Source organism: Phytophthora infestans, genomic scaffold (assembly GCF_000142945.1).
Source record: "Phytophthora infestans T30-4 supercont1.27 genomic scaffold, whole genome shotgun sequence".
Taxonomy (NCBI): Eukaryota; Oomycota; class Peronosporomycetes; order Peronosporales; family Peronosporaceae; genus Phytophthora; species Phytophthora infestans.
Window position 1 is genome coordinate 474,177 of NW_003303732.1, and position 112,453 is coordinate 586,629.

The following is a 112,453-nucleotide window of genomic DNA, read 5'->3' on the forward strand; positions in this document are numbered from 1 at the left end:
TCCAGCCGCACAAGCGCTCTCCCAACCACCCTCGCAAGCCCCTACGATTGAAGACACCTCAATGGGCCGCAAGGAGGAGCCCATTTGGGCTGAATTTGCTGTCAGTCGATCCAAGAGCGAGACGAAGCAGCATCCTGACGTATACTGCAAGCACTGTAATGAGGTGATCATGAATGCTCAGCCTGGGCGACACCTGTACCCACACATCAAGTACTGCGGCGAGGCATCAGCCCAAACCAAGACTAAATATGGCGAAGTGGTTGCTGAAAAGAAGCGCAAAGCGCACTTAAGAAGTACAGCCGACTTCGTTTCTCCAACGAAGGCTCGACGCACAAGCTACAGTGGCTCGGCACGTCAAACGCCCACCAAGTACGACGTAAACAAGACCGAAGAGAAGGAGATGCATCTGGATATCGCTCGAGCTTTCTACACGTCTGGGATACCTTTTCGCGTCATTGAAAACGCTGATATGCGTCGTGCTCTCACTCGATTTCGCCCCAGTATGAAGCTGCCAACACGCCAGAGTCTTGCGACTACCCTTCTGGATCAAGTCTACACGACTGAGAAAACTCGATTGGCTGCACTTCTCCAACGCCAAAAACGATTGACGCTGGTCACAGATGGGTGGTCGAATGTAAACCGCGAAAGTATTATAAACTACGTACTTTCGTCCCCGACGATGCGGCCTATGATGTGGTCGTCAGAAGCGACCGGTACGGAGGCTCATACTGGCGAGTACATGGCTTCGGAGATATCCCGAGTCATTACTGAAGCTGAAGCTGTCGCTGGGGTTGGGAAGGTGACTGCAGTTGTGTCGGACAACGCCGCCAACATGAAGAAAGCTGGGAAGCTGGTTGAACTGAAGCACCCAGGTGTGGTGGTAGCGGATGCGCTGCACACGCTGTCAATTTGCTCCTAAAAGATATTTTCAAAATCGACTTCTTCGCTAGTACTCTCAAGAAGGCTGTGAAAATAGTGAAGTTTGTGAGAGCGAGGCATCTACTGCTGGGTCGAATTCGAGCGGAGCGTGGCCAAGTTAAAAAGTGTGTCAAGGCTGGTGAGTTGTCTACTCCAGTTTCGACGAGGTGGTATGCTCAGGAAAAGTGTATCAAGAGCGTCGTTCGCAACAAGGTGTCTCTTACGGCAGCGTTCAATGACCCGGAGTTAATGAAGCACTACACCGACAAAGTTACTACGAACAAGTTGAACGTTGTCCGAGAAATTCTAGAAGACGACCAATTTTGGACGAACGCAAAGCTCATACTCCGGCTGACCAAGCCCATCACACGTGTGCTTGCTGCATTTGAGACGGATTCGTGCTCCAACTCTATGATCCTTCACGAGTTTGATCGTCTTAAAAATGCTCAAGAGTTCAACACGAGCGCAGCCGGTCTGACGAGTTTATCTGTTCGAGAACGTATAGTGAAGTTGGTCGACGAGCGTTGGAAATTCATTTCTCCTCCTTCCAACGTTACGGCAATTGCGCACTTGATGGACCTCTCGCAGCAAACATCGGTATTCAAAGGTAACAGCTTACGCGACACGGTCGCAGATGCCGTGGCGCTCGCGGAGCGCTTTGGCCTTCCACCGGAGCAGAGCTCAGCCGACTTCCGCTCACTACTGCTGAACTTCGTGGCTTTGAAAAAGTCGTGGTCTGCCGGGCAAAGAGAGGAAGCTAGCGCAGATCCACCTCTTCATTGGTGGTTGTTGGATGAGGACTTTTGCAACCTTCATGCTTTTGCTGAACGGGTATTGAGTATCCCGACATCGTCAGCGGCAAGTGAGCGTTTGTGGAGTACCCAAGGTTTCACGCACACCAAGCTTCGCAATCGGCTTCGTGTCGCTACCGTTGAAAAACTGTCGTTTATCTAACTAACAACGGTGACACCAACCCCACGCGTGGACCCTTGTACAAGACGCCATTGTACAAGACACCTACAAGCTGTTGCGACTGCACCTGCAATAGTGACGCCAATGCCACCGAGGGTCACGAGGTTGATAGTCTGTTCGATCTCGACGACATGGAGTTTAAGTACATATTGGATGCGATCGTCAGTCTAGAGGCAGGCCACTAAATAATCAGTGTGCTGTATTCAATGCAATTGTGTTAGCTAGCAGTGCCGGATCCTCTCTGTAAGTGCGTGATCATCATCATATTGGTCACGTACTGGAGCAAGCTGATCCACGGCGGCCTCATTTTCTAGTCCTTCCGCAAAAGGGTTGTCATCGAGTCCTGCCGCTGGGGTCCATGAGATCCAGCCACGTTGTCACGTTGGGCTCTCCAAATTCTGTCGCAGCTTCCTGGCAAACTCCAGGTGTGAATGACGTCGCTTTGGTAGACGGCTCTCTTGAGCTCAAACAGCAGTCTTGCAGCGGGGCTGCCGTAGCTTTAGCGTCAGAGGAAGACGTTCGACTCAAAGAGTCACTAATACTAAGTTCCTTATCCAAAGGACACTTACAGCCCAAGACCAGGGCTCAAAGTTAACACCTTAACTTTTATGCTTCAAAACCAGAAGCGTTTTATTTACTATTACTGCGGCCAAGCCGCCTAGGGGTAAATGTATCCGTTTAACTATCTAGCATACTTAAACCTAATCAAATGCATAACGTGTGGCTTTCGGCCAACGTACTGAGAGACCTTGTTAACTCTCCAGCTTATGTACTGAGCGTTTGTTAACTCTCCGGGTACTTCGTACCCCTGTGTGTTCCACACCATGTAACCCCGTTACACTCTCCCCCTGTAATGGGCCCAACTACAATTACATAAGTAGGTAGATATTTCTTTAGTTATTACATAAGTAGGTAAAGTGGCACACGGGTAGCGTGTGCCAAGGTGTCATCATCTGATTGGTTGATAGTGAGGAGCCAGACTCACTTATTGACCAATCAGATATAGACATGTGTTTGAGTGGTTCACACGAGGCCAGGGGTAGCCGCCCTGGTCCTAAATAAATCAGAGTTGAATTTGACACAAACCTAAGACTTGGTTTTATTATTGCGAGCTTCCTCCGCATTACAGTGTAAGCTAGTAACGGTATCTCTTACCCTGTTACACCTGGTAGCACTTTGTAGTCCTTCCAACGACCAAGTCTACGATGAGCCAAGTCCAGATCTCCGGGGCGACCCTGGAGCATGCTGCATTCCCCCATCTCACTCGCGTGGAGTGGGAAGCGCTTCACCGCCTCGTGGCGGTGTCCGGAGACGCTGTCGTCGCATCGCTGCTGAGCTCAGCGACGCCCGACCAGCAACGTCTTGTAGCACAAGAGTTCATGGAACGCGAGCTCGCCGATGCGAATCGGCGGGTGTCAACTCCCTCGCGTCCATCCCAGAATGACGTCGTCAAGATGGAGACGTCTACGTATTCTGGCGCCGGTGAAAACCGGCTTCCGCTAAATCGGTGGTTCCGCGAGATCGACATCGCTATCGCCTCGCGACGCATCGAGGCGTCATCGGCCAAGATGAACTTCCTCCTCTCCCGGTTAACCGGGAAGGCCAAAGAATGGGCCCTCGGGAAGCTGGTTGTCGACCCTGAGGCTTTCCCGACTCTGGAAACTCTCCAGAGCGACTTGCGCCTCGCGTTCGAGCCCCCGCAAGATGAGTCTCGCGTTCGCGCAGAGTTCTTCGCTCTGCGGCAAGGTCAGATGCCCATGCGTGATTACGTCCAGAAGACGCGACATCTGGCGTCATGCATCGTGACCAAGCCAATCGACATGGCCTCGCAAGTCCACGTATTTGTGTTCGGCATGCGCGAGGGTATGACCCGCTACTGCCTCACCAGAGCTGAGCCCTCCTCTCTCGAGGAGGCGTTTGCACTCGCGATTCGCGAGGATTACATGGTCGCTGTATCGTACGCCGCAGCCATACCTGCGGAAGCCCGAGAGTCTACCCCCGAGCCCATGGAGATCGACGCCATCAACGCGTCGAGCAATCGACGTCGCGAGTCCTACCGCGGCAGCGCTGGGCGAAGCAATCGCCCCCTCATTTGCTTCCGCTGTGGGAAGAAGGGTCATCGCGCGGCGGAGTGCCGCGCGCCAGCTCCCGTCGTCTCTCACGTCGACGCGGAACACTCCTCGGTCGCTCATTCAAAAAACGACCAGGACCAGTAGGTGCGGGGCGCCCTACTGGCTTTAACGAAGGACCGGGCCCTCCGGTGGCAGCCCAACCTTCGAGCCCTCCCGTGCTCCAAGCACACACCAATGCCACCACTACGCCGGGCGACTCGAGACTGATCATTGTCAGCCTCCACGTCACCGGTGCCCGGCGACCACTGCGCGCGCTCCTTGACTCAGGAGCGACCAACAACTTCTTTCGCGCATCGTGTTTGTCGGTACTACCCAAGAACGTCCGCGTCCGGAATGGTCCGGGCGAGATCCAAGTCAAACTCGCAGATGGTAAGGCTCGCCGCGTTGCGCGGCGTGACGTGGCTTTGTCGTACACGTTCGACGGCTTCCGTAGCAAGGACGACTTATTGGTGATCGAGATGAACTACGCGTTTGACTGCATCCTGGGCATCCCTTGGCTTGCGCGATATCAGCCAGAGATTGACTGGCTGGCCCAATCAGTCAAGCGTCGACGTGGATTCGACGTGAGCGAGGTCTTCACACACCTCTTGGTGGCGCCAAGAGACTGGCCCCACGTCACAGTCGTAGACAAAACAGCAACGACACAAGCAGTGCACAGAGCGAGCGATGGCCCTCTCTGCATGGCTTGTGCTACGTTGTTGGACGAAGAGCCCTCGCGGTTTCGCGAGGTAGATGATGAGGTGGTTGAGCAGCGGCTCCCACAGTACAAGACGGTGGTCGAGCAGGGGCTCCCACAACACGAGATGATGGTCGAGCAGGGGCTCCCACAACACGAGACAGTGGTCGAGCAGGGGCTCCCACACAACGAGACGGCGGTAGAGCAGAGGTTCCCGCCGAACGATTCGGCGGTCGAGCACATTGGGCTCCCGTCAAACGATGCCGCGGTAGAGCAGGGGCTCCCGCGTGTTCCCGGCCCGGTCGAGTACGGTCTCCCGCGCCTAGAGGAGGGTGATGCATCGTCGAGTAGCAGTGCGTCAGACTCGAGCGTAAGCTCGAGGAAGTCGAAGAAGAAGTCGAAGCGACGACGCCTTAAACCTCGTCGAGACTACACGACCAGCGATAGCCCGCCGATGGAATCGGTCAGCGCGCCGGAGTACGTGGAAGGAGGCCCGAATCGGTCGCGCAGCATCGCAATCGCGAGCCCGCCGCGCGAAGCGGCGGCGATCACACGCCTTCCAGGCTTGTCCTGGAAGAACTTTCTTCGGGACCTCAAGGCTGGAGACGTCGAGCAAGTATGCTTGGTCACCGAGGCAGTCTCGGTGGATGAGGCAGCAAATGCAATCGCAACGGACAGTGTACGCTCACGTCCGCTAGGTGCTGAACCTAAGTCTGCTCGAGAGGAACGATTCCAAACGCAGTCTTGGGAGGCCTTGCGGGAGTCAGCGAATCCCGTATACGACACCGCCTGCGAGTACGCCGACGTCTTCCCGGATGAGATCCCCGCCGAGCTACCGGCGGATCGTGGAGTTCAGCATAAGATCGACCTCGCGCCAGGTACGAAGTACTGCGCTACCAGACAATGGCCACTTCCGCGTGATCAAGTGAAAGCGATCGATGACTTCTTCGAGGGCCGCCGAAAGGCGGGTCACGTGCGTGAGAGTACCTCTCCCCATTCCAGTCCAACGCTCTGTGTGAAGAAAGCCACAGGGGGATGGCGTATCGTTCACGCATTCAACAAGTTGAATGATGCCACCATCCCCGCGCAGACTCCGATCCCTCGGAAGGACATGGTACTGGACTCCATGGCTGGCAGCGTCATCTACAGCGCCATCGACCTGACCGATGGATTCTATCAGATCCTGATGAGAACATCTGATGTACCTCTCACCGCCGTAAGTACACCGAGCGGGATGCTCTGGGAGTGGCTCGTGATGTCACAGGGCCTCAAGAACGCGCCTGCCACCTTCAATCGCATGGTCTCCCATGTGCTTCGCCCGCTTCGAGACTTCGCGCCGAGTTACTTCGACGACATCTTCGTGCACAGCCGCGCTGAGGGCAACCTCAGTGCCGTGGACGTACATCTGAAACACCTGAGACAAGTCTTCCTGGTGATGCGAGAGAACAAGCTCTACGCAAATCTGAAGAAATGTGTCTTCTGCGCACCGGAGATTCCGGTGTTGGGATGCTACGTGAGCAAGAACGGTGTACGCGCGGATCCTGAGAAGGTATCGTCTATCTGTGCTTGGCCAACGCCGACAAGCCCCACTGAGTTGCGTCAGTGGCTTGGTATGGCCAATTACTTGCACAAGTACACGAAGAATTACGCTGGGTTGATCCAGCCGCTGTCCTCGCTGCTGAAGAAGGACGTGATCTGGGAGTGGAAATCGGACCACCAAGCTGCATTCGACTCGGTGAAGAAGAGCTTGGCGTCTGCGCCGATACTGAAGCTTGCTGATGACTCAAAGCCATTCCACGTCGTCTGCGACGCGAGCGATTTTGCCATCGGCTGTGCGCTGACGCAGTTCGACGATGACGAACACGAACGCGTTATCAGCTATCAGTCGCGCCAACTGAAGCCAGCCGAGAAGAATTACCCAGTCCACGACAAGGAGCTCCTGGCAATGCGGTACGCTCTGATCAAATTCAGAGTGTACTTGCTCGGTGAACAGTCATTTGCGGTTTACACTGATCACGCATCGCTGCGGACAGCGATGAAGAGCCCTCACTTGTCGCAACGGATGGCCCGTTGGCTGTCATTCTTCTCCGAGTACAACTTCGTTGTTCACTACAAGCCGGGCAAGAATAACATTCTCGCCGACGCGCTGTCTCGGCGTCCGGACTACGATCCCCGTGAGGCGCTAGGACATCAGCTCGCTGATGAGGACGACGACGAATGTGCGGTCTGCGTGTCGTCAGGCATCAACTTGACGTTGACCACGCCCACGCTCCCGCTGGGCGACGAGATTGCTACAGCGTACGCTGATGACCCTATATACGGCGCCATCATGAAGCACCTGCGTGCTCCTAGTAGTGACACGCTAAGTGCCATGTCCAAGACCACGCGGAATCAGATCGATCGATATCGACTGGACGGTAATCTGCTCAAGTACAGCATCGACAGGCTCGATGGACCTCGAGTCGTCGTCCCAAACGACGCTGATCTACGTGCGCGCATAATCCACGAGTATCATGACGCCCCGACTGGAGGACATCTCGGTCGCGAGAAGACGTACGCGGCTCTGTCGAGAGACTTCTATTGGCCGCACATGTACAAGTGGGTACGCAAGTGGGTCCGCACATGTGAAACTTGCCAGCGAGTCAAACCGTCTTCGACGTCTCAGGCCCCATTGCGCCCTCTTCCGGTCGCCACGGAAGCCTGGCGCTCCATTTCGATGGACTTCATCTTCGGTCTTCCGCCCGATACAGCCGGGCGCACGGGTGTACTTGTGTTCGTCGATCGTTTCAGCAAAATGGTCCATCTCGTTCCGGTGGCGGCCTCAATCACCGCGGAAGAGTCCGCGGCCCACTTCGTCGACGTGAATTTTCGTCATCACAGCCTGCCGGAGTCTATCGTGTCCGACCGCGACCCGCGGTTTACATCCGCGTTCTGGTCACACCTCTTCGAGCTCTTGGGAGCCAAATTGCTGATGTCAACTGCGGCACATCCGGAGACGGATGGACAAACAGAACGCGTCAACCGCGTCCTTGAAGACGTTCTCCGCAGCTATGCAACTTCGTACACGAGCTGGAGCTCGTTCCTACCGCTAGCCGAGTTCGCACTCAACAACGCCGAGCACTCCTCGACGGGTATGACGCCGTTCTTCGTGAACAACGCACGCCACCCACGTGTTCCGGCACTTCTCGCCGTGGGTCACCCCACGGATGCTGGCGGCTCCACCCTTGGTGGGGGAGAATCTCCTTCGGTCGACATGGATGCTGAAGCTGCGCTCAGCTCTAGGGACAACGTGTCCGTGTCGTGGTCATCACCGGTACGTGAACCGGTGTCTCAGCACGCACCGGTAGCCTCACCGGTGTCAACAAGCCTGCCGGCGCACTCGACTTCAGGGTTATCTTCGGGTGTAGCCAGTGCGAACGCCCTGACTCGTTCTCCGTCCAAGCAGTCCATCGAGCCTCCTCGGCATACTGCATCTCTGATAACGAGATGGACGTCGCAGCACTTGATCGATCCAGGCCGCAAGATTCGTGAGCAAGAAGTTACCACGGCAAACTATACACCGAAACCCTCGGTGCTTCCTGCCGATCGCTCGGCAGTTGCGGAATTCGTCATGCAAAGGCAATCCATCTCAAGGTTTGTCCGCGACGCACTGCAGAACGCAGTGGACAAGCAAAAGGAACAAGCTGATAAGCACGGTCGAAAGAACGTGAATGTATTCAAGATAGGAGATCGCGTTCTCCTATCGACCGAGGGAATCCGCGCTTCCGCCGTGACCAACCTCGGCGCCAACAAACTTGCCCCACGCTTCATCGGTCCTTTTCGTGTAACCAAGGCTGTGGGCGACGCCTACACCTTGGACATCCCGTCGTCACTTAGACTCCACCCGACGTTTTACGTCGGGCGACTCAAGCGGTACTTCCCTGCGACGATTCCTGATTCGATCCAGCAGACGGAGCATGCGTCGGGCGACCAGCCCGACGAGCCTGACGCGCCAGAAAGCCGTCAGCCCCTGGCGCCCGCTCTCGCGGACGATCTCCCTGCTGGGCAGAGCCAAGCACATGCGTCTCCAATCCCCGTAGGCGAGATAACAGCTCCCGATTCGACTGACGAAGCTCCGACGCGATCTGCTCAGCCCGCCAGGCACGATCTTCCGCCCGCTCAGCCCCATCCTGAGCGTCCAACGCGCGGTTCGAAGCTGCCTCCACCTCGCCCTGAACGTACAGGGCGTACGCCGTATCATCGTGAAGGCCTACCACCGATAATTGACTCGGTGGGTGACGCGCGCTGGATTGTGGAGCGTATCGTTGACCATGAAGATCCCCACAGCTCGACCGCTCAACGAAACGTCCGTAGTCGTGCTCCTCGCGCGGTTCCGACCGCGCGCCGCTACTTGGTACGTTGGCTCGGTTATTCCCCAGAACATGATACGTGGGAGTCCCGCGCCAACCTTCTCCGCGACGTTCCGGACGTGGTCCACGAGTATGAGACCATGCTACTTGAGAAGAAGAATTCCGCGAGTCACCCCGCGGAGACCGTGAACGAGATCGAGAACGGCCACGAGAACGACCCGCACGAGGAGGCGACAACGACGCCGCGCTCCGACGCGTGCAACGTCAGCGTGAGCCGCCGCGATTAGCCGCCTGATCCATACTGGACAGGGTGTGCTCGTACTTCCCGATCCATCCTGACTCCTCTCCGCTGAGTGGCCGCTCAGCGAGATGTTCCCTCCATTCGCGTTGAGTCGGACGGGTTGAAGTACCACAGGACTCACATCCCTCTCTCACGTGCACGAAGCAGAGTCGATCCATATCCCACGCGTTGTTGCAGACCTTCACGCGTAGCTCTCCAATCGAATGATCCGCGAGGATCTCCTCGCGATACGTCAACCAGTCGACAAAGCTTTCTCCAGCACGCGACATCCGGTTCCATCGCCGGATGAAGGCACACCAGGAGCGACGAAGTCCCTCACGATCAGCGCCTTCAATGTATTTCTTCCGCGTCGCGCGGAAGCGACGAAAGTGGTTCTTCATAGTGTCGAGCGTATCCGGATTCTCCGCTCCTGACAAGTCGTACAGGTCCCAGGGAACCAGGGCGTCGTCCATCACGCGCGACCGCGTGCTTCCGGCGCTGATCCTCGTGACTGTCGGCTCCGCCGGTGTCTCGGCTGTCTGGGTTACCGCCGCCGTTAGTGTGTCGATGCTTGCTGCTGTCACCAGCGTCGCGCTGGTGCTAACGTCCGTTGACTGCGTCGTGTTGTCCTCGGCCATCTTCGCTCCGTTGGGTTTTCGAGTTTTCTTCAAATGTGTTCCGTGCGCTTATGTTGCGTAAGCGCAACTTAGAGAGGAGGGAGATGTAATGGGCCCAACTCCAATTACATAAGTAGGTAGATATTTCTTTAGTTACTACATAAGTAGGTAAAGTGGCACACGGGTAGCGTGTGCCAAGGTGTCATCATCTGATTGGTTGATAGTGAGGAGCCAGACTCACTTATTGACCAATCAGATATAGACATGTGTTTGAGTGGTTCACACGAGGCCAAGGGTAGCCGCCCTGGTCCTAAATAAATCAGAGTTGAATTTGACACAAACCTAAGACTTGGTTTTATTATTGCGAGCTTCCTCCGCATTACAGTGTAAGCTAGTAACGGTATCTCTTACCTCGTTACACCTGGTAGCACTTTGCAGTCCTTCCAACGACCAAGTCTACGATGAGCCAAGTCCAGATCTCCGGGGCGACCCTGGAGCATGCTGCATTCCCCCATCTCACTCGCGTGGAGTGGGAAGCGCTTCACCGCCTCGTGGCGGTGTCCGGAGACGCTGTCGTCGCATCGCTGCTGAGCTCAGCGACGCCCGACCAGCAACGTCTTGCAGCACAAGAGTTCATGGAACGCGAGCTCACCGATGCGAATCGGCGGGTGTCAACTCCCTCGCGTCCATCCCAGAATGACGTCGTCAAGATGGAGACGTCTACGTATTCTGGCGCCGGTGAAAACCGGCTTCCGCTAAATCGGTGGTTCCGCGAGATCGACATCGCTATCGCCTCGCGACGCATCGAGGCGTCATCGGCCAAGATGAACTTCCTCCTCTCCCGGTTAACCGGGAAGGACAAAGAATGGGCCCTCGGGAAGCTGGTTGTCGACCCCGAGGCTTTCCCGACTCTGGAAACTCTCCAGAGCGACTTGCTCCTCGCGTTCGAGCCCCCGCAAGATGAGTCTCGCGTTCGCGCAGAGTTCTTCGCTCTGCGGCAAGGGCAGATGTCCATGCGTGATTACGTCCAGAAGACGCGACATCTGGCGTCATGCATCGTGACCAAGCCAATCGACACGGCCTCGCAAGTCCACGTATTTGTGTTCGGCATGTGCGAGGGTATGACCCGCTACTGCCTCACCAGAGCTGAGCCCTCCTCTCTCGAGGAGGCGTTTGCACTCGCGATTCGCGAGGATTACATGGTCGCTGCATCGTACGCCGCAGCCATACCTGCGGAAGCCCGAGAGTCTACCCCCGAGCCCATGGAGATCGACGCCATCAACGCGTCGAGCAATCGACGTCGCGGGTCCTACCGCGGCAGCGCTGGGCGAAGCAATCGCCCCCTCATTTGCTTCCGCTGTGGGAAGAAGGGTCATCGCGCGGCGGAGTGCCGCGCGCCAGCTCCCGTCGTCTCTCACGTCGACGCGGAACACTCCTCGGTCGCTCATTCAAAAAACGACCAGGACCAGTAGGTGCGGGGCGCCCTACTGGCTTTAACGAAGGACCGGGCCCTCCGGTGGCAGCCCAACCTTCGAGCCCTCCCGTGCTCCAAGCACACACCAATGCCACCACTACGCCGGGCGACTCGAGACTGATCATTGTCAGCCTCCACGTCACCGGTGCCCGGCGACCACTGCGCGCGCTCCTTGACTCAGGAGCGACCAACAACTTCTTTCGCGCATCGTGTTTGTCGGTACTACCCAAGAACGTCCGCGTCCGGAATGGTCCGGGCGAGATCCAAGTCAAACTCGCAGATGGTAAGGCTCGCCGCGTTGCGCGGCGTGACGTGTCTTTGTCGTATACGTTCGACGGCTTCCGTAGCAAGGACGACTTCTTGGTGATCGAGATGAACTACGCGTTTGACTGCATCCTGGGCATCCCTTGGCTTGCGCGATATCAGCCAGAGATTGACTGGCTGGCCCAATCAGTCAAGCGTCGACGTGGATTCGACGTGAGCGAGGTCTTCACACACCTCTTGGTGGCGCCAAGAGACTGGCCCCACGTCACAGTCGTAGACAAAACAGCAACGACACAAGCAGTGCACAGAGCGAGCGATGGTCCTCTCTGCATGGCTTGTGCTACGTTGTTGGACGAAGAGCCCTCGCGTTCGCGAGGTAGATGATGAGGTGATGAGCAGCGGCTCCCACAGCACAAGACGGTGGTCGAGCAGGGGCTCCCACAACACGAGATGATGGTCGAGCAGGGGCTCCCACAACACGAGACAGTGGTCGAGCAGGGGCTCCTACACAACGAGACGGCGGTAGAGCAGAGGTTCCCGCCGAACGATTCGGCGGTCGAGCACATTGGGCTCCCGTCAAACGATGCCGCGGTAGAGCAGGGCCTCCCGCGTGTTCCCGGCCCGGTCGAGTACGGTCTCCCGCGCCTAGAGGAGGGTGATGCATCGTCGAGTAGCAGTGCGTCAGACTCGAGCGTAAGCTCGAGGAAGTCGAAGAAGAAGTCGAAGCGACGACGTCTTAAACCTCGTCGAGACTACACGACCAGCGATAGCCCGCCGATGGAATCGGTCAGCGCGCTGGAGTACGTGGAAGGAGGCCCGAATCGGTCGCGCAGCGCAATCGCGAGCCCGCCGCGCGAAGCGGCGGCGATCACACGCCTTCCAGGCTTGTCCTGGAAGAACTTTCTTCGGGACCTCAAGGCTGGAGACGTCGAGCAAGTATGTTTGGTCACCGAGGCAGTCTCGGTGGATGAGGCAGCAAATGCGGTCGCAACGGACAGTGTACGCTCACGTCCGCTAGGTGCTGAACCTAAGTCTGCTCGAGAGGAACGATTCCAAACGCAGTCTTGGGAGGCCTTGCGGGAGTCAGCGAATCCCGTATACGACACCGCCTGCGAGTACGCCGACGTCTTCCCGGATGAGATCCCCGCCGAGCTACCGGCGGATCGTGGAGTTCAGCACGAGATCGACCTCGCGCCAGGTACGAAGTACTGCGTTACCAGACAATGGCCACTTCCGCGTGATCAAGTGAAAGCGATCGATGACTTCTTCGAGGGCCGCCGAAAGGCGGGTCACGTGCGTGAGAGTACCTCTTTCCATTCCAGTCCAACGTTCTGTGTGAAGAAAGCCACAGGGGGATGGCGTATCGTTCACGCATTCAACAAGTTGAATGATGCCACCATCCCCGCGCAGACTCCGATCCCTCGGAAGGACATGGTACTGGACTCCATGGCTGGCAGCGTCATCTACAGCGCCATCGACCTGACCGATGGATTCTATCAGATCCTGATGAGAACATCTGATGTACCTCTCACCGCCGTAAGTACACCGAGCGGGATGCTCTGGGAGTAACTCGTGATGCCACAGGGCCTCAAGAACGCGCCTGCCACCTTCAATCGCATGGTCTCCCATGTGCTTCGCCCGCTTCGAGACTTCGCGCCGAGTTACTTCGACGACATCTTCGTGCACAGCCGCGCTGAGGGCAACCTCAGTGCCGTGGACGTACATCTGAAACACCTGAGACAAGTCTTCCTGGTGATGCGAGAGAACAAGCTCTACGCAAACCTGAAGAAATGTGTCTTCTGCGCACCGGAGATTCCGGTGTTGGGATGCTACGTGAGCAAGAACGGTGTACGCGCGGATCCTGAGAAGGTATCGTCTATCTGTGCTTGGCCAACGCCGACAAGCCCCACTGAGTTGCGTCAGTGGCTTGGTATGGCCAATTACTTGCACAAGTACACGAAGAATTACGCTGGGTTGATCCAGCCGCTGTCCTCGCTGCTGAAGAAGGACGTGATCTGGGAGTGGAAATCGGACCACCAAGCTGCATTCGACTCGGTGAAGAAGAGCTTGGCGTCTGCGCCGATACTGAAGCTTGCTGATGACTCAAAGCCATTCCACGTCGTCTGCGACGCGAGCGATTTTGCCATCGGCTGTGCGCTGATGCAGTTCGACAATGACGAACACGAAAGCGTTATCAGCTATCAGTCGCGCCAACTGAAGCCAGCCAAGAAGAATTACCCAGTCCACGACAAGGAGCTCCTGGCAATGCGGTACGCTCTGATCAAATTCAGAGTGTACTTGCTCGGTGAACAGTCATTTGCGGTTTACACTGATCACGCATCGCTGCGGACAGCGATGAAGAGCCCTCACTTGTCGCAACGGATGGCCCGTTGGCTGTCATTCTTCTCCGAGTACAACTTCGTTGTTCACTACAAGCCGGGCAAGAATAACATTCTCGCCGACGCGCTGTCTCGGCGTCCGGACTATGATCCCCGTGAGGCGCTAGGACATCAGCTCGCTGATGAGGACGACGACGAATGTGCGGTCTGCGTGTCGTCAGGCATCAACTTGACGTTGACCACGCCCACGCTCCCGCTGGGCGACGAGATTGCTACAGCGTACGCTTATGACCCTATATACGGCGCCATCATGAAGCACCTGCGTGCTCCTAGTAGTGACACGCTAAGTGCCCTGTCCAAGACCACGCGGAATCAGATCGATCGATATCGACTGGACGGTAATCTGCTCAAGTACAGCATCGACAGGTTCGATGGACCTCGAGTCGTCGTCCCAAACGACGCTGATCTACGTGCGCGCATAATCCACGAGTATCATGACGCCCCGACTGGAGGACATCTCGGTCGCGAGAAGACGTACGCGGCTCTGTCGAGAGACTTCTATTGGCCGCACATGTACAAGTGGGTACGCAAGTGGGTCCGCACATGTGAAACTTGCCAGCGAGTCAAACCGTCTTCGACGTCTCAGGCCCCATTGCGCCCTCTTCCGGTCGCCACGGAAGCCTGGCGCTCCATTTCGATGGACTTCATCTTCGGTCTTCCGCCCGATACAGCCGGGCGCACGGGTGTACTTGTGTTCGTCGATCGTTTCAGCAAAATGGTCCATCTCGTTCCGGTGGCGGCCTCAATCACCGCGGAAGAGTCCGCGGCCCACTTCGTCGACGTGAATTTTCGTCATCACAGCCTGCCGGAGTCTATCGTGTCCGACCGCGACCCGCGGTTTACATCCGCGTTCTGGTCACACCTCTTCGAGCTCTTGGGAACCAAATTGCTGATGTCAACTGCGGCACATCCGGAGACGGATGGACAAACAGAACGCGTCAACCGCGTCCTTGAAGACGTTCTCCGCAGCTATGCAACTTCGTACACGAGCTGGAGCTCGTTCCTACCGCTAGCCGAGTTCGCACTCAACAACGCCGAGCACTCCTCGACGGGTATGACGCCGTTCTTCGTGAACAACGCACGCCACCCACGTGTTCCGGCACTTCTCGCCGTGGGTCACCCCACGGATGCTGGCGGCTCCACCCTTGGTGGGGGAGAACCTCCTTCGGTCGACATGGATGCTGAAGCTGCGCTCAGCTCTAGGGACAACGTGTCCGTGTCGTGGTCATCACCGGTACGTGAACCGGTCTCAGCACGCACCGGTAGCCTCACCGGTGTCAACAAGCCTGCCGGCGCACTCGACTTCAGGGTTATCTTCGGGTGTAGCCAGTGCGAACGCCCTGACTCGTTCTCCGTCCAAGCAGTCCATCGAGCCTCCTCGGCATACTGCATCTCTGATAACGAGATGGACGTCGCAGCACTTGATCGATCCAGGCCGCAAGATTCGTGAGCAAGAAGTTACCACGGCAAACTATACACCGAAACCCTCGGTGCTTCCTGCCGATCGCTCGGCAGTTGCGGAATTCGTCATGCAAAGGCAATCCATCGCAAGGTTCGTCCGCGACGCACTGCAGAACGCAGTGGACAAGCAAAAGGAACAAGCTGATAAGCACGGTCGAAAGAACGTGAATGTATTCAAGATAGGAGATCGCGTTCTCCTATCGACCGAGGGAATCCGCGCTTCCGCCGTGACCAACCTCGGCGCCAACAAACTTGCCCCACGCTTCATCGGTCCTTTTCGTGTAACCAAGGCTGTGGGCGACGCCTACACCTTGGACATCCCGTCGTCACTTAGACACCCGACGTTTTACGTCGGGCGACTCAAGTGGTACTTCCCTGCGACGATTCCTGATTCGATCCAGCAGACGGAGCATGCGTCGGGCGACCAGCCCGACGAGCCTGACGCGCCAGAAAGCCGTCAGCCCCTGGCGCCCGCTCTCGCGGACGATCTCCCTGCTGGGCAGAGCCAAGCACATGCGTCTCCAATCCCCGTAGGCGAGATAACAGCTCCCGATTCGACTGACGAAGCTCCGACGCGATCTGCTCAGCCCGCCAGGCACGATCTTCCGCCCGCTCAGCCCCAACCTGAGCGTCCAACGCGCGGTTCGAAGCTGCCTCCATGAACGTACAGGGCGTACGCCGTATCATCGTGAAGGCCCACCACCGATAGTTGACTCGGTGGGTGACGCGCGCTGGATTGTGGAGCGTATCGTTGACCATGAAGATCCCCACAGCTCGACCGCTCAACGAAACGTCCGTAGTCGTGCTCCTCGCGCGGTTCCGACCGCGCGCCGCTACTTGGTACGTTGGCTCGGTTATCCCCCAGAAAATGATACGTGGGAGTCCCGCGCCAACCTTCTCCGCGACGTTCCGGACGTGGTCCACGAGTATGAGACCATGCTACTTGAGAAGAAGAATTCCGCGAGTCACCCCGCGGAGACCGTGAACGAGATCGAGAACGGCCACGAGAACGACCCGCACGAGGAGGCGACAACGACGCCGCGCTCCGACGCGTGCAACGTCGGCGTGAGCCGCCGCGATTAGCCGCCTGATCCATACTGGACAGGGTGTGCTCGTACTTTCCGATCCATCCCGACTCCTCTCCGCTGAGTGGCCGCTCAGCGAGATGTTCCCTCCATTCGCGTTGAGTCGGACGGGTTGAAGTACCACAGGACTCACATCCCTCTCTCACGTGCACGAAGCAGAGTCGATCCATATCCCACGCGTTGTTGCAGACCTTCACGCGTAGCTCTCCAATCGAATGATCCGCGAGGATCTCCTCGCGATACGTCAACCAGTTGACAAAGCTTTCTCCAGCACGCGACATCCGGTTCCATCGCCGGATGAAGGCACACCAGGAGCGACGAAGTCCCTCACGATCAGCGCCTTCAATGTATTTCTTCCGCGTCGCGCGGAAGCGACGAAAGTGGTTCTTCATAGTGTCGAGCGTATCCGGATTCTCCGCTCCTGACAAGTCGTACAGGTCCCAGGGAACCAGGGCGTCGTCCATCACGCGCGACCGCGTGCTTCCGGCGCTGATCCTCGTGACTGTCGGCTCCGCCGGTGTCTCGGCTGTCTGGGTTACCGCCGCCGTTAGTGTGTCGATGCTTGCTGCTGTCACCAGCGTCGCGCTGGTGCTAACGTCCGTTGACTGCGTCGTGTTGTCCTCGGCCATCTTCGCTCCGTTGGGTTTTCGAGTTTTCTTCAAATGTGTTCCGTGCGCTTATGTTGCGTAAACGCAACTTAGAGAGGAGGGTGATGTAATGGGCCCAACTCCAATTACACAAGTAGGTAGATATTTCTTTAGTTATTACATAAGTAGGTAAAGTGGCACACGCTACCCGTGTGCCAAGGTGTCATCATCTGATTGGTTGATAGTGAGGAGCCAGACTCACTTATTGACCAATCAGATATAGACATGTGTTTGAGTGGTTCACACGAGGCCAGGGGTAGCCGCCCTGGTCCTAAATAAATCAGAGTTGAATTTGACACAAACCTAAGACTTGGTTTTATTATTGCGAGCTTCCTCCGCATTACAGTGTAAGCTAGTAACGGTATCTCTTACCCCGTTACACCCCCACTAAGATGAGAACATTCCATTCTCGAAACTCTCCTCAGCGAGGTCACGTCTTGTTAAGACGGCGGAGGTTACTACACCTCACACCAGCGTTGTACAGCTCCGTGAGCTCACAAACGCCTACGCATCGTTGATGCCCAACTTCTCGTCGTCGGCCCACGGCCCAATGCTCCAAGCGCAGCGCGCGTCTTCGGTCTCAGACCTAAGCTCGCGCTCCGCGCCTACTCCAAGAGCTGCAAACCGCTTAGAGCAATGCTCTTGACTCATTCGAGTCGTCGACAACAGCTCAGCGGTTGAACACTCGCTTCACAAGCGATAGGTCGGTGGTTTGAACCCACCAGGGCACAGCCCTCTCGTTCCATGAACTGTAGTCATTGAATGGACAAGCTTAAGAGCAACGCCCTTTCAGCTCAGTGGTCGAGCGCTGGCTTTGGAAGCCACAGGTCGGTGGTTCAAATCCACCCGGGCGCAGCCCTCTCATACCATGAGTAGTCCGCTCTCGGACTGACGTACGGGCATCGCCCTTATAGCTCAATGGTAGAGCTCCGGTCTGTCAAGCCAAAGGCCAGTGGCTCGATCCCCGTCCGGGACACCACTTTCGCTGTTACAGCGTATCCACATTTGGATCATGCTCATCGAGCAAGTTGTTTAAAACAACTATGCGGCTATCGAGACGCTTGTGCCTGAACCTTGTTCAGCACAACACGAAGCACCTGCTTCCTTCGGGACCATGTCCCTAACACTACGAGGTCTCTCTACCTCCTGCGCCCGCTGCGAGCACCGCTCATACGTACGAGCTGGCTGCTACAGCCACTGGTCAGAGCCTGAGCTCAACTACTGACCTGATCGCTCCCCACTCTAGTGGGAGGCGCCCAGCGCCTGGCGACGCTGTCGCACGCCATGGTGGCGCTTCGGCACATGATGTGCCCGGTCGTAAGCGTCAACGACGTCAGGGCAATCTTGCCGGAGGATAGCCTCAAACTCCCATGAGTTCTGTGAGTGAGGGTAACCCCTCCACTTCACCAAGTACTGGGTACGACCCTGGCGTCTACTCCACGCCACAAGGCGTTTTACGTGAAAGTGGAGCTCACCATGCTCATCGAGCAGAGCTGGAGGAGGCCTTGCCTCAGCTGGGCTCTCGCGGGGAGAGTCAGCACTTGCCGGAACGGCGTCTGCGTCCATACGACGCCGGCGTCCACGACGTGAACGTTCCCGTTCACCGTCCATCGGTCGATCTCGAAGAGATGATCCACCTTGTGGATAGGTAAGAGCCACCACTGTAGACTCACATCCAGGTCTCGAACCTTGAGCGTCCAGTCGCTCGGCTGAGCGCTCAGCTTGGCTTGCTCCTGCATCTCGAGCACTTCGCTCCGCGACCTGTGGCTCTGCCACATGCTGTTGATCAGCCATCTGTGGATCCACCACTTGCTGTCGTTCAGCCTCCCGTGGCTCTACCACTTGCTGACCTGCAGCTGTCCGTGGTCCAGCCACCGTTGGTGCCAACGCCTCCGCGCTCACCTGAGCAGGGTCTTGATATGGCTTAAGCAAGCCAACATAGAAGACCGGATGCGTGCGCATCTTCTTTGTAAGGCTGAGCGTATACGCTAGGCCCTTCCTGGCCACGACCTTAAACGGTCCTATGAACCGAGGTCTTAACTTCGCTTTGAAGACTACAAACACTGCATGAGTAGGCAGGTTTTTAGCGTTTAATAAGACTTGGTCTCCGACCTCAAACCTCTCAACATTGCTTCTGCCCTTGGCATCCGCATGTTCCTTCTGCGTGTCTTGGCTTTCAGCCATAGCGTCGCGTACTTGACGCATTACGCTCAGTCTCAAAGAGACAAAGTCATCGACTTGCTTGCGAGCCGCAACAGGGCTGACATCAGCTAGCCGCTCGGCTATTCCTCCCCCATCAAGCCCTGAGCCACTGCGTGGCGGCGTCAGTGGGACGCGAGGGTTAACCAAGCCGTTCACATAGAACGGAGTGTAGCCTGTCGAGGCATGCACTGCATTATTTAATGCGAACTAAACGAGTGGGAGCATCTGGCTCCAGCGTTTTGGCGCCTCAGCGCATACGCTTCGGAGGGTATCCTCCACAACGCGATTCACGCGTTCGGTTTGACCATCGGTCTGCGGATGGTCCGCTGTGGACATGTCCAAACGAGTGCCGAGCACTCTGAAGAGGGACGTCCAGAACTTCGCGGTGAAGCGCGGGTCTCGATCCGAGACAATTGCCTCAGGCAAGCCATGTTGGCGAAAGACTCGGTCTAAAAACAGCAAAGCTGTACCTTCACCATCAATGGTGTCCGGCACTGCCGCTAAATGAGCCATCTTGCTCAATCGGTCTACAAAGACCACTATAACCGTGTTTCCCGCCTTATCCTTGGGAAAGCCAAACACAAAGTCCATACTCATGGACTGCCAGCATCCCTTGGGGACAGGCAAACTCGCCAATGGCGCTGCCGTGCTCGGCGCGGACTTTGTCCGTTGACACGTCTCACACGTGCGTACATAGGTGCCGACCCACTTATACATCTTGGTCCACCAGTACATCGAGCTCACCGAGCCATAGGTCTTCTCCCGACCTAAGTGCCCGCCCACGGGCGTATCATGAACCTCGTAGAGGATTTGATACTTTAGATCCTCATCGTGAGGAACGACTACACGAGGGTTATCCTCAGCGTCGGTGCTGTAGTACAGCAGGCCGCCATCGTGTGAGTATCGATGCAGCCTCGCGCGTAAGCGCCCAGACAATTCCTTGTCAGAGTCTTTAAACTCTTCGCATCCAAGAGCCCGTAGCAGCGCTACGCACATGTCGTCTTGTGCATACGCCCCGCGTATCAAGTCAGGCACTGACGACGTCACTGTCGTGACATGAGCTAACTCGTAGTCCGGCCTGCGCGAGAGCGCATCGGCCACTACATTAAGCCGCCCCGGCTTGTACTTCACCTCGAAGTTATACTCGGCAAAATTTTCAGACGTGTCTTTGCTGTATGTGACATAGTCACGTTCTCGTCACGCTGTCGTTTCAACGTCTTACTCATTTGCGCTAATTCCACTGTTGTTTTTCCGGTGCGTGCGGAAGCTTTGAGATCTACCACATGCCAATTGTATTATCAATTAGTAAAAACAAGAAATCCACCAAAACATTAAATCATCATGTGCTTAATTACCCTGTCCAGTACTCGATTTAGGCTTCGCAGTCGGTTCGCTAAGAGAGGCGTCAGAGCCCGCGCTAGCTCCATATTCTTGCTCGTCGAATGTTTCCTCAACATTCCCACCAATCTCACCTGCATCGATGCCGAAGTAGGGGTTCATACTGCCTCCTCCGGAATTGGCTATCTGTTAGGCACGAATCGGATGCGAGATTCTGAGTCTCGGCTCCGATGAAATGGTTTCTTGTTCGTCATTATCTAGCTGCAACACACTGCACTTGCCCTCGATTTCTCTAAAGACATGCTTCGCTCGTCGAATCTCTGGGGGACACCACGGATCCCCTAAATAGCATAGTATACGTATAAAGATGAATGATGGTATTACAGCACACACAGGCCTCACTCACCTGTTGGCTTTTTAGCATTCTTCAACGCGTAGAACTTGCGACGTAACGACTCTGAGTCGCGCTGCGGCCACTCAGCAGGCAGGTTCCGATTGTATGCGTAGTGGACATCATCCCATTGAGCCGATCCGAGAGGGAGAATCTGCTCGACGAGAGATAAGAGGCCTGCAATAGTGAAAGCAGCGTTAAAATCAATCATGAGATCCAATTTGTGACGCACTACGTACGTTCAACCTGAGGCGTAGTGAAGCCCCGTCCTCTTCCAGCAGTACGGCGGCTCATTGTGTGAGCTGTTGTGTCCCAAAGCAAAACTAGAAGTGGGCTTGACTGGATACCGATAGCTGTACCAGAAATGAGGTACGAACGATTTTGCGTCGACACATTTTGTGGAGACGAGAAAAACGCCTCAACATTTTACTACCGATTTGTGACAACAAATACGTCACGGCTTTGTCAGACGCAAAAATCGAGTTTGTGTAGGTTTTGGTAGCTCCAATGCCTGACCTTTTGAACTATCACTTTACGGAGGATGGAGCTTTTTTCGCTTTGACGTCAAGAATAATCAGAATTATACTAGAAAAAGCGCAAACTGAGCTTAATCTATGGTATATCAATAAAGCAATCGAATCCATTTTCGCGTCAATGACTGTGTGCATACAAATCCTCATACGAACTCATTTCAACCGATCGTGCCCATCTCAGAATGGACATTGACCAATCACACATGCGAGGTTTTACATAGAAAAACCTATCTGTTACATGTAATTATTTTCTGGACCAAGGACTGTACTCGCGTAGCACTACCAGTTTTAATACCGCGGTATTTTAAAATAGAACTTGTTTCTTAAATTTCACAGCTTCTTACTTATTTCGCGTTTTGTGGGCTTCAAGCACAGCTTCTTACATATTTCGCGTTTTGTAGCAGAAGGGTGGGGGGCTTCGCCAAGAGCGGGATACTACCTACTGGGCCTCGAGATATAGGAGACCGCTTCAGAGCACCAACTTATGCAGAAGAAGAAGCACGGATTCTAGAAGTAGATCAAGAAGAATAAAATGGATATACTAAGTAGGAGGGGTGAAACCTTTAAAGATTCGCCTTTTTGTTTTTGCACATCATGTGATCTGCATTTTTACTCTTTTGTTGCACTCGATCCGTGTGTAGCATTGGATCCGTGTTTTACGGTAAGTTTGCCACCAGCGCGAGTTTATCTTCGTACGACATCACTGCTACACGTTCGGCATCAAGAAGAAGGCGCGTCTAATAATACAAGAGATTGGCCTGCGCTTTACAACGAAGTTGCGACGGCTGCAGCAGGAACCGTTTGACACCAAGTTCGGCGAGTACGAGTGGATTCACAAGCAGCACCAACTCACGCAGGAAATTTCACCTAAAAGCAGTTTGCCTTCTTTCACAAATTCTCTTTACTTACTGGTGGATTGCATGTATTTCATTGCACTAGCCATTTCAATTGCCGCTATTACGGTGGGGCTGCTCTCCGCATTATTGACAGGTTTGAAACACATGGCGGGATTATTTGCGCGACCGTCCGTAATACGGACCGTATCGGACGCGGCAACTCGACGAAGCTGCTTTCCACATCGGAATGATCCCGTGAAAAAACACTTGGTACAATTGTTGATTGACAAAGAGTTTTTCGGAGCCAATTCTGGGACAACGTGGCAGTGTACACGTCGCATATTCTCCAGCTTCCTCGACTGCCTGTAGAGCGAAACATCGGAACTTGGAGCTAAATTGCGAAGAAGATCTCTTTTCAATGTTTAAAATATAATCTAGAGTGACACAAGAGTCGCAAGCAGGTCGCAGCCGCACAATGCTATAGGTTTCAGCTTCCCTTCAGCATTTTTCAACTAGCCACTGCGTGGCTCAGCGAACATAATCATCCTGGCATCTGCGAGGACTCTGCAACCGACGAAGCGCACCTCTTGTCTTCCCATTTGTAAGCTTACTCGTTGGTAGCCTCCATCAGGTAAGCGATCAGGTCGCGACGCTCCTGCGGCTTCTTCAGGCCGGCGAACACCATCTTGGTACCCTTGATGTACTTCTTGGGAGCAAGGAGGTACTCGAACAGGGTCTCGTCAGTCCAAACGACACCCGAGTTCTTGTTGGCAGCCGAGTACGAGTAGTTCTCAGCCTGGCCGGACTGGCGGTTGATCATACCAGCAAGGTTGGGGCCCTGCTTGTGAGCGCCACCAGCGTTAGTGGTGTGGCACTGAGCGCACTTGGTCTTGAAGATCTTGGCGCCCTTAGCAGCGTCTCCCTTTCCGCCGGCAACGTTAACCATTGTTCTAGATGTGTGTGTGGGGTGGAGCTGTTCTGGTGGTGCTTCTGACGGTCTTTTTCAAAGTGCGTCGCCAGAGCTGCGGTCATGAGGGCCAGGTATGTTTAGGCTGTTTAAATCATCTGGAAAAACCTTGGCTTCGAGGTTCTATCGCTGTTTTAAACATAACGTGGGGACATGAAACGACCGAAACTGCCGTCCTATTGCAGCCAATCAACGACTATTATTCCAAGTATCTTCTGGAACGGTGACTGTCATTCTGAGTCGCATGCAATGTAGCAGCCACCATTCCAGAAAAGTCTCCGGGCTAGACATTGGAAACTATGATGCAGTCTTCTATCGGCGCTGCTGTGGTCCTTAACATTTCGGGAAGTATTGTGCTTCGCTTTCCCCCGTGATCGTGGTCGATACGATGACGCTTTTGCGTCGCTATTGATGGCTCAGTCGCACGGCTCTGCACTTCAGGAGGTGTTTTATTCCGTTTTGGTGGTGAGGGCAGATCGGCGCGCATCCATTGGCGGCGCCGGTTGCACTAGCTGAGAGGAAGTTAAACACACCATTGGACAGCTTATCCGGTGATTAAGTTCGGGTGACTTTGGGCGAGGAATGGGAACCAGCTACGCCCTCGGCCGCTATAATAAGGGTGCTAAGTGAGATTTTGGTCGAGGTTGCGTTTCCGAGACCAGCGCTGCCGCCGGCACTTTTGCCACCGCTTTCATGGGAGCTATCCGTGCCTCTGCTGAATGCACAGTCGCTATAAACGTTAAAGGCAGGATCGCATGGAGGCAATGTATGGTTAGCTGAGCTCGCGTATTTCTGCGAGGAAATGGATTGCGGCAGACTTTCGTGCGGGGTGAGATTGAGCAGTGCATACCTGTATCTGAGTGGCACGAGAGGAATGAAAACCTGCTAGAGATGCGCAAGTGACATTTGAGTTGAAGTGCGCTCGGCCCGGAAAGCAGAGCGTTGTTTCATTGAGAGTGCTTGACACTGTACTCTTAATGTGTCAAGTTGACAGACAATTATTGTACATGTAGCCTGAACTGCGTACTGTGTTAGGGAGTTTCACACTTGCCGTGGACCCGAAAACATGAATACTGCAGCACAATGCATCAAAGTTTTTTTTAAGCCGGACACAGTGTTGGAGCAGCTCTGCGCGACACCTGCGGAAAGGAATCTGTTATTACGTAGGAAATGTATGGCTGCTTGCCATCATGAAAGTGTCGAGGAAATGCAGCCTCATTAATTTATTTCGAACACTTCAACAAGAACCTCTTGCGAACTACCAGCGTAGTACTACGCACACGTATTAATAGCAATTGCGATGCAGAATGCGCTCAAAGTGACGCTGCTGCTTTAACGGCATTGTGAGTTGCAAATTGACACTGTCAATTCAACACGAACAGCATCAACGCACACCACATAACGTGGCCCACACATTTGTATACTTAAGTGAGGAAGTCTGAAGCCCCGACAAAACCGATTCCTCCACTTCAGTGGAGTACATCGATCGAGCGCGTAACCTCCTATCCAAAATGGCGTCCGCAAGGTACGCAAGGCTCTCTGGCAGCCTTTTCCTACCCCTGTATATGCACACCTCGTAACACACATTGAGTGCTCACCATTCTGTCTGTGGCTCCTCGTCTTAGCCGTCCCCTGGCCGCACAAGATGACGAGTACTTCCCGTCGTTCCTGACGGCGTTCCAATCCACTCCCAAGGCAGACAAGTCCAAGGAAAGCGCCCCTCGTACTCGCTCTGAGGCTGATATATTGTATTCCAAGGGAAAACCTCGACTCACCTTCGCCGAGAGCTTATCCATGACCCGCAAAAAACAACAGGGCGTAGAGATCCCGGACGACTCGCCCTTCAGCTACGATGGCAACTACCAGGATGGTCTGGGCACCCGTAGACGCAAAAACGTGTCTTCTTCGGCTGCTGAGGGTCAAGACGAAGACGTGCCGCCCCCGCCTACAATGTCGCTACTAGACCCCGTGGGCTTTGCAGCAGGATCGCACAGCGTGGATGATGACGAAGCGGCGGCTGCTGCGGCTGCACGACGTACTGCCATGGCCGCTAGAGTCTCGAACTACCCGAACATTCACAGCGACGAGTGGGGACAGGACAAACAGTACTGGGTCACAGTGTTTGGCTTCCCGTCGAGCGCTAAATCTTTTATCCTTCACCAATTCCAGTCCGTGGGCGAAGTTGTCAACTACTCGAGTAGCAGTGGAGGAAACTGGTTGCAACTGCGCTATCACACGAGACTGCAGGCCGAGAAGGCGCTCAGCTACGACGGACGCACGCTGGCGAACAACATCATGATCGGAGTCAAGAAATGTTATCCGTCCGACCGGGATGCTAACGCACTCGACGAGACGCCCGTGTCCAGCTACTTTGGCGCCCAGGCCCGTCAGAGTCTGGGATCTAGAAACCTGGAGGTTGACCCCATCGACACCGACATCATGCTGCCTCCACGACGTCGACAGGACATTTGCTCGCGGCTTCTGAGCTATCTATTTAACTGGTGACCTGAATATCATTGACACGAACCAGAGCTGAGTCGTTGTGGAGTAGTACTAGTGGAATGATTGCTGAGTTGACGTGGACTGAAGCCGCTTTAAAGCTCACGGTTGCAATTCAAATGGAACAAAGAATAAGTACGGCGCGTGTACACGTACGCGTGACCGCTGCGCTGAGTGCGAGGCATACAGCTGGAATAGATAATACTACATAGTTGAAGAGGTACTGTGCACTGTCCGAAAAACTCTTCGCGTTTTTAAGTCGTCATTCGAGTGGCGTCTGTATACAAACATCGTATTAATAACCGACTCCCGTTGTCGAATCCGAAGCTAACTTCAGCTTGCGGCTATCTGTAAATATTTTAAAAGCATAAACCAATTCAATTCAAATACCGTTTTTCATTGGTCTAAGCTAAAATAATGTCTACTTTTCGTAAAATATACATATACCTTGCGGCTAGAAAATGAGTAACTCCAAGCAGTTCACACACAATTTAGCCCCTCATCAGACCCGCAAGACCTCATCTTCGTCGTCCAAGATGCTGCCGTCCATCGTCCCCCGCATCCAACAGAAGGTCCTTGAGCAGCAGATCGTGGCCAACAGCCCTAAGCTCACGGCCATGGTGAGCCACCCGGCGGGTCCCTTCACTGTTCACTTCTGGGCGCCTACCATCAAGTGGGCCATCTCGCTGGCCAACGTCGCCGACATGCGTCGCTCGCCTGAGACCATTTCGGTGGCTCAACAGACGGCAGTCACTGGCACGGGCGTGATCTGGTCTCGCTATAGTATGGTAATTACCCCCAAGAACTGGAACCTCTTCGCCGTGAACGTCTTCATGGCCGGCACGGGCCTCGTACAGTTCTACCGCAAGTTCACGTACGACCCCGAGAAGGTCGAGGAGGCTGCTAAGTCCAGTTAATTCTAGTAGACTTTTACTACTTAAAACCATCTCTCAATGCTCACTCTCATGCAGGTACGAACTGCTGGGAAGAGCGCGTCTAATGACCTAATTAAATGGAGTCTGTTCGACGGATTTTTGCCTCATTTCTATATTTTGTGGCTAATGATACAGAGTGTCCTAGTTGCCAGCTTCATCCTCGCACATTAAAGCATTGCTTTCGAGTAGTTGGAAACCTACAGCGCCCCCGCTACATTTTATTTTAATAGTGAAAAGGAGTTTTGCTAAAAGTAGCTATGGTGAGTCCTTTCAGACAGCAGCGTCAGTTTTATTTCTTAGCGACGGAAGCGAAGATGACAACGATGTCTGCGCGTCGCTGGATACTCATAGTGATGACGCTTCTTGCTTTATGGGGATTCGACGTCGTAATAAGTATAATGACTTCCAACTTCCAGCAGGAATACCGAGACGCGAAGGCGAGGCAGGCTGCAGATCGACACGCTACCGAGGTGATGCGACAGCGGATACTCGCGGAATCTGCAGCCAAGTTCGAACAGCAGCAGCGCGAATTCGGCAACTACGATGTGAATTACTCGTGGAATCAACGATATCGCAACTCGGCAAGTCGATACAACAATCGAAACTACCAAAACTCTGCAAACAGAGGCAACAATTGGAACAACCAGTACTCTGCTAGTAGAAACAACAACCGAAACTACCAGAACTCCGCCAACAGAAACAACGAGTACAGAAACAACGAGTACAGAAGCAACGAGAACAGAAACAACGAGAATAGAAACAACAAGTACAGAAACAATGAGTACTCAACTCATCGTCACAACAACCAAAACTACCAGTAGACCAACAGTTAAGACAACAAAACACACTTCCATACTAAATTTGGTACCATCTAATTGCAATTATCACTTCAGTTGTTTTGTTCAGTGAGATCCTCGTCTACTCGACATGTCGACCAATATCCACGGCAATCGACTCAGTCTCTAATTTCCGGAATCACCACTTCTGTATCGTTGCATACTGGAGTTCCACCGAGCTCCATCCACGCTGGTAATGTCTTCAGTTCGGTATGATCAACCGCCAAATACTTAACGGGAAATCCGTCTTTGATCGAGAATGTGAGTTCTTTGATCGGGTTGTATGAAAACGCAATCTCCAGGTATTCGTCAGGCAGAGAGACAGTCGCGAAGAGATCATCCGGAATGGAGTGCAGACAATCTTCGATCAAAGATAGAGAGAGTGACGGGATCTTAAAGAGCTTAGTCGGGAATTCCTTCAGTGGAGCGTGTTCCAGATACACCAGTCTGACGTTTGACCCTGCGTCTGTCTGCTCCGTGGCGCGACAGGTTGACCTATGTTGGCCACTTTAAACGCTCGACTCGACTATCCTGACTAAGCGAGTAGCCATAGCAGCACGAGGAAAGTAGTCGGACACCTAATTTAACTATAAACCGAGTGCCTCTTATCGAAGGCATTAATCTTAGTAAGAACAGATAAGAGGGTAATGTGTTTCGTATTTTTGCGAATTGCACAAACGCATCGTCGAAAGATACAACTATCGGTAGATTTTTTTCTCGGATCGTATTCAGGTTTAGGTCGGATAATTTATTTAAGTCTAAATTCAGATGGCCCAGCGGATATTACATGTATATATGTAATAGAGGTGCATGATATGCACCTCTTTTTGTAAACTAGTTAGTACCCTGTGAGCACGTTATCGGCACTTACAGCGGTAATTATAACTAATACGCAAACCGCCAGTTTGGTCATTGAAGTACTTGTCTCGCTCAAAGGAGAAATTCGAGGGATGCTGCACATCAACAGAAAGATCGACAACGCTAAAAGAACAAATCGAGGTCATGTGCGAATACTACCCATGAAAAAGTTAACCCAACTAACACCCGTAAGAAATACTCAGAACGGCAAATTGCATTTTGTAAATTACTTGTAGCAAGGAGGTAAAAATACAGCGTACCAGAACGACCAGTAGGTACCCCTACTGCGTTGGTGAAGGACATTCACAATGGTGTTTGTTGTTTTCTATTAATATTCTTGTTTGTTGTTCCGGTTTGGCTGTCCAACTACGTCTCATTTTCCAGTACCTCTTCATTAAATCCGGCTTGTCCAGTATGGTGGTCGCTGCTAAGGGTGACGGCTTCTTCAGCATAGTTCCGCCCAATTCGACTGATTCTCAGCATTCACCAACATCCAAATCTACCTACTCAACCGACCCGTTGTCGACTGTTGAGTTTGTGATGGTGTGGTTTCTGGTGTTAGCGCTACACGGTCTATGTGCATCCTACCTCTTTGCAATGGCACTACTCTACTTTTTCATGGAAAACCCTCTTATGGCCTACTACACCAACCTTCTAACGTTACCGGAACATCGCTACTTTCGCTTGTTCGGTATGCTTGTGGGCATCTTGGGAGCTTTGCATGGACTACAATTGGTTCTTCATTTGCTATGGTCGATCAAATCTCGAGCCCCCGCTGTATTTCCTCGTACTGCTATTGTCAATAGCGTGGTACGGAGGGTTCAAAGGCTTAAGAAGACTAAGAGAGATCAATCTATCGCGCCACGGACTTCTTGGTCAAGGAATTCCATCGTTGCGATTAGTTCTGCCACGGCTTCGGTGCAGAACGTGTTGAGTGTCGAGGGAAATCATTTTGCGTTAGTCTTCGTGACGCGTAAAGCTGTGGAGGTTGGTGCTCAAATTATACAATGCTATCACTACAGTACACTGATCGGTCGAGTGTGGATCAATCACGCATATGCAGGTATGGTGGTGACGAACTGTTGGGTTACACCATTACTTGACCATCTCATGCTTGCTTCGGAGTCACAACCCAAGAGTCGAACGTCAACGCGTACTGCCGGCTATGCAGATATCGCAATTCGAGAGCGTGTTGTATGTGTGTCTATAGACGCGTTGCTAACGGCATTTGCGTGTCTAGTTCTACCGCTCACTGTCTTCGTGCCCTATGCTCAAGTGTTCAATGCTTCCTGGTATGGATTTCCATACGACATTCTCTACGGCGACGTGTCCTTTCCGAATCTCATTCGAGAGAACCAAGCACTATTTGCGCTCAGCTTTATCGATGGTGTCACGAAACTTGTACCACATCTTAGCATTCTGCTTGGAATGACGAGCATCAGTCTCCTTCTCGAACTGTATCCTCCGCAGAAGGTCAAGAGGGTGAAGTCGTCGCCTGCTGATAGACCGCAAGAGTTTAAAGCGATCAATGTCAACAAGCAGAGTACCCAACGTCACGTAGCTGGTCTTCGTCTGATGAGGCATATCGTAGTTCCTCTTGGCTTCCTGACTGCAGGGGCTGTTGTTCTTGGGCTACATCTTCGTGCTGCCCACTTGGCCAAAACCGCGGATACGAGTACCATGAAAATGTGTCTACAAGGACTCCGGCCGTGGTTTGCTGTCAACGTGAGTTGCTCCGTTCTAAAGTTCAACTGCTACAAGCAAGGGGTCCTCACGCCTGCTAGTGACCAACTCGATCATCTGCAAAGTGACGCAGTGATGGCTGTCATCTTTGAACATTGTCCCGAATTCGAGATGCCTCCATCTATCCGCAGGTTCCGGAATCTTCTGGGACTGGAACTATGGAATGTGTCAATTGTAAATTGGGGCGAGGAAGCTGCGTTGAACGCTGATCTGCACCCAGAAATGATTTTTCTGATCATGGTTTACACGAATATGACAGAGTTGCCTCGAGGTGTGCTGACGGCTCCGTTGCCACCTCTGCTAGGAGATATCGAAATTTCTATCACCAATCTAACGTTTGTTCCAGACGAGCTGGCAGACGCATGGTCCAACGTTAGACTGGTGTATCTGGAACACGCTCCACTGAAGGAATTCCCGACTGCGCTCTTTAAGATCCCGTCACTCTCTGTATCTTTGATCGATGATGGTTTGCACTCCATCCCGGATGATCTCTTCACGACTGTCTCTCTGCTTGACGAATACCTGGAGATCGCGTTTTCATACAACCCGATCAAAGAGCTCCCATCCTCGATCAAAGACGGACTTCTCATTAACTATTTAGCGGTCGATCATACCGAACTGAAGACGTTACCAGCGTGGGTCGATGGGGTCGGACAGTGGATGAATCTTGGTGGATCTCCAGTATGCAACGATACAGAAGCGGTGATTCCAGATATTGGAGACTGTGCCGATCGGGGGTGGAACCCGATAAGTGACGGTAGATACCCGCTAGCATTGGTAGCCCCGCTTCGAGAGATCGAGTAGAAAATGATTGACATTTGGTGTCAAGGAGCTACTTCGTTGCCGTCTACATGTAGTTCGTGAAAAATAAGATTCTTATGTTTCTACAGCCACCTTATCAGTTGATTTTAGCTCAAAACCTGCAGCCTTCTTCGCTCCTCATTTCTACGATCTTCTGGATCCCAGCTGGAGCAAATATTAAGCGTGCCAGGGCTCTTAGAATTATTATGAAGCGATAAAACCGCGAGAACCAGGCGCGTCATTATCAGAAGCCGGAACTCCAGACCGAACCTGAGAAATCGGAACTTACAGGCTTTCAAGGAAACTGTGGGTATTAAAGTTTAGACATGCGGGTATTACAATACACGTTACAACTATAAAGACGAAAACTGTTTATCGCTTTGCCGAACGCTTCTCAAATATTTAAGAATAATTTTTCGCCCTATTTTTCGAGTCGGTACAATCTGCAATTTCCGGTAGAGTTGCTTCCGTGTCATTGCAGATTGGACAGCCACCCAAATTAACCCACTGACCAGCTCCATGGGCCCACGAAGGCAATTCCGCCAACTCCGTATGATACAATCAGATAGTTGACAAATAAGTTGTCTCTTGTCCAAGATGAGAGCTTCTTGATCGCAGATCTCCATATATTCGTCCAGTAAAGACACTGACAGCGACGGAATCTTAAATAACGCAGTTGGGAGCTCTTTGAGCGGCGCATGATCCAGATGAACGAGTCGAACGTTCGACCACGCATCTACCACCTCGTCCGGAACACTTTCAAGGTTGAAAATTGAAATTTCGATATCTCCAAGTCGTGGAGTAGTGGCTTAGAAGACCTCGAGGCATCTCAATCATATTCGTGTACGCCATGATAAGATAGAACGTTTTTGGATGAAGGTTGGCGTTCACGCAACGTCTGCATCTCATTTTATGATCGAGACATTCCAGAGATTTATTCCCAGTAAATTTGGGAATCGACGGATAGCTGAAGGCATCTCAAATGCTGGACGATGCTCGAAGACGATGGTAGTGACAGCATCACCTTGAAGACGATCTAGAGCGTCTATGGGCGGAGACAACACTCCATGTCTGTAGCAGATGTAATTAAGTACCGAGAAGCTCACATTGACTGCAAACCGTGGCCGAAGACCTTGCAGACACATTTTCATAACTTCCAAGTCACTGTGCTCGCCAAGTGTGCGGCGTGAAAATGTAGTTCGAGTACAGTGGCTCCAGCAGTAATAAACCTAATAGGAGACACCCATCTTCTTGAAAAGGTCAACCAGACAGCGCGTATTTTGTCTTCCTATTCACAATTTTATGCTCTCTAAATGCGAAGTACTACAGTAGTATTCATTAGAGACCTTTCGCAACCTGTTTTTTGTTGAGTTTCAGTCTTCTTTTGAGTTTCTAGGGTGAGCCTCTCAAACACGATACTCAAACAGAATTGCGTTTGAGCTAACTGGCCGGTTTGCTCAACTCGGATTTGAGCTCACTTTCGTCTTCACAGCTAGCACCATCCAACCTCGTCAATGGTCTTCATAGCACCGAAGCTCACAGCGGAGCAAGCACGTGTCATCATTAGCTGTTTGTTGCTTGCTGCACGGGGTAATCGGAAGCGCTTCCTGCGCACAATGCACTTCCTCATCGCCAGTCATTGCTTCCGTCTTCGAGACCCACCTCCTCGGATCAACACAAGCAACCACTTCGACCCCTCCATGGACGACGTGACGGCACGGACACGCTTTAATTTTACGATGCCTCAGCTACAATTGCTAGCGACCAAAATGCATTTACCGAAACCAGTCATTATTACCCCAGAGCGTGACGCTGTTCCGACCGTTGAAGCGCTTGCTATGCTGTGCAGAAGGCTGAAGGAGCCATCGATGCTGTATACAGTAGCTAATGAGTTCGGCAGATCACCTGGGGCGTACACGCGCGTCTGTCGCCACTTAGCGGATACGTTGTACAACAAATACAAGGCTCTCCTGTATTTCAACCATGGTATTGTTGCAGCCCGTATTGAGAGGTATTGCGACGCAATTAGAGCCAAGTGCTCCCCGTTAGCACGTTGCTGGGGTTTTGTGGATGGAACTAAGGAGTATGTATCCAGACCAAGCGCTCGTAGGAATCCGACGTCACCATACGAGAACCTACAAAGATCCCTGTATAATGGTCATCCGAGACGCCACTGCTTCAACTGGCAAGCAGTTACAGCTCCAGATGGAATAATTGTCAGCATATTCGGTCCCGTGGAAGGCAGGCGGCATGATTCGACGATGTTAAGCATGAGTGGTATTTTGTAATGTCTTTAAAAATAATGAATCCATGCTTTTCAATGGAAAAGTAATTTACGGAGATCCGGCGTATGGCTGCAGTCAGTACGTTTGCTGTCCATTCGAAAATCCTGGATCAAATGGAGCTATAAAACTTTCCAATTCGCGTATGAGCAGTGTTCGCGAGGCCGTAGAGTGGGGATTCGGGCGTGTCAAGATGCTATGGTCATTCCTGAATTGGGATAAAAAGCTGCGAACCCGACAGACCGCGGTTGGAAAGCTTTTCGTTGTTGGAGTGCTACTATCTAACCTTCATGCATGTCTTCAACCAACAGGAAACCAGATATCTATATACTTTAATTTACTTCCACCATCAGTAGACAGCTATCTTAACGCAAATTAAGAATGACAAAACGTGTCGTTTGTTTATAATCCGTTACTGTTTGTCTTTTGCACGTCCGAGAGCTATTTCCAGTAGCTGCAACATAAACTTCTCGCGGTCACGTTCAGCAGCTTGCATACGCTCATCACGTGCGCGCTCAGCTTCTTGACGCTGCTGTTCCAGTTTTAACTCGTGCTCTCTCATTCTTTTGGCCTCGTCCTTCTCGAATTGTAAGCGACTATTAAGATACACATACTTCTCAGGGTTCCCCTTATTCATCTCGGTGATTGCAATCGCGATAGCATCAGTCACGGCTGCTACTAGCTCTATCTTTCCCACTTTGGTAGCGCGACCGCTGCTAGCCCTGTTCCCACGCTTCTGACTACCTCATAAGGAAGTGCCTGCATTTGCACCTTCGTCTTGTCCCTCGTTGCCTTCATCACTGTTGGAATTTGTGTCGGATTGCAGCTCTTCCACCAGCTCTCCCATTGCCAATCGACGCATTAAGACACCCGACGCCTCAATGCCATTATCTTTGGCACGCTGGAGCTGCTTTTCGCTATCTTGACGCTCCTTCCAGTCGTCCATACGGGTGACAATGTCTTGCAAGAGCACGTCTCTCTCGTTGTACTCTTCCGTCGTTCCAGACGACCTCCTTGAAACTACTTGTGCGTCGCGATGCTGACGAATAAGCTTATCAAAGCGCGTACGCAGCGCTGGGCCTTGCTTGTCTCGCACGAAACCAGCCGTTTCATTGCAGATGTCTGCAATCTTGTCAAAGCTTTTCATTATACCGTTCGCTGTACCTTTCGCGGATTCCCACGGCTTGATCGTGTTGACAGCGCGCAGTAAAATCAGATCATCGGCTGTCGTAAAGTTCTTTCGAGCTGGACCAGCGGGCTGTACGAAAGACCCACCCACTGTTAGGTTCTCCTGATCATTTTGTTGTGCAGGGGGCAAGCTCAACGGCGCGTTCTCTTCCATGTCGTAAGGTGCAGAGCTGGCAGTGAGTTAGCAGTTGTAATATTGAGACTGAAACTAAATAGAAAGCGTGGCTGCGAAAGTTCTCGAATGCAAATCAATTTAGGCAATCCTGTGGCAGCCGGGATTCGCTGAAAATAAACTCAAAAGGGGTCTCTATTTAGCACAGCTTTTTATAAATCATTATTTTCTTATTTTGTGGACACCTGATGTGAGCGATACTGACTGATAAATGCTACCAAGAGTCGCGTACGAAAAAAACCTAGCTTTTTTACTTTAAAAATAAGGTTCTCTTATACCAAAAGAGCTCATATATTTTATTGCCTTCTCCACTCGACTCGCACCTTCATCACATCTAGCCACGAAAATTATTAAGTAGCTGTTCCTGGAGTGACTTCGAGTTAAGTTGGTAGCCCGACGGTGTAGGCACATTCATTCCGTGCTGCCCAGTCATCGGCATTTGCATTGGTCGTTGTTGCATCCCCATTTGCATCGGTTGCATCCCCATCAAAGGCTGCATGTTCATCATTCCTTGTTGCATCCCCATCGGTTGTTGCATTCCATAGCCCATCTGCTGCATCATCTGTTGCTGGCCTCCCATACTCATCGGTTGCTGTGCTCCGAAGCTCATCGGCTGAGACTGCATCCCCATAGACATCGACTGAGGCGACATGGCCATCGACATCGGTTGCATCATCCCCATCGTGCTTGTATTCCTTGACATGGGGACGGGCATTGGCATTCCAACAGGCTGAGGAGATCGCACCTGTTGTTGCATCACTGCAGAGGTTCCAATATCACTTTTAACAGGTTGAGGCGCCGGTAGATCGACGTCAAAGTTGATCATATCGAGCGCATCAAAGTCGCGATGAATCTTGGCTCGACGTTCTTCTCGTTCTTCTCGACGTTCCAGTTTTTCCTTGTTATTGTCGATGGCCCACTGCAATTCTTGCAGCCAATTCCCACGCTCTTGTTCACTCGTAGCGACTAGTTCATGGCCACCGACAACTCCAGGGACCTCGATTCGGAACCCGCAGCTCTTGGGTTTATCCGGAAATGGCGCGGCCACCACACGCACCTCGTAGTTTACCGGAATGATAATAAGTGGCCGTACACCGGTAACATTCTCGTACAACAGCACGGCTTCGGGCCGTAACAATGCGAAGTGTTTGCCCCACACGCCGTCCATCTTCTTCCTCATTAAAGGGCCCCGCAGAACGCTATTAGGCATCTCAGCGGCATTCACAGCACTCACATTGGCGTACTGCATGCCGTTCAGACTCTCGTTGGGGTCCACTTCACGCTCTTCCAGGCCGTATCCTTTGTCTTCTTCCTCGGCCTCATCATGGACACTGTAGGCCGCATCGAGATCGACGTCTTCCAGCTCGGCCTGCTTCTTCATCCACATATTGGGATGTATCATTTGGTAACTTCCTCCGTAACATTGAGGAATGGCCGGAGGAGGCAGCATCATGTTAAGTTCTCGTGGATCTCCCATGACTCGGATTCTCTGCTGGGTACGCGCTCCTAGTAACTTGGCCAGTAACATTGTCAACACTTTGGTAAAGGCCGAGCTGTTGACTACTAAAATCCGCTTGACCACTTCTGGGTACCAGTTCTTACAGACTTGTAATATATCTGTGACCATCTTGGCCTCCAGGTTGGCCAGTGTGCAGTTGGCCACGTCTACAATAAACACGATGCCCGGGGCGGTTCGTTCTTCCATGAGCTCGACGGCCAAGTCCATGAGGTACACGCATAGTCTGCGTGCATCTTCTAGAGAGCTGACGGCCGACCCGTCGGCCGCTCCGCGGCCTTGACGCTGCAGCTTATGACCATCTCCGAATCCTGGTTTGAAGTGCTGGAGCTGCAGTAATAACACGGGACAGCGCTCTGAGTCCGCAGCCCCGTCCAGTAAATGCGCGTAGCCTTTGCGTAGTTCTTCTTGTAGAGTGGGGAGTCCCACGTTGAGTTCCTGGTAGTGCATTTCCGTCCGGAACGCGTGCTTTTGTTTGAGTTGTAGGGCCGCACGCATCACGTCCCCATTGTTGCGTCGTAATGTGCGGGCCATCTCGGCTTCGGTGAAGACGTCGGGGAGGGCCACAGCCTGGAGGGGCGTAGGGTGGTGGCCGAAGTGCTGGCCATGCTGCACTTGGGCTGCGTAGGCCCCTACATCACCAGAAAAGTTGGAAGGACCCTGGCCATAGCCCCCGCCGCCGTAGCCCCCGCCACCATACGAGTAACTCATGAATCGTTAGAATTCTCAGAACTGAAGGGACGAACGAGCGTTATCTTTTAGAACGTTCTAAATTAGATGCACAAGAAGGACATGGCTACAGACTCAGTCGAGCAGCTATATTTAGGTACAGCATGTCTAAGGCAAAAATATTCCTGGGATTGGCACTTAGATGGCTCATATAAACACAGCGTTACTGTGGCCGGCGCAACCACGAGAACTACACAAGGGGAACGACGATGACCCGTGAAGATAGCTACATGGTCGACACAAAGGGCTACACTCAAAAGCGGAAGCCTATAAGGCTACCACGCCAGGAATTTGTGATCGTTTGGCTGGTGTTGATGGCTCTTCACGCTCTATGCGCGGCGTACTTGCTTGCCATGGCGCGGTTGTATTTCTTTATGGAGCAATCGAACATGGCTTACATCTCGAGCCTCTTGGCTTATCCCGACCAGCGCAGATTTCGACTTTTTGGCACATTTGTGGGAATTCTCGGTGCTTTACATGCGGTTCAACTATTACTACATATCGCCTCATCCATTCGCGCTCGGTCTCTTGTAGTTTGGCCTCGAAATGCTGTCGCTACTCGCTTTATGAAATTTATCACGAGCTATAAACCAGGTAACCCCTCCAGCTTCGCCGAATCAAAAGCTCGAAGACACAATACGGGAATGCGAGTACTGACAGTATTAGAGAAGGCTCTGAGCGTCCAAGGGAGCCACTTCGAGTTGGTATTCGTGCTGCGTAAAGCTGTTGAAGTTTCCGCGCAGATTTACCAATGTCACAATTACAGTACGCTCATCTCTCGTGTGTGGATAAATGAGGCATTTGTAGCCATGACTGTGATCAATTGTTTGATAACTCCACTATTGAACCACCTGATGCTCGCGTCTGCGTCCCGTGTCATAATCAAAGTGCACGTATCCTCAAAACGAAGTCACAGTGCGAGAATCCCAGCCATTCGTGAACGAACCTTTTGTGTGACGGTGGATACATTACTTACCTCAATTTCAAGTCTAGCGTTACCACTGGCAATTTTTGTACCGTGGGCACGTAAATTTGACTCGACTTTCCCAATTGAAATATTCTATGACGATGCAACGTATACCAGGCTCATTTACGAGAACCAGTCCATCTTTGCGCTCTCTATCACGGACAGTCTACTAAAGATTATCCCACATGGATCTCTGTTTCTAGGACTGGCAAGCATCAGTTTTATTCTCGAGAAAAACCCTTTGAACGTCTCGTCCGTCAGGACCACTGCAAACAAAGTATCTTCGGCATATCCACAACATCCCCCGGAGTTGTCGAGCCCAGGAAAACTTCAGGATATCGTAGTTTTTATTTTTTTCATGTTGGTTTCTACAGTTGTGTTGACTTTCCATGTTCGAGCTGATACGCTCGTAGCTAGCGCGAACTCTGGTACAGCTCAAATGTGTCAGCAAAGTGTGCGACCGTGGTTCGCGCAGAACGTTAGCTGTTCGGTGGTGAAGTTCAATTGCTATCGTCAAGGAGTGACAAGTCCAGGAGAGAGCGCTCTCGATAGTTTGGAGCGCAATGCTTTGGCGTCGATTATCTTCGAGCATTGCTCAGAGTTCCGGATGCCGTCCTCAATCAGGGAATTCCCAAATCTGTTGGGTCTTGAGCTCTGGAACGTGACAATTGTGAAGTGGGGAAGTGAAGCAGCACTAAACGCAGATGTACACCCGAAAATGGCCTTTCTCGTCATGGTACGGGTCAATATGACGACTTTGCCGGAAGGAGTGCTGACGTCTCCACTGCCTTATCATCTGTCTGACTTCGAGATTGTATTATCAAATCTCTCCAGAATATCTGATGCAGTGGCCGAAGCGTGGATTAACGCAGAAACACTTTACTTTGAGCATTCAACATTGGAGGAGTTTCCTACAGCTTTTTTTCGTCTTCCGATTGTGGAAGTTTCGCTAGTGAATAACAACATCAAGGCCCTACCTGACGATCTCTTTTCGTCAGATTTATACCCGAGTTTTTATACCACACTGGCACTTTCCTACAACCCACTACAAATTTTCCCCGAAACGGCAAAAGAGTGGCTGAACATTGGCGTGTTGTGGCTTCCGCACACCGGTATTACGTCTCTGCCATCATGGACAGAAGCTGCCGTAAGTGACCTGATAGAAGCGGGCAACTCGCCGATTTGTGAAGATGATACAGCTCAATTGCTTACCATTGTAGCCTGTTCAGGCACAAAATGGACTCCGCTTAGGAGCGGATTCTACCCGTTAGACTTCGTGGAGCCTACTCGGCAACTATAGAAAGTAAGTGACGGATGAGCTGCTTGCTTTTCAAATAAGTACTTGTATTTCAACAATTCGGGGAAATGCTTGCTACATAACATGATTACTATCATACAAATCAGACATTTATGTACTGTAGTACAAGTACCTGTTTCTGATTATTTTGCTTTCTGAATGACTCAACCTATATATAAACACCTCGATGATGTCTTCATCTTAAGAGAATAGTGAGGAAACGTGAAGGACACACATACCGATCTGAATATCACACAAACTCATGCCCGATTTGAAAACACACTGGCAGCAGTACTGGACATTAAAATGAAAGGATCACGCCTTTCCGCTCAAATATGAACGGAAATTCTCCTCGTCCTCCAAAATCGGCTGGGATGGTGAAGCTCATTTGTGCCATCGTTGGTGTGGCTTCTCTGGGGAAGTAGACGAAGGCAAAACCGTGGATGACTTGAAGAAAGCGATCAAGGCGAAGAAGGCCAACGACTTCAAAAAGGTTAATGCAGCCAAGCTGCAGCTCGTCCTGGCGAAGAAGGATGAGAGTCGCGGTCCGTGGCTTACTGAAGAATAAGTGACAAAGGGTGTGATTGATACGACTGGTCTGAAGCTGCTGGAAGCGGCGCGAGCGAGGCTACGGCGTGTGGGGTTGTCGGATAAGGATGTCGGTGGAGTGGATGAAGACGAAGAAGTAGAGGGTAGAGGCCCTGTGAATGTGTTAGTGAAGGGTCCGGATGGTTCGATTGAATTAGCATTATCGCCGCCAGCAAATAGCGTTGCACTTCAGCATATCGCCTGGTATGGCACGCGTGGATCGATTGTGAGCGGAGAAGGAATTGATCGCGATGATCCACGAACGCGTTCTCGGGCCACTTTCACGACGGAAATCATTCACCGCCTCGAACAGAGGTATGTTCTGCTGGTGACAAGCCCGCTAATGACTGGGGAAAACATCACTAGCGACACTTGTGAGCCGATCGTTAATGAATAGGTATACCATGGACAATAAGCAGATGGTTGTGTTCAACTTCTCGGCGTTGTCGACACACAAGAACGAGACCTTTGAGGATAATTTCAAGAAACAGTGCGAAATTGACTGGAAGGAACTGCGTGGTGTATTTGGTGGTGGACTTCGAGTGGCAAATCCTCTGCTTTTTGGGAGCTGGTCAAGTATAATACGTTCTCAGCAATAAAAACGACAGCGTCAGAATATTGATGTTTGCAGCGTATGGCTTTGCTGTGGAGCATTGTACACGCAACTCCCTACTTCAATACCGTTCGACAGTACGATCGTGGTGGGCATCGAGCAGCTAAATTTTAGTCAAGCCGAAGTCTTTGAGTACGTCCAACTGTGGTTTTAGGGTATCACGTGCTTTGAAGGGTTGCCATCCGAGGTGCAGGAATTCTGTGCCAATTTGAAAAAGGTGGCACCTTTGTCTACCATCTTTGAGCTGAATAGAATCTACGGTTCGCGTCGTAGGAGTGCGAGTCGTCAACCATTGCCTGCCGAGTGGATCCGCATGCTGCAAAGATGGATCACTGTATGAAGCCAACGAAAGAGCGCTGTTTGACGCGCTGACATCAACATGCGCGGTGGAGGTGCTGAAGACCCTTAAGGATGACGAGTTGGATCGGCTTGAACGCATTGCTTATGGCGCCAGCTCTGATTTTGATACTGAAATAGTTGAACAATGTCTTCGAAAGGGCATTTTGGTTCAAACTGATTGAGTTCTCGTCACCAGTGATGTGGCGATACTTTGTCAAGATGCGCGTTGGTCACATCGTCCGAGCATTAAATGTCCCCAAAACGCTTCCAGAGATGGTCGCGCGAGTGATACGATCGATCGATTACGATAGCATCCGCCAAACGCTCCGCAGAAGTTTGATGAGCAATATATCTCCGGAAAGAACATGGCAAATGGGATTTTACGAGGCTGCGTATCGCTGCACACCAAGCACTTTCGTGACGTCTGCGGATATGGGTGCGTTGTTTGCATCCGGCTTACAATTCAGGTAGGTGACATCTTTTGGGACATCGAGTTGTTGCGAGAAGGCAGCAACTTGGATGATAATATAACACGATTCTCCCCTGGTAGTCGCTATTCCTCGCTCCCGTTGACCGATTTCTGTCTGGTTGACTTTAGACGTGTTGCTTCGATTGACGATGTGCCGATGGAACGTATAGCGGAAAATATGCGCGACTGCGACAAGCTCTTCGTCGTGTGGTTAGACGCACAAATGTCAGGTGTTCTGGTGCTTAATTCCGCAATGGATGCCGTCTACAGGACTCAATATTAAAAAAGTTTGACTTCAATTATAAATCTTCTCAAAGTCTATTTTGTCCAATCAGAATTCAGGGCTTTCTCGTTGTGGTACCTCTGCAGTTTATCATTGAGCTCGCGAAAGGGTTTATTAGATTTGTAAGCTGCCGATAGATAGCACTAGCACATTCAGAAGCAAGTCGATGTAAGTCGAAACTGTCACTGGCCACCTTTAGGCACTTTTTGTGTCCTATTCTCAACCAAGTATATGCTGAGCCTTCTCGCCCTTCTTCCTGTATTTTAGTCTTACACCACTCATAGAGACTTGTCTATTAAGATTGTTACTTATTATCACGATGGTATTAAAAAGGCTAACGTCATCTCACGTAATAATGGTAAAGCGGTTAAGGTACTACCATTGCAGCGAACCAACCTTTTGTCGCGATCAAATCTTTCATTCCATCAAGCATTACTGCTTCGAGCTAAATACATATTCTTGCTCCTCCATCACCTACAGTAGGAGTTGCGATAGCATGAGGAAGTCGTATTCGCTCGGTTCCGCATACATCCGCCGTACGTTCACGTCCACCAGCTCGCACAGCTCCGCCAGGTCCTCGGGAAACAACGCCGCCGGTGAGCGGAACGGCTCGAGTTCGCTCGCCACCTCGCGTGGCGACTGGAACTGAGTTGCTGGGATCGATCCGTCCAGGAAACTCTGAAAACTCGGTGAAAATGCTGTCGCCAACGTCGTCGACGGCTCCTGCTTGATGTTCACACTCTCAGCGACGCTGTCCGTGCTATTAAGGCGCAGACGCTTGCGCTTCTCCAGCCTTCGCTGGTTGCGGTTCGCTTTGGCGCGGTGGAACGTGCACATACTGTGAAGCGCACCAGTCTTCTTGATCGTACGCGCGCGCAGACAGTGTTTACTTGGGTATCGACAGCGTAGCGAAGGATCCGTCGCGATCTCATGTGGCAGTGGCTCCGCGTCTACCAAGATCTCCTCGCCGTCGTCATCGTGCCCTGCAGCCATCATGCTTGAAGCCGATGTGGTAGCAATCGAAACGGGCGGCGATGCGGGCAATGCTCGCTTCTTGCCGATGGTAGTAGCCGTCGTGTTCATGCTCATCAAATGCATGCTGGAGATCGCGCAAGGTACTCGTCTACAGTGTGTTGAATTCAAAAGTGAGTCCACCGGCTGAGGTCGTAGTGCAGAAACGGATGAGTTCCTACGCAAGCGACACGAGCGGTCGGCGTGATCGGAGGAACAATTCGATCTATGACCCACACATCGGCTCTCACTGTCCACGCTGAAGTCCAGCCGGCCGTGCCACGGTGTACATGTATGTACCTTTCGAATACCCCGGCTGGTTAAACCACTGCCGACTCTACTGCATTCAACAACTCTTGCTCTAAGCGTGACTACGCCCAGGTGGCACCCGAAAGCGTTTGCTTTCCGTGCGGCAGATGGCGACAGCGTCGTCTGTATATATCCTTGTTTCGGTTGCCTACAGCCCGTAGACTGTGTAGTGTACAAGGCATGCCTGCTGTTGCCATTGTCAACTCTCGCTGCAATTAGCTCGCGTGGTGGTAGCCGCAATCGTTCCGGCTCCGCGCAGCCAAGCAGCGCGCTTCAAGTCACGCAGGAGGTGCTTGTCTTCCGAGACTACCGGTATGATGGGCCATCGAACCGAAGTGGCTGCAGGCTGCATATCTAGCCCCCAGAAAACGATTCAATCGCCTGGTCATTTGTTCTGCCGACCGGTCGCTGTGCATCACCAATATGAATACACACCACAGCTCTTCACCGATGCCCGGGGCTGTAAGCGCCGCACAGCAGGTTAAGGTGCGTGCGCTGCGAACGCGGCAGCATGCGATGTGCGGCGCCCAAACGGCATATGGACGATTCGGTTGCGGACACTTGCGTCCACGCGTACGTGTTCTCCATGTTACAAATACTGCCAGCGAGATCGACTCCTGTTTCGGTGGCGCATTGGGACACTACGCCTGACCTGAGGTGAGTTAATAGTCGTATGTCTTTAGCTGAAGACATTGGAGCGCTGTACTCAGCAGTGCTGCCCACAGTAAAATGCATCGATGTAGCACTGGAGGGATGTACATGTAGATGCAACTTGCATCTACATGTACATTGCAAGGCCCTTGACTCAAGGGCGACGCCGCGACAAGGCCGCGTTGCGCAAGTCCTGGCTACTTATCAGAACATTGACGCCGAACATCCCACTCTCGTGAACGGCTTCCACTTTTGCAGCTACAACTCCGACATGCTCAGATGACGAAGCTGCACCAAGAAACGAGTCGAGAAACCACTATAATAGTGCACTGCGTGGCCAAGTCAGCCGCAGCTCTGTATTAAATCATACTGACTGTATGCCCGCCACGCGGCGTCCAACACGCAGCTTCGAGGTGAGGACGCATGAGCAAGTCTCCGTGGCATGGCAGCAGCCGGTCTCCGCTGTGCCGTTCCACAACACATGGCTACATCGTCTCCTCTCTTCAACGCGAATGCGCATTGCAATGCAAGTCCCGACCGGCTCGACTAGCCCATGACAGCCACATTCGCCTTGCATGCGTGCGACCACCGACATGCACCTGTCACCGAAATACGGACGCCACTTCGAACTCGAGTTTACCAAGTGGGACTCCGGCTCGGAACAGATTGAAGGGTTAATTACTACAGTCTGGGTATGCTCCACAGCTACGTGCTTGCAAGTTGCCAGTACGTCGCATGAATTCTTTAGTCTAAGTAGCCGTGATGTAGCGGGCATACCAGCACCAAATTGCAGACACGAGTTCAAAAAAACGTAATCCTTTTGATGAGTACAATACATGGCTGGGGACGGTTCTCCTTGAAAATAGGCGACTGGTCCGCTTGCGGCTTATTCTGCAGCGACCCACCTGACATTCTCAGCGACTGGGCGGTTCTGCTATCTCGCAGCCGTTCCTATGGCTGATCACTGTCTACCGCGATTACGCGTGTTCTTAGAGGCGTCATTACTGGCGTTGCTCGTCGTCACAGCCTGCGCGCTGCGTCGCCAGGTTACTATGAAGGAGGATACCCCACCGAAATGCGACACTAATGCTCTTTACGATCACGTGAGACCTACGTTCCGACGCAGCGTGGCTGCGACAGTACTGGGGCTCGAGACGTGGGGCGTGCTGGGATTCGTGCTGAGCGTACACTTCGACTGCTCCGCATCCCAGTGGCTGGTAGTGCTGTGTATGGCACTGTCGGGAGGGTGCCTACTAGTAGGAACATGGCTCGGCGTGCGGGAGACGCTGCTCACAATCGATTTCGACGTACGTCATTATTGATGACTCACTTCAACTTTAATGTCTTCTCACTTCTGTTCCCACAGATCCCGATGCTACTCTGGTGTCTGCGTTGTTCATGTTGCTCACGTCTGACCAAGCGAGCGCTGCTACTGCCTCCACTCGCCTTGCTGGTGACAATCAACGTCGCGTCGTGGGTAGAAAGCAGTACAGTTGGAGCATGCAGCACGTTGGAGTTGGTCTCGCCCGAGCTCTTCTTCATTGGAGTCACTTGCTTGTTCCTGCTCATGTTCATTGCTACACTGCTAGCTGTTTGTTGTCCACTCGCGTCGCGTAGGTGTCGTTCAGGGTCTTCACGAACTGGTAAAGCGCTGGTGGCACTTGGACTCACCGTGTTCGCCCTCACATGCATCGGTTGGGCCATTGTCGGCTTGTTCAGCCTTGTAAATCACCCAAATGACGTCAATTCTACCACGTTAAACACTGATACTTGCTGGGGATACGTCGCAGTGTTTCATGCGGCTCAGTGGAGCATCGCACAGCTGCTGGTAGTGGGTTGTCTGCTTCTCCTAACTACATTCTGCTGTCGCCTGGAGAACTTTTTCCTTGCTGCGAGTGCACTCGAGATCGACGCGACCGTGCTGTCTCCCAGACTCGCCGCAATACAAAGTTCATTTGAAGAAGGCGATAGGAAGCCATCAGAAGTACGGACAACGCAAGACGCGGCGGTGTAGTTTTGCAAATATACAGCCGAGAAGTTTCATGAGTCTTTGACACGCTAATAGTTACTTACGTATCTAGGTCGTGATTTTGGGAAGAACTCCTACTTTTCCGTCGCGACATACATCTCCATGCTAAGCAGCACCTCGCCTTTTGTGGACCGCAGCGAGTTTAACTGGAAACTGGTCACTGTGCCATCCATGTCCTCGCCATAATGACCGAACCGCTACATAGCACACAGGTAATTGCTGCCAGGGTTCCTAAAAGTAATATCTGCATCAAAACGTGATCGTGTTACTAGATTAGTGGTTTCGGGGAGATAATGCTCCTCGAGCGTTGGGAAGACGTCAGAGAGGCGTCAGGCATGACTAAGGTTGCGAGACTTTGTACTTAGCGATGTTTGCTTATTTCAAAGTGAGTTTACGTCGGTCGCACCGGTTTGCAGACAGCTGCCCAACAAGGACAATAAATTTCGTACACAAAATCCATAAATAAATGTTCAAATTGTGGCTTGCCCATAAAGTAAGTTTTTTCCTGGGTTAAATAAATGTTCAAATTGTGGCTTGCCCATAAAGTAAGTTTTTTCCTGGGTTGTTCAGTAAATATATTTTTGAGGATCCCTGATTGCTGCTTCATAAAATTTATGCCATCGATGATAAATCGTTCCACGAGCTTCGAAAGAATCTCTTCGTACCTGCAGGAAGCAGAGCAGCTCCTCAGTGTTCCTGGGTAAGACACCATCTGAAACCACTCCTTATAATTTTCAAGTACACAGTGTCTCCTTGCGAACGAAAAGCGTGGAGCCTGTAAAGCCAATGATGTTTCCGACCACGGTGATGTCCTTCAGCTGACCACAATCCAATTAAACAGTTTTAAAAGGCCCCCTTCTTGCGGCAAGACACGGCGCATTGCACAGCTTCTCATTAACATTTGGAGGTTTGTCAGCTTGGATTGTGCCAGCTCAACATTGTTCACCCTCAGTCTTTTCAAATTGGTCGGGGTAAAGGTCGCTCACGATTTTCTTGGACGGGCAAAGCTTTCTTGATCTGACAGTAAGGCTTCATACTCGTCATGCCGAGTGGCTGTCCAAGAACAACGAAAGACAGCTGTAACATGTCATCACTTATCCACTCTCCGCTAGTTTATTTTGCAAGGAAGAGTCGAATATCTTTAGTGACATGGTTCATAGTACACGAGCCTTGATCGCGTTCTTCGAGGATAGAGAGCGGACGTGACTGCTGATCCACACAAGAGATTAGAATCTTCCAAAAAAACCTTCCACCTCTTCCCCACGTCGGTTCTTGTCCACAACACGCGCTGGAACGGGTCCACTACGATTTTGTTGGTGTGTGCGATGATCGTCTCTGCCGAGGATATTGGGGTGTTCTCTCTCGCTTAGCTCAAACCTTGAGACCTTGAAGTCGACAGACGCGTAATCGCTGCAGACAAAGCCGAGCTTGTGATAATGTCGAGATGAGTCATGGGCGACTCTACTTTGGCTCGTGTCGCTGTGGCGTAGCGCGGAATAGTGCGAAAAGAGTCTCTCACTCGCATTGTTGCGACTTTGAGTAATGTAAGAGCTGCAAATAATAAACATGGGAGTTGATGGAAGGGGAACGATGCTATCAATTGACCAGTGGAAAACTCTACTAGTACTACGTTTTTTATCAGCCAGGTCAGCCCAATGAAAGCAAAAATGCAACATGTATTGGATGAAAAAACTGCCTATGGCACTGTCGTTGTGTGAAGAAATGAACGCGACAGGTCTTCACTTTAAGCCGCTTGCTTGATGGCGGTGGCCAGCTGCACGAACACGCTCTGGTGGTGTTCCCATTGCTGCTTGACGCTTTTCGCGTGCTCAGCGTCGACTCCTTCAGTCTGCGTGAGTTGCTGGACGGCGGATCCACCACGTTGCAGCAGTGCCTGTAGAGCCTCGGCGCGCGCACGGTTGTGCAGTACGGCAGACAGAGACTGCACGTTGTGGCCGTTCAGCGCACGCTGCAGACACTCAGTTAGCAGCTCTGCGGGTGGGGCAGGCGGCACGTACAGCAACATGAGCACCAGCGTCTGGCACAGACGATCGTCGCCGGCGTCGTTGACGTTCGTTTGGCGTCCGGCGTCCGTGCGTCCAGACAACAGGTGGTCCACCAGGTGCGGCAGAAGTACGAACCGGGCCGACGGGTGCAGGAGCGGCAGCGCTCGACTCACCAGTACTTTACCCTTAGTCGGCGTCAGCATTTTCTGTAGCTGTTGCACGTCACAGCTCATCACACCACGAGAGGCATCCGCTTCGCCACCCTGCGTCACGTTGACACCCAGAAGTGCTGCCAGCTCCAACAGCAGCGACGTCGTCCGCGAGCGCAGTTCAACCAGGGCCGGATCCATCTCGTCTTCATTCATCGAGTGGAACTGCTGCACGTTGATGCCACGAGCGTCCAGTAGATGACGCGCGTCCTGGAGGGACAGCAGGCACTGCATTCCACGATCCAATTGGAGACGCAGCTGCCAAGTATCGTTCGCGAACACCGAGTTACGGCTGGCATCATTGCTCATACGCAGGACCTTGGCGGATTGAGCTTCTGCAGCGACGGCCTGGGCGCCAGGACTCGAACCGCGCACGTGCTTGGCACTGGCCGCTTCGCTACTGGATTCGGCCGCCGCAGAAGCGGCGTCCTCTTCGCCACTAAACGGTGTACGCTCCGGGTCGTCAGCATTTGTCGGCGACGAAGACGGAGGCGAGGCGGCCTCATCTGTGCCGGCCAGGTTCAGCAACTGCTTAGGACGGTACAGACTACTCTTGGCGTTGCGGCCCAGCACGTTGTACTCCGATTCCCAGTTACGCGACTTGACTTCGCGCTGTACGTCGCGCGGGTCGACGGACTTGACGTGCTGCAGCTTCCACGATGGTAGCGGCACGGACGAGCGGCCAGGCACGCCAGTACGTGTGCGCTTCTGCACATAGTTATGGAAATAGTAGTCGTCACTAAACGGGTCACTCGAGCGTAGCCACTTCATCTGCTGTTGTATCACAAAGTTCACATCACGCGGAGTCATCATCTTGAAGGCAGGTGGGTGCATCTGCGGCGGCGGGTGAGGCGGGCCGTTGCGGCCAAACGCGCCAGGATGACCAGGGAACGGCGGCCGCATCGGAGGAGGCGGGCCACGTCCGAAAAACTGCGGCGGAGGCGGTGGCCCACCCGGATACATGCCCTGTGGGGATGGCATTGGATGGCCTTGCGGCGGGCCTTGCATGTACATCGGGTGGGGCGGTTGGCCCTGCATATGCGGAGGTGGGGGTGGCATGAATTGCTGATGTTGCTGCTGTTGCTGCGCGTTGGGAGTGGCCATTGGAGGCGCAGCCCATGCGTTGGGCGGCTGGGCGTTCTGGGGCGGCATACGCGGGGCGGGGGCGGGTGGGGCCTGTGGAAGCGGAGGTGGGCTCTGCTGGGCCGGCTGTGTGGCCACAATGTCATCGTCATCTAGACCTAGTCCCCTGAGTCCTGGCACTTGGCTCTCGTCCAGCTCGGAATCCTGTTCCAAGCTCAGACCTGGAGGCGGAGCGCGGGCCGAGCTCGATTTCTCAGCTGCCGAGCCATGGAATTTCTCCTCGAGTCTCGAAAATTCCTGCTGACCTCTGGCCCACTTGATATCCTCTGAAGGAGGGGCCAATCCGGGCGGCGCACGGCCTGATAATCCAGCGCTGGTTTGGGCAGCTCCTGACTGAAAATTGCCCATAAAGACAGCAGAGAATGCGTCGTTAAAGAAGAGAGATGAGCCACCGGCGTCACTGGCCTGGGCGCCGCTCTCTACTGGTCCTAGAAGGTCGTGCGCGCGCAGATCGGCAAGCAGAGACTCGTACTTGGTATCATCCACGTTGCCATTGGTAAAGAAGGCCGGTAGACCGTCTAGAGACGTGCCGAATGGCGAGCCTTCTGAAGCCATGGCGGACGTTTAGAAGCTGGGAAATGCGTCTAAAAGCAGGAAGTGGCTGTGACTCAGTTTAGTGGCGACGGATTCAAGCAGATAGCTGACGCTGTAGGTAAGGTTAAATTATGTAAGTGGCACAGATGGAAGGAGAACACGGAAACGGAGATGGTGGTGAGATTTCCACGTCGAAAAATTTGCTATGGGCCACAAGACACACGCACATACCTGGACTACTTGGAGAACGTGGATGTTGTGGCCCTCCACTTGGCGAATGGAACTCCCCCTCAGAATAGCAACTTAAAGATCAAATTATGTTGCGTGTAGAAGTTTTCATCATAAATTAGAAAACGAAGCCATTCGCTAAAATCGGGAAAACTAAATTTGGAATTAGAAAATAGTATATGTGACCCACTTAAGGTCTTAATGATGAGGGCGACGTCATCTCCAGCACCCACTTCTGTTACATTCATTTAGCCACGGCTTATGAATTTGTACGCTTTCTTCTTACTACTACATGTAATGTAGTACACTACTATGAAAACTACTGAAGTAGCGTTATTCTAACAGCGTCCTAATACATGTACTGTGAAACTACTCAGGTATCTGCATTTCGGGCCATCACTTGTAATTATCTCAGCCACCTCGCTTTACACTTTCCCCGTGGCTGCACGCTTCACCTTGAAGCGTTTGAGCTCACGTACCAAGCCCAAAACAAAAGGAAGGATTAGTGGAGCCAGAAGTGGAGCGTATACACCCAGCATTTGCTCTTGAGGGAAGTAGAGTTGACGGATCATAGTGTGGTCGTAGTAGGCAGCGTCTGTGAGTTCCGAAGCCTGACGAGCCATCGCCAGCAGACTACGAAGATCTGACACTTCTACACACTCCTGCTCCCGAGCGCTACCACACAAGATGGCTTCAAGTCTCGTGACGGCAGACTCCACTCGAGTTTGCACTCGTTCCAGTACACTCAACTCCGGCAGAGCCTCGACAAGTTCCACAGTCGACTGCAGCGTCTCAATTGCCGTCTGCATGAGCTTAGAGAAGCGGTCGCGCGCGATCACGTCCAACTCCCAATCCGCTATACCGTCAACGGGTGAAGGCAAGAACAGTAGTCGCTGTTCCGCAGTACCGTGACTTGTTCTGTCCTCCTCTCGTTGTCGCTTAGTGAAGGACGGAACACCGAGTAGTGCGCGGAATTCCGTGACAAAAAGTCCCATAACCCGCTGCAATTCACGTGTTTTCGTTGTTGCTGTTTCCTCCGCAGACACATCAGCAGAAGGCTTGCCATTAAATGCAAAAGGGTTCAAAATAGCGGCAATGCCCCAACCAGGTAGCTCAAATGACGTTGCCAGACTAGCATCGTTCTCCGCAGCACGGATGTACAACGGGGCATGCTTGATATCCGGAAGTGCAGCCATAAAGTGCAGCACTTGTTCTCCATCATCCAGCACTGAGGCATCGAGAAAGTCGTTCGCGCTCTTGAACTGCAGCACCACCAAAGTCAAATAAATGTTTGTCAATTGTACAGAATCATTCACTTACATGCTTGAGATCATCAGCGTTAATGTAGAATTCTTTTCCGTCTGCACTGGACGTGACCTCTCTCGCCAGTCTCGCGTACTGAACCATCTGTGTCTCGATTGTAAAATTTGCGAGTGCTCCGACCTTGTGCACAAACCTGCTGAGATACTGATCCACCAACGTCCGTAGATCTTCATTCCAAGGCGTCGTCGGGTTCTCCTTCAGCAAGGAAAATTGTAGGCGATAGCGCAGCGCCTTTCGTGCTGGTTTCGTCCCGGTATTCTGCATTATACTCTTCTGGGGGTACACGTGCCTCTGCACCAATCTTTCAATAGCAAAATGCACCGCATCGCCTTTATTCACTTGGCACTGCGATGACCACGCGTGGCGGTATTTCCCGACTGTCAGAGCGGGGGTAGAAACAGCTGCGTTTTTGTCGCATAGCAAGAAGACGCTGAAGCGCATATGATCCGCTTTCAGCGTCTTCAGCGCCTCGTCCGTCGCCTGAAGACCTGTTCTCATCGCCGTCTGAAGCGAGCTCTTCTGTCCTGCGTTTAGTTGTAAGTTATGCATTAAGTACGCGACGTTGGAGGCACTGGAGGGCGGCGCAGACGAAGACACGGAGCTTAAACTGTAGATGTCCACTTGGAACTTTTCCGGCCCGCTGAAGCGCGACGCCGCCCATGACAGCTGCTGGATGCGATCCACGGGGAGATCCACTCGCTCAACCTGCGTCAAGTGCCATGCCACTGGCGCCGCTAATAGCGTGAACAGCACGAAGGCGCCGACGATCTGCAGCCTCGTGCCTGCCATGATGGCAATATATATGAATTGAGCGATCGTAAACAGGGTTACGTTTCGAGGTTACGTTGGATTACCGCGTATTATTATCGGAAACTGTTGCTGACCTAATGGAAACTTCTGTGCATGCATTCCAACTTCCCCAGCTACAAGGGGCGAAGCTTCACTATTTAAACTTGAAGCCTTTGCGTTTGTGTTTGTAGCGCTTGAATTTACCTTTCTTGTTGTAATAGCCGCCGCCGTACGCGACGCCGGGGTAGGCAACGTACTGAGGCTGCGGCGCCACATAGCCACCTGGAGCTAGTGTTGCTTGCACGAAAAGTTGTCGACCTTGCGATGCATAATAAGCTTGCGCTTGCTGCGGCGGCGGTGCAGCATAGACTCCAGGAGCTGGGGCGTAGCCTGGCGGAGGGTACTGGGCCGGGTACGGCTGCCCAGGCGGTGGGTATCCTTGCGGCGGGTATGGTTGGCCTGGAGGTGGATATCCTTGGGGAGGATAACCTTGGCCTGGAGGCGGGTAGCCACCTGAATAGTTGCCGCCGTACATGTCGTCTGCTGGAGGTGCTGTCTTTAGTCGACTGTTGTTGTGGGACACATTTGTGGCTTCAAAACAACATCTTTGGAGCACGTGACCCCATGTACGCGTCCTTACAGAACGCCAGTTCTGTATATCAGATCTTCTATTAACTTAGGAGGATTTTTGAATAAATGCAAAACAAGTCAATTGTCCGGATAACTTGAAATCACTCTCTATTGAAGGTTTTGTGATACAAAACTTCATTTTCAGCCAAAAGTCAGACGTCTCCCACAAAAATGGCAAGGCACCAGCAGAACGAGTCTGTGACGGATACCCCTGTGCTGGAGGAGGCGCCGCGTACAGAGCCGCCTGAGGAATCGAACAACCGTGGTAACTTCACGCGTAACCTGAATAAGGAGGCAGATGAGAGCGTGGCGCGCAAGATGTTCTTGGGTGGACTCATGTTCCTGCCGTGGCTCCACTTCGTTAACGTCCTTTTCTACCGCAAGCAGTTCATGGATCCGACCATCGACGCTTCTGTCACTTTGTGTGCGTCCTGCAACCTCTGCGATGGTGTTCGGCCATAACTTTATCGTCTAACGTAGATATCTCGTGTTGGTGCTGCGTTTTCCAGGGGTACGACGGTCGTTCATGGGGTTTTGCTTCTGGACTGTGCTGTTTATCTCGTGGGTGCTCCTCTTCCAGCTCAACTGGAAGGAGTTTGGTTGGCAGAACCTCGTCATGGTCGTACCCAACGAGGACGAGAATGCGGGCTGGTGAGCTGATACTTTAAGAACACCGAGGCCGACCCAAGGTTCGACACCGCCAATTTCGCACTCTGATGACCCTGTACTATGCTTCCACACCCCATTGACGTCGTTGCAGAGGCTGGTTGCTCTCAACTAAGTCGCCATTTAATTCCATACAGACTTCTATACTATGTCATCTTCGTGAACTCTTACTGAAGTCTAGTGAATAATAACGTACTTAGCCGGGTAGTGACAAAATCCCGAAGCACAAAGCGTCAGCTTCGACACCTCCTCTCCGCTTCTTGTCCAAGTCAACATGAGTGCCCCCATCCTCTCTATCGACACGCAGCACGAGGACATGATCGTACGTCGTCTTAGCTATCTAGGTGTCCTTTTTCAGCTTCTCTTGCATCTCCATCGCTTCAGAACTGACGAAAAACGTTGCCCATTGTTCTCATTACTGCTCTTTTCACTATTCCTTGATGTTAACAGCACGACGCACAGCTGGACTACTACGGCAAGCGTCTGGCCACTTGCTCCTCTGACCGCACTATTAAGGTTTACGACGTCGCGGGCGACGTGCAGAACAACGAGCAGATCTTGACGGGGTACGGGCTCATTGTATCTATTGGCAATATTCAAACTTACACGCAATTAATTGCCCTATCCATTGCAGCCACGAGGGCCCTGTGTGGCAAGTGTCGTGGGCGCACCCCAAGTTTGGCGTGCTGCTGGCGGCCTGCTCCTATGACGGCAAGGTCATCATTTACCGCGAACAGAGCTTGAACCAGTGGACCCAGGCCTACGTCCACGCCTTCCACGATTCCTCAGTCAACAGCATCGCCTGGGCACCCCACGAATACGGACTTGCACTCGCCTGCGCCTCTGCTGACGGAACTGTATCCGTGCTCAGCTACTCGCGTACGTGCTCAGCTGCAATGGTGATGTCTTTAGTTATCTCTGTTTATCTGTTAACGACATTGCTATTATCGCAGCTGAGGGCTGGAGCGTGAGCCACTTTAAGGACAGCGCACTGGGTTGCAACGCTGTCAGCTGGGCTCCTTTTAACTCAGTGGGCTCGCAGGGTCCGTCCGGTCCCATCCGCCGAGTAATGACGGCTTCGTGTGACAAGACGATCAAGATCTGGAGCCTGCCGGAGGGTGAGACGGAGTGGACCAAGCAGGAGCTCAGCTCTGTTCCCGCACACAGTGACTGGGTGCGTGACGTTGCGTGGGCTCCGAGCACGGGACTGCCAGTGAACCTCATTGCCAGTTGCTCAGAAGACAAGCACGTGTACATCTGGTCGCAGACTGCCGAAGACAGTTCCTGGAAGCGCGAGCTGCTGCACACGTTCGACGCTCCTGTGTGGCGTGTGAGCTGGTCTGTCACTGGCAACGTGCTGGCTGTGTCTTCGGGCGACCACAAGGTCACGCTCTGGAAGGAGACTCTCGACAAGAAGTGGATGTACGTATCGCTAGCTGTACCAGCACAGCGCATTGGAGACTTATATCTGTGTTTGTTTGCTACTTGCAGTCAAATTTCGTCGGTGGACGAGGCTGGTGCCATTCACAACGGCAACGAGTAGATACATCTGACGCTGGTAGGAGACTGAAAGACTTTGATGTTAAAAACTTCTTCTCCGCTTTGCCTGCAAAATGCTTTAATCAACAGTAGGTCATTGTTGTTCTTTACACACGGCGAATGTACGAACGTATCGAAAGCGCTGCATGTTTGTCTATGTTTGTGTCCTATCGAGCTAGCGTCATTCGTTTTCCTATCCTAAGACTCTTCAAAGTTACGCGTCCATCGCCGCTGGAACCTCTCCTCGATGGCCTGGACGCACTTGTAATGTACTTGGTGTTCGTGGTTGAAGCTGGAGAGCGTCATATGTCGCTCGGACGAGCGCGCTTCTTCCTTCTTCCACTTCGGATCCGACGGATCCAATCTCTTGCTAATTAACGCACTATGTCTCTGTTCCACTGTCCGCAGATACCCTGCAATCCACACATCGTCGACTGTCACACAGACCGACGGAATGTCTGCAAGTGCCTCGACATCCGTAAAGAATCCACGTCGATACGCATTGCCACAACAGGCTTGTAAAATGTCCACGTATCGTCCATTGGGACGCATAAAATACGGCACGTAGGCGGGCACGACGCCAACCTCGTGCCACAAAGGCAGCATTCCCCATCCACACACGCCCAGCACGTCGTCCGGCTTGGCCACAGCTTCCCATGTCAACGAAGCTACCAGTTCCGGTGGGTATTCGAAGTCATCATCTAATGTGATTATTAGCGTTGACGCGTTGTGTTCCAGTCGTAAAGCTCCCAGCAATTTCGTGGCCGGGCCGTCGTCCACGCAGCGATTCACCTTGACGAGTGGTGTTAGTCCCACCAGATCGGACGGGATTTCGGTCTCATCGTATGAGCGCTCCGGGTGTCTCTTCATGGGCCCTTCAGGGATATTGACGTAAATCTGGTCTGGTACAAGGCTCTGCTTTGTGAGTGAGCGGACACTGTCCATAACCTTGTCCAGCCGGCTAGGCGTTGTCGTTAGCGATACTACAACGCGGAACGGCGGGCGCCAGGGAGGTGAAATCGGCGGTAAGTCACCGGCCGCACGACCATCGTAGGCCGTGGTGAAGAGCACCGTAGCTGCCGGCGAGATACTGCCGTAGCGCACCAGCAGTTGTGTGTATCCCCAGGAGGCAAAGACGGTGACGGCCACGAGCAGCGCACGCAGTAACGTGACCTGACGCAGCCACGAGTGCGAATTCTTGCTATGGCGCGGCAGCACCGGCTGCCGCATGAACACGCTCCACTCGCGAGCCATGCGGGCGAGCATCGACGAAGAAACTTGGATGAGAAATGGATGCACTCGTGTGACACAATGTCGCATCGCAATCATCCTGTCTTACTGCATTATGGTCCTAGATCAGTATCGAAGAGAAATTCTAAATATTGGTTTTGGAGTGATTGTTTTAGCTTGGTTAATTTCAGACATGATTGGAGCTGAAGTAGTTTTATTCTGTATCTTAGATTGTGCGGTACCAACCGAGCGACCCTTTTATAGATCCATTTCTTACTTCAAATTATGATGTATCAAACACAACGGAAGTGGCGATATGAAGTAACCTCTGGATTCTCGCCTGCGATCACGCAAAGTATCAGGCCAGCGATGAACTTGTTCGGGCGGAAGTCGGCGGCGCCCGCGCGCACGGGGCCTGTGGCGACGGCCGACACGATCCGCAAACTCCGTGAGCAACTTGAGTCGCTGGAGAAGCGTGAGCTGCACATCGTCAAAAAGATCGCGCTGCAGCTGCAAGAGGCAAAGCAGAAGAGCGCAGCGAAGGACAAGCGCGGCGCTATCTTCGCACTCAAGCGCAAGAAAATGTACGAGGCCGAAGTCGAGAAGCTGCAGGGTGCGCGGATGACGCTAGAGACGCAGGTCATGACGCTCGAAAGTGCACACGTCAACATGGAGACGTTTACGGCGCTGCGTTCAGGTGCCGAGCAGATGAAGTCGATCCACGGCCAGATGAACGTAGACAAGGTGGACAATATCATGGACGATATCCAGGAGGAGATGGCGACAGCGGACGAAATCGGTCGTGCTATCTCACAACCGCTAGGATCGCAGCTGTACGATGACGACGAGCTGGAAGACGAGCTGCGCGAGATGGAGGAGCTTGAACTCGAGGAGAAGACGCTGGAGCCCGTGGCCGCCACGCCTGCAGAAACAGCGAGAGTTCCAGCCGCGCCCGCTGCAGTTCCAGCTGCTGCAGCAGCAGCCACTGCCCCGTCGGCGCCACCTGCTCCGACGGCTCAGTACAACTTGCCGGACGTGCCTACACACGCGGTCGAGTCCAACATTAATGTGGTGGGCAACGCCGATGAAGACGAGCTCGAAGCGCTGCGAAAACTTGAGGCATCTATGGCACTGTAGCACGCGACCGATAAGAGAACAAAACAGATTGAAGAGGTTGAGCTCGACTACTGTGACCAGCTCTGCTACTTCAGATATGTATGGCAATTAAAGGAAGAAAAGTGACAAACGAATGCTTCGGGTTGAACAGATACACGGCTGAACGAGCGCCTCGCTGTTTGCCTATTGCAGCTCCTGTCTGACAGCAGCCTGTTCTCCTGTTGCGTCTGCATCTATCTCTTGACCCACTGGAATTTCTTACGGGCTTTGGCCTGACCAGGTTTCTTCCTCTCGACCATACGCGGGTCACGCGTGATCAGGCCCGCCTTCTTGAGGGCCGGACGCATCTCCGGGTCGAAGTTCTGCAGCGCACGGGCGATACCGTGACGCACGGCGCCGGCCTGGCCGGTCACGCCTCCGCCCTTGACCGTGCAGTACACGTCGAATCCGCCGATCTTGTCCACCACAGAGAAAGGCATGAGCACGTCTTCGCGATGCGTGTCACGCACAAAATAGTCCACCAGGTCCTTCTTGTTCACCTTAATGCGGCCCATAAAAGGCTCCGCAGAAGGCTTGACCCACACACGCGCTGTGCTGGTTTTACGGCGGCCAGTGCCATAGGCACGTCCCTTTTCGTCGAGCTTTCGCACACGCACAACCTTGTTCTTGGCCTCGTGAAATGCGATACGGGCCGCCTTGGCGCGGATCGCGCGTTCTTCCTCGACGGTCACCATGTTACGCACAGACTGCAGCCACGTGGGCACGCCCTCCTCGGTCACGGCGTCAATGTTGCCGTCAAAGCCAAACCAATTTTCGCCGTCCTGTGCGCCCCAGCGCTCCTCGTCGAAGAAATCGGCGTTGTGTGCCAAAAACGCGTCAAGACGGCGTCGTCTCTCAGCCGTGGAAATGCCCTCCTCGTCAATAGGCAGCAGCTCTTCCAGCTCTTCCACCTCCACCACCTGCTCTTCATCTGAATCGCTATCTGAGTCGCTGTCCGAGTCTGAGTCACTGTCACTATCACTGTCACTGTCGTCCTTGGAAGCGAACAGCTTGGAAGCGTCTGTGTTCTTCTTGTCGCCAGTTTTGTCACTCATGAAGCGCGCACCGGGCATCGACACAGCGTTTACCATCGGACGAGCGATTGACGGACGCAACGCATTCACCGCCGCGGGGGTAGCTGCGCGCGCCACGCGACGCGCCGTCAGCAGAAGCAGCTTCATGGCCAGGGAACGAGAGGCGTGAAATGGCTCGCCGCTTCTTGGTTATGTGTGGCCAGAGGAATTACGCTCTGTGAGTGGATAAAACAGAATTATTAATACTGTTGATTGGCAAAAAATATATATAATTTAAGAGGAGAAAGTATAATGTTTGATTGGCAGAATATATATATAATTTAAGAGGAGAAAGTATAATGTTTATCGGTTTTACCATTATCAGACCGGAAGAGCATATACGGATCAGCTTGCCTGACCAGCGCGAAGGCGCCAACACACACAGCAATAGCTCCAGCCAGCACCATCGACGATACTCGGGGTGTATTAATAGTGATTCACGCTCCTCGACCGAGAGCCGAAGGTATAATATTAACTGGCGCCAATCCCACCACCGAAACGGAAGTGGGAAGAAAGTGAAGCTTTCATGTGTCTATCTCGATCCGGAAGACAGGAGGTATCCGTTTACAATTGAAATTAAAGTTAATCTGCGTGTGGATGAGCTTAAAGACGCTATCAAAGCACGCAAACCGAAGACGATCCAGGATGATGCGTTCAAACTTTGGCTCTTTGTGGCAAAGCGAGCAAATGGCGAATGGGTGTCTGCTGATGACGCAAGATCTCTTCCACGTGATGAGAGTAGCCGTCTAACCGAAATGGAGTCATTGTTTTTTATTAATTGAGAGCGCCATGCCGATCCAAGAAATAATTGAGCAGGATGAAGAGCAAATTCACGTGATCGTAGTTTTGTCTTCCAAATATCGGAAAAGGCTATTTAAAATAAGGAAACACGACGAGGCGCCACCATCCAAACTAACCTACTATCTACATATCTAAAGCTGAAAAAGAGCTGTAGAGCGAGTGGCGCCTTACCGCAAGAGGGTGGTTTCTTAAAGTTATTTGATTGGACGGACGACGATTGCGGACAACTAAAGGACATTACGTTAATCGGAGACATCGTGGGCTTTATGGGCTCCACGTTCTTCGTTCGGAAAGAAATGCTTTGTGTGCTGGAAAATTTAAAAGAGTATTTAAAAGACAGGATTGACACAATCGGAGCCGTTGGCAGGCAGTTCATCACTATCGGGAGTGCAGGAACGGGCAAGAGCTGCATGTTGGCCTTGCTTTGTTTCTATCTTGCAGTTTCGAGGAAGAAACCTGTGGCATGGTATCGTCCTAGTGGCGACAGGAACCTTCCTTCTGTCACTCGCTTGCCTTATGAGGGAGAATTCTTTGAATGGGTCGATGAGAATGGCGATATGTATGCATCGTTTAAATCCGATTACTGGCTCCTCTCGTCCGAATGCTGGTTTTTTATCGACGGTTTGGATGAGGCGGGGATTACACGTAGAATCTGGCACAATTGTTTCACACTGCTAGCGACCCGACAATATTTTTCAAAGGGCGAAGCGGCTTGCCGTACAGGGCATTAATCTGTTGCCTTACTCGTAACGAGACGACGTGGAACAATTGGCCAGGTTACAAGGCAGTCTGAAAGAGGAGGATATCGCCCGTCGGTACTTCGTGTCGGGGGGGGAAACCTTGGTGCTTTCTTGAATCCTCATGTCAGGATGGTTTTCAGTGACGTCTTGAGATGCCTCCTCTCCGACGAGGATGAAGGGCTGCTTGAAACATACTACTGTAGCTCACCCCCGATAGTCGATTTCTTTCGCAACTGGGGAGTGAAAAACGTTTCGGAGCGAGCACACTATTGGAATTGCTCGTACTGGAAACCGTGTGCGACGTCGATGCTTGTGCTCCAGCACGTGACAACAATGGTGAAGCCGGAATATTTTCAAGAACTTGTCAGTGTTGCTCGACAACTGAACGATTCACGCCTCGAAGATAGTGGTCTTGAAGCACTTTTTCACTCGCTAATACGCCACCAAGAATCGTTTCGCTTCATCTTTTGTAAGTATGAGCAAACGGATCAAGAGAAAACGGGTGTGGGAACGTGTGGTCGGATGGTTCACAGTGACAAAAATAAACAACTACAGATTAGGGTCAATGGTAAGAACTTGCGAGAGTGTATAGCAGCTATGGAGAGCTGGGCTGAAAGCCCTGCAGAGATGGATTATTGGGTTCTTACAACCAATTTGTGTGGAACAATTTCTGCTGTCAGCCGATGCAAATTCTCCTATAATATGGCCGATACTGATGCCCCTTTGGAGAGGTTTTGCTTCTTGCAGCTGACGAGGGCAAAAACTCACAAGCTCGATCAAGAGATTCTATGGAGTCTGGCTCAGCCTTTTGTGAAGAAACAATTGCCAGTATGCTACATAGCACTGCTATTTGATGACGGTGACAAGAGCATGAATACCAACATTGCCGTGAACAGTGTGGGGATCATTAAGGGTGAAATCCTGCGTCACATCCCGCTGTATGTCGCGACGTATGAAATGGCTGCGAAGTAGCCTTCGTCGTGAGGTATGCTTTCGCTCTGAGCGTATAATTCGGTGTCTTCACTCGGATTCAGTCTTTCTACTGTAGTGTTACTTCCAAGTAGTAAGGAACATGTCCGTGATTCTACATGTAGTACTTTTCGTGCTTCTGATGGAGACACGCAGTGTTCTTCTCCCGATATTTTTCATTGTCAACTCGGTTTGCTCGTTTAGCGCAAAAGAAATTGAAACAGCGCTGAGGCTTCATTTCCTAGTATCCGATATGGCTCCGTCTTTGATAAGAAGTGTTTTGAGGCAAGTTTGACGCCCATATACTACGTTATGTTTTACTACGTAGTATTAATACATGTAAGCTTCTTCCGCGGTAGCATTTTAACTGGTCATCGCTTCTATGGTATTACTGTCTTTCCCTCAACAGGTATTATTATAATACATGAACAGTAGTTGCACTTCCAAACTGTCATCGTGCAAGTCATTGTCGATGTGTTTACTACTTCCTATTTATGATTTGTTTTTGTTACTGTGTCCTCCCTGCCTAGCGTTTCTCGCTGGTCTACATGTACATGGTACAGGCCTGTCTACTCGGCAATGGTCTCCTGGTGTTGTGAGGGCGGATGCTGCGCCTTCATGACCTCTTGGTACAGCAATTCCTTAAGTGCTTGCGGATCGTACGTCATCTGCGCGTAGTCGAACTGCGTCAACTTGGTCGCAACGTCGGCATTGCACGGCTGTTCCAGCAGCGGATCTCGCCACTGACTCACGTACGGGTGTTCCAGCGCCTCGGCGGCCGTGATACGCTTAGCCGGGTCAAACTGTAGTAACCGATCTAGCAGATCCAACCCGTCCGGATTAGCTTCCGGAAAGATCTGAGCCCAGTCCACCTTGGGTACATGGGGATTCTGAAGCAAGAACTGTCTTCCAGCATAGCGCCGTGCCACGGGGTTATCGCAGAAACTGAACGTCGTCGGCGTTCCTACAATGTCCACAATGACCTTCAGCTGGTCTACGTATGACGTTCCGGGGAACATGATACGTCGTCCCAAGAGCTCAGCGAAGATGCAGCCAATCGACCACATGTCGATCGCCTTGGTGTACGCGTTCGCCAGTAGCAGTTCCGGAGCACGATACCACCTTGTCACCACATACTCCGACAGTCCTTCAGCCAGATCTCGGTCGTTCGCGTGTCGTGCCAATCCGAAGTCGCAGATCTTGATCCGACAATCCGAATTCACGAGAATGTTACTCGGTTTAATATCACGGTGCAACACGTCGGCGGAGTGCAGATAGTGGATGCCACAGAGCATTTGGTAGAGGAAATACTGCACCTGGTCGTCGCTCAAACTCTCCTTCGAGTGGATAATACGACACAAGTCCGTCTCCATAAGCGGCTGGATGATGTACAGGTCTTCAAAGTGCTCAAAGTCCAGAGGTCGCTGCAGCTCGTGGAAGCCCATAAGGCACGGGTGCGTGCCGATCTCGCTCATCAGCTTGATCTCACGCAGAGCCAGCAGCGCCACCTTGGGATGCCGCAGGAACTGGCCCAGCTTCTTGATCGCAAACGTGCCGCCGTGTACAAAGTCGCTCGCTGCGATCACCTCGCCGTACGTGCCTTTGCCTACGATCTTGACCATGCGGTACTTCTCGGCTAATTGATAGCGCACGCCGTTAATCACAAACTGGTGCATGACTTCCTCTCCTGAGGGCGCGAACTGCTGCGTGAGCTTCGTGAACGAGCGAAAGCTGGTGCGTGCGGCCGACGGGCTCTCGAACGACGCCAGAGACGCCGCTCCCACAGTGCCGTCATCGGAGCAAAAGCTGTCTCGATAGCTATCTCGGAAACTCGAGGTCGAGGACCGCTGCGAGATCGAGCGATGCGACATGGACGAGATCGTGAGACCTAGTTGGAGTTTTCCAAAGAAACTCTGGTGGTCATTGGACAGCACGTAGCTCTGTAGTTCTCCTGCCCTGGACGCGTTACTCGTCGTTTTCTTCCGACTTCGTCGTCCCATTAGGCGACTGGAAATCGTGCTGCCAGAGCTAAACCCACCGCCGCTACTGCTCCCGTTCAGAAACTTGGCCAGGTTCACGTGAGTACGAGCAACAACCTCGTGGTTCGAGTTGCGGCAACATTCAATGAGCAGCACTGTGTTGTCATCGCGTGACAAGCGATCGAACTGCAAGAACAATTCCTGTTGGTAGCTGTACGACCACGACGGTGTGAGCTCGCTTGAGTCGGCCGGACACTCCACTGGCGGGGCCGCTCGAGACTGCGCCTCTGTGTGCCACACGCCTTCAAACTCGTTGGTATCCAGCGAACAGCGTACGAAAAACTCGTCGCCTTGCAGCTCGCGCGACCGGACATCAGTGATCTGGTACAGATTGATAGAAACCACGTATCCGCCGACGACAGACTCGCGGATACGCTCGGCCAGAGACGGCAACGTGAGGTTCGTCGTGCAGCCAGGTGCTTTAAAGACGACGCTGGAGGCCACAACATCGCCGAAAATCTCCCAGCGACTCACTCGGCCGCCGTCGTTCGGCTTGAAGTGCAGTTTGTGTGTCCATTGTTGCATGAACGTGGTCTGGTTGTATCGTACCTGCATCGTTTCCGTTCCAGAGATGACTACGACCCGGTTGCGGTTCCGACGGTGACGCGGTTCGAAGTCTGGACTATCGTCCTGTTCCTCTTCCTCCTCCATCTGAATACTCTCCACGATAAACTGTTCCACTTGCACAGATTGGGACAGTCGTGAGAAATACTCGAGGATACCGCCGAAGCCGCGGTATTTGCCCTCGAACGGCACCATGGGGAGGTAATTGCTACGTAGGATCACGTCGGATTTTAACAGAGAGAAGAAACGGACTAGAACGTGGTCCATTGGGGGAAGCACGTTCGTCTTGGCCAGAGGCTGGTTGGGGGCCACCGACATGAACGAGGCCGTCGGCTTCTTGCCGCTTGGTAACGTCAACGTGAGGCTGGATCTGTCCGTCTCCTCTGTGGCCCCGCCCGGAGTACCCGGCCCTGCTGCCGATGGCGACGCCGGTACGTCCATTTGTACGCCTCGTTCGTCGGCCGCCACCCTGGCGCAGAGAGCTGCGTAAAAGTACTCGTATCCTCGGTAGAAATCCTCCACGTTGGTGCGTAGTCGCTGTACGGCCGGCCGCATGTGGCCCGAGAGATCATAATCGGCTATAGCGTTGGCCACGAACTGCAGCCACGTGTGTTTGCTGGCCTCCGAGTTGGTGCGGAAGTGCAGTTGATGGCCCTTCTGCGTGGCCAGCGTGAACCTGAAGGCCGACTCGGAGTCTGGGTCATTGGCCGAGGACGAGCTCGTCGCAGCTACAGAGTCCGGCCCGGTCTCCCCGGACGGGCCAGCCCCGGCCACGGGTGTAGAAGCCGCAGATCCTGCTTGGCCAGATGTACTACTGATGGCCGCGCCTAGCACTTCCTCGACGTCCCAGGCCTTAACGAGAGAGACACGGTCTGAGAACCCGAATTTGCCTTTCTTGATTTTGGACTTGGCATTCTGACGGCGTGCGTCCTCCTCGGACAGATAGCAGTAGAGCGACCGGCCCCGCAAGACGAAATAGTAGGTCTCCCAGTGCTTAAGCCAATCGCTGCGTTTCTGTAGATAGCCGGCCCAGTGGAAGCGCAACGGTACGTCATGTGGTACTGAGCGGTGGCGCGACGATGGCGCGGCCAGGCTGCGCGACCGGCTGGCTGAAGCCGGGGAGATTGACACTAGCGAAGCCGAAGACGCGCGCGACTTGATGTCGTACGAGGCCGACAGCCGCAGACCCTCGCCAGCCTCGGCCGCCGCGGACCGCAATGACATACTCTGGCTTTGTGTCATGTTTCGTTGTGCGAAAGGTGCTGAACCTTGCGGTTACTTCAGAAAACAAAAACGTGACTATGCGCAAAATGCTTACTTAAGAAAAAGGCTTAGGGCATCCACTTATATTTACCTAGCGAGAAAAGTTTTTTGCAGTATAAGTCAGTGATTAGAATTAAAAGTTCTTTAAATCGGCGATAACTTCGGCCGTACAGCTCCAACGGAAGCGTGGTTGAGCTAGTTTGAAAGGTAGCGTCAGCACGATTTTTTAAATGTACAAATTTCCTGCCAATTTTTCCAATACCTGACCATTTGAACTATCACTTTATGGAGGGGTGGAGTTTTTTTCGCTTTGACGTCAAAAATAATCAGAACTAAACTTTAAAATATACTAGAGAAAGCGCTAACGAAGCTTAATCTAGTGATACATGTATATCACTAAAAGCAATTGCATCCATTTTCGTGTCAATGACTCTCAATCCGTGTGCATACAAATCCTCATATGAGCTCATTTTAACCAATCGTCTCCTCCTCAGTATGGACATTGACCAATCACACATGCGAGGGTTTTTATAGAAAAACCTAACTATTAATTCTTTTTCGGACCGGAGAAGTACATTGCAATTTTCGCGGCCGTATTTTTTGGTCTTGCACTGAGAATTGCAGCCGAAGACCGCGACGGAATTTACACTACAATACCTTAGTACTCTGCAGTTTACATTGCAATTCTATATAAGCTTGTGCCTCGCTATATCAAGTGTATCGTCACCAAGAATACCCCCGTAAATGTAGACGAAGCATACCGACCTTTTTCATCGGTGGATTGCTGTCAGCATCGCCTACAAGGATAGAGTCAATGTCTATGTCTATGAACATTTGAGGGTATCTCAAAGAGACAACTTTAGGATCACACGTACATATCTGCTCCAAAGCGATTTGCCTACACACTAGCAGCAAAGGGGCAGGCTCAACTCGCCCTTCTGCAGTCTGCAGAGAAGCCTGAACCCTTCGCTGTCGTGTGGTGGTGCCTGCCCCCGCGTGCAATGCGGTCTAGCGAAAGTCAAACGAATGTATTAAGTTGTGTGGTTTCTGGTGCCACACAAATAGTAGCATTTCATTATTCCCTGGCGCCGGCTCCACGACACGGCACCGCGCTGCGCTCCGCACTCAGACACGCACAGAACATGCCGGGACTCAGTGCCTCCGAACTGCATCCCGCCAGTCTGTATACTGGCGATACTGTGGAGTTCTACTCGATGGCCTTCGTGGCAGGCGATCCCCGCGGGCATCGCACGTCGGTCGTCCTGCGAATCGACGAGGACGTCGACGCTGAATACCCAATATCAGTGGACACCGGGGAGGTGATTCCACGCTATCTAATGCTGAAGCTGTCCATTGACCGCTTTGGGAACCGGTTTAAGCCAGCCTATGCAACTTGGCGCAAGCTTCGCTCAAACACGTTGATCTTGAGCATGTACACCTCTGCTTCGAGCACCGCCTTGTCGGTGGGCTCGACGTCCTTAGACGTTTTCCTCGCACGCAACATGTTCCTTGGTAGCTGGTCCTTGGTCCTGGATGACATCACGCGCTCCAGCCTGGGCGGTGCTGGACGTGATCTAGTCCCCGCGGTTGCCCCCACGGTTGGCTCCGGGTCGTCTGACTCCACGGAAAATGACGGGTCGTCGGTTTCCTCACACGCACTACGTTCCTTGGACGCACCCACATCGTTCTCACCCATCGCAGGAGCGCTATAGCCGGTGTGAAAGATGTTAGAGAGCTTCTCGTCATCATGACCTCCCTCCACCGAGTGATCTGACTCCTGCTCCGACGACTGAGAGCTCTCCGCCACAAAATCTTTTCACTCAGCACGACTCTCACGCATCGCGGAGTCTACTGCATCGCGAATAATGCCAGGAAACGCCTTACAGAAGGCGTCGGATCGCAAAGGAGCATCACAATGCCCTGGAATGCCGCCTCGGCTCGCCAGAGCCAAGATCCGACATCAGGCGAAAAAGCGTTCAGGTTCGTGGCACGTGCCCCGCTCTTGCAAGCGCTGTCATCAGTCGAAGTGCGCTGTAACGCGGAGTGGAACGCAGATCCACCACGCACACTCCATTACAGCTATGAAGATAAAGGATCTTCTAAAGCTACCTGGCATAAAGAGTCGCCTAGCAAACCTGTATGCTTGACGACCTGTGTACAAGGAACCAGTCGAACAGGGTCTTGTGTTGCAACACGAGCGGCCCTGGCCGGAGGGCATCGAGTCTATAGACGAGTGCACTACGAATGGGATTCGCTTCACCGACCTCGGCTCTTTCCATAAGTGCCGCTGTGTCGGGGGCTGCTTCTGGGGCAGCTGCGACAACGTAGAAGCTGCCGTTTACTGTATTCGTAGCTGCTGCAAGCTGAACGGGCGCTGCAGTAACGCTCCGATTGTGCGTGATACGCTGATACTGTTCGACATCGGCCCAGTTGGTATGGGTGTGTGCACCACCACCCTTCTCGACATCGGCGACATTGTAGGCAAGTACACTGGATAGTTCAGCGAGTGGCCAGCAAAAGTGGCAGGCCAACCCGACCAAGCTCTCAAACAGAATAGTGGATGCGAATTTCTCTACAATACGAAGTCGGTGACAAAGAAATTCGTGTACGAAGAGGCCGTCAAAAAAGGGTCCATCACTAGGTTCATAAGCCATGCTTGTGATCCAAACGCTGTCTTCGTCTAGATGCAGAGCAGGCGCAACGTGAAGGTCTTCTTGCGGATGATTAAGGATGTGAAGGCAGGCGCTGAGTTTACAGTTAACTACGGTAACGAGAGGTGATTTAAATGCGCATGCGACGGATGCTGGGAAGATTATGGTGAAAACTAGGGGAATAAGAAGGGATCACGATGATCTCGCACACGTACAAAGCCAAGCAAGTTTTCCTTTATACGTTTTCTGCTTTGAAAAGTGATTGTTCCTTTTTTTAGAGACGCTGGGTGCTTATACATCATTCAAGTCTCATTTTGCATTTTTCTTGCCCCAGCACCAAGATGACGACGAGTATTCAAGCTACAGCGTTCGCATCATGTATCGAACCAAACAATATGACGATTGCGTGTGCGGAAAATTTAGAAGTGTAAGTTCACCTCATTTAATACGTACAGAGACCAAGTTGTAGAAGAACATGTTCTTAGCTAAACGAATTCATGCAAAAGGATAGATGCGGAGCTGCGGCGCATTATACCCGCGCGTGCACGCTAACGAACCACATCTATTAAGGAGAGCTACCCAAACCCTGAACTGTTGCCGGCTAAATCGAAAGTGCTGGGTTAGACATAGCTCAGAGCCGGACCCACATTTCTGAGCCGACCTCCTCCGTCGGGTGCTTGTAATGTGGTGCGTCTTCTTTTCTTCCTATTGACGAGAATGCTGCGACCGCAACCGTCCACGTATTCAGTGATACGCAGCGCGTATACCACATGTGCACAAGCGCCAAATACGAACCAGTAGTTACAGCCGCACGTCTTATTCTCAATGTCGACGAGCCATCCACCTGCAGGCTGGCCCTGCACCTCCATTCGGGCGAAATCAGCACCCATCTGAGCTGAAGCAGTTATACCTTCCTCACGTCGCTTGGTTGGGGCTACGGAAGCACGAGGAGCGAGGGATGCCTTGACTTGGATGATATCTGGCCGCCCAGCACGCTCATTATCAGGAGTATCGTCCTCTACCGTCGTCAGTATGTTTACTCGCACCAGCTCCGTCACCCTGCCTGTGAGCGTGCCGGAAGGTATGACCCCGAACGCGAATGCTCGAGTGTTAGAAGACTGATTTTGGCAACACGCGCTAAGCTCGCGCAACAATGTTCCCATTTTCAGCCTACGACGTAGCGTGCAATCCCTTTTGAGTACGGCGTTGAAGGTTTCTACGGGGTTGTTAGTGGTGGCGAAACCAGTTAGAGTAGCGTACGCCTGCCACGTACTAAACATCCCTTGCAGCCATTGCGCACCCATGTACTTTGAAAATAGAAACAGTCTCGGGTCACTTTTCCATTCCAGCAAAATTGCGCCCCGCAGCACCAATACGCTTTTTTCAGTTCTGGCAAAGTGTAGATCGTAAATATCTCGCAGCACCTTCGCCGCTAGCAGCGAGGATAATGACTTTATTGCACTCTAAACCTTCTCTATCACATGAAAAAAACACACATGAGAAAACGAAAGCGGGGATAACCCCCAAAACCTTTATGCAGCGCATTGCATTGAGCTTTATCTCCATCCGCCATCGCGTACTGTACAATGAGATCTTTGCCTGAAATCCAACAATAGAGCCGACGAAGGGACATCAGGGCAGCTTCGTAGATGTACTGTTTCTCCTAATAGACGATAAATAGTGCAACTAGGTTGAAACGCCGAGAGCGGTCGGATATCCCGACCACGATGACCGGATGGCCCACGTGGTTGGTTTTATACGTAGCGTCGACAAGCAGCAAGAAACTGTCGGGTGGCATCATCATCCGAAGCATCAGGTCTTTAGTTGTAAGGCCGATAATAAATGGCTTCTCGTCTGAGCCGTTTCCAACAACTAGTTTTCTATCGTAGTCGTAACTCCACCCAAACGTAAAAGGCTGCGTCATTTGCTCATATCCGTGGAAGGCGTGGGACTGAATCCAACCCGTCAACTCCTTTAAGCGGTCGTGATTTTCCAAAAAGGTCCTTGAATAGTGATTAACAAATTTCTGAATAGGCGTAAGTGGCGGCAGGTCCTCTAGCGAGGTTTCAAACTTTCGCGAGAGTGCAAGCCGAATGCGCATATGTCGTAGTTGCTGGTCAGCCATCTCACGACAAAAACTCTTTTGCGTCAAGGTCAGCTTCTTAGGTTTAGGAGGCTCAGTCGTAGTTAGATGATCGCCAAATCGTAAATAGATGCAATCTTTGACTCCATGCACATCACCACCTCCCCCCTCCAAGAACACTTCACCGCGATGGCCTCGCCGGCCTCAGTACACGCGTCGCAGCTGCATTCAAGCAGCCTGTAACGCATTTTGTGATCGGAATCTGCGCATATACTGCAGGCTATAGTGTTGCTCTTGCTGATGTCAAAGGCCTTCAGGCCATCGAGCAGCGCGTCCGTGTCGACCTCATTGACGTGTAATGCAAGCTCTCGCCAAGGTATACGCCTCGGCATTTTTCTTCGCGTCGATTTGGGAGAAATGGGCGCCGTCTCGCAATCCACAAATCTGAGCGTGTGACTAGTGCCGTGAGTGAGTGCTGGCTGGCTAAAATGAAAGTGGTTTTTGGTACCATGCAGCGACTGCTCGTTGGTTAAAATGAAAGTGGTTCTGGTTCAATGCAGCGACTGCTCGTAGGTTAAAATTGATTTTGTGAGTGGCGCATGAGGTTGTCCCATAAAGTAGATTTGATTGGTTGAAATAGTTGACGGGATCCCCGTTTGTGCAGATCGACAGAAACTAAACAAATGATCAAATTCAACGATTTGTTGTGTGATGCCGCAGCACTTTGGGGTGCTGACCATGGTTTGATGTGCTGCCCCATGTTTTGTGTTCTGACACAGCACTATTGGGTGGCGTTCACGCGTTCTCTATCTCAAATTGGGGTGGAAGATGAGTGGGAAATCGGCATGTTTCTATGTTGACGCAGTGGCACGACGACTTTAACTTGGAAACTGCTAAATGCAATACTACGGCAATAATCCCACATGAAGACATGCGCTACCATATCTCGTTTTCTTCGATAAAGAATATATGGTTGAAGAAACCAAGACAGCTGATGGCTCAAGCTGAGGTGTGTTGGTTATAGCTTAAGCGTATTATCCTGTGAGCAGCCAACATGGCTTAGGCACAGTATGCTATATCAAGTGAGACTTATGCGGCTTCGGATTCTAAGATTTATTAAATCTTATAGCTACGAGAAGCAGCTCTCACCTGAGCGATTTGAGATCTGCCGACAGACGGACGAGCCAGTGGAAATTTATGTGAACGAGGCTGCGTCGATGAAAAAAATAAGACGTGGAGAACACCTTGCAAAGAATAAGAGATATGCTTGAAAAATAATGAATTGCGTGTAATTTTGTGCTTTGTAAGTTGTAACGTACTGGAGCTGAACTGAGATGCGATTTATTTAATTCGGATTGAATTACCTGTGGTTTAAATGCTTAACTAAACGTTTGATGTGACAGGCGTTCAAATGAAAGCAACGCTTCGCCCAAAGGTGAATTCACTTACTTAAGTATTGCTTTAAACCACACCCTTAGCCCCTTAGTTACCATATGCTGTACGGTACTACATAAGCAGAGTATACCCAAATCCATTCTGTTTGCCGCATCTTTGTTTATGTTTGACCTCCAACATACCAGCCTGCTGTACTTGGAAATTGTAAGAAAGTACTGTCGCTCTCACCATATACTTAAGTACAAATTTTCTTTGGCTGAAAAGGGCCCGGTGCACAGGTGTAGGTTTGCACTCAGTAGAGAAGGGATCGGGTCACCCACCACGAAGGAGTGGCTGACAGCTATCAAACGCTCTCATCCGCCAAAACGATAGCTAGAGATCAATATGGTCGCTCCTGCAGGAAAGCAACCGCGCAACAAGCTGACTGAAGAAAAACGCCGGCTGTGCCAAGAAGCATTCCTGAGCTCGCGGCACGCGCGCCGCTTTCGGCGAGCTGAGCAAAAGGAAGATGTCGCCCGGCCTGTAAAAAAGGCCGTACGAAAGGAGGGTGCCAAGCGCACTACAACTGCTATGGAGAATTGTGAAAAACAGTCGCGAACACCCAGTGGCAGAGTACGCAGTGTGTGAGGAAACTGAAGCAGAGGCAAAAGAGGCAGCGGGGGCGACGGACGAGGCTAAGGAGGCTGCAGAAGTGCTTGCTGATATTGTGGCTTCTACTGTTGCGTCTGACGCAGAGGTTACGACGCGTGCGTCCGTACCACCTCTGGTTCCGGCACAAATGCAGCCTAGCTCACGAAAACATCGTTGAGCCGTCCTTAAAGAAGAGAGTGCGAGTGACGAGGAGTCGCTTGGTGACGACCCAATGCCCAGCCCCGCACCTTTGATGGAGTGTATTGTAAATGGGGATGCTAATCTGATGGCGAGTGGCGCTGCACAGTGTACCGGCTTGAACTCCGACGAATACACGTCCCTCCAAGATGGACAAGAATCCGAATATGGTGACGACGATGATGATTGGGTAGAAGATTGGGCCATTGGAGAGCTGACAGATGGAGATGCAGAAGGAGAGACGGTGAGTCTCCCGGAATCGGAGTGCCTGTCGACGGCGAGGGACAAGCAGAGGATCTCCAAGATGAGAGCGGACGGGTGGGAGTATGGTATGTTATGCTTGCGATATCCAACATAGCGCATTTGAGTGTGACCGCTGTCGAACATATGAGCTAACATTTTTTTTTTTTGCAGATCCTACAAAGTCTGACCCTGACCCGAGCTATCGCGGCCTTTATGATGGCCCATACGGACCAAGTGATAGTGTGATGGGGGTGACCTTCCGGCTCTTCTTTTGTACTTTATGCCTCCAACACTGTGGAGTCAAATTGCCGTGGAGAGTAATCGGTATCACACGCAGTCGATACCACAGCATGCTCGCACGATTTGCAACCAGCAGCGTCGAAATGGGGGCGAGGCTGAAGAACTAGGAGATATCCGCCGACGTCTTTCTGGAGCCGCTGATATTGAGCCATGGGAGGTTCAACGTGTTGTGGGGTTACTGATAGCCCGTATGCTAATGCCAATACGGAAGGCGGTCGCTGCACACTGGAATACTAAACAAGTTGGAGCTCTACCCACAAATCGGTTCAATCTCGTCATCTCTAAGAACCAATTCTTTCATGTGATGGGCTATCTGCATTTCTCCAACAGCAAGTCGCCTCGAGCCAGTACTGATCGAGCGTGGAAAATAAGACCGATTTTAGATGTGTTGCAGCGGACATTTTTACGTGGACACCAAGCATCTCCTGTTGTTAGCTTCGATGAAGCTACGCTGCCTTCCCGCTCGCGCTACAATCCAACTCGGCAATCCAACCAAAAGATAAACCGTACAAGTGTGGGACAACGATATTTGTTGCTGCGTGCGCGAAGTCTGCTTACTGCTTGAGGTATAAACGTAAGCTACGACTCACCTTTGTTTTAGTCTTAGTCCTTATGTTGCCTTTTGTCAACATATATGTTGCCTTTTGTCAACATAAGGATCTAGCATGTGATTGGTTGACAACATGACATTAACATACACTTTGGTATTAATATTTTTGTAGGATTGAAGTATACTGTGGCACCAAGACCAATTTACAAATTCCAGTCCAGAATGATAACAACAGTGGAGAAGCCGCAGTGCTGCGGAATATGCTGGCTTTATATCCGCCCACGCCCTCTGTAATGGGGTACAATCCAGTGTTCCCCATGTTACATAAAGAGTGACTCGTCACTCTTGTGGGCATCTGGTACACGGTACCAGGTGATCTCGGAGCCAGACAGGGCATGACTACTTAGCTCCACTAGAGGTAACCTCTAGTTTGTATAGAGCCCAAGCTAATCTTACTTATAAATACATCCGTCTTACATCTACTTTTCTAAGTAGGAAACCGTTCCCTTTGAGGCTGGGAACACATGGACTAATATCCACTCGGGTAGTAAATACCCTTAAGCACTTCCTCTGTGCAAGGTGCTGTGGGACCCCGTCACACTTGGTAGCACTCGTAGTCAATCCTACACCTTCGCGGGTAGATTGAACTACCTGAATCCTCTGTGCGCTTAGCGTTTGAGCCACGATGGACCAAAGTGAGTTTTCTCGCTTGAACGACTCACAACACGAGTCATTTCGGAAGATGGGAGGCATTTTTGGACAAAATGTCCTCCGCAGCTTGGCGGTGGCGACGCCTGCCAAGCAACGTGAACGCGTGGCCGCGTTTGAGACCTACGAGCGTGGACTCATCGCTCATGTCCGCGGGAGCTTGGAGGCCTCGGTTGGCGCTCCCCAGGCAGCCAGGCCTAAGCCGATAAGGCTGGAGGTCACCGCATTGGAGGGGAAGGAAGGAGAGAGCCTTCCCTTCTGGGCCCGCGAGGTGAAGATTGCCATGAAGGCGGGTCTCATCTCGGATGAGCCAGTTCGGGTGGTGTTTGCCCTGTCCAACCTTGGTGGACGTGCCAAGCATTGGGCATACACCAGGGAGACGACATCTCCCGGATGCTTTGCATTCTGGGCTCAGCTGTGTGAAAAGCTTCGAGCCGCGTTCCTACCGGAGAACAGCGAGTTCCGCCAGCGCTCACGCTTTCTCGCGTGTAAGCAAGGCAAACGTGAGCTGCAGGAGTACGTGCAAGTGATGCGCAGCATCTCTGGCAGGGAATACTCTGTCTGAAGACTTCAAGACAACAGTATTCATAAACGACCTGAAGGTCGGTCCTGCTCGCATCCAGTTATTCAGGGTGTAAGCGACAACTATGGAGAAAGGGATTCGAATCACCCTCCAAGAAAAGTACAGCCACAAGCAGGCTGGTAAGAGGAACATCGCCACGATGAGAATGGCGTTCCTCGGGAGGCGGATCATCGCAATAATGACGCTGTTGCTCCTGCTGTCACGCAGCCCGTTGATACCGGTGCGTACAGCGAGCTTAAACCCATGGACTTAAGCTCAGCCGAGAGCTTGGTCCGCTGCTACGGATGCGGTGGACATGGACACTAACAGCGTGTGTGTCCCTCGCCAGTCCTCGGGAAGAAGACAGCCCGTGGACCCAGATCAGGTGGCGCAGGCCACGGCCAGGTGGACGAAGATAACCCGGCCACCAGTAGAGGCAGTATGCCCTACTGAAGAGCGCTAAGCCTTCGTGATGGGTGTGCAGGCTGTGCGCACCACGGGCTTAGCCCAGAGAGACGTGGTTCTCTCAAATCGGTGAATGGGCAGTGATGGGCTGCTGGTATGTACGGGGTACGATACCCCTAGAATGTTTGATGAGTTCTAGGCCGCTGATACGCCGCCGGAACGTCGCTTAGCATAGCGACACCCGACTGCACTCTATGTCAGAGTGGCGGTCGTGGGATGGTCCTTGGTGGACTAGCCTTTGGTACGGTGAAGGAAGTACTAATGGCCCTAAACGGACCTTAGCGTTTGGGCTCGATGAACTCGCGCACCGCGGTGCTACTCGCAGCTCTCGCCATGAACAACATGGATGTGCCGGGCATAAGGAACGACCCGGACTTTGGTGTGGCAAGGCTGTGAAGGCCTACCAGTCCAGGTCTATGGCGAAGCACTGGTGAGTCATGTTCCCACCTCCGTCCTGACTGGGGCGTCTTATTCAGAACTTCAGGACGCAGAAGCGTCACGGAGCTGTCCACGCGCCGACAGCTCTGCGTACCGCAAGACCATGCTCCGCTGCGGCAATGCCACGGGCATGGGTCTTTTGCCCGGCGTGTGGACCTCCTACACCAGCTGCGTCCAACGCCGAAGGTCGTCGCGCCGTACGGGCTTCGACAGTGGTTATGCCTTTAAGCGCTAGCCGGATGGGTAGCTTAGGACCACACGATTGCCCAGACCCTAACTGAAGAGGAAGGCACTGAATACGTTTCCTGTGTGGGTAACACAGTACCACACACAATCACCCAGACTATAACTGAAGAGGAAGGCGCTGAATGCGGATAACACAGTACCACACGCAGTCACCCAGACTATAACCGAAGAGGAAGGCATTGACCATGCTTCCGGTGTGGGTAACACAGTGCCACACGAGGTCTCGAGTGCCTCTGATGTCGTCAAAGCGACAGCACGACGTGGGTAACGAAGTACAACGTCACGTTAACCACCGCAAGTCGGGTCTGAACCTTGTTCAGGCCGACGTCGCTTCAGCGACTCGGAATCCAGGGCCCGGACTCCTCTGACTTGGTCGCGGTGTGTGCGCGGGTCTGCCACACCAGCCGATCACAACACCGAAGGTCGTCGCGCCGTATGGGCTTCGACAGTGGTGGTGCTGAAGGGCATTCACCAGGTGGGTAGCATAGGTCCACACTGCGGATAACAAGCTCCACAAGCAGCGAAGCTGCTTAAGGAGACCGACATTCGGTGATCCGAGCGTGGGTAACAGAGTTCCACGCAAGGTCACTCAGACCATAACTGATAAGGAAGTCGCGCCTACACCGCCTACAGTTTCCGTAGCGCCTCCTCTGTTGCTGTGCGGAGAGTACAACGTTGCGAGCCCTTGGTCCATTTTTGGTGTCAAATCTTAGACCAAGCTGGGACGAAACCGGTCCCAAGTGATGTATCATGTCTAGCCTAAATTTGAGTTTGGTCCTTGCTTCAGGAGATTTTTGGAAGTCTTTCATTGGTTAACGACATTGCATTTCTATAGGTGACTTATAGTTTTAGCTAGACCCAAGCGTTATTTACCTATAAATATACTCAGTTTACATTCGACCTAAATTAGGTCACTTCGCTTTCTTTTAATAAAGAAGGGACCTGTGAGCTGCCGTTCACTGATAGTTTGTATACTCTCGGAAGATAACTTCCTCTAGCGCAAGGTGCTGTGTGACCCCGTCACACTTGGTAGCACTAGTAGTCAATCCACGCCACCGCGAATAGACTAACTAACCCTCTCCGAAGTTCGTTACCATGGATAGGAGCGACTTCTCCCATATGAACGACTCTCAGTTCGAGTCGGTTCGGAAGATGGCAGGCATCTTCGGGATGAAGGCCCTGCAGAGCCTGGTGGTGGCAACACCGACCGAGCAGCTCGAGCGCGTCAATACGTTTGACGCGTACGAGCAGGGCCTCATCGCGCATGTGCGGGAGAACCTGCAGGCTCCGGCGGCGGAAGCAAATTCGCCTCACCCGAAGCCAATACGGCTGAAGGTTAAGCCGTATGAAGGAAGGAAGGCGAGAACCTTCACTTCTGGGTCCGAGAAGTAGAGCTCGCGATGGACGCGGCTCTGATCTCGACCGAGCAACTTCGTGTTGCTTTTGCACTCTCCAACCTTAGCGGCCGTGCAAAAAGTTGGGTGTACACACGGGAAGCAACTTCCCCTGGATGTTTCACATCCTGGGCTCAGCTGTGTGAGCAGCTCCGAGCCGCGTTCCTCCCGGCGAACTACGAGTACCGCCAGCGTTCGCGCTTCCTCTCGTGTAAACAAGTGAGGCGTGAACTACACGAGTACGTGCAAGAGATACGGGAGCTCACGGCGTCCCTAGTGGAAAACTCATTTAACGAACACATCAAGATGACTGTGTTCATGGACGGCCTTCGAGGGGACCCCGCACGCACTCAGCTGTTCCGGGTGCAGTCAAGCACTCTTGAGGAGGCGATTTAAGTGGCTCTTCAAGAAGAGTACAGCCATCGCCAGGCGCGTACGCCGGCCTCAGCGTGGCCTGGGAGTTCCTTGTCGGCTCCCGGTCGAACAAGCCGTAACGGAACAGTTCCCATGGAACTCGGGTCCGCCGAATAGCGTGACATTCGCTGCTTCGGCTGTGGGAAGATGGGCCACTTCAAGTGCGACTGTCCCACGGAAAGACCCCGCAGACGGTCCTTCCCCAAGCCCGTCCTCAAGGGTCGCTGGCAGAAGCCAGGATCCCGGGGACAGGGGAACGCCGAGAACCAGTAGGGGCGGGGCGCCCTACTGGGGAAGAACTAGGTCTTTGTGATGGGTGCGCGGGTGGCGCGTACCACGGGGACTTAGCCCCTGAGAGTCTTCGCACTCTCGAATCGGCGAAGAGCAGCGGCGGGTTGCTCGTAGTACACGGATGTGTACGGGGATACGATCATCCCATTAGAATCTTGATCGATTCTGGGGCGTCGAAGTATTTCGCACGCCGCCAGACGGTTGCTCGTAACAGCAACAAGTTGTCCGATGATTTGAAAGAAAGCAAGGGCAACGGGACGGTGTCAGTGCGACTGGCCGACGGGAAGGTCGTCACTGTCCCCAAAGTCCAAGTGGATCTGGCTGTCAAGTTTGAAGACTTTGACAGCCTCAAACAGTTCACTGTTCTCAATATGGATCCATATGATATGATCCTGGGCATGCCCTGGCTTGAGAAGCACGAACCCTGGATCGACTGGCGAGGCAAGGCAATCGGTGCCAGCCGGCCTGCGCAGTCCGACAGAGCATTGGTGAGTCATGTTCCCACCTCTGTCAGGACCCGGGGCGCCCGCAAGGGTTGCCAGGGTACCAAAGCATCCGGCAGATGCTTGGGAGTCGTCGACGTATATGACGACTCCGAGGATGTTTTGATGGTGGCAGCGCCCAGAAGCGGCGCTGGCCAAGTAGGTAACTTAGGTCCACAAGCGGGTAACTTAGTTCCGCAGACAGCTGCAGCTGTCATGAACACCGAGATCAGTGTGTTCAAAGTGGGTAACAGAGTTCCACACACGGTCGACCAGACCTTAACTGAAGAGGAAGACGTCGGATACGCTTCCTGTGTGGGTAACAGAGTGCCACACGCGGTCGCCCAGACCGTAACTGAAGAGGAAGGCGTTCCTAGGGCCGGGGGAAGAGTGTTATCACATCTTCGATGGCGAGACCGGTTTATCCGTCAAGGCATCTGGTGTCCACTTGGAACCGTTGCCAGAGGTTGCAGAGATACTGAATATTGAGGAAATGACGGCTGAGTCTTTCATGGCCAACCTCAAAGCTGGAGAGATTGCTGAGATGGTGCTCATGAGACCTGAGACCACTCGGGAGGAGCTGAACTCCTCCTCTGTCTTGGACGAGAACGTCCTGGAAGACCTAAACAAGCAGCGTCAGATGCGCGTGGGTTCTGAGATCCTTAAGAACCCCAAGGATCCGGTGTATCCTTTGGTGACGGAGTATGCGGACGTGGTGAGCAAACACCCACCGACCCAACTCCCACCGGATCGAGGCGTACGGCATGAGATTGATCTCGTACCCGGCACAAAGTATTGTGTCACGAGGCAATGGCCTCTCCCGCGCGAACAGTGCGAGGTCATTGATGCCTTCTTCGCCGCGAAAGCGAAGGCAGGCATGGTGCGGGAGTCGAAATCTCCGCACTCGACGCCGACTTTCTGCGTTCGGAAGTCAATCGGAAAGCGGCGTCTAGCTCATGCTTGTAACAAGCTGAACAACGCGACGGTGCCGACCCAAACACCAATCCCACGAAAGGATGTGTTGCTAAACAGCATGACCGGGAGCTTACTGTACAGTGCGCTGGATTTGGTAGACGGATACTACCAGATCCTAATGCGGGAGAGTGACATCCCACTCAACGCGGTGAGCACTCCAAACAGCATGCTTTGGGAGTGGCTCGTCATGCCAGAGGGCTTGTCTAACGCTCCGGTGACATTCAACCGCCTGGTGACGCAGCTATTCAGGCCATTGCGCGCCTTCGTACAAACGTACTTCGACGACATCTTCGTCCATAGCCGTGCCGAGGAAGGCAAGACGACCATGGAGGTGCATCCAGGCCACCTCTGTGGTGTAGCGGGATCAGCAAAATCTGCGAGATTGCCAGATCCAACTTACCAACTGCACCCAGACACCGACTAACGGAGGGGGTCCCCCGATGATCCGTGTTCTGCTGAACTTTCCTCACCTTGTGTACCCGTCGGTAGGGCGGGATCTTGCTCTCTCGGTAACTTCCGAAGAGTCCAAGTGGTGGTGAAGCTTGAGTGGCTTGGCGAGACGTGGGGATGGGGTGGAGCAGCAGTGGAAAATCTTCACTCTGCGTCCGTGGATTGTTCCGAATCCTAAGCGAATATTCGAGCTTATGGATCCGGGGCCTAGATCGTGGATCTGGCCGTAGTGTTGCCTTGCGGGTGTGTCCCTTGCCTTTGCGTTCCTTTGCGTCGTACTTGCCGCCTCCTGTGACGGGGTCTTGAGAGCTGAGAGCCTCTAGGGTATAACCGACCAAGTAGTAAATTCGCTTAACCCGTCGGATCTGCACGTGTATGGGAAAGCTTACTAGGTTGTAGGAACTGGCCAATGTATTATCCAGTTATCACTACCAACACTAGATTCGCAATTCCCAACCTTCTCCGAGCTCGTACGGCCAATGTAGTTCCGGTTCTTGAGGGCAGGAAGGCACTTGCGTGTTATGGTGCAAATGAGGTTCTGTATTGATATTTAAGCCTATACCTGCCTGGATTTCTACCTTCTATGTCTTTCATCTGCTAAATCCCTTACCAGGCTCGGCTGCATGTCCCTTCTTCCCTTGACCCATCATCCCAGCTGTATTATCTTCAGATCCACCGGATCCATGACGTAATCATCATGGTCACCCTATTATGGGTACACTCATCCGGATCCAGGTCGCTTGGATCCACTTCACTGTAATTGTACACTCGCCGTGGATCCGTGCTCTCCAATCGTCCAACATCATCTTGCAACCGTCTGTGACCTCCATTGTCCCACGAAAGTTCCAGATCCACTGCATCCCTCATCCCTGTACCCTGGATCCAGGTCCTTCTATGCGGGATCCTCCCTCCTTGGATCCGAACCCGGAAGTATGGGATCCGGGGTACCTCGCGGTGGATCCTGACTTCTCGTTAGCCGTGGCTACTAGATCCACCTTCGGATGGCACCTACCACCATTCCTTCATAGGATCCACACTCGATCCACTGGTACATAGTATATCTCATATCCATTTAAGTGAATCCAGGTAAGGGTGGATCCGAGATAAGTCTTGGTGGATCTCGCCTTCCCGTACATCGCTCATAGTGTTGATAGGGCCTTTCAGACTCTGAAAGGATCAGAATCAGAGGCCCCAGGTCCGCCTCCTACAAAATATACGCAGCTCTTGACCTAGATTAGAATTTGTATGGTGGTTTTCGTACTTAACACTGAAATTGGGTTTAGCCCTTCTAATCAGATTGCTTGGTCCGAACCAAGCGTATGGGTTGGTGAGACGTAATTTGGGGCTTGACCAACGTTTGGTACCAGTTTAGTACGCACATGGTCCACCAGATGGGAGAGGTTTGGTCCACGTGCTTGGGCGATTTTTGGAAGTCTTTCAATGGTTGGCTTTGAACGACCTTGGTACTTTGTACCAAATATCCCGAAGTATGACGTGTCACACTTCATGTAACCAGGGTACATTTAGGGCTACGTACCCCGTTACAGCTGTGATGCAGATATAAATCGCGCATCTTTACAGCTCTTATGCATTTTAAGCACATGCAACTTAAACGACAATAACGTACTTCGTGAGGCGCTTTAAATTGGCAGTGACTAGCGCTAGTACAGTCGTGCACCTCGTTTTCGGCCCCGGTATGGCTTAATAATCTGCACAATCTAATGATTGCACCACATGCATTGCGCAAATGAGTTGCCCATCTCCTTTGGACCAAATAACCTCAATGGTATACCCCTCCTCGAGGAGGGATGAAACGCCGCACTTCCGCCACGATGTATCAGCTCAATCACTTCACCATAAAACAGCTCATTATAAATTTTGTCGCAAAACGCCATGGCACGTCGCCCGTACGCCTATTCTTCGTTGAATCAAGGGATTATTAAAAGTCTCAAGGACCACTACCGTGCTAAGAAGCAGGAGGCCGAGCTGGACATGTTTTACAAAGGCGAGAAGTATACCCCCGTCAATATTTATACAGCGATGAAGTGGTGCTCAGAAGGTTGGCAAGACGTATCGACATTGACCATACGAAACTGTTGGAATCACACTGGTATTGTGTCGAAGATGAATTTGAGATTTGTACTTAATTAGGGTAATACAAAATAGTACATTTGGATTCCATCTGTTCCTCTATAAATATTCGCAGCTCGTAGACTCTATAATATAGTCCACCCCGCCGAATATGAGGTGCACGACTGTACACGTTTTTGAAAAGTGTTTGTTTTAAGAACGACTGGTTTGATTTGTCAACCCTTCTTCTTAAATTTCCCACTTTTTTCGAAAATACATTCGAGTTTTTTTTCGCTTTCTTTGGAAATTCACAGTTTGAAACACGGCATTAGCTAATTTAAGGATACTATTGCTCCAACCTCTGTCTAGTACATGCGAACCCAAGAGCTCGGTCGCTTTTGAAGTTCTTATTGATTTGAAAGACTGGCTACAGCAGCCCATGTATATATATTTAAGAGCTATACCACTGCCCTTGGTCGCAGTCATCAAGCGCTGTCATCTTCTCGGCAGTACGAGAGTAGCGGTCTGGTCATTCTGCACTATTTGTTCTGCCAGGGACTGTCCACTCAGGCGACTTATCTGGAGCCGTTCAAGCAGCATAACCACACTCTCTAGTTCTATTTATTTAGACAAAAAATCCTCTCAATACAATGCCTTCAACTTAAAAGCTGAGCTAAGGAAATTAAATCAACAAGCGTATAAAACAAAACGTGCTTTCGCCTCAGCTCCAGACTTTGCGTCTCTGTTTGTTGCTACCGAGCTTACTCTGATTGGAGCAACCACTTACGCAACTAAACATCGGAATCCTGGCAAGGAACACTGAATGAGCCGTCGTCCCAATTGCTGCCACAACTCACAATCGATCGCTTTCTGGGTTCGGAAAAACGTGTCAGTAGTACCAAGTGTCATGAACGCAACAACTAAAACCATCCTTGTGCAATTTAAACGGAGTGAACAGTCCAGACAACCGGTTAAATTAGGACGTCAGTTGCTTTTTCATTGTGAATATTTGGTTCTGGCTGGGTACACTGAGTGCGTCGTTCATCTGGTACTCACCACGTACAAGTTGGTATGATTGAAAAGACGATAGTTACGGAGAGTAAGGAATAAGGGTTTACGAGTAGCTACTACATCGGTCACTGAAATTTGACGCTAGTCCAATAAGTGACCACTCAAGATAAAAAGCCTTTTTGCATGCCTAAATCTGTTGAAATGAAATCATCGTATTTCTGTCGTTGTTCAAATTCAATGTAAACGTAGTTAGTACCGACGTGTTGGTTTAAAATAATACACTACAAAACAGAACACGACATGTACGTATATTACTTAGTACTACGGACTTGCACCAGGATTTGGAGCAAAATAACTTATAACCAATTATTCCGGTTTAGGTCCACTTTAATAAATAATTATTGAATTTGGTCGTAATGCAATGATTATAACTGCAGGTCTAATTTTATAAAGCATACAATGTTTAAGTCAAATACAGACAGCAATACATTACTGTGATATTTTTCAATTTAATAATTTATGATTGAGATCGAGCATATACTAGTAATAATTATTATTATTGCTACGCCATAAAACGTTTTGCAATATAAGTTTTTTATTTTATTTTCCGATCGCTGGCTTGCACCATCGCTTTGTAAAAATGCCTACCTAGGAAGGGAGAAAGGAAGCAGTCAACAGCCTGTGTTGTATTAATCGACGAAAGTAGGACCTGCTAGCATGATTAAGGAGGCCTCGCATCACATTCGAGGCCGCTGAGCCACACCCTTTTAGCTCACAGGATATCCCTAGCCAGCATGTAATATGCCAATGGGTATACTTCTGCCCTCCGCCGATGGCCCTTGAGCTAGCCGCGCTTCAGTAATTCCTCAAAGTTGTTTTGTCGTAGCTTTTCCAAGAACTCAGCATGTGTTTGCTCCTTGGTTTTTTGTGTCGTAGTTTTTCCTGATCCTTTACTGGGATTCAATCTCTGAAGAACTTCCCAAAGAAGCCTCCCTCTTCATCGGCATCGTAATTTTCGTTGCCGACACGCCGCAGCAGTCTTTCTTCGCTCGTGGGGACGCGAGCAACTGTATTAGGCGAGAGCACATTTTTCGTGGCCATTGCAGTGGTTTCCGTGGTGGCATGAAGCGCAGTCCCACTGGCGTAAAGAGTGGTCGCGAGTACCAGTGTAAGTACGTAAGTGAGGCGCATTCTTGATGCTCGCTTTTTGAAGGGCTACAGGGGGCTTGAGAGTTTATTCACCAATGTGAACACTTGTGGGCGGCAAAGCGAATCGAGGAATGCCATCCTTGGTCTGGACTCTATAATAGGCCAAGAAGTCCAGGCCAAGGATCGTATTCCTCGTTCGCTTTGTTGCTGAATTGCAGTTTGCAATGCAAAGTCACGAAGCCAGATCGCAGCTGGGATCCGGCGTTGGTGATCCGGATGCGACAGGTTTTTATAAAGGTAAAACCAGAGCTGCTACTAATTGAGGCACCTATGAGCAAGCTCAATTCAAATTATATCACCTCCAATGCAAAGAGCAGACTGTTGAGCAGTGCACCGCTCATGCTCGGTTCGGGCCATTGGACCGGTTCAGTAGTGAACCTTCCTGTGATTGGTCCATATAGTACAACACCTACATGGTTGGTAGCGACAGTTGGTTGGAGCAGGTAGTGCACAAAGGACAGGAAAGACAAGTAGAAGAACGATAACATCAATCTTATTCACTTCGGCTTTTACCAGCAAACCAACAGGTTAACAGTCGCAACAAGAACTCTACCAAGCACGCCCCACCACCTTCATTCTACCATGACGTCCAAGCGAGCCGAAGTCCTCCTGGGTAGTGGAAACTACTTACACTGGGAGTTTAATATGCGCATGACGTTGGCGCGCAAGGGGTTGCTGGCGCACGTCCAAGTCGTCAAGAAGGAAGCGGAGGTGACTGAAGCGTGGCTCATCAACGACGCTAAGGCACTGGGAATCATCGCCCAAGGCGTCGAGCTGCAACACCAGACAAAGATACGGTCTGCGACGACTGCTATGCACGCTTGGAACACTCTGCGTGAGTTCTACTACCGTACCACTCTGCACAACCGCGTCGAAATGACACGCCGTCTCCATGAGTTCAAGATGGAGAACGGTTCGACCATGTCCAAGCATTTGGACGCTTTCGACGAACTTGTTGTTGGTCTCCAGACACTAGGAGAGCCGGTCGACGACTCAAGACAGCTAGTTGTACTGCTGAGCAGCCTTCCGATGGAGTATGAGCTGATTGCGTCTATTGTGGAGAACGCTAAGGATATCACGCTCATTGAGGTCAAGGAGAAGTTGTTGAAGGAGCACGAACGGTTGCAAAAGAAGGAGACGACGGAGAAAGCGTTTCCTGTGAGCGGTAGCGGTGGACGGTTCAAGGGCGGCCGAAGTAACGGTCGAAAGGGGAACAATCCAAGGAAGAACGGTGGTAGCTTCAAGGGCAAGTGTTTCAAGTGTAATCGAGTTGGTCACATGAAGCGGGACTGTCCGGGAGGGAGCAACGGTGCTGAGGATGACGCAGTATTTGCTGTGGGCGAAGAACGGTTCGCTGGATGGCTAATCGATAGCGGTGCGACCTCACACATTACACCGTACCGTGAAGATCTGTTCGACTATGAGGGAATGGTCTCGGACATCGAGGTAACAATTGCAGATGGGAAGAAGTTGCAGGTCGCAGGCAGAGGAACGGTCAAGTTGACCGGTATGGATAGCAAGCGCATCAAGATGGTGGAAGTTCTGTACATTCCAGGACTTGACAGACGGTTGCTGTCGGTTGGGAAGCTTGCGGAGCGCGGTTTAAGTGTGGGGTTCCAGCGTTCCTCGTGTGTCATCTGGGGCAAGAACAGTGCTGTGGCACTGGGCAAGAAGGTTGGCAAGGCGTACGTGCTTGACTATGACCAAGAAGAAGCACGGTTCGTGGAATACGCCGGGGTTGACAACCAGTGGGAGCTTTGGCACGCTCGTATGGGGCATCCCAGCGAGAACGGTATGGCCAAGACTCAGTCTGCCACGAACGGTATGCCAGTCGTGAACCGTGGCATCAAGACTTTATGCGGTGGATGCATGAAGGGGAAGCAGACTGTGACACCGTTCCCGGCACGGTCAACGAGCAAGACCTCACGTGTGCTGGAGTTAGTCCACACGGATGTAATGGGGCCTATGCGAACGGTCTCCAAAGGTGGAGCACGGTATGTGCTGACATTTGTGGATGATTTCTCACGGTTCGTGGTGGTGTACTTCATGAAGAACAAAAGACACCACTAAGCTGGCCGAGTTCAAAGCGTTCTATGAGAATCAGTGGGGGGAACGGATCAAGTGTCTTCGCTCTGACAACGGAACGGAGTATGTGAACAAGAAGGTCACGCAGCTATGTGCTCGAAACGGTATCATGCATCAGCGTACTGTGCCATACAGCCCTCAGCAGAACGGTGTGGCTAAACGGATGAACCGTACGATCATGGAAAAGGCACGAAGCATGCTGCACTACAAGGGTATGTCGACGACATGGTGGGCAGAGGCTGTGAGTACCGCAGCGTACCTGATTAACTGTTCGGTGAACACGGAGCGATCAAACATGACGCCGTACGAGGTGGGCTTCAAGGAGAAGCCACGAATGGAGCACTTGCGTGTGTTCGGGTCTCATGGGTACTCTCACATCGACAACGCAAAGAGAGCAAAGCTTGATCCGAAGAGTTTCAAGTGTGTGTTCCACGGATACGCAGAGAGCACAAAGGGGTATCGTGTCTACGACTTGGAAGCGTCCAAGGTCAAGGTGGCACGGTCAGTCAAGCTTGACGAACGTAAAGGAAACGGTATATACGATACACCGTGCTCGGGACAAGGAACGGTCATTCACGTCATTAAGGACACTGATGTAGCAGTGACCCCAAATCCGATTAAGGGTCCAGTAGTGGATGAACCTATGGAAGATGTCGAAGAACCCGCTCAAAATATCGAGATGGACAACGTGGAACCGGATCAGGATATCAGTGTACAACAATCACTGCCACTGGAAGATGAGACCTCCACTGGGCTGGAACTGGCAGAGTACCATGATTCGCAACCGTTTCACGAGGATCGCTTAGTATTCCGTCCGGAAGTAGAACGCTCAAGGCGCTCTCTAAAGCCAGTTTTTCTTTTGGAGGACGGGCTGGGGCGTGATGAGGAACGGAAGTCGGAAGGAAGTGACGGTCCACCAGCACCTAAGCGTCCAAGAATCGACGAAGGTGGCCTACTTGCAGAAGCAGTGTTGGCGTATGCGGCAAGGATCAACGGTGTACCTGACACGCCGAACTCGTACGCTGAAGCAGTAACAAGCAATGAAGCAGCGGAGTGGCGGAAGGCGATGGAGGCAGAACTTCTATCGCACAAGAAGAACGGTACTTGGACACTTGTACCGCGAAAAACGGTTTGTCCCATTGGGTGTCGCTGGGTGTTTGCCAAGAAGCGCGATGAGAACGGTCAAGTGATTCGTTACAAGGCACGGTTAGTGGCTAAGGGGTTTAAGCAGAAGTACGGAGTTGACTTTTTCGAGACGTACTCCCCTGTGGCGAACATGAACTCAATCCGTGTAGTCTTGGCTGTGTGTGTTGCGGACGCATACGAGATGGAACAGTTGGATGCAGACACAGCGTTCCTGAACAGTGAGCTGAAGGACCGTGTCAACATGGAGGTACCGTTCGGCATCAAGAACGCCCAAGATCACGTCTGTTTGCTAAACAAGGCAATCTATGGGCTGAAGCAGGCTGCGAGCGCCTGGAACAAAACCATTCACAGAGTCTTCATGAAGAACGGTTTCAAGAGCTGCGGTGCAGATCAGTGTGCGTACGTGAAGCATTCAAGAACGGTTACATCTATGTTTGTCTCTATGTGGACGACATGATCATCGCTGCCAAGACCCGCGATGAGATCTGTGAAGTCAAAGAGGCCCTCAAGAACGCTTTCAAGATGAAAGAGCTTGGCGACGCGACGTTTTTCTTGGGGATGGAGATTGACCACGACAAAAGCGCTGGAACACTGATGATCAAGCAGACGCGGTACATCGACGACGTAACGGAACGGTTCGGGCAGCAAAACGCTAAGGGTACCGACAACCCTTGTGCGTCCAATCTCAAGTTGTCGAAGGAGCAGTCACCAGGAACGAAGACGGAGTGTACGGAGATGCAGGCAAGACCGTACCGCTAATCGGATGTCTGATGTACATTACGACGTGTACTAGGCCGGATTTATTGCCTACGTGGTGACGCAGCTGTCGCGATTCCTCGAGAATCCTGGTCTACCGCACTGGCGAGCTGCGATTCGTGTGCTTCGGTACTTGAAGACGACACGCACACTTGGGATCGTGTACAACGGAGGATCGGGCGAGGTCACGGTTGAGGCTTTCACGAACGCTGACTGGGGGAGCAATATCGACGATAGACGTTCCGTGTCAGGTGTGATGGTGATGATCGGGAACGGCCCAGTGGTTTTCAAGTCAAAGTTTCAGAGAACGGTAGCGCTGAGTTCTGCAGAAGCTGAGTACATGGCGTTGAGCCTGTGCACCCAAGAAGTACTGTGGACGCGCGCGATGTTGAAGGACTTGGGAAAGGACCAGGAAGAGGCTACGCAGATCTGGGAAGACAACCAAGGGGCGATAGCATTGGCCCTGACCGCTGGCTATCATGCCGGAACTAAGCATGTCGACATCAAGCACCACTTCACGAGGGAAAGTGTAGCGAACGGAACGGTCAAGATCGACTACGTGGACACTAAGCACCAACTCGCGGATATACTCACAAAGGGGCTCGGCACCAAGACGCTCAAGTATTTGCGGAATGCTAGCGGTATCAAGGAGAAGGTGGACACCGTGCAGTAAGCGGTGAGAGGGAGTGTTGAGCAGTGCACCGCTCATGCTCGGTTCGGGCCATTGGACCGGTTCAGTAGTGAACCGTCCTGTGATTGGTCCATATAATACAGCACCTACATGGTTGGTAGCGACAGTTGGTTGGAGCAGGTAGTGCACAAAGGACAGGAAAGACAAGTAGAAGAACGATAACATCAATCTTATTTACTTCGGTTTCTACCAGCAAACCAACACAGACATGCTGGAAAATAGTGTTTTGCATCCAGAAAGTATTTACCAGCTTAGGTACAAACAGCAAATAGGATCAATGACGTACTCCTCGCTAGTTAGATTTGCTGTTTGTTTAAATCAAAAGACGATTTTAATACACATGTGTCCGACGGACTATGAGCAAAATTCGTCTGTAACTTTGGGGCAATAATCCATTTGCAGATACCCCGCGGTATCGGATTAGGGACGTCTGTAATCAACGCTACACTATTGAAAAGTACACTACACTATAATGTTGTAGAATTCTTTTTTAATACAAAACGATCAAAACCTGATCTTGGTCAGAATTTTAAGCTATAGTGATATAAAAGCTGTCCGTAAAGATGCTGCATTAGTTTTTATGCGAACTGTCGATCTGACCAATTCATCGCTACCTTGTGTCCGAACTCGTGGCTCCACAGCTTCGGGAAACACTGTCCAACTATCTTAACGGATGTACTGGGATTTCAAGCAGGCTGTACAAGTATGACATTTTTCTGCACATATGATTGCGCGAGTTGTAATCGTAACCACATTACGGTAATGATTACCGTATGCGCAATCGGTGCAGATCTCATTACCTAAATCCGGCATATGTCGAATCGTGGTAACGTTATATAAGCTTTATTCTGGCACCCTCAGAATCGTATTTCCGGCACTGCGCCAATTTAAAGATATCTGGATTGCATTTGCTGATCTAGTTTGTAAAGTCGTTGAGCTGTTTAGCCTGGAAAGGTGCCAGTGAGATTAATGCGCGGTGCTCAGTGATTTCCCGCTTGGGTATAGAAAATCAGACTCGAGCGAAGATGTGTTATAAATTGGCGATATAGTTAATAAATCAAATACGTTTCTGCATGATGTCCATGATCCTCAAGCACATGTAAGTGGGATGCATGCTTAGTATTCGCTCTTTGTAGGGCTTTAGAGTATTCACCAATGTGAGCACTTGTGGGCGGAGACGCGAGGTGAGGAATATGATTCTAGATGTTACTGAATTGCGATTTGCAATGCAAAGTCACGATGCCACGTTCCAACTGGGATCTGGCTTGGCAGAATGCGACAGTTTTTTTTTAAATAAAATAGAACTACTACTAATTAAGGCACCAATGAGCGGGCTCATAGTATAATAATTTAAAGGACGGCACTATTATAGTTACTTCGCCTTTAGCTTCGACAGCACGATCGCTGGGTAGCCCTATAAAATGCCTTAACCCCTTACTTCCCAGACTTATTCACGAGGGTATATTTTACCTCGTCCCATATAAGTTTATAGGGCTGTTTGTATGTGGCTAAGAAAAGGAAGCTCATGGTTTGGGGAGAGTACGTGCTAGGACGGTCACCTCACCTCCAACATAAATCATTTATATGTAGTCTCAATACCTTCATTTAGTAATACTGGACGTCTACCAAAAATGACCTGTGTAGGTGGCATACCTGCAGCAAATATGCCGATCATATGCCAGGGCACAGATCTCGCAGGACACAGATATCGTCTCCGCAGTCAGGGTTTAAGACGCGAACCCATCTTAACTGAATATCTTGGAATTTGTATGCTTTAAGACGGCCAACATTCACCTACACTCCAGGCGACATATATCTTTGGGGGAATTCCACTTTTCACATTCAAACCCACCGCGAAGACTCTACTATTCCAGACACAGGTGCGCTTTGGTGCGGAGAATCGTTGTGGTTCTAAGCTAACGAGACGTGCGTATGCAAGCAGGGCTTATGACGCGTGGTGCTCACTCTGAGTCGTACTGGTGGCTACGCTGCTTCGCGGATACGAGCAGCCCTCACTCCGCCCAACTTGCTAAATAGGCGGTGGGAGCCACGAGGCAAGACCGGCATGACCTCCGAGACCAGCGCCAGCATCAAGACCAGGGCTCGCAGCAAGACTGGCAAGACCCGCGAGACCAGCACACTCAGCAAGACCAACAGGGCCTCCGCCCGCAGCGTGACCAGCGCTCGCAACAAGACCAGCGAGGCCGCCGCCTCGCACCATTACACTGAAGACACCGCGATTGCATCGATGGATCGGCGACGTCCGACTGGCCATCGTCTCTGAGTTCTACAGGGACAATGACGCCTCCGTGGCTAGCTCCCAGTTCAACGGGGACCTTGACGCCTCCGCTGTTGACACCGCAGCGCATTGCATGCGTCGATCCCTCAACAAGCTAGTCTCATCCTCAGGGATGTAATATGAAGGTGCAGCCCATTCGTATCATAGGCAGTCCGACGACGTCATCGCCAGTGCTGTTGGAGTCGGCACCAAGTCCACCATCAGCAGCGACCACTACGTCGTCTGCGCGAGGTCCGCCGCGCTCTCAACTCCGCTCTCAGCGCGACCGACAAGCAGCTAAGTTGCCGTACGCAAGGACACGCCAGTCCCGTGAGGGGGGGGGGGCCACACACCGCCTCCTACTGTAAATGCGAGAGGACTCATACGGACCAGTTCCGATGTTGGAGTACAACCGCGGCGTCGGGTGGCGCGCGGACACAACGCGTTCATCCTGGCCAAGTGGCCGAGCAACGTGGCGTGGCTCCGCGAGATGTACAACCCGCTGGGTACTGTCTTCCCCAGCGTACCCCACGAGGGCTGGTGTACCTGCTTTGAGCCATGCCGAGTCGGTTCGTGTCGAAATGCGCTCATGCACATATACTGCAATGTGAATTCGTTCCCGTACGAAGGTCAATGCGGGAACGGACTGCGCGAGTCAGACAAGATCTGTTTGGGGAGGAACGTGCGCACTCGAGCTCTTTGTGTGGTTGCCGGCGAGGACATTCCTACTGGGGAGGTGATCGGCCAATATTTGGGCGAAATGGAGCACGTTAGTTTGTCGCGCGCCAACCGCCCACGTAACGGAGGGTTCCGTTTGGTGATGAACCAGCGCCCAGAAAGACTAAACCAGCCGGTCCGGGTTGCAATTAACGCGGAGCGCCTCGGTGGCCTAATGCGGGTTGTGAATCACTCGTGTGATCCGGTGGCGTCCTTCGTGGAGGTGGCCAACGGCCGCAGGACTACCGTCGTCGTAGCCACCACCGAAGATATTCAGCGAGGACAAGAGATCACGGCAGACTATGGAGACGATCTCTGGTTTGTATGCCGATGTCGATCGACGGAGTGCCGCCACCGAAGCATTCAAGACCATGCGGACCCGTAACGTTGTGAGGCTTAGCGACGAAAGGAATAGCTTCTGGACGAGTAGGGTGCGTTGATGCCTGTGTTTACATGTTATAAATGAAAGCAGTTCTCTAACTTTATAGCCGGTTGTGTTGCAGATGATCACAGAAGAAGATGGAGTTGTCGATGAGGTGAGAAGGTAGTTCTAAACCGTTCGATGGCGCCCTTTCAGGATCGCGCCAAGGCTCGGATGTTGATGGGCACTTAGCCCACGGCTTTCAAGTTTGGGCGCGCTAATCTGGCGCCTTGAAGTAGAGCGAAGGTTGGAGGCTTCACATTTGGTGGTGGAGGCACGTTGTGCAGTCCAACGCATTGGCGCCAACGCCGTCGGCGGAGCCGCTTTTGTCTTTCATTTTCAATTCTGCCGGCTCAAGCACAAGCTCACCCAAACCCCGACCTACCGCCCTCGCATACCTCACCCCGGTACGCTCGCTGCCTTCAACGGTACGTCGCCATTCTTGCTCTGGAAGCTGTACTAAAGTGTGTTGTTGTTTTCTACAGCAACGATGGTGAAGAGCTCCGGAAGCCCAAACTACAAGCTCGCTGAAGTCGCCAGACTGCTCGAGCTCGTGGAGGATCGCCTTCCACTTGGCATGGACGAGTGGAAGAGGCCTACAACTTGAGCCGTGCTTGTGGCTGGGCTAAGCGCGACTACGATAGTCTTAGGCGCAAGTTCAAGGCGCTGTACGGCTTGAGGAAGCCGACCGGTGAACCGAACATGCCCCCGCATGTATAACAAACAAGCTAAGCAGTTGAAAAAGGCCCTCGACGAGAAGGCTAGCGTCGTCGAGATGAACGACGCTGCTGACAAGGACGGATGCGCCGACGAGGAAGACGACCTAGAGCCATTGGGGGACATGTGCTTCGACTTTGAGCCGGAGGATGTCCTCACCGACGAACATGCCATCGTTCACGGTGAAAAGAGCACTGGCAGCGACGTGCCCGCAACCGTCGGCGAGCTTCAAGAGGCTCCCGCGATGCCTATTGTCGGCTTGAAAGCTTTTGTCTAGACACTGCGCCCAGCGCCGCTGGTTGCACCGTCAACCAGACGGAGCCTTCGCCTGAAGAAGACGCCGAATATGGCGGACGATGCAGTCACCGCTTGTTCCTCAACTGCTCCATTGCCTCTACCCGCAGCCCGTGGATACAAGCCTGGAGGTGCAGACGAACAGGAAGCTCTGCGCCACCCAACATTGATCGACTACTCAAACCGGCTTGGGGGCACCAATCTCTACACGTTCCGCGACACAGTCGGAGCCAAGCGAGCTCTTCAAGAGGATGACAAAGATATCACGGAGGCCAGCTACGCTAAGGCCAAGCGAGCCCGTGCGATTAGGGCAACTACTCTGCTAAAGGACAAGTTCTGCAGCATCGAGAAATCCAGTAGCAGCATGGGAAGCTCCATGTTTGAAATGATGCTGATGCTGCGAGAGGACAGCGAACGCAAGGCAGAGACGCGTCGTCGCGATGCCGCGCAGGCAAAGGAGGAACGCCAGCGCGCTGAAAAGGCTGAAGTCGAAGAGCGCAGGCGCCAAGAGAAGCTGGAGATGGAGGAGCGTGCTCGTCGCGATAAGGAGGATGCACGTGCCCGCACCCAGGAGTTGCTGCTCTTCATCGACGCGCTCACTTAGAAGGGGTAAACGTCCATGGACCAGATCATACAGGTGACCGAAATCTTAATCGTTGCCGTCGGATCGAACTCCCACAAGAAAAACCGAAGCATGCAAGAGGAGGTGCTGTTCATATGTAGTGTTGATTTCCATTAACCCCAGGTAACTACCAAATACGAACGCAAGCAAATGTTCTTCTCGTCCTCGTTACTGCTACTCGTGGAAGACCAGCGGCTGATCTGTTGCTACTGCGGCAACATAGGGACCTCCATCGCGCCGCTGAATGTGGTCCGGATCTGCGAGATCCCGACAGTGCGAACACGGTAGTTTGCCATTCGAAAGAGGTTATTGATACGGGTACCACGGACTGCTGGGTCGTACGGCAGCGGCAGATTCAAGCGCGAGTAAACCTTTTGGATACTTCCCATGCCCCACTCCGCCGCCTGCCGGACGGAGGTGATAGCATTGTGCAGCGTGCGCGCAGAACTCCGGAGTGAAGGCAGAACGCGTTCGAGATCCCCGTCCTTGAGTGGTGTCAGGATCCGGCCAGTCATGGCTACTGAACAAGGGAACGCAGAGTCGGAGACCACGTTCATCCGCTGGTCTGGGCAGTAGATTGGATCCAGCAACTTGTCACGGAACCCCAGCGAAGTGTCGGAGTCGCTCCAAGAACCCGGACAATTATGCTTGCTCCATATAATGCAGCCATCGGCCGCAAAGCAGATCGTCCCGGTGACGAATACTGTGTGAAGCCAGCCATTATACATTGCATTCTGAAGATCAGCTGAAGACGGTTGTATTACCTAATACAAACCACAAATTAGAGCTTAGTTACGGCAGGGTTAAAGTTATATAAGCAGCATTAAACGTACGCGTAGATTCTTGCCGTCGATAAAGCCGAACGTGTGCTTCAGAAGTGGCTCCCGAGCTTCTACCATGCGAGCTAGTTTCAACTGACGAGAAGGTGATGGCCATGCTATTCGCTCCGGAGCGTAGTCATCCAGCGCCTGGGCCAACGTTTCTTCAGCCCGTCGTAGGGTCCTCGATAACGTGCTCGGCGGTAGACCAAACAGCATGCAAAGCGAGGTTTGTTCCATGGAGTCAACATAGAAGCAAAGGAGAAGTCCAAGGACTTGGTGTACGTAGCGGAGCTTGGGAGGTCGCCCTCTACACGCAGGTGAAGGCATATAGTAGAAGTTGGAGAACCTATTCAGCAACTGAGAAAAAGAAGCCCTAAAGACAAAACAATTAGAACTTTCACTTGGAACGAAACAAAACGAAATGACGGTGTTGTACCTCGTTAGACTTGTAGCATTGAGGAAGTTGATGTCGGTGCCATGCTCGTAGAGCTGCATCCAAGCCGAGTCGCACGGGAGATCCAAGCACTGGACTGTGAGGTAGTGCTGGCTGCGCATAACGATTCGCCACGCGTCCTCCAGCAGCACTTTGAAGATCCCGGTACGGGCGTCACGCACCTCCTGCTCCAACCCGATGAAGGCTTCGCAGAGCCACAGCATCATAGCCGTCTCGTCCTCGGGGTCCATTACCTTGGGGGAGAGATTCAAAACTGAGAATCAAACTTGAAGCTCGGAAAGTAGAAGAAGTTTGACTCAATTATGTCCGGCTAAAATTGACGGTTTTCATTCTGAATATACTTAAAATCGCATACCCGGTAAATAAATCGGACAGTTGTAGCCGGACGCAAAATTACCATTTGTGACATTTGTGGTAGACTGACTGCGGGGTATGCCCGACATATACCTATTCTGCGTCTGGCATATCTGCTGCAGGTATGTCACCTGCATAGGTCATTTTTGGTAGACGTCCACTGGCTTGAAAAACATAAGCAGCGCCCTTTTTACTGATAGACCATTTTTAAACATCCAGCAACGGTACTTAACCTATTCTTTACCAACGAAAAGAGAGGCTGTGTTTTGTTTCAAGTGATTGCAAGCACCTGAAGCAGATCACCACCACAGCAAGCAGGAAAATACCGTGCTAACTACGCTTCATCGCATCCCGCGTTTCCAGTCGGCTCGTCAGCATTTCCGTCGCTCTCCTCGGCGGCGACATCATCACTACGCGCTTCGCCAGCCTCCGATACTCGGCGTCTTCGCTTCTTTCCCGGGCGCGACGGTGGTGGGCGATGGCGCAGCTTGTGCTCGTTCAGCATTAGCCGCGGGATGTTCAGTCCATTGCTCCAGTCCGTGTGCCAGATACTGGAACATGTATTGTCCTTCCCTTCTCGAGCTACATTACAATGGTATGTTCTTCAGATTCAACACACCTACATACCACACGCATGGTGAAGCCGTTAGCATGGCACCTTTTGTTGCCGTTCGAGCACTCGGGGCAGAAATACTTTGTAAATTTCCTTGGCTGCACTTTGTAGATTGCGCACACTTTACACGAGCGTTGGCGCCTCTTGACACCTTGCTAGCCGTCGACAGTGTCTGGATTATCCTCTAGCCGATGACCACCATCAACACTTGCCGCGTCACCTTCATACGACTACCGTACTTATCCTGGCCGCGAAGGAGAAGCTGCCGTTTTGTGTCGCGCTTGAATGGACATCTATTCAAATATGCAGCATACAGTGTCGTTATGTTGTATATCAGTAGCTAAATCAAGCTGATATATCCAACATGGTGCTCACCTCGATAGCCGCATAAGCCTCCTTTGAATCAATTGCGAGTGGTTGCTCCATGAGTGTTTCGAAGAACGCGAAATGCGTAGCCGGGCGCCTGTTTTTCAGCTTTCCGTGGTAGCGAAAAACAATATATGCATTCACCAACACCATATCGAGCAGCCCTAAGAAAAGCGTCTTGTAGTACTTCCTTGTCGTGTAGCATAACTGGATACTGTATCGCTGCATCCGGAGTTGGTCGTGCACATACACCTCCAATCAAGCGGTGGTAATCACGTACCAACTCCGGGGCTGGTACCGGTTGCACCTCGTTGCGGACTCTCCGCACTACGACACATCGAAGAACTTGTTAGAAATTGTAAAATAACAAAGATGTCACCAAGCTTACTAACAGTGCCCGTAGCCCGGCTGCCCCCGCTTGACAGGAAGTGTACGGGAGTACGATCCATCCACATCACTGCAGTTATTTGAGGAAATTGCTTGTTTTGCGCCATCTTGATCGTGCCTTGCGGAGGCACCATCTCTATAACTTTGTTCACTGTCTTGATTCCTTCTTTGTGACGACTCCGTTTGCATACTCAGCTCTATCGGACTGGATCGTACCCGTCTAGTACATACGATAGTGCAGCATCTCCAACGCTAGCCTAACTGACTTGTAAAAACGGTCAGTAACCACCAACCTCCAAGGCGATGAGGGTGTGACGGGGTCACACAGCACCTTGCACAGAGGAAGTGCTTAAGGGTATTAACTACCCGAGTTGATGTTAGTCCACGTGTTCCCGGCCTCAAAGGAAACGGTTTGCTACTTAGAAGAGTAGATGTAAGACGGACGTATTTATCAGTAAGATTAGCTTGGGTTCCATACAAACTAGAGGTTACCTCTAGTAGAGCTAAGTAGTCATGCTCTGACTGGCTCCGAGAGCACCTAGTACCGTGTACCAGATGTCCACAAGAGTGACGGGCCACTCTTTATGTAACATGGGGAACACTGGATTGTACCCCGTTTCGTCCTTCCCCACTTAACAGAGAATCGCCTGATTCTCCACATACAACTGATTCTCCAATGAAGTGAGAGAATTCAAACACCCAAAGGTGAATTCTCACACTGAGCAGCCATGAGACTGGCGCGGATCTCAGTCACACCCACAGTGACTTGTGCTTCTAAAGCTCACTAGGATTGGCATCCCTATGCTCACAGCTGTGTTGGCCGCAAAGCCTACACTCAGAGCTGCCTTAGCTCCTGCGCTAGCGCGCGTACAGTGCTTTGGCACAGGGTGCAATAGCATCCGAACGTGTGGCATTCGCCCACAGGACACGACAGTCCTCGCGAACGCGTCCGGAGCATAATTTATCCCGCGAGGGACGATAGCGAGAAGGGCAACACTTGCCCCAGCACTAGAAGGAGCTCTCAGCTCACCTCGGGTCTACCTTTGGCTCCAGCAAGGATCCATCTTTGCGGGCGGAGCTTCTGACACGCTCTCTTCGCGTCTTGGTCGTCATACCAACGGCGCGTAGGTGTTCTTCATTGATAGCCGTGTACCGTGACGGTACACAACCGTGGTGCAGGTGTCTCCCATCGCCACAATGTACCGCTCGGTACTCATCTTTGGTGCGGTACGCCCACCACAAGACTGCCATGTTTGGCGGCAACAGCTTCTGCTGTGCTGTCGCCTGAGCTGATTCATGGTCAGTGCTCACATCATGCACGACGCAAGTGCAAGCACAGTGTAGAGGTCCATGGGCCCGTACACGAGGTACACTGTGTACAACACGTACCACAGCTACCATAAGTGCTCCGTGCACTTCATGTGTGTTGCACGACGAGTTCATTACGTGGAACTCCCGGCGGACTGCTCGACAGCAGCCTGCGCCGATGCACGGTACGCGCATTGACTTACAGCGTATACGCCCAGAGCGCATCGGGTTGTGGTATGGTGCATATCCTTTGCACCCATACCAGTGTCTGTCACAGATACCATGTACCTTGATGGTACCGACCGTGGTGGGGCATATCTCACCACCATTCCACTGCGGCGTTGGTGTCTGGCATTGACACCGAGTACTCACGGGTACCAAGCCATGGTGAGACAACCAGCAATCACCACGGTGTCATGCTCGGCGTGGCACCAGCTACGACTGCGTGCGTTGCTTCGGCCACCACCTGGTCCGTTATGTGTGCACTCGTGCACCACACTTGGGTGTCCATTATACCCGGTGCGTTGCGTACATCACGTACCGCAACCGCTTTGTCGGCGGGTGAGACGTCCGTTCACCCTACTCGACAGGTCCTTCATGACGAAGGGACCGGTCTCGTGATTGCACCAGGTCCGCGCTTCGCCTCGTGTGTGGTTGCATGCAGCCCCAACACTACTGATTCGTTCAGCGATTCCGAGGCACCGTGCGTCAGTGGCTTTCGTCGCCACTCTTTCTTGTTTGGCTAGAGCTGCCGCAGCTCTAGCCCGGCTGTTCGCCTCCAGCCTGCAGTCGATTGTACATCGACGCCTGGTTCCGTACAGAGCTTGGTCTTACCTCAAGACCAGGGAGGAAAGGTTTTTCCGAGCCTCCCCCCTACTTAACCTGAGACCATTGAGTCTCTCGTGGCTTGTGATAGCCACTGGCAGGGACGACGTCCATCCACCTCTTGCACTGCGCCGGTATTGACGACCGCGCCGGCTGTGCCGACCGAAGGCACCCCGCCTTCGCGTCAGCAGTTTGAGTCTGCTCGACTTGACGTCGAGCGAGTTGCTCACGTCTGGCGAGGCCGAGATACCCTTGCCTCTCGAGCTAATGGCTCTGTGTGCGGAGTAATGTTACCAGCCTTGGTTGTGGAGCTCTGTTACCCACCTTGGTTGTGTGGAACTATGTTACCCATCTTGGTTGCGGAACTGTGCTACCCGCCTGATGTGTGGAGCTCTGTTACCCACACCGGAAGCGCATACAGCATTCCGTACGGGGTGCCGCTCGTCATGGCTAATCCACCACAGGCAACTTGCACCCGTGCCAAACAATTGAAATTGTCACTGATTCGGGATAGTGACCCCGCGTCAGGCCCATTCTCTTATTTCTGAGAAAGCACTTCACCACAATCGCCTCCTGTACGTGGTCGGCGCTGCACAACAGCGTTCACGGCGTGCATTACTAGCATCCACAGCCGCTTTCTCCTCTTCGTGACACATGTCTCCTGCCAAGCGTACTGGCAAATCGCCGGGCAAGGCCCCATCCGCCACCCCTCCGGTCAGTCCGTCTTCAATGTCGCCCACCGATCTGCGGGTTCTAGCCCAGGCCCTTTCCGATCAGGTGCAAACCTTGACGGCGGAGCTCCAGACGACTCAAGATGCCCAAGGCCAAGCTGCGTCTTTGCACGCCACCCAACTCCAAACCTTGCGAGCCCAGGTCCATGACCAGGCTATGTAGATCCAGGGGTGGGAGCACCGTGCGGCCTCTCGGTCGCAGGACCTACGACTCTTGCTGGCGGATCAGGCGGTCGAGATCCGCGACCTGACCGGACGGCTGGATCACGCCTCCCGTCAACGAGATAGCATGCGGGACGACAATGACCACCTCCTTAGGGAGATGACGCTCGCCGGATCTGAGATCCACCAGCTCCAATCCCGGATCCACGACCTCGAGCGGGATCTGGAGGATTCTCAGACTGCTAGGGCAGCCACGGACGAGAGCTTGGACCGACTCCGTGACGAGTTGCGTCTGACCCAAGAGGAGGTGGTGACCAACGACTATGTGGGATCCACCCATGGCGGATCCACCTTAGGGTCGGCGCGTGGAGGGTCTCCCGCGCCAAATCCACCTCCCTCGTCGCCGGATGTAGCTCTGGCTCAGCTTGCTAAGGAGCTGCAGGATACCAAGGAGTCGCTCGAGAAAGCGTCTGCCGGACGAGAGTACGCGCTCGAGGAGTTCGTGCGTATAACTCAATTACGCGACGAGATCCAAGCGAAGCTGGCGAACAGCGAACTCCAGCGGGGCAAGGCGGCTACCGAGTGGGCGGATGCCAAGCGTACGCAAACGGAGCTGGAATCCAAGCTTCGCCGCACGAGTACGTGGATCCTCTTTTAGCCCTTGCTAGTTACTCCATATTCACTTATTATTGTCAATCCAGGTGACAAATTGAAGGAAGCCGATGCAACCACCGCGAAACTCCAGGATCAACTCGCTGCAGCCCAAACTCAGCAGCAACAGCTGGTCCTGGAGCGCGATCGTGGCTTATCGGAACGGGATTTGGCACGTCGACGACTACGCTGGTGACAGCTGCAGTGTCGGATCCCCTCCCTCCCTTGTCGGGACCCTCTCGTGCTGCCAGCGCCTCTGCTCCTCTTCCGTCTGTAAGTGGGGCGGATCCGTCAGTTGCGAAACGCCCGCGTAGCGCATCTCCTGCTCCTAGCACAGGATCCCCCAGTCCTCACAAGCATGCCCGGGCCTCCCCAAAGGCCAAATCCAAAACCAGTTCGGCCTCTAAGGTGGCCTCTCAGGTGGGACTTACATCCGCTCCCAAGGCAGGATCCAAATCCGCCTCCAAGACGGGTCCCACCTCCACGTCCAAAACTTCCGCCTCTCCCTCGAAATCTGGAGCTGGATCCAAGACCGGATCCACCACTGCATCCAAGTCGACTTCAGTATCCACGACTGGATCTGGGTCCAAGACTGGATCTACGGCGTCCAAGACCGGATCCGGACCCAAGACTGGATCCGTTGTGGTGTCCAAGGCGGGATCCTCGGCATCCAAGTCCGGATCAACTGCCAAGGCTGGATCCGCTGCTGTATCCAAGTCGGGATCGGCGCCCAAAACTGGATCCACGACTGCGCCGTCGTCCCAGGCAGTGGTGTCCACTGGATCCACAGCCATCGTTGCTCCTACGACGGGGTCAGCCCCATCCACGGCTAAATCCGCACAGTCTCAGTCGGTATCCACCGCTGCCCCTTCAGTGACGACGCCTACCGTTCTCCGGCCAGCTTCCACCGGCCATTCGCCCGTTCGTGCTGGATCAGGGAAGGGGAAAGCTAAACGTGTCATCCCCACGGGATATGGGCTTGGCAGCTCGGAGGATGACGAGGATGAAGAGTCGGACTGGTCCGACGGCTCAGGGCCTTCTAACCGATCGTCGCCAAAGCGCACGTCGTCCTCCGGCCCGTATATCTTCACTCTGAGCGATGAGGACGATGACGACGACGATGACGATGAGGGTCCAGAGGATTCGGAGGAGGCTCGAGCCGCTGAGGATGCCTTGGAGGAAGACACGCGACGGGCTCTGTCCCAATCCCGATCCGAAGCCCGGCGGAGATCCCTCTCGACGCCGCCTCCACAAGTCGCTGGCACAGCCGGATATGGAGGCGACACTGCGGGATCCGCGATCCGAGTCGACAGTGACGGTGGATCGGGTAGCGATGGTGGGAGGAGGTCGCCTCGTGGTGGCGGACTCCTTGGATCTGGCGGAGGGGGGTCGCCTGGTGGCGGATCCCCCGGATCTGGTGGAGGGGGGGTCACCTCATGGTGGTGAATCTCCAGGATCGCCTCATGGTGGCGGATCCCCTGGATCTGTCTTGATCCCCGCTCCCCCTAACTCGTCACTGCCAGGGATGCTCCCCGTGGCTCCGTTCGGTCCGGATGCCGCCTTCATTCCTGGTAGACGTGCTCCTGTGGCCTTCGCTACAAGAGACATCGAGCCTTGGTCCGCCAAGAAGTTGAACCGGGTCGCGGTCATCTCAATGAAGATCACGGTCCTGCTCCCTGAGCTGCCTTTTCGAGCTGAATGGATATTTCCTCGGACAGCAGACGCCATCCCGAGGGCCGGGTACGTGGGTTCGCTCATCACCAGACCTCTCGTGGAAGAACTGACAAGAGCTGCCACGTGGGATGCGCTGGCCACCACACCGGTGGATCCGGTTAGCTTCAGGGGTGATGTGCGTGGGCGACTCGGGGTATTCGTTCATGCGTTCCGGGATTTCGTCTCCAAGCACCGGGTTGTCATATGGGAGGGCACTCACCGGTTCCCCATCTCTCGGAACCAACTGCAGGGTTCGACTTGGTTGTCCGATTTCAACAAGCAGCGTGGTAACCGACGTAGCCATGCCGGCCGAGCTTGGAAGAGGGTCCTTGTGATCCTCGTGTTGGCAATCCAGGATGGTTGGTGTGACGTGGATATTTTGTTGAATCCATCCTTCTTGCATCTTCCCCGACGCGGGGATAAGGTAGCTTGGTTTTTGGGATCCGTATCCCGTCAAGCCAACTTGGAGGATCCCAACCTCCATCGCCCCGAACCCACGAGCCTATTGGAAGCTTTGCGAGAGATCGACGAAGCCGAGCCTTGGCGCATCCAGTTTCGCGGGGACCTGAGCCAACACCCAGGACGCCAGATCCAGCGTCTAGTGGGCAAGTTCTTCAACGTGTAGCCCAAGACTACCTGATCCTCATCACTCTTTGACGCCACGCCCCTAGTTTCAGTCTTCGTGGATTCGTTTCGTAGCAGTAACAAGCGACTGGAAACTGGGTCGAGTTAGCCCTTTGCATAAGCTATTATAATCCACACTCTTTTACTTGAATATGTCTATAACATTCCCTCGTTGGCTGTGAAATCTAGTCAGAGCCTTTCAGTGTACACCTGGATCTGGGCTGGATCCACCCTTTCAGTGTACACCTGGATCTGGGCGGGATCCACCCTTTCAGTGTACACCTGGATCTGGGCGGGATCCACCCTTTCAATGTACACCTGGATCTGGGCGGGATCCCGGATCCGGTTGGATCCGCGCCTGGATTTCATCCGGATCTAGCGCCAATGACCCAGTTTCAATTGGGTCAGTATAGCTCGGGCCCTTGAAAGCTCGCGCTTGAGATCAAGCGGGACTCTTCGCACGTAAAACGTCACTCTTATGCATAAACATTCACTCCTTCCTCCTAATCCACCCTTCCCCTGTGAATCCGTCTTCTCTTTCTTTCCGATGTGACCAACTCACATCAGCGATCCTCCTCCTCCTGGCCCACACCCTTCCTGTGGGTCCTTCTTCATCCTCCCATCGATATGACCAACTCACATCCATGGATTCCCTCCCTACTCTTCTTCATGAGACTGCATCACGCCGAATCTGTTACGATTCGTACGATCCCGCAAGAAATCATAGAGTAATGCTCCACAGTTCAGATCTGCCTCGTCTACCCAACTGGGTTCGTCATATCCACGCCAATACACTAGAAATTCACGGTAATTCCGTCCGTATCTAGTTCGCTTCCCTGACCTCATATCGGTGATCTTCTCGACTTCGAACTCATCGGCTTCGAGATCCACATTCCAACTATCTTCCGGTAGGAGGACTTCGTCGAAGTCTACCCGGTCGGATTCATCCACCGAAAGACGGATCTGCGGCCGATCCGGGTATTCTTTGACCAACTTCAGCTTGGATACATGTACTACAGGGAACAGGCGATATTCGGTACCTGCCGTTTCCAGCTTTACCGCATGTTCTCCAATCTTCTCGCTCACCCGGAACGGTCCATGCCATAGATGGGCCAATTTGCGGGCGTATCCTTCTTTCACTCGATCCAAATAAAGCCATACCTGCGATCCCACTTGGATTAGATGTGGACGGGCATCTTCGTTGTGTCGATCCGCTCGATCCTGTATCGCACTCCGCAGTCGTTCGTTCACCTGGGATCTAGCTTGCTGGTAGTATTTCTGGACTTGGTATCGCCCTTGCCTTGGATCTCGGTTTCTCTTCTTGGTGCTACATACCGGAATGGCCACTTCTAGGGTGGATTTGGGATCCCACCCATGTACCAAGTAAAATGGGGTATCACCCCGGATCCTGTCTTGGGCGGTGTTCATCGCGAAGGGGAGCCGTTTTGCGTACTCATCCCAATCCCTCTGATCCAAATCCTGGACGTACATCTTGAGTGCTCTCGTGATCGTCTGTACCATGCGCTCGGTCGACCCGTTAGCTTTGGGACGATATGCCATGGTTGCTCGCTGTCGCTGCCCCAGGATCCGGTTGAATGCTCGAAAGAAATCAGACATAAAGCCTGGCTCCCGATCATGTCTAATCATCTCGCTAGCTCCAAATCTTCGAAAAACGCACTCCTCGTACGATTCAGCAATGGTCTGCGCAGTTCTAGACGCACTAGCTTTGGCTACCACGTATCCGGTAAACAGGTCCACCCAAATCAACAATTCTGTGTTTCCTTTGAACGACTTGGGCAACGAGGGGATATGATCCATGGCTATGATTTGGAAAGGGTAAGTCGCTTGGACATTCCCAGGTGACCCCCCTTCGATTGTGGGCCTGCCCTTGACTGTCTCACAATCCACACATTCCTCGACATACCGTTGTACGCTCTTGAATAGTCCCTTCCAGTGAAAACATTCCCGGATCCGTTGGTAGGTCCGACCAATACCCTGATGTCCGCCTTCCAAGCTAGCGTGATAGTGGTGTAGGACATCCTGTTGTAAGGTTTCCGGCATCACCAGTCTCATCAATCCATCCCGATCCTCGTTGACTCTCTTCGTAGGGGGGGCAATAGAAGAGCAAGTCATTCAGATCCACCGCGTAATCCGTAGCGATAATGCTGTAGGATTTGGCATCTTCCCGACTCAGGTCTCGTACATCCCCCATCAGATACTTCTTTAGTCCCAAGATCCACGCTTCCTCGTTTTGTGCTTTGAGGATCCGCTTAATACGGACTCCCTTCACAAATGTTTCCTCGAGAATTTGGGGGTTGGATCCAATCCTTCCTCTGGACCTAGTGACGGCCATTACCTGGACTGTTCTTTTCCCGGATCCCACTACCACCACTTTCGTCTAGTCGGTTCAGCGTAACGAGATCCTGATGCTCGGCCTCTCTCTCCACTTCAAACACCACATTGATTCCGTAAAGACGGGCGCTGCCGCACAAGCTATCTGCACTGGCATTCCAATCTCGCTTGACATGCACCAACTCGTGATTCATCCAACCGCGCAGGTGATCATCACTTTCTGCCGTAACAGTGTTAGGGCCGGGCCTTGCAGTCAATCTCACCTCGCACCTGTCTGATCACCAAATTTGAATCCCACAAATCACCAGCCTTTTCGGATCTTGTCCCTTTAGTAGATCCAAACCCAGCAGTAGCCCGTTATACTCCGCTTCGTTGACGGTGAGGCCCTCCGCATAAGTGGATCTGGCCCGTACAACTTCCCATCCAGGTAGTCTCCACAGTATTGCACTGTACGCCCCGTCTCCGCGTCGTACGCGAGCGGATCCATCGAAACTCAGGACGTACAGATCCTCATCTGCCTGTACCGTCGCGATCGGGATCTGGATCCGGCGTTTGGGCTCTTTCTTAGGAGCGACCCTAGTCAGCGCCTCATCCATCTTAGCTCGAGGAGTGATGCTCGCGGCCAAGACTCCCAGGATCTCGTCTTCCCCTTTCGAACATTTCACAATCTCCAGTGTCCAAGGCGAGAGTAAAGCTGTCCACTGTCCCAAACGTCCTTGTAACCCGGCCGACTTGAACAGCCAGGCTAGCGTAGAGTGTCGGGTCAGGATCCGGATGGATCTTGCCACCTGCAGGTTGTAATTCAGATCCAACACGCGCAGGAGCGCGAGTATCTCTTTCTCCACCGCTCCGTAGCTCAGTTCATTCGGCTTCAGTGTCCGGCTGACGAAGGTGACTGAATGACAGATCCCCTCAAGTTCTTGTACCAGAGCTGCTGAGACTGCCCAGTCGCTGGTATAAACTATTACCGTAGGTTGACGTTCTGGATCAAAATGACGGAGGATAGGCGTGGTCGCGATCCTATTCCTCAGTTCCACGAATGCGTGTTGAGCTCGGATTCACCGAGATTCTGCCTTTTCCATGTTCTGATCCGTCGTCTCTATCCAGACTGGATCCTCTCTCCGTTGGTCCCGGGGTGGATCCAGCTCCTGTTTTAGGTCCTTATCTGGCGTCGTACCACTTGGATTCCTTCGTGGATCCGACATCTCCCGGGCCAGAGCTTGTTGGATTTTTATCCGGACAGCTGGAGTGGTCATCGCAGCAAAATCTACCTCTCTCAATTCATACAATACCGCGGCAAACAGGGCGTAATCCTCGATGAACCGACTGTAGTAGTTCAAACTGCCCAAGAAAGGATTGCATCGCCCGTAACGACTGCGGGAAGGACAAATCGGCTAACGAAGACAGGTCCTTAGGATTCGCCTCCAATCCCTCCTTGGAAACTCGATGGCCTAAGTAATCCACCTTGCGCATCCCCCAATAGCTCTTTACCACACTGATAGAGATATTCCACTTAGTACACGCCTCCAGTAGGGATGTCACTCTTTCGCACAACTGATCCCACGATTTCGCCGGGATTAGAATGTCGTCGATGTAAGATCTGCGTCCTAACACGGACGGGGTTCCAGGATCCCCTGGCTTCCCTGCCTCAAATGGATCTACTTCTGTATGATCTTCCCCGGATCCACCCCTTTTGGGTTCCGGTATTCGGGTTCAACCCAATAGAAGGACGGTTACCGATCAGGGCGTTGGTAGATCTGGGGTGCGTTCTTCAATCCAAACGGCATCCGGTTCCACTCGAACAGTCCAAACGGTGTGATGAATGCGGATATCGCGCGAGCTCGATCCGTAATAGTCACCACCCCAGAAAACCACTGGCCATGTCAAGAGAGCAGTACCAGAGTACTTTATCCAAATCTTCCAACAGCTCATCGATTAGAGGCATCGGATACACCATCAATCGAGTCAGGCCGTTAGCTTGCCGGTAATCAATGCACAGACGTATATCCACCCCGTTCTTCTTGATGATGATCACCACCGGAGATGCCCACGGGGACGTTGAGAAACTGATGATCTTGGCTTGCAGCAGGCCCTTAATCAGATCCGATAGTTTTTCTCGGAACTGAGGTGCCACCTTCCGCACCCTTTGAGCGATCGGTTTCGCGTCGCCGACATCGATGTCACATTTGACTCCGCGGGCTGCGGGCGGTAATGCATTACCTTTACCAATCAGCAGAGGTCGGCTTTCCCAGATTTTCTGACGTAACCTATCCACTTCCGCGGGCTCGTTTGCCCCTGGATCCACTTGGATATCGTCAATCGTGACCTCCTCTGTGGTCAGTGGTACCTCCGGGATTACCGCCGGACCATCCCCGAGATCCTCGGCGTGTAGATCCCCGCCTTCACGGTAACAGACTTGTTCATCTTCCGTCTTCGTAGGATCCACCATTGGATCCAAACACCGCGGCCCTCTCTCGCCTGGCAGTCCTTCTATCTTCGGGGGTTCAGGTACCCTGGTATCAGGGAAACCACCAGTTGGATCCAGTTGGTCCTCTAACGAGTTTAAGCCCGACAGTTCGGGTTTGACTAGTGTTGCCACTCTCGATAGGGATCCAGGCACTTTATCCAATGGAGAGCTTGGATCCACTTTTGGATCAGCGGGATCCGGCTGCTCGGCTTTAGCCCTCTGTAATTCTTCATCCACCGACCCTGCGTTTTCTAAGGGCCGACTCTGGGGATCGTCCCCCGTCGTGGATCCAACCTCCATTGCTTGGATCTCGACCCGTCGATCCCTCTGCAGGATCTTTCGCGGAGTTGGATATGAAGGCCGATCCACCAAGGGGCCAGTTGGCTCCGCCGGGAGCTCCCCCACTCCGAGGGATTCGATCTCGGTAGTCACCTCGTACACCAGATTCTGCCATTCTTTGTAGCGGCGGGATTCCACTGACACATATCCAGGTCGCCTAGGGATACCGTCCTTCGCTAACCATCGCCCGATCTCCTCATAATGGTCCAGTAATAGTCTCTTATCGCTGACGTTCGTGACCTGGAAGTACTGCGATCGACCTGGTCCTTGGATTACGGTAGGTACCCATTTCTCGCCCCGAGTGACCCACAGTTTCTCATGTTCCACCCACTTTAACCGGTCTGGCAGCTCCCAGGTTTCCCCGGGCTCGATCCAGGTTGTCTTATCCGCCCTTATGATCCTCATCTTTGCTCCATACAACGGTCGCCGTCCGCTGAGCTGGATCCGCATCTCGTCAGGGAAACAAAGTGTCCCATCCGCTAGATCCAACCTCACTCCGGCCGGTACCATGAAATCCATCCCGAGGATGGCGTCTTGACCAGCGAGATCTCCAACCCAGATGTCAAACCAATACACCAAACAACCTGCCAGCGTGATCTTGATCCGCGTTCTCCCATTCGTACGGTACACGCCTTCACCAATCCCAACACAGTCTTGGATCCGACTCCCATCCACTTGGCACCCAACCTTACGAGCAAAGGCGGTATCTAGTATAGACACCTCGGCACCACTATCTAGGAGTATGATTGCTTTTTCATTGTTGATCTTGCCCCCTACCTTGGCTTGTCTGAACCACTTTCCTGGGGCATGGTACTTCCAGTATCCACAGGTCTCCCCGGTTAGCAGATCCATGGATCCAACATCCTCAGATCCACGGGATCCAGTGACCTGACAGACCTTAGGTGGATCTGCATTGACCTCACCCTTGGTAGGCTCAAACCATCGGCCATGTTGGCGCTTCTCCCAATAACCACGTGCATCTCCTCTGTGTAGATCCAGGGTTGAAGAGACTTCGGATCTGGAAAACTCATCCACTTGGCGCAAACTAGAGATCTTGGCGACTGACACTTCATGTAGATCACGTGTATTATCGACTGGATCTAGGGTCCTGCTACCTGGATCTAGCGATGTCTTGTTCACAAATGCATAAATGCAGTACCTAGAACGCTCGGCTCGTACCGGATTCAAACCCGGCGAGCGTCCTAGTTTAACATCTTCTCGGCCACTTATGGCAACCTTCCTCGGTGCTTGGCTGGATCAAACCATTGGCGGATCTGGTTGTAGAATTCTTCCATCGGGCACTTGCCGACGTCGTGAATCTCGCCACACCCGCGACACACGTAGAAGCAATGATCCCCGGGATGATCTTTCTTGCCACACTTCTCACAGACCAGATGTTTCCAGCATCCAGATTCAGTGTGCTTCCGGGATCCGCACTGTGAACACCTGACTTGTGCTGCCCCGTCCATGAGATCTCGGGATCTGTACATCCCACGGTCCCCGGGTACGGTATCCCTCTGTCGAGAGTTGTCTCCGGTCTTCGCCGTTCGATCGTTGGACGCAGTGAGACAGACCCGACGGTAATCTTCAGGGTCGGAGTCCGAACCGTCGGATCCTGATTCAGTTCCTGAGTCGGGCGCCGTGATTTGGTGGACACGTCGAGCTGGGGCCGTAGGCGTCGGAGCCTTTTGGCGATACTTGCCGGATCCGACCGCCGCCTTCTTCTGGCGGTGTTTCGCGCGATCCACCGCCCGCAGCACTTCCTCAAGCTCGGCTGCGTCGGGAAGTCGTAACAGGGTCAGCCTGTCGGCCAGATCCACGTCTCCCAACGTCTCGATGAAATGATCCACGTGTTCCCGCAGTACCTTGGATCCCCCATCCTTGATCTTCAACTTGGCCCGTAGACCGGCCACATTTAGTCGATGTAGGTATTCTAGCGGGGATTCATCCGATCTGCGGCGAGCGTGGTAGTATTGTCGTGCCACCGACACTCCCAATCCACAGTACTGGGCCTGGAAACTGCGCAGCAAATCTGGCCACTTGTTCCTGGTGGATCTGCCCAGCTGCCGATACCAGTTCCTAGCTGGCCCCGCCAACAGATCCGCAAAGGTCAAACACTTCTCAGCATCCGACGCTTGATCTCTCATGAGGACCGACTTGACTTTGCTGATCCATGTTCTCGCTCGGTCCTCGTCTTGGTCCTTGCCCGTGAACTCATTCAGATCCGATATGGCTGAGATCCGTACCCTCTGGATCATGGACGATCCACCTGCCCCGGCTGTGGCTGTTGCTACCACGGCTGACGAAGTGGATAGGCCATCCAGATCATCTGGGTCGAACTCATCATGGGAGTTGTCTCCATCCACGGACTCCATCTCCACGTCTCGTGCTCCATGTTCGTGGAGCACTTGCGTTTGTGGCACGGGCGCTCTCATACCCTGTTCGGCCAGGAAACGACTCATCGCAGCTTCGAAGTGTCGCTGCAGGGTGCCCGAGGAAGTGTCGGAATAGTCTGTGGCCGTCTGGCCCACTGGCGATACCGGATCCGTGAGGCGATTACCTTGAGCCCGATCTGACGATAGTCCCACTGGCTTCTTGCCGGATCTGGCTCGATCCTGGCTGGATTGTGTCAGATGACGCGTAGGGTCTACTGGATCCCGAGCCTTCACGCTCACAGGGGCTTCCTGTCCTCGGATCCTCGCCCGCGCTTCCAGCATGGATGCCCCGGAGGGTCCTAAAGTCATGCGTCGTGGTTCGGACGACGTGTCTGACTCATCCTCAGCGGTGGATTCGTAGTTCGAGGACGCAGCTTGGCTGATCCTCGGCGACGACACCGGATCCATAGTGCGCGACCTTTCTCCGGTGATGGACTTAACTCTGGCAAAGAGGTCCCGCGTCGCGGATACTATGAGATCCAGGTCTAGCTCGAAGATATCCTCTGCGTCGAACACACCAGCTACGATGCCTGACTCCGTAAGCAAACGTAATAGATCTTTGACTACCACCAACTTGTTCGCCGTTTTCGTTGGTGCTCTCACCGGTTCCCTTGGATCGTCGATCTGTCGTGGGTTCAGGATCTGCATGACAGAATCTTGATGCAGGAAGTCGCGTAAAGCTTGGTGGCGATACACAAACTCGAGATCCTTGTCGGACCAGCTTGACCTGGATCCAGCTTGGTCTTCTTCCGACTCTGGAGCTTGCATCTTCTTCCGCGTAGTCTTACTCGTTTTCGTCTTCTTTCTCGTTTCTTCGACTAGCGGGCTTGGGTTTAGGTACGGGGTTGGCTTAACCGGTGAATCTGCAAATGCATACCGTTTCGCCTTCACTTTCCCTTGTTTTGTTAGCGGATCTTGACTTGCGTCAAGATCCGCAGGGGTCCCCGAGGGGACCTGGGGAGGATAGAGAGGTTTTTCTTCTAGATCCGGATCCGGATTCACCTCTCTTCCGTCGACAGAGTTCCTCCCAAAACTCCATCGATTCGCGGATCTTGTTTCATTCAGCAGCGTCTTCGTCGATCCGATCTCCGACGACGCCTCTTCCCCTGGCTCAATCTTCACTTGAGCATCTTCTTGGAACTCACGGTGAAATCCAGAGTCACCAAAAGATCCGGGCACGCGCACCATTGTGGTGTAGCGGGATCAGCAAAATCTGCGAGATTGCCAGATCCAACTTACCAGCTGCGCCCAGACACCGACTAACGGAGGGGGTCCCCCGATGATCCGTGTTCTGCTGAACTTTCCTCACCTTGTGTACCCGTCGGTAGGGCGGGATCTTGCTCTCTCGGTAACTTCCGAAGCGTTCAAGTCCAATTGTTTCGCAAGGCACCTAAAGTTCCTATGAGCCAACTTTTGTAAATTATAATGGAGATATTGGAACAATATCATTTTCATATTTTTAAGAAAGTTGCACTAATCCGTTTTTAAATTTAAAAACTGATTTTAGTGATACTGAATTTTTCTATTCAGACCCCTGTGTACAGGAACGGCACGGCGATGGACGACTCATGACGGTGCTGATCGCACCCATGATGGTGTCGACAAAGACGAAGACCGCAAAGATGTACGCGACCTTAAAATAAAGCCGAAGTGAGTGAGCTGCTGCAATAAATCATACCTCGTGGTGTGTTGCAGTCTGGACTGCGTGCAACTAGCGGATCTCTATATCAGTAACGGCAACGGTATCAAGATCGTGAGCACAAAAGACACTGGTCAACCGTGTGCAGCGGAAGCTGACAAGTACAAGCCGGATGATGAAAATTTGGATTCATATGATACTTTGCCGGACGAATAGAGTCCTGGTTTAGAACAAAGTGGATGGCTGAAGTGATCAATCCTGCCGCACCTGCACTTGTAGTACGTAAGGATTAGGCACTCACCAACCCGGAACTGCTAAAAAGAAACCTGAGGCTTGTGGCTTGTCCGTTATGGACTATCAGTATTGGTGCTCAACCTCTAGATATTCCTGGGCTTGCGGAAGTATCAGCTATATTCACAGAGAGGGCTGCTTGCGGCTAAACCGTTCAACATTTACATATCCTTGATGTTAGCACTGTTAAGCACAACAACTATCGTATAGCTCTATCGTGAAGAGCACAGGACCTGTTGTATCCGACAGGTGCTCAAACTCGACGTAAAAGGCATTTTTCATTTAAGTGGTTGTCGTCCCCGTATTCGCAGTCTCAAGTACCTCGTGCGCTGTCTTCGTGATCCTCGTGTCTGCTAGAACATCGTGGACGTTCCACGATGAGCGTATCCCCAAGCACAAGGAAGTCTCCAGTCGGCGCTCAGTCTTTGCGTCTGTGGTGATCATCGTGCCAGCGTTTCCTTGCAAAAACACTTGCTCGTGCACTTGTCGCGGAGTTTGATCTCCGTGGGAATCGAACTCACGCCTATTGCGCGTGAGCATGCTCCGTTACCCGCTCGGACACGACGTCGCAGAAATTTTGATGCGCCTCAGAACAATTTCAAAGGTCCAAGCTTCACTCCACCAGAACCTCACCTGGCGCCTCGAAGCCCACGTGTGTCGACACCAGCGCCAGCGACGGTGGCCTCCAAGCTGTTGTCTGAGATGGCTTCTCGCTCTGCACGCTCGCTGCCAAGCGTGGAGTCTCTTGTTGATACGCTAGTGGCTTGATGTCGTGACTGTCGCCGATGTCGCCGCTGTCTCCGCCGTTCCAGCCGTCTTCTCCAATGTTCTTCATCAGTGCTTATGTTGCTTACGTGCAACTTAAGAGGGGG

General features: G+C 52.4%; 17 protein-coding genes and 2 pseudogenes across 17 annotated transcripts; 10 read left to right on the forward strand and 9 right to left on the reverse strand.

The window, feature by feature from the left end:
• Positions 1–22,966: 22,966 nt before the first annotated feature.
• On the reverse strand, positions 22,967–23,572 carry PITG_12682 (cytochrome c; the record flags this gene model as incomplete). Its single annotated transcript, XM_002900049.1, has 1 exon — positions 22,967–23,572. The coding sequence occupies one exon, from the start codon at positions 23,518–23,520 to the stop codon at positions 23,182–23,184; it is 339 nt and encodes a 112-aa protein (XP_002900095.1).
• Positions 23,573–25,052: 1,480 nt separating this feature from the next.
• On the forward strand, positions 25,053–26,046 carry PITG_12683 (uncharacterized protein; the record flags this gene model as incomplete). Its single annotated transcript, XM_002900050.1, has 2 exons — positions 25,053–25,066; positions 25,167–26,046. 2 exons carry the CDS (start codon positions 25,053–25,055, stop codon positions 26,044–26,046), a joined length of 894 nt encoding a protein of 297 aa, XP_002900096.1.
• Positions 26,047–26,501: 455 nt separating this feature from the next.
• PITG_12684 (CSH) lies at positions 26,502–26,957 on the forward strand (the record flags this gene model as incomplete). Its single annotated transcript, XM_002900051.1, has 1 exon — positions 26,502–26,957. The coding sequence occupies one exon, from the start codon at positions 26,502–26,504 to the stop codon at positions 26,955–26,957; it is 456 nt and encodes a 151-aa protein (XP_002900097.1).
• Positions 26,958–29,266: 2,309 nt separating this feature from the next.
• PITG_12685 (uncharacterized protein) lies at positions 29,267–31,216 on the forward strand (the record flags this gene model as incomplete). Its single annotated transcript, XM_002900052.1, has 1 exon — positions 29,267–31,216. One exon carries the CDS (start codon positions 29,267–29,269, stop codon positions 31,214–31,216), a length of 1,950 nt encoding a protein of 649 aa, XP_002900098.1.
• Positions 31,217–33,907: 2,691 nt separating this feature from the next.
• Positions 33,908–34,837, reverse strand: PITG_12686 (uncharacterized protein; the record flags this gene model as incomplete). The annotated part of the gene is made up of 3 exons (XM_002900053.1): positions 33,908–34,050; positions 34,267–34,617; positions 34,660–34,837. 3 exons carry the CDS (start codon positions 34,835–34,837, stop codon positions 33,908–33,910), a joined length of 672 nt encoding a protein of 223 aa, XP_002900099.1.
• A 298-nt stretch (positions 34,838–35,135) lies between these two features.
• PITG_12687 (uncharacterized protein) lies at positions 35,136–37,089 on the reverse strand (the record flags this gene model as incomplete). The annotated part of the gene is made up of 1 exon (XM_002900054.1): positions 35,136–37,089. The coding sequence occupies one exon, from the start codon at positions 37,080–37,082 to the stop codon at positions 35,190–35,192; it is 1,893 nt and encodes a 630-aa protein (XP_002900100.1).
• Positions 37,090–37,330: 241 nt separating this feature from the next.
• Positions 37,331–39,307, forward strand: PITG_22971 (annotated as a pseudogene; the record flags this gene model as incomplete).
• A 466-nt stretch (positions 39,308–39,773) lies between these two features.
• Positions 39,774–41,782, forward strand: PITG_12689 (annotated as a pseudogene; the record flags this gene model as incomplete).
• Positions 41,783–44,580: 2,798 nt separating this feature from the next.
• PITG_12690 (uncharacterized protein) lies at positions 44,581–45,084 on the forward strand (the record flags this gene model as incomplete). Its single annotated transcript, XM_002900055.1, has 2 exons — positions 44,581–44,934; positions 45,052–45,084. The coding sequence occupies 2 exons, from the start codon at positions 44,581–44,583 to the stop codon at positions 45,082–45,084; spliced, it is 387 nt and encodes a 128-aa protein (XP_002900101.1).
• Positions 45,085–47,400: 2,316 nt separating this feature from the next.
• Positions 47,401–49,788, reverse strand: PITG_12691 (uncharacterized protein; the record flags this gene model as incomplete). Its single annotated transcript, XM_002900056.1, has 1 exon — positions 47,401–49,788. The coding sequence occupies one exon, from the start codon at positions 49,567–49,569 to the stop codon at positions 47,401–47,403; it is 2,169 nt and encodes a 722-aa protein (XP_002900102.1).
• Positions 49,789–50,201: 413 nt separating this feature from the next.
• PITG_12692 (uncharacterized protein) lies at positions 50,202–51,888 on the reverse strand (the record flags this gene model as incomplete). The annotated part of the gene is made up of 2 exons (XM_002900057.1): positions 50,202–51,038; positions 51,097–51,888. 2 exons carry the CDS (start codon positions 51,886–51,888, stop codon positions 50,202–50,204), a joined length of 1,629 nt encoding a protein of 542 aa, XP_002900103.1.
• A 774-nt stretch (positions 51,889–52,662) lies between these two features.
• Positions 52,663–53,377, forward strand: PITG_12693 (uncharacterized protein; the record flags this gene model as incomplete). Its single annotated transcript, XM_002900058.1, has 2 exons — positions 52,663–52,942; positions 53,028–53,377. 2 exons carry the CDS (start codon positions 52,690–52,692, stop codon positions 53,171–53,173), a joined length of 399 nt encoding a protein of 132 aa, XP_002900104.1.
• A 26-nt stretch (positions 53,378–53,403) lies between these two features.
• Positions 53,404–54,727, forward strand: PITG_12694 (protein transport protein SEC13; the record flags this gene model as incomplete). Its single annotated transcript, XM_002900059.1, has 5 exons — positions 53,404–53,506; positions 53,635–53,750; positions 53,819–54,063; positions 54,138–54,606; positions 54,676–54,727. The coding sequence occupies 5 exons, from the start codon at positions 53,459–53,461 to the stop codon at positions 54,725–54,727; spliced, it is 930 nt and encodes a 309-aa protein (XP_002900105.1).
• Positions 54,728–54,921: 194 nt separating this feature from the next.
• On the reverse strand, positions 54,922–55,989 carry PITG_12695 (uncharacterized protein; the record flags this gene model as incomplete). Its single annotated transcript, XM_002900060.1, has 1 exon — positions 54,922–55,989. The coding sequence occupies one exon, from the start codon at positions 55,987–55,989 to the stop codon at positions 54,922–54,924; it is 1,068 nt and encodes a 355-aa protein (XP_002900106.1).
• Positions 55,990–56,322: 333 nt separating this feature from the next.
• PITG_12696 (uncharacterized protein) lies at positions 56,323–57,203 on the forward strand (the record flags this gene model as incomplete). The annotated part of the gene is made up of 1 exon (XM_002900061.1): positions 56,323–57,203. The coding sequence occupies one exon, from the start codon at positions 56,323–56,325 to the stop codon at positions 57,088–57,090; it is 768 nt and encodes a 255-aa protein (XP_002900107.1).
• A 99-nt stretch (positions 57,204–57,302) lies between these two features.
• On the reverse strand, positions 57,303–58,289 carry PITG_12697 (30S ribosomal protein S9; the record flags this gene model as incomplete). The annotated part of the gene is made up of 1 exon (XM_002900062.1): positions 57,303–58,289. One exon carries the CDS (start codon positions 58,287–58,289, stop codon positions 57,303–57,305), a length of 987 nt encoding a protein of 328 aa, XP_002900108.1.
• A 1,998-nt stretch (positions 58,290–60,287) lies between these two features.
• PITG_12698 (uncharacterized protein) lies at positions 60,288–60,694 on the forward strand (the record flags this gene model as incomplete). The annotated part of the gene is made up of 2 exons (XM_002900063.1): positions 60,288–60,290; positions 60,470–60,694. 2 exons carry the CDS (start codon positions 60,288–60,290, stop codon positions 60,692–60,694), a joined length of 228 nt encoding a protein of 75 aa, XP_002900109.1.
• Positions 60,695–61,260: 566 nt separating this feature from the next.
• PITG_12699 (serine/threonine protein kinase) lies at positions 61,261–64,518 on the reverse strand (the record flags this gene model as incomplete). The annotated part of the gene is made up of 1 exon (XM_002900064.1): positions 61,261–64,518. One exon carries the CDS (start codon positions 64,516–64,518, stop codon positions 61,261–61,263), a length of 3,258 nt encoding a protein of 1,085 aa, XP_002900110.1.
• An 18,555-nt stretch (positions 64,519–83,073) lies between these two features.
• Positions 83,074–83,304, reverse strand: PITG_22972 (secreted RxLR effector peptide protein, putative; the record flags this gene model as incomplete). The annotated part of the gene is made up of 1 exon (XM_002900065.1): positions 83,074–83,304. The coding sequence occupies one exon, from the start codon at positions 83,302–83,304 to the stop codon at positions 83,074–83,076; it is 231 nt and encodes a 76-aa protein (XP_002900111.1).
• Between the last annotated feature and the right edge of the window lie 29,149 nt (positions 83,305–112,453).